This window comes from Mytilus trossulus, chromosome 14 (assembly GCF_036588685.1).
Source record: "Mytilus trossulus isolate FHL-02 chromosome 14, PNRI_Mtr1.1.1.hap1, whole genome shotgun sequence".
Classification (NCBI taxonomy): Eukaryota; Metazoa; Mollusca; class Bivalvia; order Mytilida; family Mytilidae; genus Mytilus; species Mytilus trossulus.
The window spans coordinates 42,992,495-43,127,856 of record NC_086386.1 but is presented as its reverse complement, the minus strand read 5'-3'; the positions used below and the strand labels follow the sequence as shown (position 1 = coordinate 43,127,856).

The window sequence follows — 135,362 nt, the reverse complement described above, 5'->3', positions numbered from 1 at the left end:
TGTTATCTCTTGCGTAAAAAAATGAGAGAGAAAAAGCAAAAGAAAGACTCGAAGAACTAAATAGAAAAAATATGTTTAAGAATGACCTGTTTGGTCGCTCGTAATCGGTTGTCTATGAATATAGTTCCTGTCATTTTGTATGTAGGTAAGCTATCTTTGCTGTGTTTTATTTTTACATATACAAATCTATAATGGCTAAAAGTATTATTCATGTTATTTCTTTAATAGTGAACTTTATGATATGTTAGTATGCTTTAGATCATTGAGCCATTGAGGGACTACGTGTCAAAGTTGTACGAAGGACAACTCTGCCTTTTCAGGCAGCGACTTTTCGCATGCGTCTTGTGACTTCATTTCATATCTAACCACTTCGGACTAAGTTAATTTTTGAGTATACACCAAGAAGAACATCAGCGTCTCAACTCCTGTTTCATTCTACAAACTGTGTACCTCAAATGTTTTAACTTAAAGAAAAAATATGTCTTCACTGGGAACCCCAGAGCTGAAACATGCACACCTCAGTTTAGCGGGGACAATACTCTGTACCCCCTTTTTTGACATTTTTGCACATTGGATCTTTAAAGACACTGTCAGTGGTTCACGGTATAGATTATCAAAAACATGTCTATTAAGCTAGTGAATGCTGCATTCGAATAGGGACTGCTCGATTCATTCTCGAAAAATTTGCAATAGTCAAAAATAGAAAACACCATTTTCTATTGAAAAAAGATATTCTACATTATAAGTTGTCGACTCTAAGTTGGCAACGGAACTTAAATACTTTATATGTTGAACGAAGAAAAAAGACTTTTACAAAAGGTTGCCACATATGTATTATGATGGACACATCAACCTTGAAAAATAGGTCCCTTCTATCATGCTTGGCCCTTGCAACCCTAAGGTATTTTCTTAATACATAGCTTTCTTCTACAGTGGTAGATAAAAGTTGTAAGCTAAGTTGCCTTAACTTTCTCCCATTCTTTTAGGTATAACAATGTTACAAAGATTAAGGTTCATGTCCAGTGGCACATATTACAGTCATATCGATTATACGATGCTGAATAAATTCCTATTGTCAAATTCAATTTCAAATGCATACATTCTTGTTCAATAAGGATAAGATCTGTTTGTAAAACGTCTGATTTATACAATGATTGATTTATTCATTATTGGTCTTTGAAGCCTATTTTATTATTAATTGCTTTTTCATGGTGACCAGCTATATAATGGGGACAAAAAGCTGGTGCACCAGGGGAAAACTACTGACATTCGGCTGGAAAATTATTAAACATAGTTTTGGAGTAGCCAAAAATTGTCAAACATAGTTTTGAGAGTCGGACTAAGCTTCGAACTCTGAAATAAGCAATGAAGCAATAATTTGTACTAATGCAAGAAGCTTTTTTCTCACCTGATCCAGTTTTCGTTTGATAGATAGTTTTGTTTTTCATCTCTCAAACCGAATAGAGCAAGCAAGAGGTTTAAAAAGAGTTTAAGAAAGAAAAAAACAGTAGCCGAGTGCATAGTTCGTTTGAATACATTTTTGGCGTTGAGATGCTATCTCGTTGAGTGAAAAAAAAACCTCGCATATATATATCTGGCTTCCATTCAAACCAAACACATATCTATTGGTTATTTATGTTGATAGGTTGCTGTCTCATTGACGTTTACCCCATATTTCATATTGATGATCAATACAGAAACATATATATGTATATATATCTTAAACCTTAAAGTTAAGGTGTTATCTCTTGCGTAAAAAAATGAGAGAGAAAAAGCAAAAGAAAGACTCGAAGAACTAAATAGAAAAAATATGTTTAAGAATGACCTGTTTGGTCGCTCGTAATCGGTTGTCTATGAATATAGTTCCTGTCATTTTGTATGTAGGTAAGCTATCTTTGCTGTGTTTTATTTTTACATATACAAATCTATAATGGCTAAAAGTATTATTCATGTTATTTCTTTAATAGTGAACTTTATGATATGTTAGTATGCTTTAGATCATTGAGCCATTGAGGGACTACGTGTCAAAGTTGTACGAAGGACAACTCTGCCTTTTCAGGCAGCGACTTTTCGCATGCGTCTTGTGACTTCATTTCATATCTAACCACTTCGGACTAAGTTAATTTTTGAGTATACACCAAGAAGAACATCAGCGTCTCAACTCCTGTTTCATTCTACAAACTGTGTACCTCAAATGTTTTAACTTAAAGAAAAAATATGTCTTCACTGGGAACCCCAGAGCTGAAACATGCACACCTCAGTTTAGCGGGGACAATACTCTGTACCCCCTTTTTTGACATTTTTGCACATTGGATCTTTAAAGACACTGTCAGTGGTTCACGGTATAGATTATCAAAAACATGTCTATTAAGCTAGTGAATGCTGCATTCGAATAGGGACTGCTCGATTCATTCTCGAAAAATTTGCAATAGTCAAAAATAGAAAACACCATTTTCTATTGAAAAAAGATATTCTACATTATAAGTTGTCGACTCTAAGTTGGCAACGGAACTTAAATACTTTATATGTTGAACGAAGAAAAAAGACTTTTACAAAAGGTTGCCACATATGTATTATGATGGACACATCAACCTTGAAAAATAGGTCCCTTCTATCATGCTTGGCCCTTGCAACCCTAAGGTATTTTCTTAATACATAGCTTTCTTCTACAGTGGTAGATAAAAGTTGTAAGCTAAGTTGCCTTAACTTTCTCCCATTCTTTTAGGTATAACAATGTTACAAAGATTAAGGTTCATGTCCAGTGGCACATATTACAGTCATATCGATTATACGATGCTGAATAAATTCCTATTGTCAAATTCAATTTCAAATGCATACATTCTTGTTCAATAAGGATAAGATCTGTTTGTAAAACGTCTGATTTATACAATGATTGATTTATTCATTATTGGTCTTTGAAGCCTATTTTATTATTAATTGCTTTTTCATGGTGACCAGCTATATAATGGGGACAAAAAGCTGGTGCACCAGGGGAAAACTACTGACATTCGGCTGGAAAATTATTAAACATAGTTTTGGAGTAGCCAAAAATTGTCAAACATAGTTTTGAGAGTCGGACTAAGCTTCGAACTCTGAAATAAGCAATGAAGCAATAATTTGTACTAATGCAAGAAGCTTTTTTCTCACCTGATCCAGTTTTCGTTTGATAGATAGTTTTGTTTTTCATCTCTCAAACCGAATAGAGCAAGCAAGAGGTTTAAAAAGAGTTTAAGAAAGAAAAAAACAGTAGCCGAGTGCATAGTTCGTTTGAATACATTTTTGGCGTTGAGATGCTATCTCGTTGAGTGAAAAAAAAACCTCGCATATATATATCTGGCTTCCATTCAAACCAAACACATATCTATTGGTTATTTATGTTGATAGGTTGCTGTCTCATTGACGTTTACCCCATATTTCATATTGATGATCAATACAGAAACATATATATGTATATATATCTTAAACCTTAAAGTTAAGGTGTTATCTCTTGCGTAAAAAAATGAGAGAGAAAAAGCAAAAGAAAGACTCGAAGAACTAAATAGAAAAAATATGTTTAAGAATGACCTGTTTGGTCGCTCGTAATCGGTTGTCTATGAATATAGTTCCTGTCATTTTGTATGTAGGTAAGCTATCTTTGCTGTGTTTTATTTTTACATATACAAATCTATAATGGCTAAAAGTATTATTCATGTTATTTCTTTAATAGTGAACTTTATGATATGTTAGTATGCTTTAGATCATTGAGCCATTGAGGGACTACGTGTCAAAGTTGTACGAAGGACAACTCTGCCTTTTCAGGCAGCGACTTTTCGCATGCGTCTTGTGACTTCATTTCATATCTAACCACTTCGGACTAAGTTAATTTTTGAGTATACACCAAGAAGAACATCAGCGTCTCAACTCCTGTTTCATTCTACAAACTGTGTACCTCAAATGTTTTAACTTAAAGAAAAAATATGTCTTCACTGGGAACCCCAGAGCTGAAACATGCACACCTCAGTTTAGCGGGGACAATACTCTGTACCCCCTTTTTTGACATTTTTGCACATTGGATCTTTAAAGACACTGTCAGTGGTTCACGGTATAGATTATCAAAAACATGTCTATTAAGCTAGTGAATGCTGCATTCGAATAGGGACTGCTCGATTCATTCTCGAAAAATTTGCAATAGTCAAAAATAGAAAACACCATTTTCTATTGAAAAAAGATATTCTACATTATAAGTTGTCGACTCTAAGTTGGCAACGGAACTTAAATACTTTATATGTTGAACGAAGAAAAAAGACTTTTACAAAAGGTTGCCACATATGTATTATGATGGACACATCAACCTTGAAAAATAGGTCCCTTCTATCATGCTTGGCCCTTGCAACCCTAAGGTATTTTCTTAATACATAGCTTTCTTCTACAGTGGTAGATAAAAGTTGTAAGCTAAGTTGCCTTAACTTTCTCCCATTCTTTTAGGTATAACAATGTTACAAAGATTAAGGTTCATGTCCAGTGGCACATATTACAGTCATATCGATTATACGATGCTGAATAAATTCCTATTGTCAAATTCAATTTCAAATGCATACATTCTTGTTCAATAAGGATAAGATCTGTTTGTAAAACGTCTGATTTATACAATGATTGATTTATTCATTATTGGTCTTTGAAGCCTATTTTATTATTAATTGCTTTTTCATGGTGACCAGCTATATAATGGGGACAAAAAGCTGGTGCACCAGGGGAAAACTACTGACATTCGGCTGGAAAATTATTAAACATAGTTTTGGAGTAGCCAAAAATTGTCAAACATAGTTTTGAGAGTCGGACTAAGCTTCGAACTCTGAAATAAGCAATGAAGCAATAATTTGTACTAATGCAAGAAGCTTTTTTCTCACCTGATCCAGTTTTCGTTTGATAGATAGTTTTGTTTTTCATCTCTCAAACCGAATAGAGCAAGCAAGAGGTTTAAAAAGAGTTTAAGAAAGAAAAAAACAGTAGCCGAGTGCATAGTTCGTTTGAATACATTTTTGGCGTTGAGATGCTATCTCGTTGAGTGAAAAAAAAACCTCGCATATATATATCTGGCTTCCATTCAAACCAAACACATATCTATTGGTTATTTATGTTGATAGGTTGCTGTCTCATTGACGTTTACCCCATATTTCATATTGATGATCAATACAGAAACATATATATGTATATATATCTTAAACCTTAAAGTTAAGGTGTTATCTCTTGCGTAAAAAAATGAGAGAGAAAAAGCAAAAGAAAGACTCGAAGAACTAAATAGAAAAAATATGTTTAAGAATGACCTGTTTGGTCGCTCGTAATCGGTTGTCTATGAATATAGTTCCTGTCATTTTGTATGTAGGTAAGCTATCTTTGCTGTGTTTTATTTTTACATATACAAATCTATAATGGCTAAAAGTATTATTCATGTTATTTCTTTAATAGTGAACTTTATGATATGTTAGTATGCTTTAGATCATTGAGCCATTGAGGGACTACGTGTCAAAGTTGTACGAAGGACAACTCTGCCTTTTCAGGCAGCGACTTTTCGCATGCGTCTTGTGACTTCATTTCATATCTAACCACTTCGGACTAAGTTAATTTTTGAGTATACACCAAGAAGAACATCAGCGTCTCAACTCCTGTTTCATTCTACAAACTGTGTACCTCAAATGTTTTAACTTAAAGAAAAAATATGTCTTCACTGGGAACCCCAGAGCTGAAACATGCACACCTCAGTTTAGCGGGGACAATACTCTGTACCCCCTTTTTTGACATTTTTGCACATTGGATCTTTAAAGACACTGTCAGTGGTTCACGGTATAGATTATCAAAAACATGTCTATTAAGCTAGTGAATGCTGCATTCGAATAGGAACTGCTCGATTCATTCTCGAAAAATTTGCAATAGTCAAAAATAGAAAACACCATTTTCTATTGAAAAAAGATATTCTACATTATAAGTTGTCGACTCTAAGTTGGCAACGGAACTTAAATACTTTATATGTTGAACGAAGAAAAAAGACTTTTACAAAAGGTTGCCACATATGTATTATGATGGACACATCAACCTTGAAAAATAGGTCCCTTCTATCATGCTTGGCCCTTGCAACCCTAAGGTATTTTCTTAATACATAGCTTTCTTCTACAGTGGTAGATAAAAGTTGTAAGCTAAGTTGCCTTAACTTTCTCCCATTCTTTTAGGTATAACAATGTTACAAAGATTAAGGTTCATGTCCAGTGGCACATATTACAGTCATATCGATTATACGATGCTGAATAAATTCCTATTGTCAAATTCAATTTCAAATGCATACATTCTTGTTCAATAAGGATAAGATCTGTTTGTAAAACGTCTGATTTATACAATGATTGATTTATTCATTATTGGTCTTTGAAGCCTATTTTATTATTAATTGCTTTTTCATGGTGACCAGCTATATAATGGGGACAAAAAGCTGGTGCACCAGGGGAAAACTACTGACATTCGGCTGGAAAATTATTAAACATAGTTTTGGAGTAGCCAAAAATTGTCAAACATAGTTTTGAGAGTCGGACTAAGCTTCGAACTCTGAAATAAGCAATGAAGCAATAATTTGTACTAATGCAAGAAGCTTTTTTCTCACCTGATCCAGTTTTCGTTTGATAGATAGTTTTGTTTTTCATCTCTCAAACCGAATAGAGCAAGCAAGAGGTTTAAAAAGAGTTTAAGAAAGAAAAAAACAGTAGCCGAGTGCATAGTTCGTTTGAATACATTTTTGGCGTTGAGATGCTATCTCGTTGAGTGAAAAAAAAACCTCGCATATATATATCTGGCTTCCATTCAAACCAAACACATATCTATTGGTTATTTATGTTGATAGGTTGCTGTCTCATTGACGTTTACCCCATATTTCATATTGATGATCAATACAGAAACATATATATGTATATATATCTTAAACCTTAAAGTTAAGGTGTTATCTCTTGCGTAAAAAAATGAGAGAGAAAAAGCAAAAGAAAGACTCGAAGAACTAAATAGAAAAAATATGTTTAAGAATGACCTGTTTGGTCGCTCGTAATCGGTTGTCTATGAATATAGTTCCTGTCATTTTGTATGTAGGTAAGCTATCTTTGCTGTGTTTTATTTTTACATATACAAATCTATAATGGCTAAAAGTATTATTCATGTTATTTCTTTAATAGTGAACTTTATGATATGTTAGTATGCTTTAGATCATTGAGCCATTGAGGGACTACGTGTCAAAGTTGTACGAAGGACAACTCTGCCTTTTCAGGCAGCGACTTTTCGCATGCGTCTTGTGACTTCATTTCATATCTAACCACTTCGGACTAAGTTAATTTTTGAGTATACACCAAGAAGAACATCAGCGTCTCAACTCCTGTTTCATTCTACAAACTGTGTACCTCAAATGTTTTAACTTAAAGAAAAAATATGTCTTCACTGGGAACCCCAGAGCTGAAACATGCACACCTCAGTTTAGCGGGGACAATACTCTGTACCCCCTTTTTTGACATTTTTGCACATTGGATCTTTAAAGACACTGTCAGTGGTTCACGGTATAGATTATCAAAAACATGTCTATTAAGCTAGTGAATGCTGCATTCGAATAGGGACTGCTCGATTCATTCTCGAAAAATTTGCAATAGTCAAAAATAGAAAACACCATTTTCTATTGAAAAAAGATATTCTACATTATAAGTTGTCGACTCTAAGTTGGCAACGGAACTTAAATACTTTATATGTTGAACGAAGAAAAAAGACTTTTACAAAAGGTTGCCACATATGTATTATGATGGACACATCAACCTTGAAAAATAGGTCCCTTCTATCATGCTTGGCCCTTGCAACCCTAAGGTATTTTCTTAATACATAGCTTTCTTCTACAGTGGTAGATAAAAGTTGTAAGCTAAGTTGCCTTAACTTTCTCCCATTCTTTTAGGTATAACAATGTTACAAAGATTAAGGTTCATGTCCAGTGGCACATATTACAGTCATATCGATTATACGATGCTGAATAAATTCCTATTGTCAAATTCAATTTCAAATGCATACATTCTTGTTCAATAAGGATAAGATCTGTTTGTAAAACGTCTGATTTATACAATGATTGATTTATTCATTATTGGTCTTTGAAGCCTATTTTATTATTAATTGCTTTTTCATGGTGACCAGCTATATAATGGGGACAAAAAGCTGGTGCACCAGGGGAAAACTACTGACATTCGGCTGGAAAATTATTAAACATAGTTTTGGAGTAGCCAAAAATTGTCAAACATAGTTTTGAGAGTCGGACTAAGCTTCGAACTCTGAAATAAGCAATGAAGCAATAATTTGTACTAATGCAAGAAGCTTTTTTCTCACCTGATCCAGTTTTCGTTTGATAGATAGTTTTGTTTTTCATCTCTCAAACCGAATAGAGCAAGCAAGAGGTTTAAAAAGAGTTTAAGAAAGAAAAAAACAGTAGCCGAGTGCATAGTTCGTTTGAATACATTTTTGGCGTTGAGATGCTATCTCGTTGAGTGAAAAAAAAACCTCGCATATATATATCTGGCTTCCATTCAAACCAAACACATATCTATTGGTTATTTATGTTGATAGGTTGCTGTCTCATTGACGTTTACCCCATATTTCATATTGATGATCAATACAGAAACATATATATGTATATATATCTTAAACCTTAAAGTTAAGGTGTTATCTCTTGCGTAAAAAAATGAGAGAGAAAAAGCAAAAGAAAGACTCGAAGAACTAAATAGAAAAAATATGTTTAAGAATGACCTGTTTGGTCGCTCGTAATCGGTTGTCTATGAATATAGTTCCTGTCATTTTGTATGTAGGTAAGCTATCTTTGCTGTGTTTTATTTTTACATATACAAATCTATAATGGCTAAAAGTATTATTCATGTTATTTCTTTAATAGTGAACTTTATGATATGTTAGTATGCTTTAGATCATTGAGCCATTGAGGGACTACGTGTCAAAGTTGTACGAAGGACAACTCTGCCTTTTCAGGCAGCGACTTTTCGCATGCGTCTTGTGACTTCATTTCATATCTAACCACTTCGGACTAAGTTAATTTTTGAGTATACACCAAGAAGAACATCAGCGTCTCAACTCCTGTTTCATTCTACAAACTGTGTACCTCAAATGTTTTAACTTAAAGAAAAAATATGTCTTCACTGGGAACCCCAGAGCTGAAACATGCACACCTCAGTTTAGCGGGGACAATACTCTGTACCCCCTTTTTTGACATTTTTGCACATTGGATCTTTAAAGACACTGTCAGTGGTTCACGGTATAGATTATCAAAAACATGTCTATTAAGCTAGTGAATGCTGCATTCGAATAGGAACTGCTCGATTCATTCTCGAAAAATTTGCAATAGTCAAAAATAGAAAACACCATTTTCTATTGAAAAAAGATATTCTACATTATAAGTTGTCGACTCTAAGTTGGCAACGGAACTTAAATACTTTATATGTTGAACGAAGAAAAAAGACTTTTACAAAAGGTTGCCACATATGTATTATGATGGACACATCAACCTTGAAAAATAGGTCCCTTCTATCATGCTTGGCCCTTGCAACCCTAAGGTATTTTCTTAATACATAGCTTTCTTCTACAGTGGTAGATAAAAGTTGTAAGCTAAGTTGCCTTAACTTTCTCCCATTCTTTTAGGTATAACAATGTTACAAAGATTAAGGTTCATGTCCAGTGGCACATATTACAGTCATATCGATTATACGATGCTGAATAAATTCCTATTGTCAAATTCAATTTCAAATGCATACATTCTTGTTCAATAAGGATAAGATCTGTTTGTAAAACGTCTGATTTATACAATGATTGATTTATTCATTATTGGTCTTTGAAGCCTATTTTATTATTAATTGCTTTTTCATGGTGACCAGCTATATAATGGGGACAAAAAGCTGGTGCACCAGGGGAAAACTACTGACATTCGGCTGGAAAATTATTAAACATAGTTTTGGAGTAGCCAAAAATTGTCAAACATAGTTTTGAGAGTCGGACTAAGCTTCGAACTCTGAAATAAGCAATGAAGCAATAATTTGTACTAATGCAAGAAGCTTTTTTCTCACCTGATCCAGTTTTCGTTTGATAGATAGTTTTGTTTTTCATCTCTCAAACCGAATAGAGCAAGCAAGAGGTTTAAAAAGAGTTTAAGAAAGAAAAAAACAGTAGCCGAGTGCATAGTTCGTTTGAATACATTTTTGGCGTTGAGATGCTATCTCGTTGAGTGAAAAAAAAACCTCGCATATATATATCTGGCTTCCATTCAAACCAAACACATATCTATTGGTTATTTATGTTGATAGGTTGCTGTCTCATTGACGTTTACCCCATATTTCATATTGATGATCAATACAGAAACATATATATGTATATATATCTTAAACCTTAAAGTTAAGGTGTTATCTCTTGCGTAAAAAAATGAGAGAGAAAAAGCAAAAGAAAGACTCGAAGAACTAAATAGAAAAAATATGTTTAAGAATGACCTGTTTGGTCGCTCGTAATCGGTTGTCTATGAATATAGTTCCTGTCATTTTGTATGTAGGTAAGCTATCTTTGCTGTGTTTTATTTTTACATATACAAATCTATAATGGCTAAAAGTATTATTCATGTTATTTCTTTAATAGTGAACTTTATGATATGTTAGTATGCTTTAGATCATTGAGCCATTGAGGGACTACGTGTCAAAGTTGTACGAAGGGCAACTCTGCCTTTTCAGGCAGCGACTTTTCGCATGCGTCTTGTGACTTCATTTCATATCTAACCACTTCGGACTAAGTTAATTTTTGAGTATACACCAAGAAGAACATCAGCGTCTCAACTCCTGTTTCATTCTACAAACTGTGTACCTCAAATGTTTTAACTTAAAGAAAAAATATGTCTTCACTGGGAACCCCAGAGCTGAAACATGCACACCTCAGTTTAGCGGGGACAATACTCTGTACCCCCTTTTTTGACATTTTTGCACATTGGATCTTTAAAGACACTGTCAGTGGTTCACGGTATAGATTATCAAAAACATGTCTATTAAGCTAGTGAATGCTGCATTCGAATAGGGACTGCTCGATTCATTCTCGAAAAATTTGCAATAGTCAAAAATAGAAAACACCATTTTCTATTGAAAAAAGATATTCTACATTATAAGTTGTCGACTCTAAGTTGGCAACGGAACTTAAATATTTTATATGTTGAACGAAGAAAAAAGACTTTTACAAAAGGTTGCCACATATGTAATATGATGGACACATCAACCTTGAAAAATAGGTCCCTTCTATCATGCTTGGCCCTTGCAACCCTAAGGTATTTTCTTAATACTTAGCTTTCTTCTACAGTGGTAGATAAAAGTTGTAAGCTAAGTTGCCTTAACTTTCTCCCATTATTTTAGGTATAACAATGTTACAAAGATTAAGGTTCATGTCCAGTGGCACATATTACAGTCATATCGATTATACGATGCTGAATAAATTCCTATTGTCAAATTCAATTTCAAATGCATACATTCTTGTTCAATAAGGATAAGATCTGTTTGTAAAACGTCTGATTTATACAATGATTGATTTATTCATTATTGGTCTTTGAAGCCTATTTTATTATTAATTGCTTTTTCATGGTGACCAGCTATATAATGGGGACAAAAAGCTGGTGCACCAGGGGAAAACTACTGACATTCGGCTGGAAAATTATTAAACATAGTTTTGGAGTAGCCAAAAATTGTCAAACATAGTTTTGAGAGTCGGACTAAGCTTCGAACTCTGAAATAAGCAATGAAGCAATAATTTGTACTAATGCAAGAAGCTTTTTTCTCACCTGATCCAGTTTTCGTTTGATAGATAGTTTTGTTTTTCATCTCTCAAACCGAATAGAGCAAGCAAGAGGTTTAAAAAGAGTTTAAGAAAGAAAAAAACAGTAGCCGAGTGCATAGTTCGTTTAAATACATTTTTGTCGTTGAGATGCTATCTCGTTGAGTGAAAAAAAAAACTCGCATATATATCTGGCTTCCATTCAAACCAAACACATATCTATGGAACGCCATAGCTGTCTTATGTGTCTTTTTTATTGCTTTTCTATTATAAGATGGTGCTTTTCTATTATAAGATGGTGCTTTTCTATTATAAGATGGTGGTTTTCTATTATAAGATGATGGTTTCCTTTTATAAGATGGTGCTTTTCTATTATAAGATGGTGGTTTTCTATTATAAGATGGTGGTTTTCTATTATACGAAGGTGGTTTTCTATTATAAGATGGTGCTTTTCTATTATAAGATGGTGCTTTTCTATTATAAGATGGTGGTTTTCTATTATAAGGTGCTTTTTTATCATAAGGTGCTTTTCTATTATAAGGTGCTTTTCTATTATAAGGTGCTTTTCTATTATAAGGTGCTTTTTTATTATAAGGTGGTTTTCTATTATAAGGTACTCTTCTATTATAAGGTGCTTTTCTATTATAAGATGGTGGTTTTCTATTATAAGATGGTGGTTTTCTATTATAAGGTGCTTTTTTATTATAAGGAGCTTTTCTATTATAAGGTGCTTTTCTATTATAAGGTGCTTTTTTATTATGTGATGGTGGTTCCCGTGATTGACCGGGAGTGTGGGGAAGCACTAATGACAGGACGATTACCCGGATAGTGACAGGACGGTTGACCGGACGAGATATACATAGTCATAACTTTTTTGTTATTCGGTAGATTGGTTTAATATTTGTAGACCTTAAAGATATTAAAATATATTTTATGAAAATCAAAGAAAATAAGTGAAAAAAAATATTTTTGAGCAAATAAAGTTGACCGGACGGTATTCACACTCGTCGTTATACGCTGTACATATATTCAACTTGTTCAATTCAATTTAAAATATTTTATTGTTCAAATATCAAATGTACATTTAAACAAAGGGATTGGACAAAAGGCAGTGCCTATACAAATCCTTTCCCATACAAGATGGATTGAATAACATGCATGATAGTATAAAATTTTCTGGTACGTTAATAGATCATACGTTGTTGCAGTGAGTCAGGGAGGCAGTTCCTCCACTTCTTGGAGTATTTTTAGTGTATACATTATATATAAATAACTATGTTAACAAAGTTAAAGCAAGACCTACTGAAGGTGATGTCGAATTTTATACCAAAATAATAAGTGTTGGTTAGGAATCAAGTAGATCATAAAGTGATTTTTACTCAAATTCACAAGCTCACTGCAACAAAGTTGTTCTATTTATATGAATAAAAAGAATTCATTGGCCCTTTTTTGCAATACATAAATAATTTAGTGTACCATCTTATTACATGACTATTAATTTCTTGATTTTTGAAAATATAATTACTAATACAAAAAATAAAATAAAATATATATAAATTTATTTGCAAAAAGATGCTAAACACAATTGGTTGTTTTTTGTGTTAAAAGTTAGGTTTGTCTTTAATTAAGACTAAAGAGTAGTACACTGTGGTTATAGGCTGGTTTCTAAACAGTATATATCACATGAATTATTATAAAATCTTCCAGTTTCATGAATATATTGTTGTACATATGTAAATATCACTGTGTTTTCGTCAATATTTAAGTCTGAGCAACCCTGTAGTAGGACATCAAGATTGACATTTTCAAAGTTACTTATTTTTTGAAAGAGCTCATATCTCTGATAAATGTAAAAATGGACAGACATAAAAGAAATGAATATTATCTTCTACTGGATCTCCACATGCACACATAGAGCTGTCCGACAAATGATCACAGAAGAGATGATCTTTTAGATCACTAGCCTCATTTCTTAATTGGCAGTGGATTATATTAACTTTACGTGAACCAGTGGAAAAGAAAACAGGACAAGGACTTATGTCCTCATTCAGTTTTCTTTAAAATCCTGTGAAGCTTAAAATATTTTTAACTTCTCCATCAAGGGAATTCCACTTTTCAAGAGTATAATGTGGAATAAAACTGTTTTTATAGGCTGTGGTTCGACACTGAGGAGTTTTAAATTCCCTTTTTTTTCTCAGACCATACTGGTCATTATTGTTTGTATATGACAAGATATCAGCAGCAATATAATTAGGAATATCTCCAGAAATAGTTTTATGAAGAAACAATAATTTGTTTTTCTGACGTCAACAAGTGTTAATATCTTTGACAATATTTGTCCAAGTAATTCAGGAATCTGTGAGATTTAAAAACAAATTATACGAAAATATAAATTTATAGTAAAAAAAAAAATGTTCTGCTAAAAAAGTTGACCGGACTAAATTCACATTCGCCGATGTGTTTAACAGAGACATATATGATACATGAAGAGATTCGCACATCTATAATTGTATTTTAGGTCTTTGGCTTTAAATATATTAACAGAATTTTCTTTCTTCACAGAAGGTTGACTGTCAGTAAGAAGTATCTGATGATCTTGACTGCCATTATCAGCATACCTCAATTTACCCTTAATGAATTACAGGATGCTATTGCTGATACAACAGATACATCTCCTGGTAAAGATAAAGTTACCTATAGTATGTTTAAAAGTTTTAGTAATAAATCACTTGGTGTACTTCTTTTATTATATAACAGAATTTGGTTCTCACAAGATCTTCCTCTGGCTTGGAAACATTCAATAATAATTCCAAGCTTTAAAAAGGGGAAAGATTCAAGTGACCCACATGCATATAGACCAATAGCTTTAACATCTAATTTTGTAAAAATTATGGAAAAGATGATTAATAACAGACTGAGGTGGTACCTTGAGAAAAACCATATTTACTCACCTTATCGGAGTGGATTTCGTCAAAATAGAAGTACGATGGAACAAATAATTAGACTTGATAACGATATACAAAAATCATTTTTAAAGAAAGAATATTTAATTGGAGTATTTATTGACTTTCAGAAAGCATTTGATATGATATGGAAGTATGGACTTCTAAACAAAATGGTTAAAATTGGGATAAAGGGTAACATGCTCGGTTGGGTTAATAGTTTTCTGACTAACAGAACAATACAGGTCAAAATAAATAACACTCTTTCTGATATTCTCACGATCCAAAATGGTACCCCTCAAGGAAGTTGCATCAGCCCGACACTATTCAATATTATGGTAAACGATCTCCCTTCATGTATTAATATTTGTTCTATTTCCCAATTTGCAGACGATAGTGCAATATGGCTGTGTGGTAAAAATATTGGTTATATTCAAAGAAGAATACAGAAAGATCTTGACAATATAAAATCATGGTGTGATAAATGGGGATTTCTCATTTCCCCCTCTAAAACTGTAGCTATTGTCTTTAGTAGAAAGAAAAAGTCTGAGAAGTTATTATTAACGTTAGGTAACAGTCTATTTACAAGTAGTCAATGAGGTGAATTTTTTAGGAATAATTATTGATAGTAAATTGACTTGGTTAAAACATATTCAATATATAGAGGCAAAATGCAGTAAAGTCCTAAATTGCATGAAACTTCTAACAGGTACTAAGTGGGGAGCAAACAGCCATTCTCTTAGAAACATATACATTGCTCTTATAAGATCTAAAATAGACTACGGATGTGAGGTATATAATTCTGCCTCACATTCTGTAAAGAAAATACTGGACCGGGTGCAAAGTCAAGCACTTCGAATTTGTACAGGTGCATATAAAAATGTAGCCACAAGTGGACTACAAGTAGAAATGGGTGACCCACCCTACGAAGAACGTAGACAGTGCCTTATTACAAAATCGTTTTTAAATATATCTAGTCATGAAGACAACCATCCAACTAAGGAAAGTTTAGCAAAAAAGGCAACATTTCTCTGCTACTCCAGGGAAATAAAACAGAATAAAAAACCATATTTTATTGTTTCAAAAGATATGATTAATCAACATGATGTTGATATTAATCAAATATATAAATACAAACAATTCCCGACACCCCCTTGGCATTTGACTAAACCCCGTGTATGTACACAACTCTCAAGTCTCATCTCGAAAAAGGATAATCCACACTTAATTCGAAGTGAAAGTAACTTCATGATTAATACGCAGTACCGCCAGTTTTTAAAAATATATACGGACGGATCTAAAGATCCAAATTCTAATAAAACCTCATGTGCATTCGCAATACCTGAAATGGGAATAAAAAAAGGTTTCAAACTGCCTAAGAATATGTCAATTTTCACTTGTGAGCTTATGGCAATATTTCTGTCTCTTATGTGGTTAGAAGAATTTAAACCAAATAATGTCGTTGTGTTTGTCGACTCTCTATCAGCTCTCCAAGCCTTAAAGAGTAATTTATTTAAGGTAAAAAATTATTTATTATACGACATTATATTTTTATACAACCAGTTAGTCAAACTAGGTAGCAACATAATATTTGAGTGGATCCCAAGCCACGTCGGAATTTTAGGAAACGAAATTGCAGACCAGACTGCCAAAGTGGCTCTTAGTAAAGATACAATAGATTGTCATATTCCCCTATATAAAGAAGACATCAAATGTTTAACAAAAAACATTTTAAAACAAATTTGGCAAAAACAGTGGTCAGACAACCCAAAGGGTAGATTACTACACTCCTTCCAAAATAATGTATCATTTAAGATTACTATACCACAAATGAATAGAGAAAATGAACGAATAATATTCAGATTAAGATCTGGCTCTATTAATGTCAATAAATATCTACACAAAATAGGGAAAAGTCCGAGTGAAATTTGTGAAAACTGCAAAGTCACAGACGATGTAGTACACTTCCTATTAGTATGCTCAAAATATGATGTGCAACGTAAACAGATGTTTGATATGCTTAAAAATAACGGAGTCGTAGATCTTTCGTTGAAACACCTTCTATCCGGATACACACACACTTTCAGTCCCGTGCATAACTATCTACGGGAAACTAATATACTTATAAGGAAATAGGAAGACTCTCAACTATATGTATAAGTGCCATTTAGCTTTAGTCTAGAGATCATAATACAGATAATTATGTATGTGGAACAAGTGTATATGAATTATTTTTCAGATGGTCGCTAAGTTAAAATATTTCATCAATTCAGTATACAACCAGCAAGATAAAAGATAAATGAAAAACTCACCCGAATTTGAAATAATTTCCTTTTTATAAATTTATTTAGAACTAGCATAAGCAAGTCACAAGTGCAATGCACACTTCACCTTTGTGTCAGTCCTTTGAGCGTAATCAAACAGACTTTTTCTACCTATGTCATACATCAGTAAATCATTCACCTTTCAAACACCAGTACTAATTGACCATGAAATGCACGCATTTAAATTTAACAAGTATCGACATTCAATTTAATCACTCTGATCTATTGAAGATTGTTATACTAGATAAGTTAACAGTACATGGTAAGGGAAAATACAACATCACATTAAGATTCTCTACAATGGACAATTACAGTCATATTTTTTTTAAAGATATGAAAACAACAAACACATCGCACTATGCTCAGATAATTAACAATAGAAACATTTGTTACAGGCCTTTTTTATATGAAAGTACCACTAACATTTATCTTAATTATTTAACGTTATATGTTAAAAGTCTTTAAAGCTTAAACAAAAATACAATATGTCCTCTCAGATTTTCATAAACTGACAACTATAGTCATAGTTTTCTTATTGATAGAAATTAAGAAAAATAAACAAACAGAATCACTACGCTCATACATTAGTAGAATAGAAACAAGTCTTAGAGTTGAATCCTTTTCTATAATAATAAAATGACAAATTCTAAAATTTGTACTAGAGGATGTCAGTTAGACAAACACACACAGATTATTGTATAGTTATGTATATGCACATCCCAGCACTTCTGTTTCGCTGGCATTCTCTGTACTAAAAAACTAAAATCAAACAATGTCATTGTTTAAATAATATACTGGTATTAAATTTTTTCATATTTTTCTATTTTTGCTCCATTTATATATTATACACTGTATATATATATAAATCTAAATAGGCGATTAAGGGCATAGGTAGGGATGATTTACAAAAGCACCATCTTATAATAGAAAAGCACCTTCTTATAATAGAAAAGCACCATCTTATAATAGAAAAGCACCATCTTATAATAGAAAAGCACCATCTTATAATAGAAAAGCACCATCTTATAATAGAAAAGCACCATCTTATAATAGAAAAGCACCATCTTATAATAGAAAAGCAATAAAAAAGACACATAAGACAGCTATTGCGTTCCATAGATATAGGTAATATCTTTACAGTCAATTTACTTAAATGTAGCATGTTTTTGTCACTAGTTACTCAGCTGCAAGGTTTTTCTATACCATTACATTATATTTGAATCGTAACGGTGCACTGGAATTGTCTAAGCGCTTTGAAAATTGCCGTTGAAAAATTCGGGATGATAATCGTAACTCGGATAAAAAGATAATCGTAATTATGGTATTAAAAAATGCGAAGATAATCGTAACTGGATAGTGTTTTATTATCAGTTGAGAGATCTATATTTTAATAAGATTAGCTAAAATTAATTCTGGAAACAATAATGATAATGAAAATAACAATGATTTTGATTGTTCTTTCATAAATATTTGTACACAAATCATATGAATAGTTTAAATATATATCTGTTTGTATATCGGTAATCAGATTTCAAAGACAAACAGAAACCTTCAAATCATAAAAAATATTATACATGTTATCATATTAATAACAAAATAAAATCAAATAAAGTTCTTGGATCATCCATGAAATTACTGCATGCATTGATAACCACCACTCTCCTTAAATATATTTCATAAGTCATTTTATGCGACACTGAAAAAGATTTCCAAACATCCTGCTGTTTTACCATCCATGCCAATACTGCCTTTCATATGGTAACCACCGGACGGGAAAAATGATGTCTCTATGTCAAAATCTGATGTTGGAAGGCTGTACTGAGCCTGAATGAGAAAAGTAAATTACACCCTCGTTTTTGTATTACCTCTGCAGGTTATAGTTCCCAATTATACTTTTTATTTTTTCTCTATTGTGATATTTACATCCTTGGCTTTTCAAATATTTGTCTTGGCGCGTTCCTGATGAAATTGAATCCAGGGAAATCATAACTACTCATGGTATGTACATGGTATATGGTTATTGCATTAATTGTATTTTTAAATTGAAACTATAACCTCCCTCGAGTAATTTACTAACAAGAACAACACAGATAAATAAAAGTATATGTAATGGTATATGCATAGATCTATATATTTTTTTTCCCGATTGCAGACTGTCTTAATCAAACAACTTTCAGTTTGGGAATGCAAAGCAATAATTGTCACTCGACTGTAACTGCATGGATACAACCGAGAACCAATAGCGGTTTATAATTTGTTTTAAAATGGAAGTGTAATAAAAAATTAACAAAAAAGTGAGTTATAAAAAAATCTTGTTACTATTTGTAATTTAGAATAAAATGTTTGTCCCGATTAATAAACCTATGTCCAAGGGTCGGTGCTTATAGGGAAGGTTGTCTAACTTTCCCCTCGTCATGGATAAATTGATCGATGCCAGCTAATGTAGCTCATTTTGGTAAACAAAATATCTGTTACAAATTTATTAAATTATTTCGTATTTACTCACCGGTTTGAATGGACATTGACAAGGGATGCCAGCTTTGACAAGTGGGTCCGGACAATTGGCTTCATCTAACAGATCACAGAGGTCATCATAAGTACACGAACCAAAGTTATCAATACATGGAATCTTTATATATTTCCCTTCAATTTCCTTTTCTATTAAAAGAGTAGTCTGTAATTAAAGTTAAGTATTGAAATAATTGCTAACATAAAGACAGAGTCAATATTAATCGAAGTACTGAAGTACTGAACATCAGATGACCGCAAGTTCACCAATTAATCTTTCCATATTTGTACCCTGAGCGTATCTTTTATTTCAAGATGTATATTTGCTATAACATCTAAAAATAAATCTCGAGAGCAGGATGATTAAAAAAAATGGTTGCTCCCTGTTAACAAGTTTTTTTTTGTAATTTCACAGCTACATTAATTACCCATTTCGTGATATGAATATCCGTATGGTGTGTCGGACTTCTTTAGATACAAGTAAGAAACCTCTAATGAATCTGAAAAAAATAATGAAGACAAAAAAAAAAGACAATGATGTCTAATACTAAAGTATAAAGTGGTATATATTAACAGATTGGAAAGAATACACGCTAAAAACTTTATGGTTGTTGAAGAAAATGTTTCTTTAAAAAGAATAAAAATTTGCCAAAAAAAAGTTTACAGTTTTGACTGCCGATTATATGTTCAAAAATACAGGATAATCTGATTTCAATTTAAACAATAAACAAGAATATGTCCAAAGTACACTCGCACTATCATTTTCTATGTTCAGTGGACTATGAAACTCTAATTCGGCATTGTAATTTAAAACCTCATATCATAGGGAACATGTTTTTTTTAAATTTTAAACATATTTATTTATAGTGGATTGGGAAACAAGTTTTGCAACTTATATAAATCCCTTTCCACTTTGCGGGTGCGAGTGCTGCCTTGTAGCGTCATTAGCCTACTCTTTTTCGAAATCTACAAGGGTGTCTTTAACGTGCAAGAGATATGGCTCTCTCCTAACACGGATCAGCCATTTATCGTCCCCTTCCGACGGACTATCATCGTTTCCTCAAGACCATACTCGCAAATAGGGCACATGTGTACACAGTTTCAAGTTAATTGAACTTCAAGTTCATCATTAACTACCTAAACAAAACAAACACTTTAACCCGAAGCCGGGGGGCAGACGGACAAACAAATGAACGGACGCGCACACCAGAAAACATAATGTACCTCTACTATCGTAGTTGGGGCACACAAGTAAACGAACAGTAAGATTTGCAGTTCAGTTGTGTGGAATATGATTCAGGAGATTTATTGTCTAAATCTTAATAAAGAAGAGTATAATTACCGGCAATGGAGATTGTATAGTAGTGTTAAAATATGCTTTCATGGCAAGATGTATAGTACCAGGAAACTGAAGGGGGTCGGGGGTTAATGAAAGATCACTAACTCCAAAACCGTTTCCTCCACAATTCTTCCATGTAAAACTTTCTACTCTGTTCATCTGTTGAAAGAAAAAGAAAATAATCATATATATTTTTTTTAAATACAAGAAATAAAAATGAATGAACCAGAACTAACTAAACAAGATCAATCTTAGATGCAACGGTCCGCATGTTTAGTTAAGGTCAATGCGTTAAAAATTCAGTATGTTGCAATATTTTTTGTAAAAAAATTTAAGGGCATATATATATAATAGTAAAACCAAATGTACTTACAGTAAACTGAACCACTTTGTCATCCTGATCATGTATGTGTACTTTCAAAACTCTTGCAGCAGCAAATGTACTACAAAAAGTCAAAACTAAAACAAACAGTTGTGTTTTGTACATGTTTATTCTACTACTGACTTAAGATACTGATTATAGAACTGTGGACATACAAATGTAAAGGTTAATATTATAGAGTTTATCAACTTTTATATTTATATCGGTGTCACATGAAGTTAAATGACTCTAATCTGTTGGAAAATACAAGCTTTGCTAAATAATTGGTGTTTCGCATCATTAATGTGCCGCTTCAAAGTAACATAACTTGGTCAGCCGTGACCCGTCATAAGGAACATTCATACCATGTTTGGTTTCATTACATTCGGTGGTTTTCTAAAAGAAGACATGTGTGCTGTGTATTGTTCATAACGTCCTATGTTAAACGAAGCCCCCGCTGGTGACCATCTTGAATGAGGGATTGGCTCAGTCAAAGGAACTGGATCACTTTGACACTCGGACCCCTCACAAAAAAATCCCATTTATGCCGCATGTTTGTTTTCATTCCATTCAGAGTTATTTTTTTAAGAAGACATCTGTATGTATAGTCATACGGTTGTAAACGAATTCCTCTGCTGGTGGTCATCTTGTTATGTTGAATGATGGCTATGGTCAGTTATGATGTAACCGTGGCAACCTGTGACTTAGTCACTCTCACAGTCACTCTCATTGTCACAGTCCGACATGCTTAATTGGTTTCATTCTATTCAGTGGTTATAGGAGAAGTTCAAAATGTAAAAACTTAACGATGACGGACGACGGACGCCAAGTAATGAGCATAAAAGCATAGCATAAAGCATAAAAGATTTATTTAAAGTCGGTTATACATATAACAATATACAACATAAGCTCTGTAGAGCTTTTTTCCGACATACATATAAGACAAGCACAATACATTAAACACATAAAACATGAAGCACATCAAGCGAAATAAATAATGTTATCAAGCACAGCAATTAATAAGCACAATTAAAGCATATAAGCAAACATAAAATGCAGATCAACTAACATTCATGCAAAGCTATTATAAAGCACTAAAAGTAATTCAAGCATTAAGAACACAAATAAAAAATAAATTATGCCAAATAATTTAAAAGCCAGAGTATACAAGATAAATAAATAAACTGATCTACAGCTCATCAAGATCTGCAGGAGGAACACTGACACGAACTGCCCTCCCAATTACCAACCAAACTCTTAAACTGACCCAATGGCATTTCTTCCCGCATTTTATTTGGCAGTTCGTTCCAGAGTTTGGCTCCTGCATATCTAAATGATTGTAGCCCATGGGTAGTTGTCCTTACCCTGGGAACATCTGCTATGTTGTTATTTCTAAAAGAGTAATTACATTTTTTAATTTCAATAAGTTCATGTAGATATAATGGACATTGTTTATTAATAATTTTATATACCTCTATTGCTATCATTCTAATTCTTCTAATTTCTAAGCTTGGGAATTTTGATTTAATTAATAGTTGTTTATAGGTACTACAATATTCTTCATATATAAATCTTAGGGCACGCTCCTGTATTTTCTCTATTTTTCTGGTGTTACAATCACCACAGAAGTGCCATATTACAGGACAATAATTAAAATTTGACATTATAAATGAAAAATTATTAACTACTGAACCAATTCCAATTAAACTTAAGCTGACTGATCCTTAGAGTATCTAGAATAAAGTTTGTGTTTTATTTTCTGTTTCTTCTAAAAACATAGCCGCCATGGCTGAGAAAAGTGCAATTGACCCTGTGGTCCAGGTGAGCTAAAAATATTTTATTTATGACCGGATTCCAAATCTGCGACCTCCGTATGTTGGGCCTATTTTTAGAAAAATCACGTGACAAGTCTTGTGATCATCGAGCGGTCTACTAAGCGAAGATTCTGTTGATACTGCTGCTAGAACCTTTCACGTATAAAAATACCAAACACAATGAAGAAGGCACTACTTTCATTCTCAGCTGTACTATTGTTGTCGATAGCGCACGCGTTGCCAAATGTGTTTAACTTTGAAATGCCTAAAATTGACAGCCTTCTGAAAGATGTTAAATCATCTAAGAATCGGTTCACTGACAATGTCAGCCAACTGTTGATGCAGTATCACATGTCTCAGAGCAAGGGGTTTAAACAGAATATGATTGATCAATTGGTAAGCAAGGCATTGGTCACCTTCATTAAAAAAAAAAGAATAGATAATCCTTAATCTAAGAAAGATATTTGATACTTTTATTTTAAAACATGAACTATTGATGTAAGGGAAACCTGCTCTGGTCATACTTCAGCGATTCCCTATATAATCAACTATTTTTTTCCTTGAAAAGAAGGGAGAAGAAAGGGGATGTTGGGCTATAGGCATGGTCATAACAGCTGTATAACTTTTATTTCATACAGCTAGAATATATTTTAAACACACTAGATTTTTTGGACAAGCTAATCAGGGTTGTTATATTTTTTTTAACTAATAAGTGAACATGAGTTTTATGTATGGTCATGGAGATATGAAATCAGATGAGGTAATACTCAATGTTAACTTAAATTAGGTAATGATCAGAGTTTATTTTATAAGTTATAAACAGAGGTTAGACATGTTAGATAAAACTATTAACATCAAGTAGAGATATATATGATAAAAGATAAAAACAGTGTATCATAAAGTCAGACATATACTAATCATTATTTAAATACAAATTTAACATATAATTTTAAAGTATGACGGTCAACAGTGTGATATAAATATATACATGTAGCATTTTGTTGACCCTTCAAAATTTATGTAAAGAAAATCTAAGCATTGTAATTCTAGGTTATGTTGTCGTTATTTTGTAAACATTTAGGTTTTATTTGTGATAAAAGTTTTTAAAACATAAAAAAAACTATATATCCATGATATCTTATGTATGTTATTCTATTAAATTTGGACAGAAGCTTATTTATGACCAAATTATAGCATTCAAAGATTTGCAATTCACATTTGATAAGTCATCTTTTAAAGTTTTTCATTCAGCAATAACTTTGTTGAATCTTTATTATTGCGAACCCAATTGTACCTGTAATGGTGGTCACTTTGTTTACTTGTTTATTCATCTATTTGGGGAAATTGGTTAACTTTAGAATTACTTATAGTTCCGTAACTCTTTCTTCAAAGACCGGCCATGAAATTATCCTTGTCGGGACTTCCTGTTCTGGCACGTGCCCGGCCGGGCTCGTTGTCCCTAGGAACTATAAGTATGACGTCACTCACCGGGTTCTGGGCAGTCTACACTAAGGATTTAAAATGAGCAGACGCTCATACGATTTGGCATGCACATGGAACCTTTATTTATACGACAAGAAGACTAGCCACCGCTGTATATTTATTCATGTAATCGTACTATGTTCAACCACATATGACTTTAAAATAAACATCTTGTTTATATTTACGTAGTTTTACGTACTTTGTCCGATATCCCAGAACTTGGGTAGACAACGGGAAAACGAAGCCAGTGGAAACTTCCACTCCCGTTACATACATGTACCTTTCCATAGATTCACCTGATAGTTACCTGTCCAATTAAACTTTTGACAGTTCATTTGTCTCATTAAACAAATACAACAGGTATTGTTTTCTGTTTGGTTTATTCATTGGGACCATTAACAAATGTTTAAATTTCTTCTATTAAAGAGAAATCTATAAATATACTGAAATTTGGACAGATGTTTTTTTGGGGACCAAAATACTATCCTGAAACCAGTCAGAGATATAACTCTATAGGGTTATTACAAAAAAATAACTTGTATGTGTGTTATTACAGATACTTTCGTGAGTTGTCTACTCTTTATTCCTTGAATTTTCTAAATCTGTAATAACATAAATGTTTTTTTTGTAAGATTATTTCATATCTTGTGGGCTTTGCGCAGAAACTAAATGCATAACCTTGATAACTTATTTTTAATTAATTAATACATTTTTTATTAACCATGGTTAATCAATGAAACGAGGAAAACCTAAGCAGGGATAACATGGCTCAGTTATTAAAGGAATGTAATGTATTATATAAGTCACTTGGGAATTACTGAGAAACTTGTACAGAACCTCATTACATGGTCTGGTCATTATTTCTTACAATAAATTTAAATATATTGTAATTAAGCACGATGCATGTCTGAGCAAATGCTTTGAAGTGATAAAGAGAAGCTGTGATAACACCCTTTAGTTATTACAGGCATAAATTAGCTCACTTGGCGTCCGTTGTCGTCGATGTCGTCTGTTGTCGTCTTTCTGGTGTAAACTATTTCAAACATCTTCTCATCTGATACTACTGAACCAATTCCAATTAAACTTAAGCTGACTGATTCCTAAGGTATCTAGAATAAAGTTTGTGTTTTATTTTCTGTTTCTTCTAAAAACATAGCCGCCATGGCTAAAAATAGGACATAGGGATAAAATGCAGTTTTTGGCTCATATCTCAAAAACCAAAGCAGTAAGAGCAAATCTGACAAGGGTTAAAATGTTTTTAAGGTATAAAGTTCTATCAGCCCTGAAATTTTCAGATGAATCTAATGACCCATTGTTGAGTTGCTGCCACTAAATTGGAGGAAATTTGCAGTTTTTGATTAGAATAGTATGACTGATAAAGATAAGCTGTAAACAGTAAATATGTTCAGCAAAGTAAGATCTACAAATAGTTCATATGACCAAAAATGTCAACTGACCCCTTAAAGAGTTATTGCCCTTTTAGGACAATTTTACACAATTTGTTTATCATGTTTTCTAACTTTAAAAAATCTTTTTTTCTTAAACAGTGAACCAATTAATATTCCAACAAAATTTAACTGAAATCAGAATGATCCTTTATAGAGTAACTAGAATAAATTTTGTGTTTTATTTCTGTTTCTTCAAAAAAGCATGGTTTTATATACATGTATAGACAAAAGTAATATCAATAGAACTTTTATACATTTTAACTAAACTAATGATGTATATTGTCCCTTTAAAAAATCATGTAACATTTGTACAATGTATGTTATCACAGTTCTTTGATTTTTTTAGTCCACCATAACAAATGTATGTTATTTTTCTGTAATAACCCTATAGAGTTATATCCCTGACTGAAGACTAATCATAAAAAAAGGCTTTTCTTAATTTTACTGACATGACTGACAAGAAAATTAAGTTTTTTAGGCAGAAAAGAAGTACATACATGTACATGTAAATATGTACAAATGTAGTCAGGTGTAAAATTAGTTACAATACAAGTCAATTTATTATGATTAAGAGATAATGTTCATGATGTTTGACAGTGAATTTTTGTAAGGGGGTCCACTGACTGACCCAAGGGGCTCAAGTCATGCTTTAGTGATTTCCAATATAATCAAGCAAATGTTTTGCCCAAAAGAGGGAGCATGTGCCCCTGGTTCTGCCAATGTTTGAAGCAAATTTATGAAGTTAGTATGCATGTTTGAAAAGCTGATATTTTTTTTCTATTAATTTAATTAACCTTCATCATATCTGTACTTGTGTTTTGTTTGAAGAATTCTAGTTAATTGGTTGGTTTAATAAACAGCTGTTTAAATTAGAAGAGCATTATATAAAATTATAAATACATGCTGTTGTTTTTTCTATGGACAGGTTATAAGTGTCTCTTTGATACATTCCCCATTTCCATTCTCAATTTTATATGCATATATAATATTTTACATGTAGTATAAACAAAAAAAGGAAGGAAATTGCTGTCTTTTCTGCATGTTTACATTTTATTTTATAATATATATGTATTTACATGTACAATGATGTACTGTTTAATCATGCAGGACATACATTGTAGATAAAACAGATTAATTCTTGAATTTGAATTAAAAGAACAGGCACAAAAATTTTCATATTTGGTAGCTACATGTACCACAAAGTTGGTTTTCTCTTATTATATACATGTACCCTTCTCCATGTTCTCCTGACCTGTTTAAATTTGTCTGCCTGTCGTACCTGAACAGCATAATTTTCAGGTTTAGATATAGCATGTACAAAAAATGTATTCATGTATGTCAGTAATAAAAAAAAACTTTTTTTGTCTTTATTTGAAACACTATCTTTTAGTGTTTCAGCAATACAACATGATACAAATTATACAATATAAATAGTTTTCTAAAAGAATCTTTAAATCTGACAGATAAATTGAGATCTGATGCATGTAAGTAACGGCTTTATGAATATGAGTTATCAAAAATGTGACTTGTTCATGTGTTGTTGGAATTATGGTTAGGATCTGCATGCTGCAAGCCAAGTAAATGTAAGCCCATAGCTAAATTTCATAAATCAAATGATTTTGTAGATGAAGACCAGTGGAATGAGAAGCCAAGTTAATGGATTTCAGTGGAAGGATTGTGGAAGTGCAGCAGGGAAGATTTCCAGTCTGAACATCTCCCCAGATCCCATCCAGTTTCCAGGAACCATCACTGTATCTGTAGGGTTTACTCTCAACACAACATTAGATAAACCTTTAGCGGTAATTATATTTTATCTACTGATTTATCACTGGATCACAGTGACACTCTGCACATATCATGTATATACATATTCAATATATATATTCTCGTAAAAAGAAATATCTATCTGACAGCATCATATGATAGTAATACTAAACTAAATTATATCCAGATCCCTGGCATGACAGATTCTTTCATAATAGAGCCAATACAGTCAAATAATACAATAATTGCCAATCATGCAAGTACATTTATAAAGTCCTTTAAAATCTGACAAAGTCAAAGATGAAGCTAGTACATGTAATATACATCCTTGGTCCCTTGCTGTTACACAAAAATAAGTTAAATTTAATAGCGTGCACAAGTGACTAAAGCCCTCAAAATCCGAGCTTAAACCCTGATAGTATGATAGTATAAATGTATTATAAGTTTTGTCAAAACTTGTATCTTCTGCAGTATGATAAATGGCTATAAATTATCTTGAATATGATAAATCAATATGCATTCCAAAAACCATTGTCTGACATATCTGATAAGTTCATGAAGTGATATTAAAACTACATGTACATGTATACCAAATTTATTATCCTTGGCAATGATTGGTCAAGAAATGGCCATTTCATCAGTCTTAAACACTTAAACAATGAGATAAATATTTTTCTTGAAGAGAATCAGCTATGGCCAGTTTCTATTATTAATTAGATCTTATAAATCCATTTTTTTGCCTCAGGTGTTATATGACATTTTAAGAATATGCTGCTATACATGTACATGCCTACTTCTATTACATGTACCTACATAATCATTGTATCTATGATTTCCTAGTGGGTTTACCTGCCTCATTTTTATACGACCGCAAAATTTGAAAAAAATGTCTTTGTATATTGCTATCACGTTGGCGTGGTCGTCTGCGTCGTCATCGTCCGAATACTTTTAGTTTTCGCACTCTAACTTTAGTAAAAGAGAATAGAAATCTATGAAATTTTAACACAAGGTTTATGACCACAAAAGGAAGGTTGGTATTGATTTTGGGAGTTTTGATCTCAACATTTTAGGAATTAGGGGCCAAAAAGGGCCCAAATAAGCATTTTCTTGGTTTTCGCACTATAACTTTAGTGTAAGTTAATAGCAATCTATGAAATTTTGACACAAGGTTTATGACCACAAAAGAAAGGTTGGGATTGATTTTGGGCATTTTGGTTTCAACAGTTTAGGAATCAGGGGCCAAAAAAGGGCCCAAATAAGCATTATTCTTGGTTTTCGTACAATAACTTTAGTTTAAGTAAATAGAAATCAATGAAATTTAAACACAATGTTTATGACCACAAAAGGAAGGTTTTTATTGATTTTGGGAGTTTTGGTACTAACAGTTTAGGAATAAGGGGCCCAAAGGGTCCAAAATTAAACTTTGTTTGATTTTCATCAAAAATTGAATAATTGGGGTTCTTTGATATGCCGAATCTGACTGTGTATGTAGATTCTTAATTTTTGGTCCCGTTTTCAAATTGGTCTACATTAAGGTCCAAAGGGTCCAAAATTAAACTTAGTTTGATTTTGACAAAAAATGAATCGGTTGGGTTCTTTGATATGCTGAATCTAAAAATGTACGTAGATTCTTGATTATTGGCCCAGTTTTCAAGTTGGTCCAAATCGGGGTAACTTTGTTTGATTTCATCAAAAATTGAATAAATGGGGTTCTTTGATATGTCAAATCTAACTGTGTATGTAGATTTTTCATTTTTGGTCCTGTTTTCGAATTGGTCTACATTAAAGTCCAAAGGGTCTGTAATTAAACTTAGTTTGATTTTAACAAAAATTGAAATCTTGGGGTTCTTTGATATGCTGAATCCAAACATGTACTTAGATTTTTGATTATGGGCCCAGTTTTCAAGTTGGTCCAAATCAGGATCTAAAATTATTATATTAAGTATTGTGCAATAGCAAGTCTTTTCAATTGCACAGTATAGCGCAATGGCAAGAAATATCTAATTGCACAATATTGTGAAATAGCAAATTTTTTTTTAATTAGAGTTATCTTTATTTGTCCAGAATAGTAAGCAAGAAATATCTAATTGCACAATATTGTGCAATTGCAAGATTTTTTTTTAATTGGAGTTATCTTTCTTTGTCCAGAATCAACTTAAATCTTTGTTATATACAATATACAATGTATATTCACTTTTTACTACCAACTGATAAATTGAAATAATCTTTACCATCCAGTGATAACAAGCAGTTTTTTTACATCTTAATATTTTATGATGTATAAATGAGTAGTTATTGTTGCAAACTCCATTAGAAATTTAAATTGAGATTAGTTTTGGAATAAGGGAAAGGGGATGTGATTAAAAAAATTGGGTTCATTCTCATTTGAAATTTCATAAATAAAAAGAAAATTTCTTCAAACATTTTTTTGAGAGGATTAATATTCAACAGCATAGTGAATTGCTCTAAGAGAAAACAAAAATTTTAAGTTCATTAGAACACATTCATTCTGTGTCAGAAACCTATGCTGTGTCAACTATTTAATCACAATCCAATTTTAGAGCTGTATCCAGCTTGAATGTTGTGTCCATACTTGCCCCAACCGTTAAGGGTTCAACCTCTGCGGTCGTATAAAGCTACGCCCTGCGGAGCATCTGGTTCATGATATTTTACCAGCTAAATTTAATTATGGTAGTATGTAGACATTCAACATTAACAATGATTAAGTATGTGTTAAGTAGATTGTAAGCTTTCTGATAAACTTTACACCTTGATCATGTTGATACATTGTATATTGTAAGGAAATGTATAAATTCTTTGGCCATCTTAATTGTCATGATTATCTATTAATTAACCTTATTCTGCTTTATTGACAGTGAAAATGTACAGTAGTGCTTTGAAAGGTGTTGCAATGTAAATATGTCCATTTACAATAATTCACAAATTTTAACCCTAAGAAGAAATGTTCTTTAAACAAAACTATATTCTAGCTGAGAATATTTGCATTGAAACAATAATTTTTTTTTATATCTATATGCTTATTTCTCTAGCTCTTTATTGCAACCAAGAAAAAGCTTCCTTCTGCATAGGGCAGTTTGAGTGTTTAAATCAAATAATTTATAGATCAAATTCAAATTTTCCGATTCTAGAGAAACCTACACTAATACATACTATTTGACAATTCTATATACTTTAGGCATATTCAATGAAGTTGAAAAAAGTTTGTTCTATATAATATGATTCTGAATGTACAAAAAAGTAATCAGAAAAACACGAAATGATGCATGAAAAGAAATAGACATACAAGTACGGAACATAATTTTTGAACGCTGATAAAATTAACGTGATGGTAACAGAAATGCATGAGTTTAAGAAGAGAAAGAAAGATGTACAAAGTTAAAAGGTGAGCATGTGCCTATTGTATCTCTTCTTTCTTTTGCTTTTACATCTTTCTTATTTTGCTTTTGGGATACCATAGATATTTATCAATTGAGTTAATCATCATGATCATAAGAGTTTACTTTGTTTGCAAATTTTCTATGTTTTACCTTTTGATTTAGTTTACATGTACAATGTGCATATGCCTAGTGAAAAGATATAAAACATAAGCCTAAATTTGTTTATAACTGCAGGGCTTCCACTACTTCAGAATCATATCATAGGAAGAATTGCAATACTTCTAGTGGAGAAACTTTTAAAAAAGAAGTGTGTGTCGGTGGTTTATGCTATAATGTTTGATTTTAAAATGATATTATTTGCAATTTGTATCTAATATTTACTTCTGGTTGACTAAAAAGTTTGAATATTTTTGTATTCATATTAATATTAAGTATTGCAAATTTAACTGTTATGTGAACCATCGTGTACTTTGATACTGGACATGTTGGAATAGCATATATAATAAATAAACATTTGTCCAGACTATTTGGTCAGCTAGTATTTCGCTAATGATGCCTTTATTTACCATGTTTACCTCCATATTCTTTTAATGATATATATAGATTCTACCACTGCATAGAGTGTGATACGAAATTTATCCACTCGAGACAGTTAAATATTTGAAATTTAACTGTCAAGAGTGGATAAATATTGTATTACACAAGATTTGGTGGTTGAATCTGTTTCTCTAATGATTTTCAAAAAATATGCAAGCAAACGTATTCCTTCTTTTCAAATGATCTGCAAAAAGATGTGTTCTTTCTATGTCATGTCATCAGGCATGGTCGCCTTTTTTCATGCCCTCACAATATGAAATTCAGAGGAATCAAGAAAATTTGATGTCATAATTGGATTTTAACCAATGAAGAACTGAGATCAAACAAACCACACTTTGATTAAATTTTTTGTATACAACGGGTGCAGAAAGGGATAAATTGACGAAGAATTAGAGAAACTATTTTAGCTGGTCAATGATATTGGTACATAAGCATGATAAGTCATGACGATGACCCACACAATTTATCATATAATATTTGACAACATCTGTCTAAAGTAATTAAAGTGGGAAAGACTTTCAAAAAATATTGATTTAATATATAATGATTGACAAATTAGATACCAAATGATGAGAAAAGCCAAAAAGTTTGAATTTATTTTCTATTTTAAGGTTCATTGTTCTATTAAAATTTGATCACAATGAACTGTTTTTATCGTTCATCTATTTTGTCTTCCCTCAATGAAGTTGCTGAGGAGAATAAAGCATCCTGTTTCCAGAGGCGTCCTCGATTTGTTAATTAGATATCATAAAATATATGACATTATCTAATAAAAATCAGTCATTTGTATAAACAGAGTACAAAATTGATACCCTATACAATCAGGGTTTTGCATAATAAGAAATTGAAGTATATTATTGTTCTCATTATCCATGTTATCATATATCGTATTTATCATGTTTATGATTTTGTCCATAAATATTTTTTTCTTTGAAGATGGATGTGCAGTGGTTTAAGAAGTCTGGATCCTCCTATATTAAGATACCCTGTATAGGTATGATTGGTAGCTGTACCTATGACAGTGTCTGTAGCATCCTGGCTGATGTCCAGTGTCCAGATCCTCTTGTTCAACATGGTATACCATGTCAGTGCCCCTTTAAAAAGGTAAGCTTAAGGCCTAAATTAATATATTGTTTGTTTCCCCAATCCTGACACTGCCAAGTCAGATGTGGGAAGGTAGGTAAGGAAATAATTTTATTTTTTTCATAAAGCTTGAACAATATTGGTCGATCCTGCAAGCCTGAAGATCGGAAATGAATAAAATAATATTTAACACAGTTTTGACAATAAAATATTATGAGTCTGGCTGTTTTTGGAGAGTCGGGATTGGGGAAACAAACAATATTTTATTTTAGGCCTAATGAGTTTTGCATGTCAGTGCCCATTCAAGAAGGTTATCTTGATTGAAAATAAAAATTAGGTAATGAAGCCTCAAAATTCAGAAATGTTTGCATTTAAAAAAGATTTACCAAAGATGAAATCTGTAATAGGATTAGATTATATTTATTTTATTAGACTTAGGCTGAACTATTCCATTTGAAAGATTTCGCTTTATCACATTTAAGAAACAGTCAAATATCTATGTTACTGAATACTGGTATTTATATATATTTTCTAAAAAAATCTTTACAAATTGTACTTTCTGTTCCGTATTGCAGATGTAAGATAGGTCATGAAAAAGATTTATGTGATAAAAGAAATGAGTGGCAAGATATATTAAAACTTAATATTACTTATGTTACATAATAAAATTAACAACGGAAATGGTGAATGTGTCAAAGAGACAACAACCTGACCATAGAACAGAAAACAGCAGAAGGTCACCAACAGGTCTTCAATGCAGCTAGAAATTCCCGCACCCGGAGGCGTCCTTCAGCTGGCCCCTAATTGTTTATTGCAGACCATCAGTACCCTTCAAGTAAATTTGGTAATTTCAGCCAGTTGGATAAGATGATATTTAAATTTTCCAAAATATTTTGCTTTTTTCAGAACACCTACAATCTTCCAGCAACTGATTTTGAGGTAGATGCCGCTTTTCTTCCTGAAGGAGATTATCATATAAAGGCTATTGTACGAGCAGGGAAAACACAGGCAGCCTGTCTGGATGTGTATGCCTCAGTGGCTTATTAAAGAAAGGTAAAGATGACAACATTGGCATTTACAGCAAATAACGTTTGGTTCATTGATATGTTTTTTTTGTAACAGTAAAAAAATATTTCAAGCGAAATAAACAAACCAGGAAAAAGTTGCTTTATGTTTTATGTAAATTGACTTGGTATATCAGAGGAGAAGGGTTATGTAATTTTGTGACTTTCAAAAAAAAAGGAAAGGTCAGGTGTTAAGAACTTTTCTGAGGAATGAAAATGTTGACTTGAGAAACTGAAAATTAAAGGTCCAGGCATTAACAATTCAAACATAAATATTCCTATCAGCTTTCAGTTATATGTTTATACTAAACAGAGAACATATTCTTCAATTAAAATATTTATCTCAGCAATAACTTTGTATGATTTTTGTTCCAGGCATTTGAAGGACTGTGCAGTACAGTTGGAGGGATTTTTTAGAAGAATCATCAAACTATGTTTTCCTACATTCCAGTGATTATGGTGATTCCACACACAGACACAGATCTAGAATTACCCTTTCTGACTAACTGAAATCAACCCTGAGTTTTTATAATGTTGCTCAATCCTTTTTTTATATGTAATATCTTGTACGTTGTTGTTAGTCTTTTTTCATTTTTTCCCCCAAATATTTCTGTCATGTATTGTTATGTCTGTTTCTCTTCAAATTATGAATTTTGATTGTCTGTTTGGTACATGTATCTTACACCTCTTTTAAATACTCACACACAATTTGTGATATAGAAAAAAATAATTTCAGGTCAAATGTGGAGAATGTTTTTTAAATAAATATTGTTTTTGGTCCTTGTTTATTTAAAAGTCAAAATATATTTTTAAATCTCTTGCACCTTTTTTTTGATGAAATAATAAACATGATCCATGAAAAATTACAGTGCAGTCAGTTAGAAGTGAGAAGAAAATACATTTGCAATTCGCCGTTTCAGAATATAATAAATTCTGGGTAATATTTCTAAAACGTTGTGATTGGTTCAAAACGTCCTGAACAATTCAACCAATGACGTAACGTTATTTTCATTTTGGGGTACGAATATTGAGATTACACATAGTTCTTTAGATTCTGAATAGGCGAATTGGGGCTTACTTGGTGCAATGAATTCTCTTCGAGTAAAAAATAGGTTTTTACAATTTTTTGTTGTTGATTCAAATCAATCAGATATCATTCAAATAGCATTTTAGAGAAATTGTTAAATTTAAATTAAAAATAGGCTAAATTTACATAAAATACAAGCTTAATTCCTATTCTATGTAAAATCTTTTTGCACATTAAATTTGTGTACGGGTGAATCAGGGTAAAAATGCTGGTTAAGAATTTGTTCACCAATTTGCATCTTCAGTTTACTGTCGTATACTGCTGCTTTTTCATGTATTTAGCATTTAATTATATATATTGGGATCAGTTAAAAATAATAACTGATTGTATAGTTATTGAACTTTGGTATTTTACATTATAAAGATCTCAATTCTATTGTTCTATGTAAATTATTTTGTGATTTGAATGCCAAGTCTAATGGAATTGTTTTGGCAGTTTTCTATTGATATATTACTTTTTATTTCGTTGCCTTTATGAAGGTCAAGGTTTTAATCTACCTTATAACGTGATTTTTATGTTCTTCTCTTAACATTTAATTCTGTTAAGCTTTTCTATCCCATGAACTCTAGTCTTTATTTTTCATTGTTTTAATATTTTACCAATTAAGAAATAGTGATGCATTATGGGAATACTGTATTAGGTGTTTTGAGAGGGGTTGCCATATAGAGGGAAGCTGAGACTGTTGCAACTAAATTCATTAGGTCAGATATTGACTTTTTGAATCGGTATATTGCAGCAATACATTTTGGTGCTTTTTTTTATTATATAGATCTGTATCTTAAATATTTATTGTGCATTCTGTTTCAAATCATTATTTTTTTTTTACACAAGAATAATGCAAAGTAAGATAAAATTTATTCCTTAGTTTTTAATCCCAGACTTTCACTTCTTCACACTTTATTGATAAAATATTGTCATGTAAGATAAACATTGTATTGTCTTTAATGCAGAAATTGTTTACTTTTCTATTTATATCAGTTATTACTGAAAAGGCTAGTTTTTTTGGAATGGACAAAAAATGAAATTTTACCAGAAAGAATCAGGGATTTTTTTTAATTGCCTTATGTAAATAGATTATACATTTCTTTGTCATGTACACTGAATAGCTTTAAACGCCTTTTGATTATGTAAACTTCACTGATATCCTCTTTGTAATAAAATTTATAAAGAATATATTTGTTTTTATTTTTTTGAGAAGAATATTCATCATTTTAATCTATATCTCTCAAATTCTTTGTAAGAAGTTTTATTCCATGTATTAAATTTTTGATTTAGGAAAAAAAATAATTGTGGATACCGTATTTGTCTGTTTTCTTTTCTATTGTTAACTGTTGGTTTAAGGTTGTTTTCCTTGAAGTTGTAGTTACATCATTTTGAAACTCAAAGCCTTTGTTCATTATTATATGAACTTAAGAAAAAAATAAACACTGTATGGCAAATTAGATATTTTACCAATATTTAATTTTCACTAAAACTGGAAATACTGGTAAAAAGGCATGTGTCGTCATGTTTCTCATTAAATGATGATATTTTTAAAGATATCTTTTATTTATATGTGGATTCTTATTGTTCTTTGGATACCAATTTCTTTGATTTCATGGGTAAAGGCAATCAGTATTTTTTTTGTAGTCAATATATATTATTTTTAATATATTTATTTTTCAGTATTTATGAAACCCATGTAATCAAATTTCCCCCAAAACAATTTTTTTTTTTACCTCAGTCCATAAAAAAGTGCCCATGAATATAAATGCTTCCTCAGTACATTTACTAGCTATGGTTAAGTACCATTACTTATAGTCTGATAATAGATGAGTCTGTGCTAATGGAATGTAAAATTGAGAATGGAAATGGGGAATGTGTCAAAGAGACAACAACCCGACCAAATAAAAAAAACAACAGCAGAAGGTCACCAACAGGTCTTCAATGTAGCAATGTGTATGACTTACTCCTTGAATGACGTACAGTAATCATTGCAGATAGCCTGCAAACACTGAGGTTGCAAGTTTCAACCAAAGTCTTGGTAAGGAGTGTAAGACTGATTCTAATTTGTAAGGAATGCAAGGTTTTTATGCATATAGTAATTTCTGACTTCTTTCACTAATAACAATTGGTTACCATGATATACATGTAGCCAAGAAGGCAGAAAATTATGGTAAACACCAAATATCAGTCAATCCTTTAATAATGAACAAGATGTGATAAGGCACCATTAAGCTTCTGGTCTGAAAATATAGAATAATAGGTAGTTTCGTTTTTGATACTGACTATATCATGTGAAATATCTTGACGAGCCCGCACCTACCTATTATTCTGTTTATCAGTAATTATGACGTCACACAATGTATTGCCTAATATTTTCAGTGATACAGCCAGTACGTTGATACTGGAAAATATAAGGCAGTAAGATCAAAGGAAAAATATACAAATAACCTATAAGACTTTATCTCAAGAACCAGTCACCTGATCCCTTGATTTTGTCACAATTGGACCACAGATATTCACTTGAGTTGCAAGGGTCTGTTATTAAATTTCATAAGCAGGCTTCTGTCATTTATGTTTCTATGATCAATTAAGATTTTTTAACTTGTATTTTTTTTTGGAATACTGATTAGTTATTGATAGTGTATGCATTAGGAAGTAAGTTGTGGAATTGGAAAAGGTTCGATTAAAATCCTAATTAGTTTTTTTTAAAGTGGATTTCATGAATATGTGTGAACTGTAAACGGAGTAGGTTTCTATATAAAATCCCAATATTCCCCCTATTTCTAGCTAATATTATAACTAAGGATTTATAGACCAATATATCAATGATTCTAATATGAAGTGCTTCTTTTGCACATGCGCATATTGACTACTGCAGAATAATGAATTTTATCGAACAATATATTTCATTAACTTAAAGTCATAAGAAACCTCAAATCAAAAAAAATAATGCATATGTTTTTTATAACTCAATGGATAGTTTTCATTATAAAACTTATGTACATATACTTTTTTCTGAAGAAAATTCTTTAATTTATTCATATTTAGAAGAAGTTTACTTTATTTCAATAGCAGAGGATCAGATTCCCCTATGTTACACGTCATCTAATGAGATGCAGATTTTATAGCTATTCTTATCTCTGAAAACCCGGATGTTGCGGACAAACACTCAGCATGATTCTATTACTTTAACTTATAACATGTACAGCAGTAATGCATATCAATTTGTAAAATTGGAAAGTAAACATTTACATTGTGTTTAACTTTATTAATATATTACAATAAAAATGAATTAACAAAAAATCTAACAAAATGTACAGTTGAATAGATTTTCAGAGTTTTATATTAATAATTAAATGTACTTATATTATCAATATTAACAAAAATTTCCTTTTTCTAATTTTCCTCTTTAAAGAACAGATTTTACTTTATTTTTCATTGTTATATTTTTACCTGCTGGAAATGTAAACCAATTTACAGTCCATACTATTATAATGAATAAGTTTCACAATAAGTTGGTCCAATATAATATACAAAATAAAACAAAAATTATAAATAATACACCAATACACAAGTTATTGAGTTGACCACTGATGAAGCCGGACTCAGGGATCTTTTCCCCAAACAAGGCAGAAACACCGGGCCTAACATTCATGCTCAGTGGTGAGCTCGGATGGGCTATTTAAATACTTTACAACAATTTTTGCACTTTGGTATGTTGAAAATGTTTTCCTATTAGGTGCTGTTGAAACCATTTTGATATGATATTGCAAATTTTACATGTTTTTGTACTATATTTCATCAATCATGTTAATAGATATCTCAAACTAAAATCAAAATTAATTTCTATCCAGTTTTTGTTTTTTAAAAACTTAAACTTCCAATACATTGTTGATCCGGTTGAAAAGGTCCTTCTCATACATTTTTGGGATGAATACTCAAAATTTGATAAAACATTTCAAAATTGCGGTTTTCTGTTGTCTTAAGTCTATTATTTATTTTTTTATTGAAAATGTCAATTTATTGTAAGAATCCTAAAGAACATAAACATGATAAACGAAGCTGTAAAACTTTGAAGTTGAGTAATTATAAAGATTAAAAAACTATTTGAGAAGGACTCTTGTGTGAAATAGATTCAGAGTATATTGATTCTGCGTATTTTCTTAATGAGTCTTATTGATAAAATTGTATACATATATGTCATTTTCTATAAAATGCTGTCCTTTTTGGGCTCTAAACTATAAATATTCATCTATAATATTCTTCCATGGTAAGTTAAAATAGACTCCTATAGAAAATTTTAAAACAGAGTTTGTAGAAAATTTTGTTGCAAAGGGTACTTTTTTCTTCTTTTTATATATATAGGGAATTATGTAAGAGGACTTTGTGTGGGTTTCTTTTCAAAGAGTACTTACCATTACTATTTTAAACTAATATTTCAACCAAAAAAGAATATTCTTTCATACTTATTTTTTCTATATAGACAACAAGGAATGGCCTTTATAAAGTGTATATATTTGTTATATATAAGCATTCAGAAATGATACTAGTTATAAAAGAATGTTGAATCAGTCTTTACTAAATAATATTTAATTGAAATTATAAAAGCTTAAAAAGTTACTATTTCATATTCCTTATAGTAATTGTTTGTTTAATACAGTAACACTACTGGTATGGGATAAGTTTGTCCGCAAGTGAGACTGATTAATCAGTGAGAAGATAAGGTTAACTATAAATAGAACAATCAGATAATCTGAACCTATGCTATTGCTTGCTTCCAGCAAGCAATTTCCCCGACATATTTTCCGTATGCAAAGTGACCTCAGTGTGACCCACCTCGTAAAAATCTGGTGATCACAATACACATGAATGTCCTTAAAATAAACTATTATCTGAACTTACATGTTAAACACGTGCTCAATTTCCATGCTATTTGTTGATTTTGTGTAGATTGTTGACAAACAGGTGACAATCGTTAAACTTCGGATTCAAAACACAAACTTTAATTACCTGCCATATTTTCACACCAACACTGGTCGATTGAAAAAAAATTGACGATTATACGAAATTTTTACACAAAAAAAATGAAAAATTCGTGCACAGAAGACTAAGTTTATGATGTTTGTATGCATTGGTTCAAGAATTGGAAGAACATTATTTTTCAGCGGTCACTCGTTTCTTATGACTTTAAGACACTTTCAAACTCTTAAATGGTGTACATTTTGTTACTCATTGGTTTTTCATGACTGTATAAATGTGTTGCAGATTGAAATTGACATACTTGACCTAGATACAACAACCATTCATATTGGGGCTGTTAAAAACTCCTCCACCTGGAAAATCACTTTGCCATTTGTTTGCTTGTTTACAAAAAATGGAGGTTCATCACCAGGAAGAGCTTAGCTCTGCATTTTTTTCTCATTTCAGATTTCATAAATAAAAAGAAAATTTCTTCAAACATTTTTATGCCCCACCTACGTTCGTCCGTCCGTCTGTCCAGCTTCAGGTTAAAGTTTTTGGTCAAGGTAGTTTTTGATGAAGTTGAAGTCCAACGGCCCGTACGAAATTATAAGGCGTATTACGCCTGGAAATAAGGCGTAAACCAGGCGTTAGTGGTAGTTACGTGTCTAGATCCAAGCGTAAGGGAGCAGGAAACGTAAATTTGTAGTCCTTACGGGCGTAGAAAAAAGCAGTATACCTGGCGTAAATTGAAATAAGCAAGGCGTAAGTTTTCTTACAGGCGTAAATTGAAATAAGCAAGGCGTAAATTTTCTTACGGGCGTAAATAAAAATACCCATAATGCTTTGTTTAGAGGATCATGGGATTTTTTTTCAAAATTTGGCTCTTTGGTTTAAGTTTGCAAGAGTTGGACACATGGCAGCTTCATATATTCAGGGATAATTTGCTTGTTATGTGCTTTTTGGAAGAATCTGAAATTGGAAATACTGAATCAAATAAATAAATGAAAATTGTGAAATAAAAGGAAAGAAGTAATACAGGGTTTAATAATAATAATGTGAGTATAACTTAGTTATTAAGTATTATCTTCTATCAGAATTTTTGAAATCCCAAAACCTTTATCCTTGGATAATAACATTAAAATCTTTTACTTTAAGGTAAATTGCAGTATTATCATTTATATTTTAGATCAAATGACAATAATTTTTAAAAACAACTTAGTTAAAATGCTAATTTTATTTCAAGCAAAAAATATTGTCATAATTCTTATTTAAACTTGAGCTTATTTGAGCCATTGTCTGCATAAAATATATCTATTTCTATATTAGCTTCTTCAATGGTTAATATTTCAAGTTTTTTGTCAAACAATAAGAAATAAAAGCAACAGCATAGAAGTATGTATCAAATACACAAAAGTACACAGTAAGGTTAATACACTGAACTAAAATAAGTGTAGTATTATGTAAAGATATGACGCCTGGTTTATTTATTGACCAGGCGTACTCATTTGCATATTACGCCTATTTTTTTGTGAACCAGGCGTACTCATTTAAATATTACGCCTAATTTTACGCCTGGTTTACGCCTTAGTTACGCCTAGTTTACGCCTGGTTGACGCCTGGTTGACGCCTGGACATGCATTTTGTAGACACTGCAATGCCGCCAGGATAAAGTATGATTTTTACGCCTGGTTTCCGTGTCATATACGGGCGTCACAGTTCGTACAGGGGACTTCAAAAACTTAGTACACATGTTCCCTATCATATGATCTTTCTAATTTTAATGCCAAATTAGAGTTTTTTCCCTAATGTCACGGTCCACTGAACATAGAAAATAATATTGCGAGTGGGGCATTCGTGTACTGGGGACACATTCTTGTTTTGAGAGGATTAATATTCAACAGCATAGTGAATTGCTCAAAGGTAAAAAAAAATAATTTTAAATTCATTAGACCACATTCATTCTGTGTCAGAAACCTATGATGTGTCAACTATTTAATCACAATCCAAATTTGGAGCTGAATCCAGCTTGAATGTTGTGTCCATACTTGCCCCAACCATTCAGGGTTCAACCTCTGTGGTGGTATAAAGCTGTGCCCTGCAGAGCATCTGGTTAGATAAAGCTTGACTTTGTAAAAACACACAGCTATACATACTCCACTTGCATAGTTAACAATATTAAGATAGCATTACCTGTAAATTCTAAAATTCTCTTTGTAGATGAGTGTTATTTGGGAAAAAAAGAACAACCAAGGACAATTTGTAGAGATACCATGTATCGAGGACCTATTTACATGTAATTACACAGATGTTTGTGAACTAATGGACCAGATTGTACAATGCCCTGACCCACTGGTAGCAGCAGGAATTCCATGTCAGTGCCCTATTACTAAGGTAGGTCTGATATGTTCTTACAGATGGTCAGTGTTTGCCTGAAGAACGTCATAACTATCCCCTTTGGTTTGTATTGCCTTGCAGTCTACAAATAGTTATTAAAGGTACCAGGTTTATAGTTTGATATGTCAGACTTGTGTTTCATCTACATAAGACTCATCAGTGATGCTCAGATCAAAAGTGGTGTAAAAAGTGATCAAAGGTACCAGGCTTATAATTTAATACATCATACACAAGTTTTGTCCATATAAGACTCACAGTAATTTGTTCCAACCGCCTTTGAAAATGAATAAGCACTGTTAAAGTTACGTTCTGTTAAAGTTGAGTTTGCAAGTACAAATATCCCCCATAGAAATTCCTGTTTATAGGCTTGATTACTTGCAGGGATCTCCATGGCCTGTTTAACGATGGCGCCCCGCCATAGTTCAAATGTCTTGCGCCATCGTCAAATGACTCGCGCCATCGTCAAATGACTCGCGCCATCGTTAAATTGTCTTGCGCCATCGTTAAATTGTCTTCCACCATCGTTCAAAACTTCATCGTTTTTTGTAGCCCGACGCCATTTTTTTTTTATCAATTATAATCAAATGCATGTAATTGCATAACCCTTAGGCTGTTATATTATAATCCAATACAGTTCTAACGCCTGAGGGATATCCGGATTAAGATCGATAATCACTTGTACCTGAGCTTGTATAGGTAGATCAACAAACAAGACAGGAGAATACTATCTGAGGATAGACGATCCATTTGTCGAATTAATCAACTAAGTTTCAGCAAATGATTATGATAATTTAGATTAAATAAATAAATTAATAATCCAGTTACAAAGAAAACAGTTTAACAAGTCGAACACATGCTTTATTTTGACTTACGCAATCAGCATCCCCCTTTTTTAAGAAGTACAAAATAAGATGCAAATTTGTCCATATTTTGATTTAGAACCCCATAAAGTTTTTTCTATATATAGATTGCCAAAAGTTATATTTTTTGTGTTTTACAGATTCAGGGAAAAAATTATTTAAAATGACAATTAATGGCTAATAAAATAAATCATTTGAATGTTGCTTGCTTAGCACAAATAAAATCAAGGGTACCAATTTTGTTGCACCAGATGCGCATTTCGACAATACATGTCTCTTCAGTGATGCTCGTGGCCAAAATATTTGAAATCCAAAGCATATATAAAAGATGCAGTCAAAAGACAATTTAAAAAAAAAATAACTGAACAAAAATACAAATCTTCAAAAATAGACAGATATTTCTACCAAAATTTAAAACTATTTAAGTACCCAGACTCTTAATCAGTTGTGATTGGAAACAAAAAAACTAACAAAGCTTGGACAACATTTGTATTTTATTATATCGATTTTTATGACATTTTCAGGGTAAATATTTGATGAATAATGCTAATTTTGAGATTGATGCTGCTGTCCTATCAGATGGAGATTATCGAATAAAAGTAATGGCAATGGCTAAAGGAAAACAAGTGTTGTGTATTGATATGACAGCCTCAGTATCAGGGTAAGATATATTTATACACTGAACACGATAAAATACAGTGATTTCCCAGTGAAAAGTAAAAACACAAAAATACTGAACTCCGAGGAAAATTCTAAAAGGAAAGTCCAAAATCAAAAGGCAAAAATCAAATAATTCCTGATAATTTCACATAAGAAATGAATCTGTTGGTCTCATCTGATGTCAAACCACAGTGTAAGTATTCACTATATTTTGTTGATGACATTGCATCAAACGAATTGAGAATGACTAGAAAAAGATATAGTTCCAAGCATTTTCTACTTATTTTCCCTCAAAAGTCCAATTTAATAAACAAAATAAATCCAAGAAAGCAATCTATTCAACTCATAACCAAACAACACTGCATTTAGGAACTAATGTTTTGTTTGTACTTGCTTTGTATATTTTATCTTCTAATTATTTATTTGAGCATTTCTATGAGGGTACCTTCATGATGTATAACGGTAAAAATTGTTGCCAAATGACATTAAGGGTAATTTTTAGTGAAAGACAATAAAATGTACACTTTCTTTTAGACGATAAAAAGATCAGCTGAATTTGACAAATCATGCTATTTTTTTCTCCAAAAATAACGGTAACAATAATTATTTGAGACATCTGAGGAATCACTATAAGGATATTTTGACAAATCACAGAAAATATTTAATCAATTTGACAATGGTAGCCGAAAAATGATCGATTGACGTCTGACGATAAAGGGCATTACATTGTACCACCCTCTTTTATACCCTATTTTGGCACAACTATTTTTGGATCCTCAATGCTCTTCAACTTTGTACTTGTTTGGCTTTATAAATATTTTGATATGAGCGTCACTGATGAGTCTTATGTAAATGAAACGCGCGTCTGACGTACTAAATTATACTCTTGGTACCTTTGATAATTATTTACACCACTGGGTCGATGCCACTGCTGGTGGACGTTTCGTCCCCGAGGGTATCACCAGCCCAGTAGTCAACATTTCGGAATTGACATGAATATCAATAATGGGGTCATAATTATAAATTTCCTGTTAACAAAACTTTAAATTTTTCGAAAAACTAAGGATTTTCTTATCCCAGGCATAGATTAACATCGCCATATTAGGCACAACTTTTTGGAATTGTGGATCTTCAATGCTCTTCAACTTTGTACTTGTTTGGCTTTATAAATATTTTGATTTGAGCGTCATTGATGAGTCTTATGTAGACGAAACGTGCGTCTGGCGTACTAAATTATAATCCTAGTACCATTGATAACTATTGGGCATGTTTTTTGGTCAGTCTGTCCATTCATTCGTCTCTTCTTCTGCCCATTTATTCATCCAGAAGTCATAGATGTGATTTTGAAATTCTAAGGTAGAGGACGAATATTATATAATATATGATTTTAATTTAGATGTGATGATTCCATGCAAGCAATTTACATTCTTACTATTTATTTTCAGGTAATGAAGATCGAGTGACAACTGAACTGAAGAAAGAACTTGAAAGATTTAAGTGGATATAAAGGAACATTTTAGGTTAAACTTATATTGGGAAAAGGGGGAATTAAAATTAATTCAAACACTGCAGGAAACTGAGAAAACTTTTTTTTTACTGTAAATTTGTTTGTGATATCAAGGTTGAATTTTGTTGAATTTCATGAATTAAATGTCAATTTTTATTCAACAGATATATTCACGAATTTGAATTTTTTTAAAAGCAATAAACAAAAGTGATAATCAATTTTGCTCAGTCAAATGATGAAAAGAGAAAAAACATTGAAAACTTCAGAGATGCATTAAAGAGGAGTTATATTTCAACTTGATATTATTGAATATTGTAAAAATAATTATTGTGCAATGTAATGTAAAAAGCTTTTTCAAAGCAAGATTTTTCTGCTTCCATCACGCTGTTGAATTTATAATAGCATAAAAGAAGTAAAATTAAAATCAAACAACCAGGAAAATGTGTATGAATCACATAGCTATAAAAAAAAATAGTTTTAAAGTGATTTAGAAATTGAATACATTCCATAGTTACTGGACTTTTGTCCCTTCTAAGAAATCCTTCACTGGTGCAGATGGTTTTATAGAAGTCTTGAGTTTCATCTTTGATTTTCTAAATTATATGCAGTATTCGAATGGTAAACATTATTTAAGAAAATCAAAGGTTTTATAACTGGAAGATTATAATGTTCTGCTGCTGAACTTTTTCTGTTAATGTGTACATGTTGTACTCACCGTGTGATGGGCATAAACATACTGGCATCCATGTGGTTTTACATACTGCCTTGTTCAGATTTTGACCTGTACATTATTCTTGCCAGTTTTTTGTGAAATTTTTGATATAAATGTCTTGAACAAATTAAAATCTTAGTGCTGATCAAATATTTTTTTGTGATCTTCACTTCCGATATAACCAAAATTCCAAAAAGTTATAAACATTAATTGTTGGACTAATTATACTCATTATAGAATCTCAAAAAATAAATGTACTCATGCACTTATGTTATATTTTATTGTATGTACATTGTATATTATTTGTCTTTTTTTTTTACTTAGTTTTGGGGCATTGTTATAAAGTTGTAAAAAATCACAGTGAAAATAGGGATATATGTTCATAAGAACAAGTATGTACCATCTAAATTTTACAGCAAAAGTATTTGAGAATTGAATCAAAATGCAATATTCATTATTCAAAGTGAAATTTTAAATTTTAAATCAGCTGTCTTGAATGTTTTATTTGAAAAAGTAAATAATTTTTGATAGAGTTGTTTCCCTTTGTTAAAGAGTGGTCTTACCTAGGGAGATTTTCACTATTTGCATCCAAATGGGAATTACTCACTTTTATTACATTGCTTGCAATGAATTACTGTGGTTTCCAAGTAAAAGAAAATTTACTCTAATTCACTGTTTTATTTCAATTTTCAGGAAATATGATAGATTAAACAAACTTTTGCAAAAGGTACTCGATGAAGAGAATTATATTAACTGTATTTATTATTGAGATTTTGTCATTCAGACTTAAATGCGATTTATAATTTTACGATTTTGAGAAAAATCCTGGTTTGTTCATATAAAATATTTAAAAATGCGAGTTTTAATTTTTGCTTTTACAACTCTGTCGCATTTTTTGCAATAATAAAAACCTCGCAATAATTTCTGAGTTTACAGTAGTTCTTGGATATGTTCACATGTGAGGAAAGTTATTCATTTTTACTTTGGTTGTTTATACTTTGTAACGTTGTGCAATAGTTTTTTTAAGGTGCTTTTTGTATTTATTCTATATATTGCATTTTGTTGTATTTTAATATTTCCATTATGTTCAAATAATTATGAAAAAATCACACACTTTAAGAATTTAATATCAATAATATTCAAGAAATTATTAAAAAAAGAAGAAAGAATTATGTTTTATAATCAAGGTTGAAAATTCATATTTAAAGAGTACATTTTATCTTAAATCTTAGAAATTATCTCTATATCATTCCAATAAATTATAATACAAACTGAAACTTTTGTATATGTGTTTTTTTCTATTATTATTCAATAAATTTTACTACATTCTTAAATTGGATTGTTCTTAGTACAAAATGTACTGGCATGAAAATAAAGATTTATTTTTATTGAAATTTGCTGTTGTAAAACTTCAGAAGTAACACTATGAATTTATTCAGTAACATATCTCCCTCATGCATAGCTCATTATCAGATTCCCTGTTTCGGTGTGTCTATGAGGTTTGGGATTTAAAAATATTTAATCCCCGATTGTCCTTGAAAAGATGTTCTAGAAATATACATATTGTGTAGTTAGATTGTTGTTTAAATGTTGACAGTGTCTTCATAATGCTAACAACTGTCAGTTAAGTTTACTTAGGTCATCTGGCCCTTTTCAATTATATTTGTTTTTTTTTCAGTTAGAGAGGAACTTTAATGCAAAAAATTATCAGCAAGACAAAATATGCAAATAAGGCAGCATGGTTGAAAATGTCTGATGACCCCTTATTGCCCTTAAAAATTATTTTTATAAATTTTTGTGTTTTTGTCTAATATCTGGAAAACTTTAATTAACAAAAATGATTAGCAAGACAAGATTTACAAATACATTCTTATATTTGAAAATGTATGACAACCCCTTACAGGTGTTGTTATACGACAGCAAAATTTGAAAAATTTTCGTCGTATATTGCTATCACGTTGGTGTCGTCGTCTGCGTCGTCGTCCGAATACTTTTAGTTTTCGCACTCTAACTTTAGTAAAAGTGAATAGAAATCTATAAAATTTTAACACAAGGTTTATGACCACAAAAGGAAGGTTGGGATTGATTTTGGGAGTTTTGATCCCAACATTTTAGAAATTAGGGGCCAAAAAGGGCCCAAATAAGCATATTCTTTTTTTTTCGCACTGTAACTTTAGTTTAAGTAAATAGAAATCTATGAAATTTTGACACAAGGTTTATAACCACAAAAGGAAGGTTGGGATTGATTTTGGGAGTTTTGGTTCTAACAGTTTAGGAATAAGGGGCAAAAAAGGTGTCCAAATAAGCATTTTTCTTGGTTTTTAAGTAATTAGAAATCAATTGGAGTTATCTTTCTTTGTATAGAATAGTATTTGAATCAACTTTTTTGCACCATAACTTTAGTATAAGTGAATGGAAATCTATGAAATTTAATCAGAAGGTGTATGACCACAAAAGGAAGATTGGTATTGATTATGGGAGTTTTGGTCCTTATAGTTTAGGAATTAGGGGCCAAAAAGGGGTCCAATTAAGCATTTTTTTTTGGTTTTCGCACCATAACTTTAGTATAAGTAAATAGAAATCTATGAAATTTAAACACAAGGTTTATGACAATAAAAGGAAGATTTGTATTGATTTTGGGAGTTTTGGTCCTAACAGTTTAGGAAAAAGGGGCCCAAAGGGTCCAAAATTAAACTTAGTTTGATTTTAACAAAAATTGAATTCTTGGGGTTCTTTGATATGCTGAATCCAAACATGTACTTAGATTTTTGATTATGGGCCCAGTTTTCAAGTTGGTCCAAATCAGGATCTAATCTTTACCATTCAGTGATAACAAGCACATTTTTACATTTTGATATTTTATGATGTATTTAAATGAGTAATTATTGTTGCAAACTCCATTAAAAATTTGAATTGAGATCAGTTTTGGAATAAAGGATAGGGGGATGTGAAAAAAAATGGGGGGGGTCAATTTTTCTCATTTGAAATTTCATAAATAAAAAGAAATTTCTACAATTTTTTTTTGAGAGGATTGATATTCAACAGCATAGTGAATTGCTCTAAGGCAAAACAAAACTTTTAAGTTCATTAGACCACATTCATTCTGTGTCAGAAACCTATGCTGTGTCAACTATTTAATCACAATCCAAATTTAGAGCTGTATCCAGTTTGAATGTTGTGTCCATACTTGCCCCAACCATTCAGGGTTCAACCTCTGCGATCGTATAAAGCTGCGCCCTGCGGAGCATCTGGTTCCCTTTAATGTCAATTTTCGAGTAAGGATTGCAATCAAAACTCTGTGACTGACTTGATATTTAAATCTTTCAAGGTTTATCACTACTTTTGAGATTCACAAAATATAGTGTAAATTCAGAAATTATTGGGAGGTTTTTATTATTGTGAACAATGCGATAGAGTTGTTAAAGCATTAATTTAAACGCGCATTTTGAAATGTTTTATATGAATTAAACAGGATTTTTCTCAAAATCGTAATGATTAAAATCGCATTTAAGTCTTAAATGACAAAATCGTAATTATTAATGCAAGCAATAATTTCTGAATTTACAATAGTCCATTGATCACATGACAAACAAAACATGGTATGTCATCAATGTTTGAAATAATGATTGGTCGATCATGTGACCTTAACCTCAATAATGATAGGTCGATCATGTGACCTTAATCTCGATAACGATTGGTTGATCATGTGATCTTAACCTCATATCATTTCCAGTAATGAGAGGTATGTTTCTCACAAACTTAACATGATAAGTTATCAGCATTATGTACCCGTATGTTGATTGATTGTGAGGCAGGTAATGTCTTTAATGTCATGTGCCTGATCTAAATTTTCACCTTCAAATGATTCTGTTGACTTTCAGATAAGGCCTTACCTTAGTAACAGTATAATATAACAGGACAACAGTATTTGGTGTACAGATCACTTTAAAAGTGAGTGTGTGTCTGCTCAACTTTCTTCTTAAGACCTTGATTTCGATTTCCTATTTTAATACTCATGCAACTTCTGTAATACCTAAACATTTCGAGGATGACAATATTTGGTATATGGGTATTTATCTGTTGGACTTTTTTCATGAGGCCCTTACATATATAGTGTCTGCTATAAAAAAAAATGTTGAAGTCTTCCCTAGCCTTGATAGGGTCATCCATAATATTACAGCAAGTTTAAGAATAAAGGTTTACTTGAAATATTGAAGAATAACAAGATGTAGCTTTAAGTAATGGTTCAAATAGATCATGTTTCACCACAGCTGTTATAGGAAAAATAGAGGTGAATGCCAATGAGACAATTATCCAGCTGAGCCCAAATGCTGTGGATGCAAGCATGTTGAAGTCTTCCCTAGCCTTGATAGGGTCATCCATAATATTACAGCAAGTTTAAGAATAAAGGTTTACTTGAAATATTGAAGAATAACAAGATGTAGCTTTAAGTAATGGTTCAAATAGATCATGTTTCACCACAGCTGTTATAGGAAAAATAGAGGTGAATGCCAATGAGACAATTATCCAGCTGAGCCCAAATGCTGTGGATGCAAGCATGTTGAAGTCTTCCCTAGCCTTGATAGGGTCATCCATAATATTACAGCAAGTTTAAGAATAAAGGTTTACTTGAAATATTGAAGAATAACAAGATGTAGCTTTAAGTAATGGTTCAAATAGATCATGTTTCACCACAGCTGTTATAGGAAAAATAGAGGTGAATGCCAATGAGACAATTATCCAGCTGAGCCCAAATGCTGTGGATGCAAGCATGTTGAAGTCTTCCCTAGCCTTGATAGGGTCATCCATAATATTACAGCAAGTTTAAGAATAAAGGTTTACTTGAAATATTGAAGAATAACAAGATGTAGCTTTAAGTAATGGTTCAAATAGATCATGTTTCACCACAGCTGTTATAGGAAAAATAGAGGTGAATGCCAATGAGACAATTATCCAGCTGAGCCCAAATGCTGTGGATGCAAGCTATAACTTACCATATGGCCTCCAACACTGAGCTAAACCAATACCATTTTGTATTCTATAAAGGTTCCAACAAAGCAATGTAAAACAATTCAAACTAAGAAAAAAAAAACCAAAATAAAAGATAAAACAAGAAAAAATTCTGAAAAACAGCACCAACAACCACTGAATAACAGACTCCTGGCATTAGTCAGCCAATTACAGAACATTGCATGGTGATATAACAGCATTCCACATTTCAATTATTGATAAGAAAATAGCTTATTTTTTTCCAAACCGTCTCTCAATCCTTATGTTTATCAAAGTACTTTGAAGTCAGAAATAAACATTTAAATACAAGGAGGTTTTTTTATTATCAATACAGAAGTGTTGTGCTTGGAAATGTGTTTGATTGATTGCACTGATTGTTGACTTGTATTTATGTGACGTTAGAAAAGAAAACGAGAATATGATAGATAGGGGCAGATAATTTGCCCTTAAATATTCACCTACAGACTCGTCACGTTGTCAGGTTTTTAACTTGCAGAGTGTTGCACTCATCCTGGCTAAGGTATAAGATTGAAAGACCCCAGTCCAAGCAGACATGGTTGCATATTTATACATCCTGAAGATAATCCAATTGAATGGGAGTCCTACTATCCTAACAGAGAAATTGACCTTTTCTATAACCAAGGTTACCCTTGGGGTTGTGGGAAATGTATACAATGTATGTGCTATAAAGCATATTTAATACAAGAGTGCACACACTGAAATGTCTCGCCTTCTTTACTAATCATTGATATTATGTTGATAGACCTAAATATAAAGCTTTATTACAACTGTCACATAAACTCAACATTAACCAAGAAAACGAGACATTGATCAATGAACCATGAAAATGAGGTCAAGGTCAGATGAACCATGCCAGGCAGACATGTACAGCTAACAATTCTTCAATACAACAAAGCAATGGACTGTGAAAATGGTGAAAATGAGGTCATGGTAAAAAAAAACTGCGTAACAGACATGAAGTTGCTACAGAGTGATGATTTCATATGCATTATTTTCATTTGTTACTGCTTACATTTGAAACAAGGCATTGAATTTGGACTTGTTATTATGCACCCCTGCTTCTATATGGTATACCCCATCATTTCTAAACAATCTCATTGAACTGCTAAGATAAATCTGGATAGCATACCTTTTACAAAATATATGGCCAGAGAACACAGTTATTTCGTAGTGCATTTCTTTTAGACAATAAATTCATATTAAAAAAATCGCACCTGCTCTTTCTCAAAAAGATTTTTACAGTGTAGTGTACTACCAGTGAGACAAATAATATCAAAATTATAGAAACTTCTACCAGCTCTAACTCAAAATATTGACAATTCTGTGTTAAGGGGGTGTAAAATTCAGTTTGACAGCTTCAGACGTGATAAAATTTGACCTTTTGGAACTGGACCAAATCACTACTTAACATAAAGATTCAGCACCCAAATTTTTTAAACATGTAATTACATCCCCCTACTTAATATTTCATGCATTTAATATCAAGAAATAACTTGGGAAAGTGTATCAAATAAAACATGCAAGTTATACACTGTTTACACTAGGGACTATATTCGTAGACAACTAAAACCAAAGGACGATAACTGTGTCCTTGGACCTAATAGGACAGAAAGACTTAACCAATCTTTATAAAACTTTGCATAACCTAAGCTTATGCAATTGTGAGATAGCGTGCCAAGTTTCATGGCCATATGGCATATATTAGAGAAACTAGGGTCATTTTAATATAGACATTTGGATGTTTAATTTTGACGTGTAAATTAAATATCTTCAACTGTCAAGATTTTGGCCTAAAAATTTGAAATTTTGCAAAAATTTGCTTTTTAAATGCTCTTGAATATCAAATATAAAGTATTAAAAGCATCTGAACACTCATTTTATGTACAAGATGTATTGTAATTATTCCAAAGTTAAATTTATATGAGCCTATGCCTGAAAATAGAAATTTTCCAATTTAGGGATGCCTTATATAAATATGCATTTTTCTTAGCCAATTTGAAGTTTTTGAAGTTTTTAAGGCCTAAATTATTCTTTCATATATATTAAATGTACTTTAAATGTATAGAAAAGTTACAAAAAGCATACCACATGAGTATAAAATGGTATTTGGCCATGTAGTACTGAGAATTATTTAGAGTCGATTAAGGAGGTCGCCCATATTGACCTATAAAAATGCACACAGAAGCAATTAGAAATGAAAATGTGTTACTTTTTGCTCATTTCTATGCTAAGGTATTATGATACAAGAAGTGTAATTGCAAAAGGACTCTTGCATTTAAGTTTTTTGAAAGACAAAATGGTCTGATGGCCAGTTTTTTCACTTTTCATTGGAAAACATGCATTTAGTTTTAGTCTCAATAGGCATAAATTAGGACCACTTACTATCATACAGAGAAAAAAATGGTAGCCTATGAAAGGAGTAAGGTGTACTGAATATAGTAAAGTGCTTTGTTTACAGATTTAGTGAAATATTTGTGATGGACTACAGATTTGATGTACAAAGCTCTTCACATTTTACATACATCTGTTAGGCCGTTCGACCATGGCCGTGAATACAAAATATCTGCACTTTTTTCTGTGATAATCTACTTTTCTCTATATCCAGAGTTCACAAATGGTTAATTAAATTTGATTTAATCATAGAAACACAAATATCAGGAACAGAAAAGCTGTCAGATAGAAAGTCAGCATGCCTCTCAGGCATAAAATGTAGACTGCTTGAAAAAGCTTATTATAGCCATAAAATGCCAAAATGGCACATTTTAACAGAATTTCTGTAAACCAAAGATGTAAATCCTTTACTTTGATTGAGTTTGACAAATTGAAACCAGCAAATCATTCAGGAAAGTTGCCAAAGTACAGAATCTAGATTTCAGAAATCCATCTCTTAGGCCCGAGAACACAGTTATTTAGTAGTGCATTTCTTTTAGACAATAAATTCATATTAAAAAAATCGCACCTGCTCTTTCTCAAAAAGATTTTTACAGTGTAGTGTACTACCAGTGAGACAAATAATATCAAAATTATAGAAACTTCTACCAGCTCTAACTCAAAATATTGACAATTCTGTGTTAAGGGGGTGTAAAATTCAGTTTGACAGCTTCAGACGTGATAAAATTTGACCTTTTGGAACTGGACCAAATCACTACTTAACATAAAGATTCAGCACCCAAATTTTTTAAACATGTAATTACATCCCCCTACTTAATATTTCATGCATTTAATATCAAGAAATAATTTGGGAAAGTGTATCAAATAAAACATGCAAGTTATACACTGTTTACACTAGGGACTATATTCGTAGACAACGAAAACCAAAGGACGATAACTGTGTCCTTGGACCATATGGACTGGACATTGGCAAAACCATATGGTCAAGTCTATGTCAGAAAATAAGAAATTGAAGGATTATAAGTTAAACTGTACATTGGTTAAACTTTATGGCAGAGTCTATGAACTGTAAGCTGTGTAAGGAGAATAAAAAATAAAGTACAAATAAATATATTTATTCCCTTTTTTAAAGATTTTCAGACTTGATTACAAAATTACTGCCATTAAAGTTTGCAACTTATAATTTCATTAAATAAGAAATTCAATTGATATGCATAACATGCCAAAATATCAAGTCTTCAAATGTTTCAATGTTCAGTCTGTAAAATTACTGAATTGCAACATCAGCTAATGATGGAGAAGTTATCTCCCCTTTTCCTTCAATTTTCAATGCAGCTCCTTTATAGGTGGCTACTTTGTTTTTGCTAACACGAAGATCAGGCTTCACTGCTTCCCATACCTTCTTTTTAGGATTTAACATAGCATCTGGTTCACCTATAAATAGAAAAATCAATCTTGTTGAGAAAGAAAAACCCACAACAGTTTCTTTTAAAATATGAATGTTTGTAAAGGGTAATTCCAAACTTTGACTTTCTGTAAAACTTAACACAGAAAAATATTAGCTAGGACTCAGTGGCCCAAGCTAATAATTTTTGTGTCTCGGCCATTAATTTTAACAAAATATGTCCATAGTGCACCTTTCATATGGTGGTAGTTTTGCACATACACTGCAGATGGAAATTCATGTCTTTTTCAATGTCTAAAATCCTGAGAACTTAAAATCTCTTTTACAAACATCACAAATTTGTCTGGAAGTATGAAATTTGGAATCCTTTATTTATACAAAAAATATAATTTTATGTTAATCCATCAAAATTAATATCCACGTAAATAGGGAGTCCACAGTATAAAACTTTATCAATCTGTCAATTTATAACTTACCGGTATAACCTTCAGCAAACACTTTATCTCCAATAGCAGCACCTTTAGGTACATTTAATATCTCCACTTTTTCTGGTGTACTAGCACACATGATCATAGCCTCTGATAGTACTCCTCTCATCTTGGCTGGTTTGAGATTACACATAAATACAGCTACTTTGTCTTGCATCTGTGAAGTACATGAGATAACATTGTGTTTTGAATATATTCATTGTTTAAACGGTTTAAGTTATTAAAATATTCTGATCATCAACATGAGTTCTGTTTATAGTTATACATATGACAGACAGACAGAGTCAGGCGGTAACTAAACCTGCATCTGCAGATATTCATAGACTTCTTTTAAAAACGTCTAAGAAATAAAATTGTAGTAATAACTTGTTGTATAATAATGTAAATTAGAAATCAATTTATAGTTACTAATCCTTGAATACCATTTATTCAATTTTTGTTCTAAAATATGTGTTACAAACTCAAATGTGAGATTATATCAATGCAATGAAATTCATGTCATATTTTCAAAGTTACCAAAAAATTACAATAATTGCCGAATTTACAGTAGCTATATAGTAGACCATTCATACCTCTTCCAATGTTATATGTTTCACGAGACCTGAAACAACTGTCCTGGTTTTCCCCTCTCCAACATCTACTTGTTCTAAATATAGAGTGTCAGCATCAGGATGTTTTTCTACTTTCACAATCTTTCCTACTCTGAAGTCCAGTCTGGAGACATCTACATTTTCATTGGTTGGAGCTGCTGCTTTCTTTTCTGGTTTTCCCTTCTTTGCTTTTGGTTCTGAAATATAAAACTGTGTTATTACGATTTGATTTCACAAATTTAAATGTCTATGCCATGCATTTCAATAGGACTTGTAGTTATTTCATGATTAATATACTAATTTATCTTAGGAAGAGAGTGATTTGCATATGAAACAATTAAAGTAAAATTTTGAGCAAAACAGTTTTCAGTATGAAACTTGTTTTATGAATAGCCAATTTTTGGTGGTTGATTGAATTCTTCTATTTAAAAATCCTTTTCTCAAATATTTTCATTATTCTGCAAGCTAGTTACATCTTGCATTGCCAAATTTACTTTTGATAAGCTTAAATATATTCTCATGAAGTTTTGTATTAAGGGAGATAAGAACATTGATATAAGATTATCTCCCATGGAATTTTTTAACAACATTTAACAAAATTTAATTTCACATATATTTTTCTGAATATATCTTATTTTAATTCAACTTGATGTTTGATTCTAATGAACTTTGAATATTTTTTAATTCAAAATGTATATCACTTAAATTCAGTCTGATCTTGAGAGTGAGTCATAAATAATACAATTTAATTAGATTGAAATTTCATTGGATAATCAATTATTTAAGGTGGTACCCAACACTTTCACTGAAACTAATTTGGCTCGTTTAATTTTCATAAAAATATTTCCTTTGACCCTTTGATGAAAATATAAAAATTTCAAAACATTTGAACCAACCATTTTATCAGAAAAATTACACTGGTTATATAGCAGTTTGACAAACACTAATTTTGATCATTGAGAAGCTTAATATTCCTTTTACAACACAACGTAATTAAAACGTTTAGCTGATTTTACAAAGTTATCTCCCTGTAGTATCAGGGACCACCTTCATGGCATTTTAAATGCAATGTATACCAGAATTTAAATGTTATATTACCAGCTTCAGAAGTGTTAGTCTGATCTTTCTTCTTCTCCCCTTTAGATGGCTTCTCTTTTGGTTCAACTTTGACCTTTGGCTCTTCTGGGACCTTTGCACTATCATTAGCTGACCCTGACATTTCTCTGCCTTTCTTTGTTGGTAGTGGTATTTGTCTAACTGAAAATCAAGGCAAAAAAGATTGAAATTTTAATACAATATTTATATCAAGAATTATCAAAGAATATTTGAGACAGTATTTATCATTTGAACAGAATTTGTCAACATGTCTTTTTCAGAAACTAATACCCTCTTAAAAAGCCTATGGTGAGTATGAAGCTAATAAGTTTTGCAGGAGAATGTTCCATATTTGTTCAATTTAACCAATAGAGGTCTACTCTTGAATTGTTATTTTGTTAATATAATTTTAAAATATGTGTGTCAAATTTCTTTCCTTGGGATATGTAAGGTACTGTGTGCCATTTATTGCTGTGAGTACCAATTTGGTGGATTGCGGAAAAAATTGTATATTTTAATGGATATTTGATTATGTATAAAACAAACTAGTTGAATCAGGAATAATTTAGAATTCTGTTAAATTGATAATATATGAATTCACCTCAGAAACTAACAAAACCATTAAATAGACTTATACAGAAGGGATATAGTTACGATTCTATTGTCAGGTCATTAAAAATTGCATATGTTGGCGTTAATATTGATTCACTTATAGGGTCTTTGCATTGGAACTAAACACATTTATTCAAAACCACATTGGTTATGTTCTTCTCATATATGTTATGATGGTATGATACTAAACCCCTAACAAGAAGAATTGTGCCTGATATTCATATGATAAAATCATAATCTTTCAATCAGTTTAAGTGAAGTCTGGAGCTGGCATGTCAGTTAACTGCTAGTAAATCTGTTGTTATTTATGTATTATTGTCATTTTGTTTTTTTTCTTTGGTTACATCTTCTGACATCAGACTTGGACTTCTCTTGAACTGAATTTTAATGTGTGTATTGTTATGCATTTACTTTTCTACATTGGCTAGAGGTATAGGGGAGGGTTGAGATCTCATAAACATGTTTAACCCCGCCACATTTTTGCGCCTGTCCCAAGTCAGGAGCCTCTGGCCTTTGTTAGTCTTGTATTGTTTTAATTTTAGTTTCTTGTTTACAATATGGAAATTAGTATGGCGTTCATTATCACTGAACTAGTATATATTTGTTTAGGGGCCAGCTGAAGGACGCCTCCAGGTGCTCGAATTTCTCCATGGAAGACCTGTTGGTGACCTTCTGCTATTGTTTTTTCTATGGTCAGGTTGTTGTCTCTTTGACACATTCCCCATTTCCATTCTCAATTTTATGATATTAAATACCGCAATTAAATAGGGTTAGCCATGCAGGAATGGCTAAGAGGGTTATTTAGTACATACTGAAATATCAGGGAAAATAGAAACAAAGTGAAACCTTAGCAATACATGCATGGCTAACCCTATTTATTTTGTCATACTTTTCTTTTCAATCTTCCAGAATTCATAATTATTCCAAATTCAAATAATTCTGTGTTAAAAGGTGGTTTTGCAAAAAAATCAAAAATTATCTATACATGTGTTATACTTTTCTTCACAGGAACTTCCTGGTAAAGAGAATCCTTCTTTTAAATCATGTATACATATGCAATTCTTTTCCTTGATATCTATGATTTTCATTTTGAACTGTCTTTTAAACAATGGGGAGCTCGAGAAATCCTAAAACAATTCTGATTGGTCTGTACACATTGTTGATGATTACACTTCAAACAGATGTGATAGGTATGTTCATTGTTTGGCTTTTTACATACCTCCATTGCTAGCTTCAGCAAGGATGAGTTGAACCTTTAAAGTTTCTATGTCTTTCTTCAGTTCTTCATTCTCAATTTTCAGTCTGTCCTCTTCAGGTTTACTGATACTGATGGCTTTAAATAGAAGTTCATTTAATGTTAAGATATTTCTAATTTAGCAGTGTGGACTTTCTTAACTCAAATGTAAAACAGATTTTATTAAAAAAAAAATCATGAGCATATGTATATAAAGAATGTTTTGTTAAATTTTGTTCTTGTCTATCTGACCTTTTCATTTGTACTTTAATAATTTAATTTTGGATGTAACACATCTTCTGACGGAAGTTGTTTTGTTTATCAGCTCATAGACATAATTTAGTCATATGACGGTGACGTCATCAACGTTTTTTTCATGGTTTACTCTGGTTTAAAATGGAATTCAGAATAAAATTATAAGAAATAACTGTAATTTTTTATCTGTCTATTCAAAATAGCATAACAAATTTGGTGCACACTTTAAATAACCCGCTACGCTGGTTATTTAGTGTGCACTACATTTTTGATGTTATTTCTAAATAGACAGAAACAATATTACAGTTATTCCTTAACAGTCATACCACAATTTCTTATTCCTATATATGATAATATTTTTATACACGTCAATAAACATGATTATACATAAAATAATTGAGTTGATTGTTGTTTCATCATGTTCATAGTTTATTTTATCAATTATTGCTTTTACTTATCTGATTACTATCCATTTTTGTACCTGCAGATTGTCTTAAATTTTCTATCTGTCCTTTTAGTTCTGAGATGATATTTTCAGCCTCTTTAGTTCTTTGATTTAATCTCTGTAATACAGATGCTGAAGCCATTCTTCTGTAAAATAACATTTATTCAAGAAAATAAGAACCTTCAATATACATGATATAACTAGAAATATAATGTCCTGCAGTGCATACAATACATCTATATTTTATTTAGCTCTATGTAAATATTTCATAAATTTATTTCCACAAAAATTAACAACATAATCTTTTAACAGGAGATTTTTGGGAGGGTGCCACAAATGAAAAGCACTTCCAAGAGATAAATAGAGAAAAGCTATTAAACATGTTAAAGAAAAATAGAGAAAATGAGACATGGATTTGAATAATAGAGTTGCCAACAGTATAGATCAAAGATATTTACTGTAATTGTACATGTTGTAAGGATTCTATTATCATGTTTATCATGTTTATATCTGAAACACAATTAGTTTAGGTCTGGAAAATCAGACAGTTATTTTACTAGGCGCAAAAAGGTATTTGCCTACATTTTTGTACCCTTTTCTTCAAATATCCTAAAAAGTACTGAAAATTTCAAATATTAATGATGATGAATTGGTGTTTAATGTCCAGCAGCAAACAAAATGCATATATTTAGGATGAGAACAAGTTAATGTTCACATTACAATGTATATGAATATTAATCATGCTATGTATAATGTAGTATGCTGACATGAGGAGCTGGATTCTCAACTGCTAGATTACAATACATCTAATTGCTAATCCTTACCTGCCCGCTTGAACTTTTGATTTCATATGATACACAATCACTTTTCCATTGTGGCAACAGATATTTTGTCTTATGACATCAAAATTTTACAGGAACTTGTGTGATATACAGTAATGGCCGTCAACTAGCAATAAGGTGTATAACAGTCTGCAGTCCTAAACATTTGCCAACCAGACATTTTTTTTATTTTGTATCTGAGCCGACTAAGTCTGCTCGTTGCTGTTTTCTTTAACAGCCACATGTTTAATGCCACATGCTTGGCATAGAATCAATAACTACCAATTTAAAATTATATGACCAGAGCTCCATACCTGCCAACTTTTGAAAATGCACATGGGGGTTTTAGCGCGCGACAACAATTTCAAAGGTTACAATTCTTAGCGACGACTATTTTTCGCGTGTGGTTTGGTGGTCCAGAAAAAGTGTCATATTTGTAAGATGAGCTTACATGTCTTTTTCTTAAGTTATTTGCATTATTCTAGTTATTTTATCAGCAGAAAATATGAACATGTAGCTGTAAGACCAGGAATTATTAAGGATACTAAATAGTTGTTGACTTTTCCAATTTAAAATTATACACAAAGAAGGACCTTTATCAGGTTGGGAACAACACCTAGGGATACCCTCTCAATATTAGGACATTAAAAACCACTTTTAAAGTACAAATGAGCACACATTCACATTATTTGAAGAAACTTTTCCCAAAGAACTATACATCTTATGATCTATCTGGTATTATATGGTCAACACATGTCCAAGAATTTTGATATGTTCTTGGCCCTATATCTTCTTTATATTTAAAATAATGGGACCCTTCATTTAGAAAAGCTGTTCCAAATATAATGTCAGAATTTCCCATTTTTAAGTTAATAAATCTACAGTTGTCTATTGTATTTTTTACAACAGTATAGAATGACCCCTCCTTGGCTAAGGGTAGCCCAACATTTAAGGGATATCTCATGTTGATGTTGGGGGGGGGGGGGGGGGGGGTAGTCCATGTGAAAAATAATAAATAGTACATTATACTTTAAATGATTTGGTAATGTAATTGAATACATAAATAAAATTGTATTACAGCAATTAGTGAATAAACTACTATTTATTATCTTCACTGTAGTACAGCATCATTGAAGTTTGTCAATCAGCCATGCTTTTATTCTTATTCTGTGTAAGAACCTCCTTGCAGTTGAAAAATCATTTGGCATGTTCACGATTTTGCAACAGAGGAAAACAACACAAGTTCAATATCTAGCATGTTAAAATCATCTTAAGAGAAAACGTTTTTGATTGGCTGATTAATTTGATCATGAGAAACAAACAATTTGATTGGCTGAACACGATTTTCCTCCATTGGACACAGTTCAAAATCGGGAACAACAATATTTTTCGTGTAGATTTTCACCAAATCGTGTTTTAGAGGTTTTTTCAGGAACACGATCGTGCAATCGTAACAAAGGGTCAAAATCGTGTAGTACACGCCTAAATCGTGAAAGTTGGCAGGTATGGAGCTCCAGATAAGAATTCACAAATTGGGGTTTTTACCCACCATTCTCTTATATAATTGGGTGATAAAGTTTTTTAATTGCATTATCAATTCCAATTCACCCCTTAGATTAATATTAAATTGGGTTTTTCACCACCAAGCTCCTTGATGTATTGGGTTTTTTCATCTACACAATATTGAATATTTAGGCAATACATGTACCAACCCCAATTTATTTTCCATCTTAAATATGTTTGTTTCTTTGTTTAGTTGTTTTATTTTGTTTATGGTTAGGGTTAGGGTTATTTGCTAGCTGTTTTATTTGGTTTATTCACTGAGGAGCAATTGTAGGTTTAATTTGTGTCCCGTTTCAAACCTTTTGCCAGTTTTGTATTTTCTCACAAAAACGGATATGTGTATTCACAGGCACTCGTCTTATACCTTTATATAATAAATTCTGAGACCAGTGCCTGTGTGTGTATTCATTAATTAACCGTAAAATGAATAAAAATTGTATATAAACTCTAATTATACTTGAATGATTTTGTTTTATCCAATTTACATAAATCTGGGTTTAGTCGTTTTTTATTAGAATTTTTGGTTTCTGATGCTTTAATATCATTTCATATTAATTGATTTGGCCTTTCACTTTTTCCAACTGATTTTGTTTTTTGATGAAACCCCGTGTTTATTAGGAATGTTCTGTTTATGTTACGTACACACGCCCGTGCGTTCGATGGACAATTCCTCAAAATACTGGCTGAGTCTTGTTATCATCATAACTTTACCTCAGCTTTTCAAAAGAAGCCGAAAACATGTTCCTATTCAATATTTTTACCGTACATTCACTTTCATTTTAATTCAATGTGTGTTCTGATAAATCCTGAGCAATGCGAAAAAAAATATGACTACATAACACACGTCAATTGAATAAACTAGAGAAGATGGAAATGTTTACAAAAACATGTGTATCTATTGAGCAACGGAAAACTCAAACAGGGACCCATTTCAGCTACTTGATGCAGGGATCTATTTTTAGAACGACAGGAAATTTCCAATTATAAATATTATAAAAATAGTTAACGCTACGACTGTAAACAGATAAGGGTAAATAATGCAAACGATAGCCAATAAAAGGGTTAAGAACTCATGGTTTTGGTATATACATTTGTAATTGGGTTTTCCATTTAATTAATTGGGTTATTGAACCCTGCAATGGGCAATTGCATTGGGTTTTGTATTATTTGTATTGCGTGAATGCAAATACGCAGCTTATCTGGAGCTCTGTATGACCTGATTGCAGTTTGAACCTGCACTACCATAACTAGAGCCTACATTGTAATACAGGCTACCCCAGTTAGACTGTGAAGCGGATTGAAACACAATACAAACTTATCTAAAATAAAAAGCACATAAACTTTTGGTACTAGTTTAGTGATTATATGATAAGAAATGTTAACTCAAACTGAAGTCATAGATAATAGTCATATAAAAAAAGCCATATGACTCATATAAATTTAAAAAAAATATTGACAGTCATGTAGTGCAGGTTAACCTTTTCATATTTAAGAGTTTGACTTACATTGGTTGAAAAACACGAGCTATAAACATTAACAACTAGGTCTTCATACAATTCTGTCTGCGTACAGAGTCTGAACAGACAAATATTCTTGTTTTTAATTTCCTTTCACGTGTATCATAAGAAGGGAAATTTTAACGGTGAGGAAAGAAACGAAGTATGTATGTATGTATGTATGCTCTGTATTAGTCTCATTCTGTAGGAGCACCACCGTAACTAGAGTTATTGGGTACATTGCATTAAGAACAGATAATTGATATCGACCATGAAGCTTAAACTACACAGAAAGGACAGGGAAAAACCCAGCAGGATGGTGTTGTATCATTGTAATTGTAACATATTTAAAAATCAATCAAATCAAGTTTAATGATTGTTCTAACACAAATCCAATTGTCATGATTGTACATAACACTGAGGCTTTCAGCTCATGGTACATTTATAAATTTATAATTTATAATATCAACCACAGAATAATAAGGACATATGAGTGTTTTTCAATAAAAATGGGACCTCTTTGTCCAGCTACTTTAAAAAAAAATGTGTTTGATTTTTACAAGTATTTTTTTTGTGCAGTCAGTCACATTTAATTATATTTGATATTTTTAAGCAAAGGAACATACTTTTTTAGAGGGATTAATAAGATATTGATTCCTGAATGGTTCATAATAATCAAAATGGACAAAATGGCATGTCCCTAGACCTCCAATTCAACATTCATATTATAAAATATTGTAAAAAAAAAGGTAGACTCTGAAAAAATGACATTTTTACTTGATACATAAGTTCTATAATTATTCAAAAGTATGTTTTGAGCAAACATAGTTTAAAAAACAGTTTTTGGCAATGAATTTTAAATTTTAACAGGATTCAGTGTATATAAAGTGCGAATCCAGCTAGTTCATTTTTACTGTTATATGCGGTATGTCTATTGTAGAATAAAGGATCATGGGAAAACTGTATTTGTTTACGTTTTGAAAATATCAAGTAAAGGGATTTTAAGTTAAGTTTTAACATATTTTCATTGTGATATGTCTTTATAATATACAAACATAGCATTAAAGTTCAAATAAGTGTTATAAAAGCATCATAATATAGCATATCGATTATTGAAAGCGATCCATTTTAACTATAGATGCGATGAATTATCACTGTTAGTGCAGTCATTTTTAATGTGGAATTTTCAAAGATGCGAGGAATTTTTATTATAGAATTATGCGATAAATGCACTTGCAACAAATGAAAAAAAACTTAGTTGATGACTTTAGGATTTATGATACATGTATTTTCAAATTGAAATACAAACTCCTCATTCATTTCTCATCAAATATATAGCTTTTCAAACTTGTAACAAAAGCGATTCTCAAAATGTCATATTGTCGTCTTCAGATAACGTTTCTCCTTGATTTTAACTTATATAGGGAATCACTGGAGCGTGACAGCAGCGGGCCCTCTTAGGCAGTCAGTGGGCCCCTAAAAATTCTAGATCCGCGAATTGATACTACCGCAGAGGTAAAACCATGCACATTTGGGTTATTGTACACGAAATGCATGCTACAATTTATTTTGTTGATTTTAGACCCTTTGGAACTCTATGTGGGCTATTTCAGCAACTAGGCAAAAAATTCCCAAACTAGAAACACGGTTAGATTCAGCATCGGTCAACGAATTCCAAATATCTATATTAAAGGACTTTTGTCTATAAATTTGGACCCCACAAAATTGAAAAAGGGACCAAAAATATAAAAAAAAATGCATGCATCGGATACATTTGTTATTGAAAGACAAGACTTCATTTCCCGTTTTTCACTACACAATCATTTGACTTTCACCTGTCACGCTTGCGAAAAAATCGGCAATCCGGCGTGACGCTTATACCCATATGCGACCCACTATTTTACTCTACTAGTATTTTGACTCATATTAAGCCCATTATAAATATATTAAAAAAGTAGCGTAGATTTTTTTATCCCTTTTTATCCCGTCTCGTTTCGTTTTTGAGCCATATATAGATGTCGTATGTGACAACTCTCCATCCGAGTTACAATTTATAAAAGTAGACCATTATACGTCAAAATACGGTCTTCATGTTTGCACCTGTCCTAAGTCAGGAATTTGATGTACAGTAGTTGTCGTTTGTTTATGTAATATATACGTGTTTCTCGTTTCTCGTTTTGTTTATATAGATTAGACCGTTGGTTTTCCCGTTTGAATGGTTTTACACTAGTAATTTTGGGGCCCTTTATAGCTTGTTGTTCGGTGTGAGCCAAGGCTCCGTGTTGAAGGCCGTACTTTAACCTATAATGGTTTAATTTTTAAATTGTTATTTGGATGGAGAGTTGTCTCATTGACACTCACACCACATCTTCCTATATCTATTCAACATGGAGTCTTGGCTCACACCGAACAGCAAGTTATAAAGGGCTCCAAGTGTAAAACCTTTTAAACGGGAAAACAAAGGTGCAATCTATATCAAGATGTACGTAATTAGTGGTGAAGTGTCATGGAAATGGATAAGAACAAATAAGGATAAAGATCCCTATACGCTTTATGAGAAACTAAATGGAATACATTTGGAATAAATGTTATTTCTATTGAATTTATTATAGTGTTTTAAAACCAAACTTTCCTCCGTAAGTTAAATTTTATCAAATCTTTCTCTTACTTTATCTATTGTTTGAGCAAGTCGGCTAAATTAAGGCTTTACAGCTAATTTCCTAATGCATGTAAAGCAAAACTTTGGTTGGCTTGCTTGCTTTGTTCGTATAATTGTTTATACAAATTTTGTAAATAAGATTGACATTTTGAAACAATATGAATAGGCATAGTTTAACCTGTATTTTTAATATTTGAATTAAATTGGGTGTTATCATAATGATTATCCAATAAAAAAAAGCAAGCAAATCAACTAAAGTCTTGCTCTACATGCTTAAAGAAATGAGCTGTAATAGATAAAAAAAATAAAAAATTATACAGTAAAAATGCACCGCATATACAATACTAATGATTCGCTCCACAGTGAAAATGAGAGAATAGTATCATTATTTGACAGTAAACATGACTAGCATTACGAAATCATCATAGTGGAATTTAGTTAAATATGAAGAAACTGAATGACAAAACATATTCTACGTTATACAACTTTAATAATTGTATTAAAATGAATATTTTTTACTGCAACAACATCTCACCGGTTAGTTATAAAGCACCTGCACAATCTGTTCGTGAAATGTCCTAAATATTCACCTATTTTGGTATATATTTCACAGCTGGATGGCTATAGGCGCGATAAAACCCTGCTCGCGTCTCTAACTTTGTTTTATTAGTATTATGTATTTCTGAGCATATACATTTTAATTCATTTTCTTCATTTTCTTCAAAAATTAAAAAAAGTTCGTCTGTTTATTTATCATTCTACATTAGACATTTATGGCATATACAGTAAAAATGATAATTTAGGATCCGCACTTTACATACACTGAGGATTGTCCCTGACAAAATGTTGCAATATAGGGCCGGATTGTGGAAAAAATAAATCATCGGTGAATATGTCCACCACGTAATAGTCAACTACGAATTGTTATAATGTATATATAAGTAACCCGACTTTAATTAAAGATTACCTTATAAATTCTTGAAGGAGGGGTGTCCTGAAAAGTGCATTCAGTACTACTTGTATGAGAGCCCCCTTTAAGAACCTCGTTCACTCGACATTCGGGACCTTACCCAAGATTTACCCGCTAAATATGTGTCTTATGTTTTATATGTTTGATTAAGTTTTATACAAATGTATCAAAATATAAAGCTACTGCAGAACTGTAACTAAGGTAAAGAGGACAATTCAAGATACAAAATCATCACACAATCAAATCAGACTTTATAAGCGATGAAGTTCAAGTGAAAACTAACATCTCAAATGATAAATCTGAAAAAACATTTGGTAAAGGCCAAAAATGAAATGAAGTGTAGCAGGTCATGTTACATATAATTCTTTTACAATTAAAAAAACAACAACAAGAGAGACGAACAAAGCTTAAACAAAGCATATCGATTGGAAGAGATTCCAAAATAAAAAAAAATGCAGAGAAATTAATTGGATTCAAGGGAGAGATTGAAAAAAAAATTGTTAAAATCAACCTCTGCCCACCAAAGTGAACATCATCTATGCTAAAGTAGACACCCAAGAATGTGCCAATTTACAACAAAGCAACTTTTAAGTACTGCGTGAATAAAAGGAGATGAGAGGTAATTGTCAATGAGACAGCAATCCAACAACAAAAATAACCAAAAGAAATCTAGAGGAGACGTGTGATCCGCAACAATAGACAGGTGTCCTAACAATATATCACATGAGTTGTGTCAGATTTATATTTTTTTTAGCCAGTAGTATTCACGTAATTAGAATTGATATTTTTAACATTCCCCTTTTATTTTACATTCTAAATAGAAGAGGAAAGGGACAACTAGCAACTAAGATTTCAATCGTTCGCCTCATCGTACGTTTACGAGTTTACTCCGTCCCGTCGAGGACTATGTTTCAACAGACCTAGACATGGTTACTAGATTATGTTTTGATATTAACATAGCATGCAGTGCAAACTTTAATGTATAGATTATTCAATGAAAAAGGTGTACTGTATCAAATTTTGGCAAAACTTTTGTTTGTTATTACGAAAAAGCCATGACAAAGACTCATTTTATGATCGAGTCGTTGTTTTAAATTTTTAGGGATTCTTAGATTTTAAACTATGCAGAGCACAACTTCAAAATACAAGAAAAACGCCACAAGCCACAAACGTATACTATACGTATAAAACCAGACTGATTTTTGCCAATACCTTCTCTGAGGAAACTTTGCAAATTGGGTATAACGGTTTCAAACGCATTACATATCGTATGCTTACCTCTGAAAAACGAAGCTTGTTTTGTTACGAGTTATGTCTGGAAAACGATTTTTTGATGTTTTTTGCTTTTTGTTTTGCTTTTGCATTGTTTTGGTATAAATCATTTTATGAAGAGGGATAAAAGAAAAGGGGGATACCTTGAAATAGATTTTTCAAATGATAAACATCAGCTATAAAATGCGAATACCTTCATTGTGAAGTAAATAAACAACAACTTGTTGACACATAAAACAGTCATGATGCAGTGTATACATCAATCAAACCAACAACTCAAAACTGAACGGTATGAAATTCGCTGTGTTTTGTTTGTTGTATTCTTTTAGAAGAATCTCATGAGTGTTAACATATCTATACACTTCTGTTCACGTACAAGTGGTTGAGTTTCCAAAAAAATGTTGATAAATTCAAGTTGATAGACTTTAAAACAAGCTAAATGAACTAGTCAATGAGCATGTTCCTCTAAAAAAGTAATTGCTCTACGAAAAATTAAACAACATGAATTACAGTTGACACAAGAAAATAAATTAATGAAAACGAATGAAACTGAACTTTTTGAAATTGTATATAGATGTTCATAATTATTTTAAACTTGAAAAGATACTATCAAAATAAAAAAAAAAACAATACAATCCCTGCTTGTGGTTTGCATTACATACTGTACCAAGTCAGGAATATGACAGATGTTATCCATTCGTTTGATGTGTTTGAGCTTTTGATTTGTTGTTGTATTACGGGATTGCAGTTTTGAACATTCCTGGGAGTTTGGCTTTTTGTTATTTGACTTTTTTCAATAGAGCTAACATCAGTCAGCATTATAACACAAGCATGCAGCGGTTTTACCTCTTGGACATTATTGCTGTGTTTTTCTTCATATGAAAATGCCTATACAAAGTCAGAAATTTGGTGTTATCCATTTGTTTGATGTGTTCGAGCTTTTGATCAGTTAGCCATTTAATAAGGAACTTTCCGTTTTGAATTTTCCTCTGAGTTCGGTATTATTGTTATTTTACCTTTAGATAATATGATTTATTATCGTGATATGTTAAACTGAAGAGTCGTATCTCCGCTGACTAAACTGTAATTATGCAAAAAACAAAAAGTTGAGTACTCGATTTTGTATCCAAACTTTATGATATATTCAATATCAATAATTACTTATGTTTTTTGGTGGTAGTTCTCTATTGCTTTCTTCTGACTCTAACGGAGACTATGTAAATTTTAACAGGCCAGGATATTCATTTTCAAAATCCTACAGCAAACCCTCTCTAAGCAAATCAAATGGTAGCCCCCTTAAGTTTGTCATTTGGAATAGTTTTTGTTACGTTTCTGTTAGTAATTAAGGATTCTGTACCCTTTTGTTGTTTCAATGCTAAACAGGATTATTTCACGACTTTTTAAAGGCACTTGTTTCTTTCATATTGTTATTCCAACTAAAGACAAGCAAAAGTGTTTTGTTTATACTTCATTAAGTATATTTCTTTTTCACATCTTATTTTATAAGTTATCTTTTTATCAATAACATATATGAAAATTTAATAAGATACCATATGAAACATAGGGAATACATCTAATAGCCTAAAGGTTTTAAACATATATTAAACGGTTTGAAAATACAAATATGACATATCACAATATTAATTTACAAATATGTTCGTTGTATTAACTTCGGATTCAGGCCAATGATTAGCAATAGCATATAATAGAAGTACAATTTAAATCTTTGGTATCACGTGACAATTTTGAAAAGAAGACTTGTCAATCGATTACCGACAATACTAATAATTCATTTATATATCTTTGATAATATTTAACAAACTACATGTACTATGGCAGAGGAAATCACATGTAGATCAGAACCAACTTTATTTTGTAGACTCCATACTAAGGAAACTTACCAGCTTTATTGCAATGATTGTCAAGATTTTGTTTGCTTTGTGTGCTTAGGAGAATTTCACGAAAAACACGTATTTTGTCGATAGCAAGATGTCGAAGAGGATATCCGGAATCAATTTAGCATGTTATTTTCTGAAAACGACAACTTTGTAAAAAGAATGGATGAATTTCGTCAAATAATCGATAAAAATATGAGACAATTATCTGAAGACGAAGGTGAAATAGAGCAACAAATTAAGACGAATGCAGAAAAATACAAGGAACAAATAAATTTGTCTGAAAAATATTTGCTATCAGGACTTAAAAGCATGTTCAAAACTCACCAGCTATCATCACAGGAATTAACAACTCGTGTCGAAAATATTCGAACACAAGTCACTAAATTTAATCATGTTAACACCGAAAAACTTCCTGAATATAAACTCGAAGAAATCATTAATGTTCTTTCTGAATTGAAAGCATGCGATATTGGCTGTGAAGAGGTAAAAAATTATCAGAAGCCAAATTTTAAAACAGATTTAAAATTTGTAAAGGAAATGATTGATGTCTCAAAATCGATGAATATTTCCTCAAAGATACACGTTTCGGTATCGACTCAAACAGAGGATCCTGATGGTTCAGACATAGAAAATGAGTGGTTTGATGCAGATGGTGGAACAGATGAAGATTCAATTGAAAGATCATCCGACGAAATAAAAGATGACAACCCGTTACACGTTTATAAGTTGAACAAAGAAATAGGACGCATTAAGAAAATATGTCCTATATCTCGTACTGACGCATGGATTCTTGCTGACCGACAATTATATAAGATGGTAAATCATGCTTTAGAAGATACAGTGTATGCAGACGATGCTGATGACATTGTTGTTTTAAAGGAAGGGTACGTCTTGGTTTTGAGAACTGAAAGTAACATCATAATGAAACTTCTTGAAAACAGACGATTGGTAAGATTTGGCAACGTCGGTAGCAGTAATATGTTACCGTATTGCTTTTGTAATTCAAAAGAAGATATATTGTCAGTTTATTTGATATCAAATACAAAGTATCAAAATCATAGAAACTGGGATGGCACTAACACCACATCTTCCTATATCTATAGAAACTTGGTTGTACAATCAAATAAGGACGGTATTGTAACAAATGAATATTATTTTTATACAGATTTGATGGAGAAGCCATATCTTATGCAAAATGTCGATTCAAATTTATGTGTTCTTTATCCAAGACACGTTTCGAAAAAAATGCATATTATAAATCTATTAAAAGCAGTCAATGATAAATGTGAAACAATAGAATCCTTTGAAGGAGTTCTTGGACATAATCCATCTAATCATTTTGAGTGTCATGGAATATGTACAGATACGAAGGATATATACGTGTCGGATTTTCGGCACCATAGCGTTTATATACTCGACCAAAACAACCTAAACTATAAAAGGTGTATTGCAGATGCCAGAAACGGATTAGATACACCAACAGGTATTGCAGTTTTGAATGACATTTTGTGGATCGCAGATGGAGATCAAATGTTTAAATTCGATTTTGACAACATATAGATTAATCATGTATATAGTAGCAAAGCAAACGACCATGCTCAAAAAGGAATTGTTAAGTAAGCTGTATCAGTCAATCATATGTAGAAAACGTTATACAAATAAACAGTGAATTTGTTCCTTGAATGCACACGTTTGTTTAATCTGTCAACAAATTACAGCAAAACATATTTTGCCATTCGAGGATAGGGTTTTATCAAAATTATTACAATTTTTACAAGTAATTAAGGGATTTTTTTTTTTTAAATCTTGATTTTTTTTTTAATTTGAAAATTACAGTATATATAACTTTGATAGTTAATTTAATGAAATAGGTGCGATTTTAATTTTGATAATTGACACCTGTCTATTGTCGAAGAACGTTTATTGAATCCTTAGATGCGTTATGTTTTTGTGTTTCAGGAAGTCACTCATATTACAATCAAAAAGACAATCGAAAACAATTCTAACGAGAAAACTAACGACCTAATTTATCGTCGTCACATTTCCCTTTTGAAATTTTTTTAAATACAATGAAATGTTACGAACAATATTGGCACGATTAAAGGTATCACATTTTTAATGATTTTTTTTCGAAAAAACGAGAAAAACACTGACGGCCATTGCATTTGTTAAGCGTTTCAAATTTTTATATATTTTGTGTTGTAGTTATTTTATTTACTGTTACAGTTGTTAAATTAAATTTGATAACTTACTTTGAACTCACGACTAAAATTTTCAGATTATCATGATTTCTGTTTGTTAATGAATGATGTAACTAGTGTCTTCCGGGATTGTCTGTTATGATGTATTAATGATGTTTGCTTGTCATGTTTTGGAATGTTTGTCCGATTTTCGAAATCCTCTGGTTTAATCAATTTGAATGCCTTAACAAATTTGCACATGAACCCCCATTTTTCTTTTTAAAAACCTTTTACATGTATAATTATAAGCCATCTGTAAAAGTCTTATAAAATCTTATCTATTTTTTAACAGTTTTTTAGAACTTTGATTGGTCAATGATAAAGCTATGAAAAATCAAGAAAGAACATTTTCCCGCCAATTTTTCTATTAAAAATAAATTTGTTTTAGGTTTTTCATTTTGAAATATTTTGGACTCATATATCACTGCTAAGAAATACGTTGTCGAATTGTTAAATTCAATCTGATACTGTTTGGTACCGTGTCATATATAACAAACAGGTGTCAATGACATCTATGACAGCGAATTGATTAAAAAGGGGATGGAGATACTAAATTTGGAAAGTAGCGATTGATTATCTCATTTGAGCAAAAGTGAGAAAGCGAACGAGTTGAGAGGATAAATGATAATCTGTTTATCGCTATTTTACTTGCAAGAAAATTGGTATAGTTAATTTCATTATATATGACGTTAGTAATTTCATTGACAACGGCACGTGCGCCCTTAGTTTTTATGATAATGTTTCATATAACACTACTGTGCTGTGAAAGGAATTTATCAGTAGTTCTTCTAGCAATCAAATTTGTTTTGGCTTATTTGTTTTATAGAGTATTGAAAAAGAACTCCAGCTTTAACGAAGGTATTAAGAGTCCTTAAAAATAATTGGGTTCGTCTTTATTAAACATGTTAGAGTACATAACAAATTTAAAACACACACTATTATATGTTAGAAAAAAAACCTTTTGACTTGAGATCGATGATTAAATGGGAATTGAATACAACAATGCTTTAGTAGTGTTTTGAACCATATTGCTATTCTATTTTATGGTATCATGTGATAATTTATTTATAATTAAGTTCTATATAAATCTTTACAAAACTTGTAGACACCATTGAATATACATACACACGTTTAATACATGATTGAACAAATTTAAATCATAATGGCGGATAGTATATCAAATACAGGTAAATTAGAACGAACCTTCTTCTGCAGGTCTTATACTAAGGAAAAGTACTAGCTGTATTGGAAGGATTGTCATGTTTTTGTTTGTTTCGAGTGCTTTGGAAAATTTCACAAAACATATTTTCTTTGTTGATTATAGGACGCCGAAGATGATATCTGCAAAAATAGTGGATTTTCATTTTCCATAATCGACAACCGTTTAAAAAAATATCGAATAGTTAAGTGACATAACAAATAAAATATGAGACATTTAACGATAGATGAAGGTTATACCAAACTTAGACAAATGCAGAACAAATGAAGGAACAGATTAATGTGCATGAGACATATATGTTATCAGAACTTCATACTTTGTTACAAAAACACAAGATATCGTCACATGATTTAACAACTAGTGTCAGAAATCTGTAATTTGACGTCACTAAAATTTAATATGGATAAACTGAATATAAACTGGAGAAAATTATTCATATTCGTTCTGAATTTATACCGTTCCCGTTGCTTGTGACAAAATGAAAAAAAATCAGCAGCCATCTGAATCAATAAATATTTCCTCGAAGATACATATTTGTGTATCAACACAAACAGATAATTCTGGTAATTTAGACACAGAAGATGAGTGGTTTGATACAGAAGACGACATTGATGAAGATTCAATTGATAGATCATCCGACGAAATAAAAGATGACAACCCGTTCCACGTTTATAAACTTAACAAAGACATAGGACGCATAAAGAAAGTATGTCCTATAAATTATACTGATGCGTGGATTCTAGCTAACCGACGATTATATAAGATGACAAATCAATATTTAGAAGATACGGTGTATGCAGACGATGCAGACGACATTGTTGTTTTGAAGGACGGATATGTTTTGATTCTGAATATAAAATATACAATCATTATCAAACTTCTCAAAGACAGGCGATTAGTAAGATTTGCAAACGTCGGTAATGATTCGTTGATACCTTACTGCTTCTGTAATTCAATTGACGATTTATTGACAGTTTATCTTTCTTCAAAATCATGGGACGAATGTTGTAGATATGAAGGTTGTGTTGTACAAATGAACAAGGACGGCATTATTACCGGACAATTCAAGATTTCTACCTTTCCTTTAGAAAAGCCATATCTTATGCAATATGTCAAATCAGCATTATGTATTTTATATGCTGAGGAGAACTTCAGAGGCATACATAATGTTAAAGTTTTAGGAAAGGCCAAATACGAATATATAGCAGCAAAAGAATTTTCTGGCATAATTGGGTATATTCCGAATCAAAGCTTTGAGTCCCACGGAATATGTTCAAGAAAGGGGAACATATTTGTATCGGACTTTCGGCATCGCAGTGTTTTTGCACTTGACGAAAATTTAAACTATATCAAATGTGTAGCAGATGCAAGAGACGGACTAGATAAACCAACATCTATAGCAATCTATTGTGATTACTTATGGATAGCAGATAGAGATCAAATATTCATTTTAGATTTGAATCATTCAAATTATAATGAATTACATTTAAGTCGATATTCAACTTTAAACGAGGCATGGAAATGGCTAACCAATTTGATTTCAAACTTATTTGGCATTGGAAAGTAACTTACAAAGGAAAAATGGATAATAATGTAAAATTACACTTAATAAATACCATTCGTTTAAAAAGCATTTCTTGTATTTATTTACCTTCCCCAGAACCCCTAAACGCCAAATATGTCAAAGTCAAAGAGGTAAACAAAAATAATCTAATAATGATGTTAACAACGAGAGAACGAACATTTAGAGTAAGCTTTGGAGTATTTTGGCTGTATATTTAGATATGTTAAAACACTTCTTGATTACTTCAAAGATAAACATACACTGGAATTGATTATACCAACACAAAAACCCTTGCATTAAATCAAACAAATATGAGGCTCAGGTTAATTAAATTTTGATTCATTCACACATGTTGTCTGTTTATCGCTAAGGTGAATAAACTCATCATAGCTACCAATTTTAGTGTCTTGTGTTAGGTGCATGACATGCTGTTCTATTTACATTTAGGCTACTTAATCGAACGACATGTTGTGATCAAACTATTGTGAACTGTCATTTACATATTTATTTTAACCAAATTTGTGTTTAACAAAGAGAGATGAAAGATACCAGAGGGACAGGCAAACTAAAAAATCGAAAAAATAAACTGATTTAAAATGAAGGAAGACAAATAGACAAACAATAGAACACATGACACAACATAGAAAACCAAAGAATAAGCAACACGAACCCCACCAAAAATAAAAAAATAAACTGACTGTTTACACAACTTTGAATTGTTCGAAATACAACGGATTTTCTAACCCAGGAATAGATTACCTGTATTTGGAAAAATCTATTTGCAGTTTTGGTCGTCAACGCTCTTCAAATTCGTCTTCATTTGACCTTTTAACTTAATTCGAACGTCAATCTCGAGTCCGTGCGTCTAAGGTAAACAATTATAAGCCTAGTAACTTTTTTGATTGTATTGCAAGCATTGGGTAGATTCCATTTTGGTGGAAGTTTCCGTCTCCGATGGTACCACTGGCCCAGTAGTCAGTGCATTGGTACTTTGGAACTGACATAATTTATACACAAAACTTTCCAAATTGTTTGTTTATGAATTGATATGATATTAATAAGAAATTGAAGTTTGAACCCCTCATGTAAAGCTGTCCTTAGCTGGGTTTGTATATTTGTTAAGTATACAAATGAGGAGATATGGTTTGTGTATTTTTATAAATTTTCTGTTTACAAAACTTTGAATTTTTCGAAAAACTAAGGATTTTCTTACCCCAGGAGTAGATTACCTTAGCCGTATTTGGCACAACTTCTTGGAATTTTGGGTCCTCAATGCTCCTCAACTTTGTATTTGTTTTTGCTTTTTAACTATTTTGATCAGAGCGTCACTGATGAGTCTTATGTAGACGAAACGCGCGTCTGGCGTATAAAATTATAATCCTGGTACTTTTGATAACTATTGTGTACCAATGAAACTATACGCTAGAGTTAAATTGAAGTGATATTAATCAATTGTATGCCACCGTTTGACCTTTAATAATGAGAAAAAAATAACGTATTTGCGACTGTTAAATGCCCTGACATGAAAATATGAAACAGTTCAAACGAAAAAAGAAAGTAACGGCCTAATTTCCAATAATATATTTCACGAAAACAAATATGACAGAAATGAAACAACATAAACCACTGTACTACAGGCTCCATATTAAAAAAAAGACATGTACGAAATGTGGCAGGGGTAAATAGTTTTGAACCGCTAACCATATCATTACCCAAGGAAGTGGTGTAACATCATAATTTGAATTAACATACGAAAATCTGTAAAAATCAGCAATTGGCTTTACTCAAAACGCTAGTTCAAAGTAGATTACAACTAATGAATAACTTAGGTTCTATCAAACTAAAATATCAACATTCAGCTGATTTAGTTTAAAAACTTCATAAACAGTCTGAAAAAACGCATGAATTTGTAATGACAAGGATGTAGGAGCATTGCTTTAATGTTTTAGATATATTTTGCTTTTTCAAAAACAAAACAAATGTGTGTACTTATAACGCAATATTAAAACATGTTATCTAATTTTAAAATAAGTGTAATTAAATGATCCATTAGTTATCTATCATGCATAGTGTCAATATCTATATACTATATCATTCCAAATGCCGTTATTTTATGATTATATCTAGTTTTTAAATAGTTTAAACATATTTATTTATAGTGGATTGGGAAAATTGATTTCCTGAAATCCCAAACGGGAATCGAACCAGGAACCTTTGTGTTAGTAGTCCGATGCACTAACCACTACACCACGGCTTTTTAAATGTATTCGACCTTGGAAATTCCTGATGATGGTAGTTATGATATGCGCTTCGGATGCATATAGAGTGTGGTTTTCGACTTTTTAAAACACTGGATCGATACCGCTGCTGGTGGACTTTCAATTACCGATGGTATCATCAGCTTAGTAGTCAATACGTCGGTACTGAATTGATTGATAACAAATGTTTTATACATTTAGATAATGTTGAAATTGAAAAGCCATCACGATCACCGTTATGGTATTTCTAACTGTTGTAACAACACTCCCGTCTTCTTTTTCTTTGTTGTGGCACCAACGAATTAGATTTATTACCGAATTTTATAGTTCTTAATTAAAAAAATGATGAATGCCAGCTATATTGAGCATGATCTGCTTAACCCACCGGATCACCTGAGATCACCCCCCAGTTTTTTTTTTATTTGAATCGCGTTGCTGAGTCTGCAGTATTCTGTGCCGTTTTTGTAAACTTTTGTTTGTTGTTTGGTTGGGTTTTATATGCATGGCGTTGTTAGTTAACCTTTGATTTATGTATCAGAATATCCCAAGTATTATGACAATTAATAATTGTGTGAGCCATATACTGAGCCCATAACAAGTTGAAACTGAACAATTATAGATTATAGAATGACCATCAGATTGTTTTCAGCAATCAATTTCATTTGCACTTCTGTGAGAAGTTATTTACTACATTGTATTGGACAGAATAGCAAGGTGTCATTTTAGGTCATATCATGTCAGAATATCAATTGGCAACATTATCTTCTTCCTTTCATTCCGAATATCAAATAATCGTCTTTTACCCTAGTTTTGATTCAGACGAAAATGGACACTCAATTAAAGTGCTGGCAATCGCTTGCTACTCTCCTACTTAATAAAGATAACATAAACCATGCATTCACTTTCCACAGATCACTATATGATGTATGTTACTAATTTTGTTTATGTTATTTGTAAGATAACTTAACTACTGAATATAAAAAAGAAGATGTGGTATGATTGCCAATGAGACAACTGTTTTGTCTCAATTTAATGCATTAGTTCATTTCAAAAGTGAACATTACTTACTCAATAAAGAAGATGTTGGGTACATATCAAACCAAACGGTATTCTAATAAACACTTAAACACAATAACTTTACAATTATATAAAAATGCTCAACATGGAGTTAATATGCCAAAATTAATAACTCAACATGCAAAAAAAATATGTGTTAACTGCCTACGAGGCAATTCTTTATCAGAGACCAAATGACATAGCACTAAGCAACTAAAGTCTAAGTGTGCCTAAAATGTTTTGTGTGTAATCACTGTAATAGGATGCATATTAATTGATAAATATATTGTTCTCGTCGTGTTAATTTTGAAATCAGGTCATTGATAATTTAAAACATAAAACAAAATACTTATAAAAACAAAAGAAATTATAGTGTTATTAATTTGCATGGTATCATATGATAATCTTTTTATACAAACATCCAGTGCAAATCGATATCCGACGAGACTTATAGATTTGTAGATAACCTTGTGTTGTTCAATATAATTTTTAAATAGATTTTTAACAAATATGTATTATAATGGCGGATAAGTTATTAAATACATGTAAATTTAAACAAATCTTCTACTGCAGATTCCATTTGAAGGAAACATATCAGCTTTATTGCAAGGATTGCCATGATTTTGTTTGTTTCGAGTGCTTAGGAGAATTTCACGAAAAACATTTTCTTTGTCGATTAGAAGACGCCAAAGAGGATATCCGCGATCAAATCGGCATATTATTTTCTGAAAAGGATAAATGTATAAAAAATATCGACGAGTTTAGTGACATTATCGATAAACATTGGAGACAGTTAGCGATAGATGAAGGTATAATAGAACAAATAATTAAGACAAATGCAGAACAAATGAGGAATCAAATCATTTTGCATGAGAAAAGTCTCTTATCAGAACTTGATTCTATATTCAAAAACTTCAAGATATCGTCACAAGAATTGACAACGCGTGTCGAAAATTTGCAAACTGATGTCAATAAATTTGATGTGGATACACTGCCTGAATATAAACTCGAGGAAATGATTTATGTTCTTTCTGAATTAAAAGCATGCACTGTTGCTTGTGACAACATGAAAAAGTATCAGAGGCCAAATTTTAACACGGACGTGAAATGCGGAAATGATGTAAACGAAGTTAAAATTGGCGTCTCCGAATCAATTAATTATTCCTCAATAGCACATTTTTCTGTATCAACACAAACCGATGATGCTATTGATGTTGACACAGAAGATGAGTGGTTCGATACAGAAGACGACGTGGATGAAGATTCAATAGAAAGATCATCTGACGAAATAAAAGATTACCACCCGTTACAAATTTGTAATCTTAACAAAGAAATAGGACACATTAAGAAAATATGTCCTATATCTCATACTGACGCATGGATTCTTGCTGACCGACAATTGTATAAGATGGTTAATCAGTTGTTAGAAGACACGGTATATGCAGACGATGCTGATGACATTGCTGTTTTAAAGGAGGGATGTGTTTTAATTTTGAGAAAAAACAGTAAAGTCATAATGAAACTTCTTAAAAACAAACGACTAGCAAGATTTGCCAATATAGGAAATTCTTACGATGAGGATATGGTACCGTATTGCTTCTGTAATTCAAAAGACGACTTATTGACAGTTTATCTAACATCGAAATCAAGAGATCAACGAAGAGGTTATAGCAATTGCATTTTACAAATGAACAAAGATGGCATTTTGACCTCAGAATTTAATTTCTATGCGGACAGTACGGATGAGCCATGTCTAATGCAAAATGAGGAAACCAATATGTATGTTTTATATCTATCATCATATTACTATAATAAAAACTTGCATTATATCAATGTTTTAAAAGCAGCCAATGATAAATGTGAAAGTAAAGAATCATTCAATGGAACATTTGGATATCAACCTTCTTTACATTTTGAATGCCATGGAATATGTACAAATAATAACAATGTATTTGTATCCGACATTCGACATCATAGTATTTATGTTCTGAGCAAAGACTTAGAATATAAAGAATGTATAGTTGATGCCAGAAACGGGCTAGATAAACCAACGGCTGTTGCGATTTTTGATGATCGTTTGTGGATAGTAGATGGAAATCAAATTGTTATGCTCGATTTGAACAATAAATATGACTAACGGTTGCAGATACTGACGAATGGAACAATTGGCTAAGAACATGTCATAAAAAAATGACTGAAAGTTTGAATGTCAATATATATGTTTAGACGAGTTGTGTATACATTATGTACACAGCCATGTATCACCATCATTGATGGCGTTCCGATGGATACATCTATTGTAGGGTTGTCACTGACTCAGACGTACTTATGAATATAATTATTTTCTGTGACTGTATCTTACATTAATTTGTAGGGTCCTTTACTATAGATAATTTAGCTGATCTGTAACAATAACATCTTCATGCCTTATATAGCATGTACTGTAGTACGCCGTTAGATTAAAACTGACGTGGATATCTATGAAGTATATATGCATTTTGATGAATTGTTGAAAAAAAGCAATGACATCAGCAATAAAGGTGTCTTTCATTCTTTTTTTTAACTCATGTATAAATATATCAAAATTCGTGATTATTTACTCATTATTTACGCATTATTTTAGCCATACACCATGAAAACCATATCTGCATAAAATATCTCTGACTGAACATGCCCAATCCGATTTGTCATTGGGTTTAAACTTTTTTAAATGAACTTTTACATGTTTTATTATATAAACATGTTAATAGATAAATAAGATAATGAACTTGAACTATATTTCACAAAGCAATTGGTCTACCTTTTAATTATTATTTGTTTAAAAGCCATAAAGGACGTTGGCCGGTCATTGATATTTTTTATACTTCGGATTTAAAAACGAAAAAGGTTTCCTTAAGGTAATGTAAGACTATTTTTAGAATGCAACTTCAATGAAGCTATAAATAGATGTGCTCAAAGTTTCTCTGTAGTTATCGTTCTGTTCTGATGATAAAAACTGTAAACACAGCTACTCGAAAACTTCCGGCTGTCATGTGGCTATTACACTGTCATATATAATCTATCTTGTGCAAATGAGACACAAAGAGAAAGGTGTAATATTATTCAAATGTGATGGCTAGTAACGCACTTGTTGGTGAAATCCAAGAATCTTTCTTATCGTGTCCAATATGTTTACAGACATTCACAAAGCCAAAAGCTCTCTCGTGTTTACATTCATTTTGTGAGGATTGTATTCGGGATTATATTGTCAGCCGCTATGAAAATCTTGGTCATTTTCCTTGTCCAGTATGCAGACAGGTATAATTATAGATATATATTTAAAAAAATACAAGATTAAATTTAGATATATATAAATGTTTAACTCTACTTTCACTTTGTGTCTCAATTTGCGTTCGGGGATTTTCACTGAGTCGCAAATGTGTAAGGTGTTGAAATGTGGTATGAACAATTAATTGTATACTATGCTAAATATGAGTCGCCCTATGTCCCCCTTGGGACGAAGTGGATTAAGTCAAGTAAGTCATTATACTAAATATGAGCACATTATCGTTATCGACAGTACATGTATGTTTACAGCCTTTCAAAGTTTTGTAAGTTAATAAAAGAAAACAGAAATAATTTGTGACTGGTATGACTGGTTTGAGAGAAGTATGCATTCATTCATGCACAATTTTATTTTCACTCCTGAAAGGCATTTGGCACATTGCGAATCATTGCAACGATACCCGTTTACATTTGAAGACTTCGATAAAATTTCTGATACATTTGTACTTGTGCATTTGTGTGGAATATTTGATTCCTATGAAAAATCCTCTTTCGATTAAGAACATTTAAATGTTTAATTAGCATATGACATGTATGATCATGATTAATAGGCAGTTTTCGTATCATGCGAGTTTCATTAATATTGAAGCTTTGTCATCGTCAAAGTTAAAGTATATAACAGTCGTTGTCGTGATCTTAACTACATGATATAGCTAAGGTACATGTATGCACTAAGTTACTAGAATTTGAGATGGCTGTCGACTATTATAGTTCAATCATAGTTATCGATAGTTCAATAGCCTTTGTTGAAAATATATATAATTGATCAATCTGATTAAAATGTCTGATCTGGAGATTAGGCCAAATAAAAATATATGCGTGGTTCCAGTGACCCTACCTTCCCTACTTTTTCATCTTGAAATTAGCCTACCCTTAAGATTTTATTGCCAGTTTTCATTAAGCACTGTTAAAGTCAGACTGATGCTCCCATAGACTAAATGTAGAAAAAAAACCATAAAATAAAAAAAAATCCCTTCCTACCTACCCTAACTTTTTTCAGATGTAACTGGAACCACACATACTATTTTATTTGGCCTTATAAGCATAGCGAAATCATACATGCTATTTAAATAAGTTTAAATAGCTAAGGTAGTTGCCGCACTGTACCTGCTTGCGTTCACACTCAACTCCAGTCGACTTGTTCTATTTCAACCTGGTTTCCGACTGTACAGATTCGGTATTGGACCTTTCATTAGTAGTACAGTAGCCCAGCCCATCCCTTATATATCACATTCTAAACTACGACAAGAAATTAACTTGTGGTAGTTTGATTGAGTAATTTACGGGAAAACTTACCTATCAGAGCTTTTTCTGAAGTTTAAAAATTATATACATGTAATATTTTTTTCAGATCATATATGTTCCTCAAAATGGTATAAGTGGATTTCCTGACAATTATTTCATCAAAAGTTTACAAAACACAGTAGAATCTAGTGGCGGGGAAATAAGCGCCAAAGAACTTTCTGGTAGTTATGGTAGGAATAGTATTACTGAATTAACATCCGTTCTACAGCCGGGTAAAGCACGTGTAGTATTTACAAACCACAAAAACGCGAGACTGTTGATTCAGTTCGGACATTTCGGTGTTGGACAACAAGGTTTGGTTCATGTTTCAGGACTTACTATCTCCAAGGTAACAGACGACATTGTTATAGCAGACTGTAGTTTAAACAAAGTTTTGGTTTACTCTTTACGAGGCGAATTCAGATGTGAATTTGTTTGCGATTGTTCAATCCGTGACGTCACATTGACAAGAGCTGGCACTATTCTGTTGTCTGTAAGTCGTGCTGGGTCTAATAACATCAGAGAATATGGGTTAGATGGCCGACTGATTGGTTCTTTCGGATCTTTCTATAAATATGATAACCCCTTTGGTATTACAGTGACGAGACAAGATAAAATTATTGTGACAAGTTTACAACAAAACAACGTTCAATTTTTTACGGAAAGGAAACAACCGTCTTTCAAATTTGGGTCACGTGGGAGTGGCCTTAATCACTTTCTTTTGCCTTACTACGTTTGCACAAATAGTAAAAATAACGTCATCGTATCCGACAGTGGCAACCACAGAGTAAAAGTTCATAAAAATGATGGAACCATTCTTCTGACAATAGGAAATCAGGGTTCTGAAAATGGCGAATTGTTTTACCCAATGGGCGTCTGCGTTGATGAACATGACAACATCTACGTTGCAGATGCCAATAATTTCCGAGTACAGATGTTCTCACCAGAGGGAGACTTCATCACGTGTCCAGTCAGTAATACCTACGAATTCGGGATGGACGTGAAACCAACAAATATTGGAATACACCACGAAAAACTAGTTGTTGCTATGCGTGGTACGAAATTTTCTCAAGTTCACGTCTATGCCTGGGACACCAAAGCTTACAATGGGATTCCCCAAAAATCGCCAGCAATGACATTATTTTGTTGTCCTTGTTTTAGAAAAGCTGGGTATACATATGAACAGATATAAATAACGAGTTATGTAATTGATGAACGAAATCAAGATAAAATGTATTAGTTATCACTAAACTAGTCATTAACTTTCAAATAAAATATATGGGCATTATTATTATATCAACATAATTTTATACACGTCAGATTTGCATTCCTTATTCATATTAGTAACAGCTGTGATAGTATAACTATTTTATTAGGTCTGAGAGTGCAGATTTATAGAAAAATGTTGTTATTTCATTGACAATATCATATAAACGAGTAATATTGCTTTTATAATTCATTCTGTTCAACATGTGCATTATCATCGAGTCAAAATAATGCATGCATATACAGTGCTTTTCTCTGTTATCAATTTGAAAACATCATAATAATTGAATTGTTGGTATTGTGAATTAATGTAATTTACAGAACTTCTTTTCTTTACGATAAATTGAAATTTGATGTAAAGAATCTAGAAAGATGTGAAAATAGATTTACAAAGTAGATAATGTATTTTTGTAAAAGTTTTTTTTACACATTTTAAAGCAAATTTATAATGTAGTATATATAGTATACATTTTTCAGGTATTTACAGAACAAATTGATATACATGTAATGTATTGATTGAATAAAAATATACGTATGCAGATTTGAATCTCAAATGAGTTTTTGGGTTTTAAAACTTAAGTTTGTGATGACATGAAATTCGTCATACCAACACACTTAAATACACATTTGTATTGATTCGCATCCTATACCCATTCCATTTATTATTATTTAGTGAAACATTTTCATAATTGTTTGTAAATAATGTGCACCTCCTACATGTATGTTGTTTTAGCCTTGCAAAAGCATGGACTTATCACGGTAGTATTTTCGGGTATCAATTTGATATCCGCAACTCTCCAGGAGGCCTCTTGATACAATCCGTTGATATTTTCTCACAATCGTAACCATAAACTAGCTTTATGCCCCTCCTCTTATCTTTTTTTACCATTTTACAAGAATGAATTTTCGCAGTTACTTTCAACAAATTATGTCCACAGTTCAGGACACATTTCTACCCCCTTCGATTTTTAAATGTGTATAATGCAAGTGTACTTCATATATAACCATACCTTAGTTTGCCCTCCTCTCACTATATTTTGTGTCGTTTTTAGCTGACATTTATTGTAGGCGTTTTGTTTGCAACTTCAAACTTTTAAAAATTAAAGTAAAATTCTGATTTTCGTAATTTTAAAACAATTTAAAGGGGCACTAGCTGTCAAACTTTGTGTCAACCGATTTGACTTAAATTCTCTTATTTGAGAAGTTGCCCCAAATTTGACAATTTTTTACACCTACGTTTATTTATGGTTAAGACAAAAGTTTTCATACTGTGTTTTTATATGCAGATGTATCCTTATTCACTATATAGTTCCACCAGTTTAATTTTGAATCAACATTGAATTTTAGAAAATAGGGTTAACGACCTCCAAATGATCCATGATACAGTTATGAGGAAAATTCGTAAAATCCTATTAACTGATTTTCTTTATTCCAAAAGTCTTATGCGTACTATTCATTTTCTAAAACATGGATGCCCGTATATCTTACTTTAATTGCTTATTTTTTTCAAAAGTTTACTTTTTGTGGACGTCACATAGCCATGTTCTCGTAGATTTGACCTTTTCGAGTGAAACTTCATCTGTTGGTATCGTTTGAACGTTTTCTGTATATTTTAATATATTTAGCTATGTTCAATAATGGACATGTATTATGTCAAATCATAAACATACAAATTGTTTAAGTATCTCAGAAAACAGTTTGAACTCAAAAAGTAAAATCACAAAAATACTGAACTCAGAGGAAAATCAATTTGGAAAGTCCATAATCACATGGCAAATCAAAAAACAAAACGCATCAAAAACGAATGGACAAGAACTGTCATATTCCTGACTTGGTACAGGCATTTTCAAATGTAGAAAATGGTGGATTAAACCTGGTTCTATAGCGCTAACCCTCTCACTTTAATAACAGTCTCATCAAAGCAGTTTATGTAGTGTGACGATAGAGTTGTCTTTCTTTCAACGAAAGCGGAGATATTCTCTTTTCTTTTCTTTCAAAGAGCCAATAAGATTACACTATACATGCTAAACAGCTGATCTTTGCAAATAAAAAAATAAAAAATGCTACATAGAAAAAAAATGTCAAGTTCATATCATGAATGTACTAATGTGAAATTGTGATTCAATCGAAAAAAAGTGGTTCATGCCAAGTAGAATAAAAAGTTGCGTAACCCTGAAGTCAAAAACATTTTTTTTCTACTTTCTGCTTACTATTTTTACTAGGTCGCACCACTTCCAGTAAACATGATATCCTTCCACTTTCCTGGATTGATACCCCCAAAAAGATGCAAGATTTAAAAAAAAAATCTATATATATGTTTCAATTCAGCTTCAACCTATAAACAAACAGAAAAAATTGAGTCCAGAAAAAAATTCAGAAAAAATAGACTATTTTGTCTCTCCATGTTTTACCATGCACCGGAGACTGAAGTTGTAAAATAAGACTGGTACCATAACAGAGAAGAAATGTGCTACATATCGTTAATAAAATATATAATAATAAACTGAGTTCCAGCCACCGAATCTAGCGAAAGAAACATAGATATAAGAGTGTTGAAAGTGGTATCGAGCAACAAAACCCGTTAAAAAAATGAACAACAACATATCTAAAGAAATTGAGAATGAACCATGCAGTTGTACAATAAAATAACATAATCAGACAGTGTTTATCTTTGTTTATGTCGGTTCATGCATGATGTATTTTTCAAATTTAAAACGTATATGACCTTTCAAATAGGTACTTCCGTTTATTCACAATAAAAGTCTGGAGTTAAAGGCCTAACTATTTAGATAGAGAAATGTCTATGCTTGCCTCCATACAATAAAATTGAGAAAGGAAATGGTGAATGTGTCAAAGCGATCGATAATAACCCGACCATAGAGCACACAACAGCCGAAGGCCACCAATGGGTCTTCAATTTAGGGAGAATTCCCGCACCCGTAGGTGTCCTTTAGCTGGCCCCTAAAAAGTACGAAATGATTGATATGGTTTTATTGATTGATTGTAGGTTCTTTATCGTCTAGTGGCAGATATTTCATGCATGTTAAGACAAGAACAAATTTAAAACAATTAACACAATAGATAGATCCTATAATAGTGAGCGACAGTCCGCTATGAAGGCCAGCGAAAATTTGGACAACCACTAGAAATGGGGGACAATTGATGGGGGAAAAACCTTTGAGTTGCATTAAAGGGGAGCCTAAAAAAAGTGCACGGGAACATGCAGAGAGCATGGCAATTGCTATGTACATAATGCATCAGATTTAGTGTCCCCTCCCCATTCTGCCCGGACGTGGCTGTGTACCTACACATATTATGTACATCCAAACAGTAGCCCCGCTCTGGCAAGAGTATAACTGCCGATGCATGCATGGGGAGATTCCCAAGTGAACATTTTTTTTTGTTCCTCAGTCACCCTTGGGATACTTAATTGATAAGGAAGACCAATAACAATATCTTGCTTTGCATGCAAAACCCACCTTATTTTCTTGTATTTAAAATCCACAATATGTCAAATTCGTCCAAGTTACACTTCGATTGCGATAAGCGTATTAAGAAACCTTTTGACACACTATCCGGTGGCGAATCCAGAAATTTTCATAACTCAGGGCCGACTGACTGCCTAAGATGGAGCCCCACTCCGGCTACGCTTCAGTGTTTCCCTATATAAGCAACCAAATTTTTCAACGGCAATGATCAAAGCGCTTAGACAATTTCAGTGCACCTTTACGATTCAAATATGATGTAATGGTATAGAAAAACTTTGCAGCTGAGTAACTATTGACAAACACATGCTACATTTGAGAAAAATGACTGTACAGATTTTACCTATAGCTGCCGTCGCCATATTGGGATAATCGTAATTGCAGTTACGATCATCTCATTAATACCCGTCCAGTGTTTAATAAAGTACCATGCCGCTGAGTATACATATATGTGTTTTCATTCTTAAATGAAAAGCGGAAATCATCAACTTTGAAATCGGCGACCTTTTGTCCTCAAATTGTGTGCATTTTTTTTTAAAAATTGATAAAAAAATGAATAAGATTAAACCCTATGCTCATAAACGAGTTCGTCATATGTCCTTTATCAAACATTGGCTAGAGGTATAGGGGGAGGGTTGAGATCTCATAAACATGTTAAACCCCGTCGCATTTTTGCGCCTGTCCCAAGTCAGGAGCCTCTGGCCTTTATTAGTCTTTTATAATTTTAATTTTAGTTTCTTGTGTACAATTTGGAAATAAGTATGGCATTCATTATCACTGAACTAGTATATATTTGTTTAGGGGCCAGCTGAAGGACGCCTCCGGGTGCAGGAATTTCTCGCTACATTGAAGACCTGTTGGGGACCTTCTGCTGTTGTTTTTTCTATGATCAGGTTGTTGTCTCTTTGAAACATTCCCCATTTCCATTCTCAATTTTATAGAACTTGTTAAAAGTACCTTTAAACGCTTTTTTTTTGTAGCTGATCTTTAAAAATATTGATTAAAGCTGAAAGAACACCTACATCATTTATTTTATGGGAGACAAACTTAAATACATGGATTATTTCTTATTTTTATTTAAAATTACCCTCAAGTATAAAAGATATTTAACTCCTGTACCTTACTAATCTTAGTTTAATTTTGTAACAATAAATAGTATTAACTATGATGCAATCTATATACATCTTGATTTGTTTTCCGATTTTCAGTTTAAATTCCTAAATTGATATAAATGATTTTTTCAAGATGCTTGTACTTAACATATCTGCAGTAAACTTCTTAAACGATTTAAAGATTTACAATCTGAAACAAGTTTATTCTGGTTAATTCCGTTTGTAAAACAAAATTAAAAATCTTTCCTTTATAGTAAATTAGGGCACGGTGTTTTCTACTACTAGAAAAACATTTTGTTGAACTGTATTTGCAATACAAATGAGGAGAACTGTTCCTGTGTTTGAATTCGCTTCTCGGACTTCCAGACATGACCATGTGTCTTTAACTAGTTTGTATAACATTTTTGAGCATGTTGTGCAAGAGATCCTGGGTTCGATCCCTGGCCAGCTGAAACAAAAGACTTCAAGTACAATTTATATTAGCTCTGTTACCAACAAGTGCATATATCATTTTTTGAGTAAGACCAGAGACTGATCAGCTGAGAAGAAACGAGTACCATATGCGGAGATGGATCTGCTTACCATTCCGGAACACCTGATATCACCTTCGGATTTTGGAGGGGTTCGTATTACTCAGTCTTCTTAGTTTTGTATATGTCGTGTTTGTGTACATTTGGAGTTGTTTGTCTGTTGGTCTTTTTGTTTGGCTTTGACGTTTTTATACGACCGCAAATTTTGAAAACATTTTCGTCGTATATTGCTATCACGTTGGCGTCGTCGTCGTCGTCGTCGTCGTCGTCGTCGTCCGAATACTTTTAGTTTTCGCACACTAACTTTAGTAAAAGTGAATATAAATCTATTAAATTTTATCACAAGGTTTATGACCACAAAAGGAAGGTTGGTATTGATTTTGGGAGTTTTGGTCCCAACATTTTAGGAATTAGGGGCCAAAAAGGGCCCAAATAAGCATTTTCTTGGTTTTCGCACTATAACTTTAGTTTAAGTTAATAGAAATCTATGAAATTTTGACACAAGGTTTATGACCACAAAAGAAAGGTTGGGATTGATTTTGGGAGTTTTGGTTTCAACAGTGTAGGAATAAGGGGCCAAAAAAGGGCCCAAATAAGCATTATTCTTGGTTTTCGCACAATAACTTTAGTTTAAGTAAATAGAAAATAATGGAATTTAAACACAATGTTTATGACCACAAAAGGAAGGTTGGTATTGATTTTGGGAGTTTAGGTCCCAACAGTTTAGGAATTAGGGGCCAAAAAGGGACCCAAATAAACATTTTCTTGGTTTTCGCACCATAACTTTAGTATAAGTAAATAGAAACCTATGAAATTTAAACACAAGGTTTATGACCATAAAAGGAAGGTTGGTAATGATTTTGGGAGTTTTGGTCCCAACAGTTTAGGAATAAGGGGCCCAAAAGGTCCAAAATTAAACTTTGTTTGATTTCATCAAAATTGAATAATTGGGGTTCTTTGATATTCCGAATCTAACTGTGTATGTAGATTTTTAACTTTTGGTCCCGTTTTCAAATTGGTCTACATTATGGTCCAAAGGGTCGAAAATTAAACTTCGTTTGATTTTGACAAAAAATTAATCGGTTGGGTTCTTTGATATGCTGAATCTAAAAATGTACTTAGATTCTTGATTATCGGCCCAGTTTTCAAGTTGGTCCAAATCTGGGTCCAAAATTAAACATTGTTTTGATTTCATTAAAAATGGAATAAATGGGGTTCTTTGATATGCCAAATTTAACTGTGTATGTAGATTCTTCATTTTTGGTCCTGTTTTCAAATTGGTCTACATTAAAGTCCAAAGGGTCCAAAATTAAACTTGGTTTGATTTTTTACAAAAATTGAAATCTTGGGGTTCTTTGATATGCTGAATCCAAACATGTACTTAGATTTTTGATTATGGGCCCAGTTTTCAAGTTGGTCCAAATCAGGATCTTAAATTATTATATTAAGTTTTGTGCAATAGCAAGTCTTTTCAATTGCACAGTATTGCGCAATGGCAAGAAATATTTTATTGCAAAATATTGTGAAATAGCAATTTTGTTTTTAATTAGAGTTATCTTTCTTTGTCCAGAATAGTAAGCAAGAAATATCTAATTGTAAGAATTTTTTTTATTTGGAGTTATCTTTCTTTGTCCAGAATCAACTTAAATCTTTGTTATATATACAATATACAATGTATATTCACTTTTTACTACCAACTGATAAATTAAAATAATCTTTACCATTCAGTGATAACAAGCAGTTTTTTTACATCTTAATATTTTATGATGTATTTAAATGAGTAGTAATTGTTGCAAACTCCATTAGAAATTTTAATTGAGATTAGTTTTGGAATAAGGGAAAGAGGGATGTGATTAAAAAAAAAATGGGTTCAATTTTCTCATTTGAAATTTCATAAATAAAAAGAAAATTTCTTCAAGCATTTTTTTGAGAGGAATAATATTCAACAGCATAGTGAATTGCTCTAAGAGAAAACAAAATTTTTTATTTCATTAGAACACATTCATTCTGTGTCAGAAACCTATGCTGTGTCAACTATTTAATCACAATCCAAATTTAGAGCTGAATCCAGCTTGAATGTTATGTCCATACTTGCCCCAACCGTTCAGGGTTCAACCTCTGCGGTCGTATAAAGCTACGCCCTGCGGAGCATCTGGTTCAGTTTGTTTTCGACATGTGAGTATGAGTGGTTTTTGTCTCTCCTGCATGAGCTATCACGTTAAATTCCTTTTCAATAAACCTGCTTAGTTACAGTGATTGGTGAATCCATATATCATCAACATGTATGCGTCCTGAATATGTGTGTAAAATTGCTCACTGGGCGTTTAACATTCATCGCTCATTTACTATTTTAAAATGGTAAAAAATTTGCCTAATTTCATATAAAAGTGAATATATGAAAAAAATATTATAAAAGTCTACAAATTCAAAATTTTTGACCTCCTTTTCCAATGATAGTAAAAAGCTATCTATAACAGATACTTTATGTTTTGAAATTTTATACCCATATATCCAGCATTCACAAATCTTAAGAATCTTAAGTATCATATATATGTAGATTGTTACCAAAACCCACAAATTGTACCCAACAGAACAACATTTCTTCTAGTACAAATTCAACTAAATATAGCAACTCGGCTTACTTCTTTTTTTTCCTTTTTTCCTTTTTTTCACGTAAAATATACATATTTACAGCTACAATCTGAACTGCAAGATTTAAAAGATTATTTTCCTTGTAGATGTATAAATTGTCTTTCATTCTGCCCTCATTTCTTCAAATTCTGTTGAGAATGACTAACGAAAGCATTATATTTAGATAAGAAGATGAGTCATCTGTCAAAGTTAAGGATATTAAGACTTAAACAACACATAGTTGCTTGCTTAACTTACAATAGTAATCATTTTATCGATAACAAGTATTAGGACAACAATAAAATCAAACTGTAAGTTATGTAAAAATGGATTAAAATTTGATCATAAAATTGAGAAGGAAATGGGGAATGTGTCAAAGAGACAACAACCCGACCATAGAGCAGACAACAGCAGAAGGTCACCAATGGTTCTTCAATGTAGCGAGAAACTCCCGCACCCGGAGGCGTCCTTCAGCTGTCCCCTAAACAAATATATATACTAGTTTAGTGATAATGAACGCCATACTAAACTCCAAATTGTACACAAGAAAATAAAAGTTAAAATAATACAAGACTAATTAACAAGGGCCAGAGGTTTCTGAATTGGGACAGGCGCAAAAATGCGGCGGGATTTAACAATATGACCAGTTGCTGATTGGCACTATCATAGTCGTAATGGTAACAGGGAATGTTTCAAAGAGGAAACATCCCGACAAAAGAGCAGCATAGGATAGATTAAAGCAACCAATGGGTCAAAAACAGAGAGAAAATACGAGAGATTGTTTTTGCTGTTCTGATTATCATTGCACTACTGTACAATGAATGTTGCAATCGTGTACAACACTGATACCTTTGCATTCATATCAACACCGATATATGCGGTAATTGGACGTCAATTAGTAAATGTCAATATCTCCACTGTAGGCGAGTAAAGGCATTAATAGAATGAGCAACAACAACAAAATATGCATTACAACTTAATTTTAAAATGTCTCACAATAACGGACTAGACTTTGATTATTGATTTTGAATTAACATTTCCTTTTGAACATCAAATAATTTTGCAACAATGCAGAATCTTAATTGCACTGTTATCGTAAATTAACATTTTTATAACCTTTGAATTTCTAAAACAACATTAACGAAAATTTATGATGAACAAATTGTAAATTAATTGTGGAACAATACCAATTATACACGATTGATAGGTTCATTTGACAATTTCATGGAACTGAATTTAACATTTTACAGCGCAAGGACTTATTTTTTAGGAAGTGCTGTTGTACTTAATTCTCCTGGACGAAACTGACATTGCATAATCTAAGTACCAATTTGATATACGTCAAGTGGCGAATATTAGCAGGAACTTTGGAATGCCACTTGTAAAGAGGGTATATAAGATAGATAGAGAAAGTTAACCTGTCAGAAGACGAATAAAAGAATTGCTGCATTTTTTTTTGAATCCAAAAAGCAAGGTACTCTCTTTCATGAAGCATTGGATTTAACGTCGTAATTTTGACCGAACGTTGTTGCGAATTTATACATCTTTTACAGTCAAACGAGACTTTAGCGAGAGCGTTAATATCGGTCAGTTAAAGACCAGAAAATGACCCAGGTGAGACTGTTTGAACTCCATTTCTACACAAGGACATGCCTGTACCATGCCAAGAATATGATTGTTGTTTTGACAATTGATGATGTGTTTCGGCTTTAAATTTTGTCGTGTGATATTTTCCCGCATTTTAAGTTTCTTTTCAGTTCGGTATTTTTGTTATTCTACATTTTAGGCGTGTAGCTATAACATCTATTGCTGTCAGTATGGACTTCGTTTTAAATCCTGTGAAAAAATAGGCATACACTCAAAAATGAAACGCTATACATGAACGGCAGTACTAAAGAGCTACCGATATTTGTAATCAGAAGGACAGACAACAACATAATCAAACGAAGAAGACACCCACTGATTCTAAAGTAAATACTTAAAAAAATCAACTTTGAACAACAAGAACCCCATATCAATATGCACATGGGGTGATACAAAATGCTTCGGAAGGGGAAAAAAACAGTTCTGAACCACTAGCGACAGACATATGCACATGGGGTGAAACAATATGCTTCGAAAGGGGAAATCACCAGTTCTGATCCACTAGCGACAGACATAGTAATACTCGTTTAAATTTCTAAACTTCTATTTATTGAGTAAATATACATAATTATAATTATCATGAGTGTCTTGTCATTTTAGGGATGTTCAATCTCGGTATTATGAACAATAGTGTTAACGTATTCAGGGTTATCATTCATCTCTTATCATATTCACTCTGGGGAAATAATATCACTCAAAATCCCATCCCATTAAATTTAATTCCGCTGGTTATTTTAGTAATAACAATATCTTCTTGGATCTAAGAGATAAAATCCTCCGATCGGAACAAAATATTATTTACGACTTTAGTTCTGTGGTACTGAATTCACCACAATCAAATGCGAGGTCCTCAAAGGTTTTATTTGAAGTATTTGTTTTAGCTATGTAGTATAAGATAGATATTTTTCATAAACCGTATACGATTCTATAAATATTTTTTATGACCTTGTTCCTGTATGATGTTTTAAAGGTTATGAAAGGAACAATTTGTGTTTGTAAGTATCAGATGCGAATAAAAATTTTGAAAAAATTAGGCACTGTTAGGAGTGGAACATGTTAATGTATTAGTTCTATACGGTGGGTCTAGATCACTGTCCCTCCTAAATCCGCCCTAGAGTATGATATTTTTTTATGAGAAAATCCATTCCTAAATCGGTTCATTCTAATTTTTTAACCACAAAATTTTCCTACAGAGTTTATCAAGTTTATACAACAACAACAGTCCTTGTTTACAACTGATTTGCATGTAATAGACATAGTTTTATCTAAGCTGGTTCATGGTAGAGCTTCTGTTTTATAGCAGTAATAGGGAAATATCGGAAAACACAGATTGTAATTTAAAACAGCGTCACATTGTCAATCCCTCTTTTTTCTTACTATCATTTGCAGTTGTTATTTATTTTAGGTAAAGACTTCTAACACCATAATTAAAATGTAGTTGTAGTAAGCAATTATAGACCAACGTATACATGGCCTCCAAAAATGAGAAAACAGGGTTGATTTGTGCATGTGCTCTTTAAATTAGTAGAATTTTACAAAAACACGAAACCCATGTTGAGCCCCATTCCCAGAGTGTCGTCCTCAAAGTAATCCAGTTATTAATTGCAAAACCGTGCAATTAAGCGAATGGTAATGTATACGAATTTGTATATTTATGTAGTGAATTCAATATTCGATTGAAGTACATTCTTATACAGAAATATGCCCAAGGGAGCCATCATTTGTATAATAACTGAATTTTGTTTTGATTCTCATAATAACCATAAAATCATTGCTCCCTTTGAAGATTGAGTTTAATGTAATCATGTATATTTTTTATGATTTAAATCATTTTGATAATAAAAGGTTAACTGTGACAACATTGCGTACTAGTGAAAAATAAACTAGGTTCTTGTCCCTTGGCAGTTGGTTAAAGAGTTTCTAATTTCAAAACATTTATAAACAAGTTTGCTTTTAACATACTGTAGAATAAAGTGCACCGGAGGATTCTTATCTAAACAGACGCAGTGACAACAGACAACCTGAACAAATATATAATCCTTACTTTTAAATTAGTTGAATATTTATTTGTTTTGTCTCAAATGAATTAAATAAAGGAGACGATTTTTTCCCAGCTATAAAAGTATGTAAGGCGCTTTCATAAAGAGGACTGGAACACACCAGAAATACGAAGTTCAACTAACATAGACAAACGATATAAATTCATCAGTTGATGTCGTTCTTGCACTATATTAAGCAGTTGCTAGCATCCAAACCGTGAATCAATGTTTCTTATTATTCATATATTTATTTGAAAAGTACCTAGTTAATTTGACCCTGAAAAACACGTTCACTGTCATAAGCAAAAAGGCCTTTACAAAGGTACGGTATGGCAGTCTATCAAGAATTGTATCTACTGTTTTCATATTATTGGATATTGATTCGGTCCTGGAGTATATAATTTTCGACAGGTTGTAGCGCATTCGTCAAAAGGTTTATTTTGAAATATATTTATTTTTTTACGTTTTGCAAGGAAACTCTCTATATATTTGTGATTTAGTACATATTCAAATATTTGAAAAAATGATTATACTAATGCCCTTGTTCTAAAAAATCTTTAAGATATTAAACAGAAGCTTCATTAACATATTTGGCGTCACTGCAACAAGTGTATGTCTAACAAACAAACTAGTATTTAGGGGAAAATACAATAAAAACTAGAATTTTAAAATTCATTCAAATATTTTTGTTGTATTGAAAGATACCAGTCAACATGTGTTCTTTAAGAATCACCAGTCCTTCATCGTTCATTTGATAACCTAATTACTAAAGTATATGTTTAATACTTACATCTATGCGTAGGAACTATTTTGTTTTAAATCTGTACTTCTTCTCGTATGTTATTTGTAGACCGGAAACGATTGGGTGTTGCATTATCTTATACAATATATCAAAATTATTTTAGCAAAGAATTCCACCATTTCAAACTTGCATTCAATGTAGACTACGAACAGCACGGACTGTTCCTTTGCTTTTGTATGTGTGTTTTTTCAGTGTCTCTACTGGTTTTATGTCATGGATGGATAACCTCTACCCTTTGTTTTCTATTTTGTTATTACCTGAAAGGGAAAACTCGTAGAGTAGAAAGTAAAATATTTTCTAGGATTGAAGTCTTGTCATTTATAAGTTTTATATGTTTTGCTTTATATGTTGTAATAATTTAATTTTGGATGTAACGCGTCTTCTGATTGGCTGAAGTTATTTTGTAATGAGCCCATAGACATAATTTAGTCATGTGACCGTAACGTCATCAACGTTTTTTCATGGTTTTCTACTGTTTATAATGGAATTTAGAATTAGATTATAAGAAATGACTAATATTTTTTCTGTCTATTCGAAATAACATAAAAATTGTGGTGCACACTGTTAAACAACCCGCTACGCGCGTTATTCAGTGTGCACCAAATTTTTTATGTTATTTCTTCATAGACAGAAAAAGTATTACAGTCATTCCTTATTATATTTTGCACGTTATTCCTCGTGTCATTCTCAGAATAGACCAACAAATCAGTATAAACAACTACTAAACATTGTTTTTATACATCTTTTAAAACAGATATGGGATGCTCACATTGCGTTTTTAGTTTTTTTATTACAGTAAATTAACGGACGTTTTACAAAAAAGACAAAACATCTTATCCGTTGACAGTCATTTAAAGAGTTTTAATTTCGAAACGTTTACATGTTGGCTTTTAAAAAAACACGGCATAGAAAACTATACACAAGAGTATGTATCTGACAAATTCGAAGCATCACAACCAGAACAAATCATTCTAACCTTCGAATAATTTGAAAATTACTTTTTTTCATATTTCGAATGAATAAAAGGAGACGATTAATCAGAAAGTAAAAAAGTATTGAAGGCGCTTCTTATGATTATAAAGGATAACTCTTAACTGAGACAAACCAGAAATACCAACGAACCCAATAGGAATATCTCTTACAAGCTGTTGTCGACAGTCCCTTGTTAATTTGATGGTACAGCTAATCTTAGAACTGATTATGTCTGATATCAAGCTGCGGGTGGCTTCATTGAAGCTGGATAATCTCGTCCACTTTGGTTTGGAAAAGAAAATGCCTGCATCAAGTTTTCATAAAAATCTTCTGCGTACCTGCAACAAGTGCATGTCTAACTGCAGTGTAACAGATTTTGGTAAAATCCCTATGAAAAATAGAAAACAGCATTCTTTCTATTTGTCTTCAGTTTGATATTAAGACTTCAGTTAGCAAATATAATACCAATTTAGAATTTGTTTAATATAGAGTTAAATTCTCATATTTTCAGTTTAAAAAAATATTACAGTCGGTCCTGATACAGAGAACAGACGTTGGTATGCGACTGAAAAGGATGAATATCAATACATGCATCAATGACAGTTGTTATCTTACAGTTGGCTTTTGTGTGTGTAGCATTGTTGTTTTTTTTTACTTTAGTGTTTCTGTTGTTTCGTTGTTTTGCTCTTCTAGTTGATGTGTTTCCCTCGGTTTTAGTTTGTAACCCGGAATTGTTTTTTCTCAATCGATTTATGACTTACGAACAGCGCCATACTACTGTTGCCTTTATAATCCGACACACATATATATACAACTTATATTTAGCAAAAGATTCATAATAACTCTAGATGAATTCCATTCAAAATGAATGTAGAATATTTTCAAGTATTTAAGTCAAATGAATCAGTTTGATTAATTTAAATGTGCCTGATTTGCCTATATTAGTTTAAGGAATAATTCAACATTTTTCACACGTTATTCCTCAAAGTATTGTGTAATTTTCAGTATAGACTAATAAATCAGTTAAATTCAATAACATTTGCTTTTTTCTATCATTAAGTGCAGGAAAGACATGCTAACATTGCGATAAAGTGTTACAATTTTGTCATTTATGGTGTAAATCTGCATTGAATTTCCTACTATTGTATAAACTTTGGAGGCTGTTTGGAGTTTAGGTTTCTTTAAAAAGAAAACACCAACCCTTTAATTTTATATTTATGAAATAGTTTACACAGCAAACAAAAGGTTAAAGTTATTCTAAATTAAGGAAACAATGCACCAATTTTGTTGTGTTTGTGAATACACGTCATCGTGAAAAAAAAGGAAAACTCATAATGTTACATTTTTTTCCAAATCAGAAAAAAAACCACCATTCTTTGTAGCCGTCATTTTAGATATCAAAAGAGGAAATGAAGAAAATGTAGTTTAGAATTTGTATATCAATCATAAAGATATAGAATTTCAGAAGTGATGTTTGCTATTCCATTTGGACGCTTTAGAAATAATTATTCAGGAAGACCAATTGATTTTGGTAAACAGTCTCGTATGCAAAACACAAAATAATTGTTGAATGTCAAACTAAATTGAAATATTGACTTAAACAGAGAATATAAAGGTTTTTGTCATTTGTTTGGATTGAATATAAAATACTAAATGATTTCCCGAGCCCATTAAGTCAATTACATAATGTCAAAAGCAAGGCAACGGGAATATAGATTTCAGGTCTGCCGTCGATTTGACGCCATGTTTAATGAGAGTTTAACAAATAATGCACTTTTTATAATTTCCGAATTTGCTGTAGGACTGTTTACATTATTCATATTTTTCATATTAAATTTGAGTTATCAAAATATGAAATATGAATTCGAACCACACACATAAGATCATATATGCTAATCATGAACACTTCTGTATTGTGACTCATAAACATTACCTATAACCATGCTGCATTACAATGTATTTTTTTAGGTTGACATCTATGAGAAAATGATTTTAATGAAACTTTACTTGAATGAAGCAGCTGTAAATATACTGTATATAACATAGAACTTTTAATCAATTCGCAAAAGACAACAATCCACACACATGACATACTCTAGATATAAAATAAAAAAAGATTTCTATCCCGACTTCATAGACAAAATATATATACCAACTGGTTTATTTTGAGGTTTTTTGTGTTGGTCCTCATTAGACGAGGTTCCTTGCTATGACTGCGACCATACACTGGTTTGATAAGACACGTGTCAAGTACTAGGTCATAAAAAATTATATCAAAACGGATTTTATTAAAATACGGAAAAAACAAATTTTATCTTATGATAACGGCACGTGCCTTATCGGACAGTGACGTAGACGATCACTCAATTTGACACTTAAACCCGTTAAGAAAACACTTAACACAAATTTAAACACAGACCATATCCGTCCATGAAAAGTCTTACATTTTTATGTTTATATACCGACACCAACTTTGCTTCCCCTAAGCTTTGAATAGAAAAATAGATTTCTATTCCGGATGCACACCATTGATTATAAAAGCGCCATTAATGTAGTACGAAACAACCGATAATAAAACAGCGAATGTCAATTAATATGGATTTTGTCAACCATTTTTAAAAATATGCTGAAAATAATATTCCCATCGCGTGATGACAGAGCATATAGCTTCAATTTTGTCCACAACTCATCACGTATGAATGTAAATAAAAAGGCTACTAATGTTTTTATTCGAAAATGATGAATTACACTACCTTTTAGAAATAGGAAAACAGGTCTTAAATTTCAGAGATTTATTATGGGATTTTGTGATATTAAGTTATGACAATTATGAAGCAGCGATCAATTAACTGTTGTTGAACAGTGGCGTTGATTCAGTTTGGCAGACATTCGTATCTTTCATCGGAGACCGTTCTACTTGACACAGATACTGTTTCGGAAATAGATAAAATTGATGCCTTTTAGTTTCCGGCGCTGTATCATCGCAATATGATAAGTAGTATTGTTTTGTGCTTTAATTTGACATAAAATGTGTTAAATAATCCAACAATTTTAAAATTAAAAAAACTATTTTTTTCTGAAGCGAAAATTCATGATGACATACGTCAATAATTTGTTTGAAAATATAACCTAGGTCACGTGTTCAAATATCACCAAACATAAACAGACATAATCAAAGAGCCGCTTTGTTTCAGTCACTCATACCTTCAGGCATATATTAACAGAAGCTGAATAGTGATGTTAACCCTTACTGAAAATCCAATGCTGATTCTTACTTTATCATTTTTTCAGCCAATGAAATGTGACTTAATTTGACATCGTCTGTTTTACGAATTGTTTTGTGTTAACTTGTTTTGTTTTAATATTATTTATCAACTATATATAAAATCAGGGGAAACTCACACACACAATAATCAGCACACACCAATAATCATAATTCACTGTACAGTTCACATTTTTCAGACGAAAATCATTTTGATCAATAATTTTGTCTGTTTCATGTCTGTATCAGTATATATATTGTTTTTATTCCAAGTAACGATTGAAGAACAAATCAAAACTTTGAATGTTCTATCAAAAATCTTAATTCTAAATTTTCTGTAATTGTTTTTTTTTATCATAAAAAATACCGTACAAGTTGATGCAAAAAAATATGATGTAAATGCAAACTAAAACTATTGTTAGAACATACGGCCAAGCGGATATCTAATAGAGAAAAGGGAAATGCACTTTTGTGAGCATCGCGTTCGGACTCAAATTCTAAGCGTTAAATATGTAGATTTAACGAATGCCTGGGTAAAAATTACTGAGAAATAAATTTAAAAGAAAAAAAGAAAACACCAATTCTACTTTTTTCGATGGAAAATGTGAAATGTAGTGCGAAGATAATTTAGTTTTATGTAACATACACTTTTAATCAGTTAATTATTAACACTTATCACAATTGTATCAAATAATGTAAAAGAAATAGAAAAATGTTCGCATCAACGGTGGTGGAACAAAATTGATATGTCTTACTGTTCATAAATAAACATAAAACACGACATGTATTGATATTCTTCTTTCAAAGATGGTTAATTAAATCCGTGCATTTATAATTTTTTTTTTTTTTTTTTAAACGTAAACATGATATTATAAGTGCTATTTTTAAAAATAAAAACCAATGCTAAATGGTAAACACAAGTAGAGCGTCAAACTACCTGTAGTCATGCTAATTGGTCTGAGTCAGAACCGATATTTTTATTATCATTTAAATGGTTCGATTTGTTAAGTTATCTTAATTGCTCTCTGAAACAGTGTTAGTATTTCAAACTTTAATTAATATTTCATCCCAAGATCATGCTTGTATTTGGACGATTGTTTACAGATTTCCGTGTATTATATTTGTTTTAGCTTGAAAGACATAAAATATGCATGCTCTGTGGCAGTCTGTGTATTAGAATAATGGATTTAATATGCATTATTCATAGATCGATGTTCTATTTCAATAATTAGATATCAAATTCTTGGTGACTAAAATATCATTTCAGTTTAATTTAAATGCTAATATACAAAAATGTAACTAAGAAAAGCTTTGTTATAGTGTCACGTACAGAAATACTACGTTTGTAATAAAAACGATATTTAGTGATAATTCTTATTTCCATGCAAGCAACAGTTTTGTATATTCTCAATTCTGCGATAACTGTTCGATTGTTTTTAAAGAAAATATTCAACCCACATGGTAGGATGCATACTTGAATGGCCTTGCTGGTCTCTTGGTGGAATGTTAGCCACATGTGGAGCAGGATCTGCTTACCTTTCCGGAACACCCCAGGTTTTGGTGGGGTTTGTGTTGCTTAGTCTTTAGTTTTATATTTTGGATCTTCTATACTATTATTGGTGTGTTTGTCTTTTTATTTTTATCCATGCTGTTGTCAGTTTATTTTCTATCTACGAGTTTGACTCTCCCTCTGGTACCTTTCGTTCCCCATTTTTAGCCTCGAGTGTGGGAGATACTCTTCTTCCCCTCATTCTCATCTCAACCGCACTTGCGAACATTTTTATAAAATTGCTTTTATTAGAGAAAATTTCTTTTTTGTATTGCTCAACATATATTTGACTTTGCAATGATGAATAAAACATATTTTTTTTTGCCAGAAGAGATGAAATTTTGTCATAATAGTAATGCATAATCTGTTTATTTGGAGTATGTGTATGAATATCTTTCATAATGTACTAGGATACCCAATAACTTTCTTATTAAGATTTCATATGGCATATATCTGTATGACAGAAAACTACGGATATGTTGGTTAGTCTAAACTCTACTTGTTTTGACATACAGTTATGTCTTTCTCACTCAGTCACATAACAGTGAGTACACGTGAACGGATGTATTTGATCAGCTCCTCTTTACTCGCTATATCTGATGTTGGTTTACTGATATAGGACTCAAAACTAACAAATAGAAATATCCATCCAATGTACATGTATTACTGAAAAAAACCCAATTTCATGATCCGAGTCTTTGAGAGTACCAATGGTGTTCATTAAAAAATCATTGGAGTTTAATATCTGGTACCATTCCGTTTTCAAGATATTTGACTACACTAAGTGAACTTTTTAAAGTAAACTACGTTAGCCAAGTTTTAAGTACTGATTTCAGCTTTAGTCCCAGCTACATTTATAAAGGTTACAAATTTGTCTTACAATTATGTCATTTACCATACCATGTTACAGTATCATATCTAGTACAAATTTTAATTAGTAATTAACAGGTTGATTTGATAATCAATAACACATCATCTTTTTGTTGAAACACCATGTGCTCACTAGTGCATGGTTTTCACACTAGAATAAATAGACATAGTATTGATCGGTTTGGGAGATAATTATCCTATGATTGTTGAAATAGAACTATCTTTTAATTGATACGACTTAACTGCAAAAACTAAGTAATGCATTCGATGAATAATCTTTTGGTTTCTTTTATTTTGTTGTCATTTAATGTTTTTAAGTCTCTTTTAAAAATAAATGTTAGTTACTGCAAAATCAATTTTTATCTGTTGAAAACAATATAAATATGAGGTTACGATAGATGCAGAAGACATGCTCGCATTTTTTGGGAATGAAATGAAGACATCCATGACATAAATTGTTGTATAAACTATATTCATGTGGTTGACTGTTCAAGAATATTTGTGTAAGAAATGACCACGTAAATGTTGATGAATCTGAACAGTATTATCGTCCATACTTCTTTGGTTTCGACACCAATAAAATTACTTAGAATGCAATGATGTTGGAAAATGAACGGACATAATAATCATCAACTTCCAAGCAATGCATGAAGTTCATATGGACAGTTCAGTAAATGCAGGTCTCAAAGAATATACGAAAAGCCGACTGCCCTGCTTAGAAAGTTAATTCTATATCAGTACATGAGAAGAACACACAAAAAATACGATGATATAAAAATAAAACCTGTAAATTCACTTCACCTGGATAAAGGACGATAAATTTTTACGACCAATCAATAATTCAATATTTATGTGACTTCAAAATGTGTTGTCCTTCAGGCTGAAACAGCTACAACCCGAATACTGTATTAACTGAATCACATTCTATAACTGCATGAATATTACATTGACGATGTAATTATATACCATTAATGAATGAACATTAAAAAATACAATCCCAGATGTTACAGGTAATTTGATGTTTTAAAACAAAATTCAGTTTGAAAATATTGATAGTCAATAAAAGTTTTAAAAAGTACACTTTAATAATTCAGGTAAATTCAAAGTTAATTACATAAAATCTCTCCAATATCTAATAAATGCACAATAGATTTAAGATGTAAAAAAATATATCATGATATACGCTTTTAATAATTTAAACTGACTATGATGCTTTTTTTTGTAAAAACAAAATCACTCAGTTTAGATGTATAGTTTACTTGTTTCATGATACAAGGATGATGAATAAATACTTTAAATGGTTTCTGAATCTAAATAATGACGAGTAAAACCCCCAAAGTAATGAACTCCAAGAAAAATACCCCAAAATAATACCTCGAACAAACGTCAAAATCAAAAGCCCAAACACATCAAACGAATGGATAACAACTGTCATATTCCTTACTTGATACAGGCATTAATTTATGTAGAATATAAACTTAGCAAAAATAATTTATCTTGATCGGGTCAACTCATAAGACACTGAGTAAAATGTCTCAAATAATATATCGCCTGCATATCTGCTTGAATGTAATGTAGATCATGGAAAATTGAGCTACATTAACGGTTATTCTATAGTTGTATTGAAAAGTGCGACAATTTTAAAATAGTATTTTATTCCAAGGACATGCGTGTTTTTTGTTTTTATAGTTTTGTAAATAAATAAGGATACCAGTTTTCTCGTTTGAATTATTTTACATTTGTCATTTTTATGGCCTTTTATAGCTGACTATGTGGTATGAGCTTTGCTCATTGGTGAAGGCCGTACTGTAACAGTGACTTATTAATACTGACTTCTGTTTCATTTGGCCTTTTGTGTAGAGTCTCATGTGCAATCATATCACATCTTTGTTATATTGTATTTGAAGGATTATTTACAAATTGTTAAAATTGATGTACAAAATTTGATTGATAGGTTTTGAATGAAGTTACTACATAATATATACAATTTGTTGCTTATGAACATTCTATTCCTTCATTTTACAAGTCAACAAGATCTGTTTAAAGATGACAACGTTAATATTGATTACTCGAAATAGTAGTCCACACCCTCCCCCCTGTTACGAATATTTTTTGTTTAAAACCGAAGTTACTGCAAAATAATTATAATTAATATCTATATCAGCAATGACCATGTATAATTCACCAATAAAAACATGAAAAACTCAAAAGACACGACGAAGTGAAGCAGTCGGGATAAAGGACGCGAAGTATCGACGTGCAGTCAATAATGTTAATACACACATCCATACTAATATAACTACTTGAACGTACATTGAGATGATTGACACTGTAATTAAACTATTAATGGATGAACATTAAAAAATACAATTCAAGGTGTTACATGCAATTTGTTTCTTTTAAAAATGCAATTTAGTTTTAAAATATTGATATTCAATAACAAACTAAAAAGTTACACTTAATGAACAACTATAAATCAGCAGAAAATATATCAAACGTCTGAAATATCTAATATATGCACAGCAGATAGAACATTTAATGATACTATAGACGGTTTCAATTTTCGGATAAAACAAGATTTATTTTCCATAATAATTGGCATGAGTGTATAGAAAAAAACATTCGACCTAGTTAGTGTATGATTTATCTTTTTTTTTCAAATGAAAAGGATGGTTAATAAAAAAAAATAATGGTTTTGCAAATAATTCAATTATTCAGACTAATACTGAACACGAAAAGTTGTCTTGTCTATACAGTGTTTTTATGTCATTTTCCTTTTCATTGTTGAACTAGTTATTTGCTTTATTGATATTAAGATTTGAACACAATGTTAACTGTTTGACATTTTTACTTATCACGTTTTTGTTTGCTCATACATTGTTGTCAATATATTGGAATTCTATGCGACTGTCATACAATTGAGAGGTTTATATAGCCATACAACTAGGTTTAAAAAGTAAAACAAAAATATCTCCGAGGAGAATCCAAAACGGAAAGTCTGTAATCAAATAGCAAAACTAATAGCTCAAACATATCATACGAATGGATATCAACTGTAATATTCCTGACTTGGAAAAGGTATTTTCTTCTATAGAAATGGTGGATCATTCACTATTTTCGTCAATCAAAAATCTCTGTACCAAGTCAGGATTAAGAAGTTGTTTCCTACTTTTATATGTATTTGAGATTTGATTTTGCCATTTGATAAAGAACTGTCTCTGTTATAAATTTTTCATGGAGTTGTTTATTTCTTGTTATTAAGCTTTTACTTTTTGATCAAGCTAAACCATGTTAATGAATCCTAAATGCTCTTCAACATTTTTTTGGCCGTATGAACTGTATCTGTTCTAGCGTCATTGACGAGATTTTGATAGACTAACGCACGTCTTGCGTTCGCATTTTTTTTAGCTTTTTATTTAGAATGTGTCGTTTTATAATCCTCCGTGTGGATTGCACTGTTGATGGGGGTTTCCTATCAAAAGGTTATACCAGCGTAGTGGTCAATGTTTCTGTTTTCTCGTGGATAATCATTGATACACTAGTCATAATTATAAATTGGACTGTTTACAAAAGTTTAATATTTCAAACAAGATTTTTTACCCTAGGCATAGATTACCCTAGATGTAGTTGGCAAAACCTTTCGAAATGTTGGTTCATCAAACTCTTTTCAAATTGTGAACAGTTTGGCCTCTTATTTATTAAAATCTTGTGTGACGAGTTCACAATTAAAAGCCAGTTATCTGTGATGAGTTTATTTAATTTGATACTCAAATGTCTAGTTCATTTTTATTTAAGCATAATACAGAGCGTTTAGTAAACTTGGTATGTATGTACTTCCTAGTTCGAGTCACCCTATGTGACACAAGAGTCTTAACGAGCGGGCTAGATCGTAGAGGATGCTGAGGTTCAAAATGCAGACGGTCAAATGCACAGAGACTCGGTCGGATGAAGAACTAACAAAAAAGACGACAATTCAACTTAAACGATCGTTTTACATCATCTCTTGATAATTGGATGCAAATACAAAACAAATAGCATTCAAATAATTACCCACCAGCTTTTATGAAATCTTATAAAAATCAATAATTACTTAGTGAGTGTATTTTTTTTTATATTAAATGTTATAAAATTATATTAAACAGTATAACCACAGCTTTCTTCAATTTCAATAATTGTTGAAATGTCACATTAAAAGATGATTATAAAGCTCAACACTTAAAGAAAATAGGACGATATCTTGCGTAGACTTAATTTGTATCTTATTCATATACTTCTTTAGCTGCGATAATAGCTACCTACGTATGGGACAATTATCCATAATTTACAATTGTTTCAAGTTATCAAATTGGATTATTGATCTAAATAAAAACTCTAATAACCTGATGATCATGGTTTTCTCTAATTTTATATATTAAGTCAACCACAGGCAATATGTATTAAACAGGACAATATTAAATCTATTTCAAGGTGGTAATATAAAACTAGTTCATAGACACGTTTTGAGCTCTATAGTGAGCGATGTATTATTATACCGTAATGGCCTACAAAGAATCTATTCAATTTGTCGAATACATGAGTAAAATGTTTTTCAGTGGAGTAGGAACTGCCTACCCGACTGGAGTATAGTAGCTTTGATGGAGACATGTTGCCTCATCTTATAAAATGATACATTGTGTTTTCATGTTTGTTTGTCTTTATCCACCTTGTCTGACCTTTGTGTTGTTATTTATTTACTTAGAATTGGAAATTTTATTGCCCCTTTACACTTATTTTTTATAATCCAAAATTTACGATTGTTTCAAGTAATCTAATTGATTTTTCAAACTTTATGAACAGTCTAACAACCTGATTATCACGCCTTTCTCTACTTTAATATATTAAGTCAATCACAGGAAATATGTATTTACTCAATCTTTACTCCAGTTTAAAGACACAGTAAGCAAAGCATGTTGATATTGTCCTTATACTGTAACAAGAGAATTGATGTTCTATTTTAAAACTAATTACAGAGTCCTCAACGTCTAGTTAATATGTAAGACTCAAATCTATGGTGGGTTCCAAATCTATGGCAGATTCCTAATCTATGGCAAATATGACGTCATGCCATCCCAAATCTATGGCTGATTTTTTACAATCCTAATCTATGGCAAGTTTTGTAATTTCCTAATCTTTGGCGGATTTTTATTGTGTCGAAGTCTCGGAAAATAAATTGCAAATGGAAAATAATGCAGTACACATACGACCATTAACTTGCATTATTTAAACAAGTGAACATTTACGACAACGAAAGCATGTCTATAAACATTTGTGAAATAAACAGTAAATACTGGTCAACAAAATCATGGCGGCAAAAAAACGTAAATGATGAATTCATAACATAAATACAGACTTCAAGATTAAAATAATGTGCCTCGTAAAAATAAACATTTTCTAATCTGTGCATTTATTTAACAAACTAGTAAGTAACGTTAAGTCCCTTAACAAACAAGAAGGTGGATTTTTAATAAATAAAAAAGGGGGATAAATAAAAATGAACAGTTTGAATGTTCAAATAATATGTTATTCATCGTTATGGCATCTTTTTTTATTTTATGACAATCTAAACAAAATTGGTATCCGTTAATTTCATGTTTCACTTTAGAAGCTTTGCCAACCGTAGACAGAAAAAATGTTTACTATAATAACTCCTTTTCTGAAATATCCGTTACTAAAAAAATCGGTGTTCTAGTTCATCGAGTACTTCGACCGGTACAGCACATTGTGTCCCTTTTCCGCATAATGGGTCACATGATCTTTATGCATGTAAAACATCGTCAAATTGTTGTCATCTAGAATAGTGTTCAAATCTATGGGTTCCGCCATCGTTTGCGGCGGCGACGATGTAATATGGTGTTATTGAATTGTGACGGTTTATGTTAGATCTGCCATAGATTTGGAGAAAACAAAAATCTGCCATAGATTTGAGTTGTTTGGCGTTTGTAACGTCACATTTGCCATAGATTAGGAATCTGCCATAGATTTGGAACCCGCCATAGATTTGAGTCCTACAAATATATATGTCAGAGTCTTTCACGGATACATATTCAATTTGTTTTACTCATTAATAAAATACTTCCTAGTGAAGTAGGAACTTCTAGCCATTCCAAAGTATAGTAGTTTTGCTGGATCACTGCTGTTGAATTTGTTTGTAGTCTATGTATAAATATTGCATTGTGCATACACTATTGTTTATTTTTACCTACCTTTTCTTAGCATGATGTTTTTGATGAATTTGATAACCTCTTCTGTATCTTCTTATATTTTATTCATGATAAAACACCTGTGTACATGGTGTAAATATTGGAAATTTCAAACATCATTCATACAAAATTTACTCATATCGTGAAATGTTATAACTTAATTAGATTTTTGAAAATGATAACAGGTTTTATATGATATTCGAAATATATTATTTAAAGTTTAATTTAAAAAGAGCCATATGGTATATACGATGTCGGAATGTTAAATTACTTTTGTTATATAATCTGATACATTTCCATATTGTCAAGTACAGAAAGGCCAGAAAGTAAAACAAAATGTATTGCAGTTTATTCGTCACTTAATATCTAAACTATGCTTAAAAAACGATAAGATCTCTCTCAAACTTCGTACTTTATTTGGCTTTCAATTCTTCTATGCGATCGCACTTATAAGATGTTTTCTTGACGGAACAAGTGTCTATTGTACAATATTAGCCTAGTATCTTTGATTAGTTTTATTTCAACAAATCAGAACTTCATGATCTTTACAATGTGCTAAATAATTTTTTTTAACAATGTTACTTGGGTAAATATTACTTGATTTATTTCACTTGACTGGGCGGGGTTAAACCCGGTTCGCTTTTTTCAAACCAGTCCATCTGTAGATAGGTGTTTTAGGATAAACTCATCAAGAAGTGTCCAGGCATTCTTTTGTAATTCCTTTGATGATAAGAAATCAACAATAATTATAATGGCAATCATCCTTATCACACACAACTTCAAATAGACTGTCCTTATACAAATTAAAACGTAAGCTCCGCCCAGTCAGTTGAAATAACATTGGTAATTCATACATAGGAAACGAAAACTACTGAAAAAATCCTCACTATTTAGGAACAAAAAGCATGATATATAAATCATAGGAACGTTAAATCATGTCAAAATAAATACTCTTGTTATTTGTTACAGTTTGCTGATTTTAGATTTCCAAATACTTTTCTATATTTGTTTTAACTCATGTAAACATATCCTTTCATGTAAGTTAAGTGATCACTATGAACTCAGGTGAACGACTATATCCTCTTTTGATTATTTTGTTCGTTCAAAGTTTATACAACAGTTATTTTACCGATGTTTTAACATATCTTATAATTTGAATATGGTGACAAATCAAATTCATAATTAAAAACTACGGGAAACGCTCCAAATCCAAAAAGAGCACGAACGACTACGTCGACAAGATAATCATATCCTGCAATGCATTCATCACCTGCATTGCATTCAGCACTTGCAATGTAAGTATACACGCAGTCATACTTGGGAATTTTTAACTCTTTTTTGGCCTACCCAACTCTTGGATTTGAGCTTTTCGGATAAAGGAAAATGCAGTAAATGTAGCATGCTTCACTGTGATTTGGAATTAATATATGGAGGCTCTTTAAGCGTTGGTCTAAACTTAAATTGTCGTAAGAGAAAATTCTGATTGGCATTTTTTCAATGAAAGTAGGAAAAAAATGGACAAAAAGCAACATGAAACTTCATCATTGGAATTATTTGATACTATTATATAAGTTAAAACTTTTGAATTGCAATCTATAAAATATATCTTGATTTACAATGTGTGTTTGTGATTTTTGAGCTTTGAAATAAGTAACCAAGAAAACATTTAAAAGAATAAAAGTTTTAAATATATTGGAGAAAAATAAATCGAAAAGGGTATACATTCTATCTAAGTTAATTAAAAAAAACAGAAAAGTTTTCTGCAAAAGAAAATATGTCTTATAAGCATTGATATCATAATTAATACTCGTGGTCAACAGGAAATTCTAATATGACGTTCTTTTCTATAGCTTTGGGTACAAAGCCATGTTCTAATTTGAAGAAACATGGAATGCACGTGATTGACGTCACAATTGAAATTGCTACGTCATATGAATTTTGAACAACGCCAAAGATCAAAATGGACATTTTTGTTGGTATTGCTTGCTAGAAAATTAAATAAAAAAAATCTAAAAGTAAGTTTAAATGTTTCGGTTCTTTTTTTATTGATAAACTGTTGATTTTTCAATAACGTTTTTGTTCATCAAATCAAAATAGCGTTTCGAGCGTCTACAATAGGTCCGCTTCGGTGTACAAAAGTTTAAAATATCCTATTAGAATCGAAAAAATTCTATCATGCCATGTTTTATGCTCATTTTAACATGGGTAGTCATTATATTTGTAAACAGTTAAAATATCTCGCTAACGCTCGGTATTAAGATATTAACAAAAATAATGCCTACCCATGTTAAAATGAGCATAGAGCATGGCATGAACGAATTATTTCTTACACAAACGGCGCAACAGAGTTCTTCAGCTTTAACAAAAAATGCATTTCTCAAGTTGCAAGACATACAAATGTGAAAAAAAGAATAAAAATACTGAGCTTAAAGAATTGCCCCTGTCAAATCAATTACAATCCAACAACAGTAAAAATTCAAAACAAAACATACTACCTTCTTGTTTACTGGAAACGCCGATTACAAGTGTGCAACGTATTTTACAAAGACCAGACCATTACACATGGGCCCCCGGGATTGACGGCAGTCGTCAACAGTGATGTTATATATCATATTGCATTATTCTGATATGCATTAATAGCCTATTAACAGTAGATGACCAATGTGTCAATTTAACAGCATTTCAGATTCAATTTTGTGAAAACCATGTTTTTTTCGTTTGTTTTACGGTTGAGAGTCAACGAAAGTAACCGGCAAGTCTAAATTTACGAAATTGTTTTAAACCTTATTTGATTTTGATATATATTTAACACCAATAAAGATTTGTTTACATTACCAAATACGTGTGGTTTTGAATTAAAGAATAGACTTATGTTTATAGGGGTTCTGAATTTGAAGGATATATATTTATATTTTATGAGTGGTATCGAATGTAAAGATTGTGCTTATCAATCTTGAACGGTTCTCAATATGACACAAAACACCTGTTTTTGATGCGTTTTGTTATTTGAATTTGCCATGTGATTATGGACTTTCCGAATTTATTTTCTTCTAAGTTCTGTATTTTTGTGATTTTACTTTTTACACATCTGCTTTATATGTGATAGTGTTCTGCACAATTTCTTAATCTCATCAATGTGTTTTGTCATCAGAAGTGATGTTGTTTTTTTTGCTAATATCTAACTGCTGTATTTTTGAATGTTTTTTCGTATTGTTTCTTGGTATTCGGTCTTTTCTTCAAATCAAGGAAAGTTGTTTGTTGAATTATCTTTGAGACATAATCACCGCATTGGTTAGTAGCCATATAGTATGACCAGCGTTTGATATCGGTTGATTAGATATCGTTACTAATGCTTCGTATATAACACCAGCTTATTTATTATATTAGTGCTTGACTTCATTTACTTCCTTGTCTATAATTCACGAGCGTACATGTGCACTGAAGTACTACAAGTAAGGCAATACTGGTGGTGAACCTTAAATTCCGGAGGGTATTATTAAGAAGAGATAGCTTCCCAGTATGATGTAAATGGTTCATTTTAATTGGTAATGGAAAGGGTTACATTTGGCTATTTTAGAATTTAATGTTATAACTCCTTCAGGCAAAGTTGACTTAAGAATGCACATTTTTTTAATTTAGTTTTGATTTCTTAAAGGATTTTAATTGGCTCGTGAATACCAGATAAAGATTGTTAAAAACTCAGGCGTGCATGTCCTGCCCTAAAATTGTATTTATACTTTACATACATTTTTTATTGATATTTAATACAAGATTATTTTCACTTGCCTATATGCCATAAGTATTGTATATACATTTAGCTTAACATAACTGATATGTCATTTTGTACAATACAAGTATGTATTATTTCCCGAAGATAGAATCGACTTTTTGTCTTAATGCTCTTCAACTTCGTACTGTATTTGCCGTTTTAACTTTTTTGGATTCGAGTGTCACTGATGAGTCTTTTGTAGACGAAACGCGCGTCCGACGTATATATACAAAATTTAGTCCTGGTATCTATGTGAAGTTGCATGTACATCATTTGATTTCTAAGAACAAGCTAAAGTCATGAATATCACAGTTCACTCATGTTACTTAACTTAAATTTTGTCTTCATATTTGTTAAAATGTTGAAGCTAGTCTCTATCCTACTATATTCTATTAAGAAAAATCTTTTTTCAGAGGACTTTTACCAAACGTTGTTTCTCTATCTAAATATAATCTAAATAGAAAAGAATATTTCTTAGAATAGAAAAAAGCCTTGTCATGTATATATGTTTCCATAGCATGTTTGCAGAATGTTTATTGCTTTTCCCCTCTTTTTGATTATTCTCTGTGCGTTTTGATTTCGATCTCTTTTCGGTTTAAGGTGGGTTTATGGAACTAAGTCTTTTATTTTTTTCTATGTGTATGAGAAATGTTATGTGATTTTTCGTTTATTTTATTGTTATATGGGTCAATCTTCTACCTTATTCTCCCTGTGTGTCATTTGCTTTTGTTTTAAACAACAACCGATAAGTGATTTTTCTTTTCCAAGTATAAAAGGTTATTCAGTTGACTTCATTCCTTTCATAGACATCCTAAACTAAAATTCAGAAAAAAAAACAAGATAATTTTCAAACATGTACATTTTTAATAACCTTTCAACGTTTTCATATTTGTTATTGCCCTTAAACCACGACATTTAGAAATTCTCCCTTTTTTTTCGTTGTACATTACAGCGACTTTGCAGAACGAAAAATAATCCAAAATAATACAACATTTAAGAGGTTGTGTTTCGATTTACTGTAACTTTTTGGCAGTAAGTCTGTTGTTTTCTCTTTCAAAACTTCAAAATCTTGCAGTTACCTTAGTCACTCTTTCGACTTGGACATTTCAAACAATCTTCCCGAAATAACAATAGTTTAGTTTAATATGGAATCGAAATGCATTAACAAATATCACGTCAAGATCAAATGATAACATTAAAAGTTATATTTGCACAACTGTTGATTTGTATGTTATATATAAGATAAAATCAAAATGAACACTACACTTGGTGATTATTTAATACTAAGTTTTTTTTGTTACCTGAGAAAAGATTACCTTTGCTGTATTTGGCAAAACTTTAAGGATATATTAGTCCTCAATGCTCTTCAACTTCGTACTTTATTTTGCTTTTTACATATTTTGATTCGAGTATCACTGATGAGTATTTTGTAGACGAAACGCGCTTCTGGCATAAGTGTAAATTTTCAGTCCTGTATCTATGATGAGTTTATTTGCAATAATACGAACTCGAATCTAATATATATCTACTACATAGACCTGTGTTCAAAATCTCTCATGTGTGGCCATTATTAAGAATTGTCGTAATCAATGAACGAAATATTTCTGAATTTACAGTAGTTTAACAGTAATGGTATGGACAATGCATTTAAACAGATACAGAGTTTCAAAGATAATCGGAAGACAACTATGCCGCAAGATATAGGACTCAATTTCTAAATTCATCGACGAATTATTAAGAAACTTATGCTTTATCTATGATAGTACTGAAAAATTGTAACAACGTAGTCAATAAAACAATGTAATTCTACTAATAGAAACACCTACTAGCCATTAAGACTAGACGACAAAGATGTGAAAAAAACCAGATCACCGTATGGCCTTCGACAATTACAAAAACAAAATGTAAAGTAACCTTTTAACTGTCCCGGGGGTGTCAAACTGTTATATAACTAACCGAAAAATTTATACAACACAACTCCAGTATACAAAAAATGGATTGATTAAAGACAGCAATCAAATACAACGACTGGATAACCCATTACTGGCTAAGAATAGGCATATACAGAACGAAACCCAACCTTTGACAGTTGTATGAGAACACATGTAAAGACAACATGTAAATTTAGTTGTAAATGTTTTTACTCATCAGATCAGTACTAATTAAAATCTAATATATTTGTCCTCATCGTTCCTGGAATCAATTTATATATACAAAATTCGAAGCGTAATATCTTAGCGGTAAAACGTCGTAATTTTGTTTTTTCGTAAAACGCTTTGGAAGCATACATTTCATGGAGTTATTCATGTATTGAAATATATTATATTACCTTAGAAGTCTTACATGCCTGCTAAGACCTTAAAAAACCCATAAAATAAAAAAAAGCAAAACACGTGCACGACAAAGGTAGTATACCGCTGTTCGAAAGTCAAAAATCGATTGAGACAAAATCAAATCCGGGTTTTAAACTTATTCCAAGGGAAACACTTCAACAATAAGAGGAAAACAACGAAACAGCAGAAACACTGAATTGAAAAACAGGAAAACGACAATACAACACACACAGAAACGAACTATAATACCATCATATTCTTTTTATATATACGATAACAACCGTCATGATATAGTTGACATGCAAGTCCGTATATAAACTCAATTAAATCTCTTGAGTAAAAAACACATACATATTTTTTTTTTAGAAATAAAATAGATTTACGTTGTGGCGTATTTTGACAAAAAACACCTTTTCGTCGTTCAGATGAAATGTATGATTGAATATGATATGGGTATCCGTGTTGAAATCCGTTCTTTGACCTGTAAGTGTTTACTTTTATAAACTGTATGTTGCATGGAGAGATGTCTCATATCACATCTTCCTATATCTATATACATATCAATGACAGAACACCTTATTTTTGGTGACATTGAAGTTTCTTTCCATGATATATATTAACAATAAAGTTGGACATTGGGAATGTTTCAAAGAGACAACAACCCGACCATAGAGTAGAAAACAGTCAAATGTCACCAGGGTATTCAACACAGCGAAAAACTCCCGCAGCCGGAGGAGTCATTCAGCTGGCCCCCAACAAATAAGTACACTGGTTCAGTGACAATGAATGTCATACCGAAATCCTGTTTTACATAAAGAAGAGTTTTCTATCTGTCAATTGAAAGGATCTATATATATGGTAGATATTTAAAATTGCTATCGTCTTCATATCAAATGTTTATAGCGCCATCTTTTTCGACTTTTGTCTTAAAAAATAACATAACGTGGTTATAATAAAGCTTCCAAAGTATCATATATATATTCCAGAATAACCATCATTTTTCAAAAGTATATTAATATGATCTCATTTAGTTTCGTCTTATTATAAAAAAAAACTAATTTCAAAATGTGCGCTCTATGTAATGCGCAACTTCCAAACACGAACCTAATCGTTTGAATCGATAAACCCCGGAAAGCTGTTGATTTTGCATCGAAATGTTATCATTGTAAATGTATTATCTTTTTAAAAAATCGAAACAAGAAATTTATATTGATTTTATATTAAATATACATAAAACGCAAAGTATATCTGTAGGTAAACTTACGTTTTACTTTAATCAAAAATCAAAGCAGCAGGTTTTAAAATACCTTAAAAGTAATTTAACTGAAGATGGAGTCATAATTTGATCTTGTGGCTCACATAAGGAAATTTGCATACTAAGTCAGAAATGTGACAGTTCTTTTCCATTAGTTTGATGTGTTTGAGCTTTACATGTTGTTATAAAGGACTTTCCGATTTGAATTTTCCTTATAGATTGTTATTTTTATTATTTTATTTTTTGATAGCTTTTGACAAAGCAGCATAGAAGAAATATGACCTGTACTACCTGATGTATGTCATCTTAACTTAATCATTCTTATGATAACCGTTGGTTTTCCCGTTTGAATGTTTTACACTAGTAATTTGGGGCCCTTTATAGCGTGTTGTTCGATGTGAGCCAAGGCTTCGCGTTGAAGGCCTTACATTGACCTATTATGGTTTACTTTTATGAATTGTTTTTTTTTTGTATGGAGAGTTGTCTCAATTGCACTCACACCACATCTTCCTATATCTATTATGTTTACTTTCATTAATAGAAGTTTAAATACTTTTAGGAATTGTTTTGTCTTCAATGCTCTTCAACTTCGTACATTTTTTTGGCCTTTTAAACATTTTGGAATCGAGCGTCACTAATGAGTCTTTTGAAGACGAAACGCGCGTCTGGCGTAAATATAAAATTGTAGTTCTGGTATTTATGATGAGTTTGTTTAATATTCCATTGTATGTGGTACTTTGTATCAAATTGAAACCCAATTTAACGAAATTTCCGAAATATTGTGTACTCACCTTTTTACACTTTTCTGTAAGTAATGGTTTTGCCTTTGTGTTTTTAATACGTGTTTGATGGATTGATTAAAATATTTATAGTACCGAAGGACGTGCCAAGTCATCGCGTGGACTCCGACTAGCAATTCTGGAATATAATTATTTTCAAGTACATGTACGCCTGGATGAAGACAAACGTCTGGAACCCACCCACGTCAGTTGGTGAGATGAAAGGAGATGAGTCTAGTTTAAGTTATTCTAAAACATAAAACCTAGTTTCCGAGGTAATTTGTAAACACAATAAATGAAAATTAGCTAAAAATATCACGTGAACCATGTCAATTTTGAAATACTGATTCATTTGATACATTGCATGGATAAACGAATAAGGTTGTGCTGACATTATCTTTGTTTGTTCATATTATGATTATAAGGATAAAACTAAAATGACATCAAAAGTCAGCTTGTCTAAAACCTAACTTTAGTACACTAACATACTTCAAAAATAAAAATATATCAAAATTCTGAAGAACTTCATAGCATTATCTATCACGTGTTTTAGTTTTGACTTTAACACAGTGGTTTCGGATTTCAAACAGAAGAATTTACAGCTAGACTGTAAACCATGTATGCCTTTTTCAAAACATTCTACAGATCGCTTGTGCTGTGTACTGTCGTTAATCCATTTTAGATTTGCGTTGTTATTCTGTAGATTACATGTACTATAATATTATTCATTTATGCATGTCTGTGTCCTGAGTGTTCTTGAATTTATTTGAACTGTATTCCTATCCCATAATGTTGTCATTTTATCGATATTCTGAACATTGCTATATCAGCCAGCGGTTTTGCTTGACATAAAACTAGGTTCAACCGACCATTTGTTTTCCAAAAGATGTCTTGTACTAAGTCAAGAATATGGCAGCTGTTATCTAATAGTCCGTTTCTATGTATTTTGGCCTTTGTTTTTTGTAGGAGTTAAGTGTATTTGTCGTTCTATAATTTCCTCTTAAAACTGCTCGCTTTTAGATTTTGACCTTGATTTTCTTTTGTTAAATCGATTAATTACTATTGATCAGCGGTATACTATTGATGACTCTATGCAAGCGTTTCGTCTACAGGCGACTCATCAGTGACGCTCTTATAAAAAAAGTATTTAAAGGCTTTTCTGTTAAACCATATGCGTATCGTCTTTTCAACACTATAAATTAAGAAACTGAATTTGATTTGAACGTCAATGGATTTCACAGCATCAGATGCTGTTGTGCAACTTCCGCATTTTTCTAATTTTGTCATAATTCTTCTGAAAATGAACGAATTTGATATGTCTTTTGTCTTTATTAAAAACATTTATGAAGACAATCCTTTCGAAAACCAGACGTTGTATTGAATTTCAATAAATTTTAAAAGAGAATCTACATATCTAAATGGAAATACGTAATACCTATTTAATTTTATTGCTATTATCTTTTACATTGATACAATGTACTAATGTTATGTCTCACTTCTCATAGCAAACAATGAGGTACAAAAATAGGATTAAAATCATTAGTCTTAACCTTTCAAGAAAATTGCGAGATGGTTATTGAGGTGCTATCGTTATTTCAAAACTCATTTATGCTCGATCTAATTCTAAGCTTATAACATAGTATGACAGACGCGCGTTTTGTCAACACAAGAGATGTTGAAGACATCAATTAATTATTCTAAAGAAAAAGTGGAAGACAAAATGACAATGCGATGGCAAAAATAAGAAAAGCGACATAAAAACAACAATATATCAAACACAAAAAATAACTCAAGACTAAGCAACACGTACCTGACATACGGCGATGATTAATTATGGAAGCTATAAAAATCCACTCCCTTCTTTTCAACTTGAAAAATCCTACCTATTATTTTATTGTTAAATGGTTTCCCCTCCTGAATATGCATGATGTATGTATGGACGTTTAGAAAACAACCATAAATCACACATTAGCAAATAAGAACTGATTTCCTAGATTCTTTGGAAAATACATATCTCAAACTGAGAGTTTTACTGATACTGTATATAAAGTATATCAAGTTTTTATTGCTTAACGATGTTTCATTGTTTCTCATATATTAACATATGCACTCCCAACCGACCATTTTCTTTGATAATTTCAAGTATAATGGAATGAATGACTATCCTACTACATAATGTGCATACGATTGCGGGTAAAGACATAGAACGTGTACCCGTCTAATCACAGAAAACAAATACTCAGCGCGTAAACTGTTCAAACGCGTTGTTTACGTAAATAGTGTACACGTCGTAAACTACAGTTCTGTTCCGTTTAGAGGCAAAAGAGAGGGGACATCTAAATGCATAAGTAGAAAATAAAAAGTACCGATGTTCAAACGCCTTTAATCGACCGAGAGAAAACAAATCCGGGTTACATACTAAAACCCATGGAAACACATTAACTATAGACGAACTATAAGATAACAATTGTCATTATCCTGAACTGGTACAGGACATTTTAGGACAAAATAGTGGGTGGAACCTGGTTTTGTGGCTAGCCAATCCTTACTCTTTGATGACAAGGTTAAATCTACCACTAAAATGACAAAGTACAATACAGGAATTCAGTACAAATAAATGCAAGAAAATTTAAAACAGAGAAATACACAAACAACAACACAATATAACATTTCGACATGCTAACTACAGAATAAAAACTAACACGTAAAACAACATAGAACAGCACAACAGAATCACAAACTGTCCGTCACACGATTGTATCAACGAAAAAGAAATTACTTCAGAGGCTAATTCTAAAAAATATATATAAATCAAGATTAGATTTGTAATTATGGAATTTGAAGTATTTTGTAGCAATGACAAGAACATTAATATAGAATTGTGTTAGTAGTTAGATAATTAAGGTGGTACCTAACACTACAGGGAGATAACTCTGTTAAGTCAGTACTTAGATAATTAATTAGCTTTGTCAGTATTTCATCTAAATCAAACTGTAAAGGAAATATATTTTATACATACATACATTGCTTTAAACTAAACCCATATAAATGAACTAGGGGATCACACCATAGAAAACACGAGGGTGGTTTAATCGACATTAGATAAGTAATCTGCATTTTACATGCGTGAGGAATATACATAGGTGGTAGAATCTTTTGTATTACTACTTTTAATAGTAGGCGCCAATGATGTTTTGTATCATACGTTTAGTAGACGTGTTTACCCGTTTCATAAGAAGGTTATATAAATATACTACTCTAACTTATATAACTCGAGACATGTTTTATGTCTGTCTGTATTTTAAACGTATTGCATATATAAAAGATAATATTACCACGATCTTATGTATGTTTTGCAGACAGTCAAATCAGAGAGCATACCGGTATATTTGTCGGGTTATATAAGTCAACCTATTATATTGATTTCGTGTTAAAACTCATACTAGTAATAGATACCAGGTTTGTTTTCCCTAAAGTATTTCAAACGCTAGTTTGCCTTCAAAATCGTCACTGGCACTAGAATACAAAACATTTTGAACACAAATCATAATTGTTTTGAAGAAATAAAACACACACATTCCAGAAGGTTGCGTCGTCAAAGTTGGTGGTTGCAGTCCTTGTTTGCAATTTTTTTTAATTTTTAATGATATTTCACTTGCGCCACATTATATATTAAAAAAGTATCAAATGCACTTGAATACGGAATTATTGGGCAACTGAAGGTAGTTTTTAAAGTTGTAAACTATCGATTTAATTTATGAATTCGCTCAAAGGATACAATGAATTCTGAAAACGAACAACGCAAACGTACAACTTGCTCAAATTAGTTACTGGAAAAGAAATTAAAGCATTGGATGTGAAAACGGATATCTTTCAATCTTGTTCAGGCTATATTTGCAAGAGATTACAGAAACGTTGGTGTGTTGAATGCATGATTAAACATTCTATGAACAACAAATCTAAAGAAAATGTAGAAGAATTTCAGGACCGGTATCTATTTTACCAGATTTTATAACCATGGTAGTTCCTATCTGAAGCCGTTTAAGAAGCTGTACTATATTGTATACAATGAAGGTTACAAGACTTTCATACTTTCCATCTAATGCCGGTTATACAGTCGATATATATTCCATCCAAGGCCGGTAATAACATAAACGGTACCATTTGATTCAGCATCAGATTTGCATTTTGACAATCAATTTCTCTTCAGAGATGCTATTGGCAAAAAGAGTCGTGATAGTTTCTATTGAAAGCAAGAAGAAAAACCCTGATATATTCTTAAAAAAAACGTTAAATCGATCGTTATATATTCTACATGAATTTTAAGCAAAAAAAACCAGCCGTTATATATCTTACCCAAAGCAGATTGTACAGTCATGATACTTTCATTTAAATCAAGTTAAATAGCCTTGAAATATCTCACCAAGTGAGAGCTATACATCCGTGATATATATCATATGCAAGGCAGGTTATACAATCGTAAAGCTTTATGTCTTAGACAGTATATATAAACAACCATAAACTAGTATCCTTTTCGAGCGCAGGTTTAACGGCCTTGTTATCTATGATGAGTTTATGGATACTTTCTATCTGAATACGGTTAAACATTTGATATACATTCCACCGAAGGCAGGTAATGCAGTCATGATGTTTTCAAACTAAACAGTTGATGATGTTGATACATATTGCATCCAATACTGGAACTATAGCCGGAATACTTGTTATCTAAAGCAGGTTACACAGCAGTGATATATCATCCAATACTGGAACTATAGCCGGAATACTTGTTATCTAAAGCAGGTTACACAGCAGTGATATATCATCCAAACTGGAACTATAGCCGGAATACTTGTTATCTAAAGCAGGTTACACAGCAGTGATATATCATCCAATACAGGAACTATAGCCGGAATACTTGTTATCTAAAGCAGGTTACACAGCAGTGATATATCATTCAAAACTGGAACTATAGCCGGAATACTTGTTATCTAAAGCAGGTTACACAGCAGTAATATATCATCCAATACTGGAACTATAGCCGGAATACTTGTTATCAAAAGCAGGTTACACAGCAGTGATATATCATCCAAAACTGGAACTATAGCCGGAATACTTGTTATCTAAAGGAGGTTACACAGCAGTGATATATCCTATCTAAGGCAGGTTTCGACGACAACGAACAACCTTAATAAGTTAATGTTCATAAATCGCGAAACCCGTCAAAATAGTACTGTATCTTCTTCAATCCATGTGTCTAAAACGATCTCTATGTGCTAGGCATTGAAGAAATAGCCTTGTCTTCTAGAAGTTGGACAGCAACATAAGCGATAATCCTTTGAAATGAGATTTGTCAAGAATATGTAGGTACTCGTCTCTTAACCATGTCTCTTACCAAACGCTATAAGGATGCTGCAAGATTTTTGAAAGACTTTCATATATTTTATTCATTTCATTTTCGTTTAGACTTCATGTGACTGAAACCTGAAAAGTATTTTCAAATGTGAATCTCATTTAAATCGAAGGCTAATCATTCAAGAATACATTGACACTTAATCTGTTATGCTGAAAAACACTGACAACTTTTCAAATTAAAGACACAATAAATAAACGAAAACAACGAATCAACAAATCTCCAATGTTTAATGGATTATTCTAATTCAATTGCAAATTTCGTAGAAAAACGGATATCTGATAACAGAAATCCGGCACTATAGTTAAGGTAATTACAAGCCATAAACGTATGGTACATATTAAGTTCGATGTTCTAGATCGTCGATTTTTAAATTTCTGTTCTAGAAACATTTTCACAATCTGGTGCTACGTTTAGTATCACGGAATATAGATTACACGCAATCAGATTTATTTCATCTATTATTCTGTCCGAGAGTAAAACAGTTGATGTGCTAAAGCACGTATTTCCGATTCATTCAACGTGTTTAATTTGTTGTGGAGTTTAAATGTTTTATCATCGATTTCAATTCAAAATTCAAAGGCGAATCGATAGACAGTAATGTCCCTTTTGTAGTATATTAATAACTTCCAAATATTAATTATCGTTATAATGTAATCGATATCTTTCCACTGGTAAATCAGTTTGATATTTAAGACGGTGAATTAACATCAAAAGCATCGATTCTTATATTGACATCGTTAAGTAAAAGACCGTTTTCAAGGAAGCTTGAATTTGATATTAAAATTTCCACTTAATTGGGTATAGAATGTTATCAATAAGCTTATAACGTTTGACATTTTGTGTTTCAAAAATAGTATTGAGGAATTATGCTATAAACGATTTTAAATGGCTTTATCGGCATTCAACCATTTATAGAGTGAAAATATTCAAAAGAACATTTTACCGCTGTCTAGATCTGATTCGTCTTAATTTTTAATTGGAAATATGAGACAAATGCATACAAGTTTCATTGATCTTTTATGCAGCAGTCTTTCAAACAAAATCACCTTATGTCAGTTAGCTTCCTTCTTCCTTGATGAAAAAAACCCAGATCTGTTAAACATTTGAAAGAATAAATATTATACAAACAATAAGACAACTTTAAAAAAGATATTCACGTAAGAAGACTTTTGACGTTCGATAATTGTGGTGTTTTCTCGTGATGGCAACTCGAATGGTTAAAGCGAAATATTGTAGAAATCATATATTATACTTTGAATATATGTAGAAGATAAAGTTTATAGATAAGGTTGAGGATTGGCATCAGAATTTGCCAAGGAGACAACTACCCGACCAAAGATAAGAAAACAGTCCAAGGCCATAAAAATAGTTTTCAACACAACTAGAAAATACCGCATCTGGAGGGGTTTCAGCTGGCTTCTTTACAAAAAAAGTGTATAAGTTTAATTAAAATACACGTCACACTAAACTCCAAAATAACAAATATAAAAACCATAAGGTTGAGTACAAACATACAAGCAAGCGTCATAGCAGTGTAAAAACTCTATACAGGTAAAGAAAATGTGCTCAACATTTCGTCATATTCTCTATCTTTGTATAACGATGTTATCAGATTTGATATAATGTTGAGTTCCCACACTTCCCACTGTTTAAATCCCACATATGCTTATGTATCTGAAAATAAACGTAGGCGATATGTAGTGACTTTGATGTATTTCTATAAATCAATTGCTTTAAATGAAAACACTTACAGAGACATCCTACTGTATTTCATTCTGAAATCCTGAATAACTTTTTCGAAATTATTCTCTATCTTTACGCGATATGTCAAAACTAATATTCAAAGTTTTCTTTGCACCGGAAATGTGTTTGTGCGTCGGCACCATCCGAGTTTCTCACTATAGGAAAATGTATCCATCTCTCAACTGAAACGAAAAGTAGACTATGAGGTAAAGCCCTAAATGATTTTCGACTTCAGCATTTCAAGAGATAAAAAACCCCAGGTATTACTAACTTTTAAAAGGACATTTCAACTTGATTTATACCTACCCTTTACTTATACATGGTACGATTAGCAGCATTGTATACGGATATGTAGTTTGTTAGAATATAATTTATTTTATTTGTAAACAAAAATTACTTGTGTGTTTAAAAATAGCACCAACAAATAAGGCATGTTTAGAGTATGTGTGTATTTTTCTTCCTGGTTGAATGCAAGGTTTCGAAAATTCATGTGTCTTGACGCACAATAAATTAAAAAAACCTGACACGGTTTTGTTTTGGCATGATCTCTAAACGAATTCAAAGATAGCCATAAATGTTCTAGTTGAACCAATTATGAAATAAATTATTTAGCAAATGCTATAATGACTAAATTGGATTTGTTAAAATTCACAAAGTTTGATACTTAAACATGAATATGTACAATGCGTTTGACATGAAAAATTATTTTAGGATTGTATAAGTATCAATATTCCCACATTGTCTCACAATTTCTAGTCTGACATAGGAGTATAGAAAGGATTTTAACGATCGAAATGATTTTAACGAAATGAAGCATTGTTAGTAGGCCGTTACACAAGAACCAAAAATAGAAAATTAAACACAGCAAGAAGGTTTTTTTAGGCCTGTACAAGTGTTATTATTTTTAGCAAATCATTTCTATTTCGTCATCTTCAAAATCATAATTTAGATCATCTTAATAGTAATTTAGAGGTTTAAACACTAAAATAAAGTATTGCCCTCTGTGTTGACTCCATTTTACGACAATAGTTTTGAACGATGTGCACTAATGCTATATTGAAACAAACACTCTGTAAATATTGATTTGCATTACTTGTTTTCTATAAAATAGAATGCAATGATATAAATCTATATATATAAGAGAGCTAAGGTGGTTAGTTGTTAATTATAGTATCATTCAGAAGCATCTAAATAACATAAAGTATACGAGGTTGCAATACCTTAACATGTGTTTGGGATTCTACATCTTCCAAACGTCTATATGTTTTTCAGTTCCTTTGGGTGCCAGACAACCGATTCACCCACTTTAATTTAGAACATCTGTAAACATAGCACTTTCTTACAAGACATAGTAGATTTGTGTGCCATTGTTACTACAATTAACTAAAACATTTCAGAAATGAAACTTTTAGTGAAAGAGCAATATATTTAAATCATTTTGAGCCAAAATTAACTTGTTCGTGTGTTGGGATCGAACATTTAGAATTAATGCGCTCCATAATATACTTATTTAAGAGTTCCAGAACCCAAGAGGTTATTTTCAGTAGTACTTACTTTCTGAACGGTTTTGTTTCACTACAAAACTTGAGACATTTGGTTTAAAATCGGTTTGTAAAAAGATGATACATGTACCTAGTTTCTATGAGCTTAAACTTAAGGTTAATATTTAGAAAGTTGTAAAATAAAAAACCCACCAATGATTAACTAGATAAGGATTTTTAGTTGGTGGTCTGACACATATTTATACTTGACTAGGTTTTATTGGTCTGTGTATTTATCTTCTGAATCCTTTGTGGACATACATCGATACTTCCGGTTGGTACACTTATTTTGTGTATTCACTGTTGGTATACGTCTAGTTCCCTGTCCCTATGCCCGTCTTTTATGTGTAATGGTTGCATACATCTGTGTTGTCTCATTTTTTTTTTTATTATTTTGGTCCAGATGTCTGTTTCAGCTGTATCTCTACCCATTTATCAATGATTTAAATCAAATCTAAATTACTGGAATTACATGTTGTTTTGACGCTTGTTCAAACCTTTGTCATTAACTTTGATTTTTTGGAATTTTTGAATATTTCAGTAATTCAACAAGTTGCGTAATCCAATAATCAGACGTAAAAACATGAAACCAAATGATTGCGCAAAAAGTTCAAACGAAGAAATAATACCAACAGGGAATATCGGTTTAATCAGCTGAAAGAAAAGTACGAAATTAGAAATTCGATTGAACTAAAGTACTCTCAAATTGAATATGATGTAAATACTGTCATAACTGTAAAATCGTCAGACTACTTCGTATGATGAATACATGTATCAAAGAAAATCAAATCACTGAAGTACATGTAGAATTATTTTATGTAAATATTCAATTTATTGATATGCAGTCAAGTCCTATAGAAAGATTTTAATTTCCTTATTTGAACTGTTGCTTCTGATAAGATTCAAAACTATGGATTCCTTCTGTATATTAAAGCCCTTTGTAAGAACTATTTGCAATCACTATTATTAGTTGCATTGATAACTCATTGTATGAACAGTCTGCTTTACATATAAATAGGCTAATATATTTAAAATTTTGAATTGTTGATTTGTTCTTAAATGGTTGTACCACTTTTGTAATAACTTTCCTTTCTTCTTTTACAATGCATGTTCGTCCATGATAACGGTCTTTTTGATTTCGACTAAGTGTATTCATATCATTACCATTCAAGGAAAACTCACATTGGAATTAAACAAATGTAGGACATTGATTAATTTACCCATACTTTTTTATTTCATCATAAATATACATTACAAATTAAATCAACATTTGAGAACGTATTTACTTTAGGCTTTTACGTTTTGGAATCAATTTTCTTAATAATGAATATTATGTGCATGTCAAAATGCTGCATATTTATTTGTGTAATAGCATTGACACTCTTACAAATTTTCAAAATAATTATTATGGTTAAAGTATCAACTTTCTGAATTTTCAAAAACATTGTGATAATTATGATTAGTAATTTATAATACTTAATTGTTTACACCGTTAAGTTCCCATATTTGCCTTTTAACACAGAACTTTAAAACGTACCCGTTTGTACTTGAACCCAAAGTTAATTTCCTGAACTGTGAAACAAACAAAATGATTATAAAATCCGACATTCTTTTCTGTCCAAATCATATAAAAAAAGTTAAGAGTTATATTTTGTACCTAGTTTTGTCAGGAACTGAATTCCTCATCAGCATGCGAAAAACATAATAACTATTACACAAATGACAACTGGTAATAGAAAATTGTCACATATGGGAAGTAATTTCCCATTTACAGATGAAGCACCCGCTGATTTAAAGTATCTAGTTTTGAAAAAAGTCATTTCAGGAACATCCCTGATGTCGTGCGTCATCAAAGATAAAAAAAAAAAAAAATGAGTCAACAAGATCATACCGTGTTCCTGATACTGAATTTATTGAAAAAAATATTAATATGAATTTTAAGATATTGAAAGTACTTGAGAATTCTTTGTTCCTTGATGGATTAGTTTATTTTCGATACAACATATACTTTAGTCGGGTTTTAGTTAAACCGCACGAGGCATTAAAATCAAGCATGCATTCCACCCTGAATTTGTCTTATAATTGCCTGTGAGACATCTATCGACCAAAGATCATCTGATGTGGTTGTAAGCAACTATTAAACAAGAAATATCTTTTAAAAAAGATATCCGACGTATTCAATTAGAGTATATTCACCAAAACCCCGCGGAAATCTCACATGCATAGGTGCGTTCTAAAAGTCATGCACGTTCGTACAACAAAGTTTACATTAAAAAATATATAATTGTCCCGAATAAACAGCTGTCATGGATGCAAAGAGCTAATGGAGAAACAATTATTTTAATAGAAATATAAAACTTTGTAAGATCTAGTTCAAATATTAATAGTTTTTCACTTGCTTTCAATCACGATATAATTAACGAGACATTTTTTTAAACACAACCAAATCACCCACCATGACAGCATTTTGTCCATTCACAGAAAGGATTTTCGAGCATGCGTATTCTGTTGCCATAGTTAAGCGTCCTTAAGTTCAAATGGCACAAACCGAAACTATACCGACTACGTCGGAAAAAAATCACATTTACATAACGTAACACAGGGTTTGATTTTGAAAGGTACGCCTGAAATTTTCTTGTATTTTCAACGATCAATACCGTCAATGATAGAGCTACAGTTGCACTTTCTGTAGTTGCTTCGCCCGAAAGACAATATGTGTGTGTATGTGTGTACATGTATTAACACGTAACAATAATTGAATAACTAAGTGACATTCTTTCATAATTTTGAATCATTCATATTTCTGTTTCGCACTGAAAATAGAAAAAAAATGCGTTAATTTATTATTTTCCACTTCTGAATCATGAATGTATCAACGCAATAAAATCGAGTGCATCCCCTCGGATGAATATTCAATATGAATATTGGTATCTTGTATCATTAAAAAGAATTTATGACGAGTAATGTTGTCGTTTTGATTAGAAAATAACCAAGTTAGTTAGATTGCATGAATTTATAGCATTTGTTTTATAGTTACAGCATCGATTTCCCCATTTATCTTTGTGCAGTTCTATACAAGATTAGTAGGGATAATTAAGACTCGCAACAGTTGTCAAAACTTTATCGTTAAATTGCAGGCTGATTTTCTGAATTCAGTATAATATAAGAGGAATTAAATTACAAAAACGACAGCAAAGTTAATTGTTACTATTTCCGTTTAATTGTTTTCAGTATACATGTCGCGTTGCGGTACAACTATACGATTGTATTGAATTAAAAATAAATGATAAAAACAAGGACAAGGGTTGTAATCAAATATACTGAATGGATTTTTATATGATTAGTAGCAATAAAAAACTATTTTCCTAATTCTTTCCCCCCCTATAATTTATTCAACGCAATTTAATATGTTTTTAATTGTTTGTTTAGTTAAATAAAGATCAGATAACTCGACGGTTGCCACATGTAAAGCATGATCTACTTACCATAATGATTCTAGAGCACGAGAGATCACCCAGTCTTTCGTTAGGTTCGTGTGGATTAGTCTTTTGGTTTCTATGTTGTGTTTTATGTGTACTGTTTGTTAATTTGTCTTGCTCTTTTCTTGCCTTTGCGTTGTACGTTTGTTTTCGACTTGTGAGATGGAATGTCCCTTTGGTATCTCTCAAATATCATTTACTGCAAAATTAAAATGTCGCTATTCAATGTTTGACATTCACCTGGTTTTAGACGAAGAACTACGAGAATCTCCTATCAAGATATATTTCTTGTTATAGAGAAGCGTAAATACCAATGACAAAGGAACATTCAAACTCCATAAGTGAAAAATAAACTGAGAACGTCAAGGCAAAAAAAAAAAGGATGAAAGACAAATACCACAAGGATATATATAAATCTAGAAGAGCAATATCTTCCCCAGTTTAATTATACAAATATGCATTACTCCACTTATTACCTTACATCTAGTTCAATTAAAGAATTAACTGTCTCCCTTACGGTCCACATTCGAGATGGTTCAGATCATCTCTGACACAAACTCCTTAGCCGAACACATATATGTCAACTAGTTCAATAGCTGGTAGAAAACAGAATTAACTGTCTCCCTTACGGTCCACATTCGAGATGGTTCAGATCATCTCTGACACAAACTCCTTAGCCGAACACATATATGTCAACTAGTTCAATAGCTGGTAGAAAACAGAATTAACGTAAATTCTTATCAGCCATCTCCTATACTTTAGCGTACATTGAACTTTATACTAAATAAAGTAATGTTTTCTTTCTTAATTGTCCTGTGAAAACTTTATGACTTCAAACCTGTTTCGTGACTATGGAAACCATTCATAATATTCCTTATTTGAAACTGTCGGATAAATATAAAAAATGAGATTTAAACATAACCGTTTTAGGAGTGTTAATGACCAGGCAGAAGCTAGCGAACAATAGCTAGCGAACAATAAGCCAGCGAACAATAAGGCGATATATCGAGAAACCAAAAAACAGAATAAGACAACAACGGCCGTTAAATAAAAAAATATTCAAAAAGGCAGAAAATCAGTTAAAATATAGCAATTTTAACTCAATTTTGAAATGGTTTTTATCCAATCTATTGATTTAACAAGTCGCATAACTTGTTACGCTAATATTCAGTACCACAATAACTCTTCATCTATCAACGGATTATTTGTAGGTGTAGGGCCACCTATGCACCCTCTTCAATTTAGAACGAATGTAAAAGTAGTCCTACCCTGTAAAATATAGCACCTTTTAATTCATTGTTAAATCTAGAGCTCAAAATTTGAAAAAAATGTCAAAAAATTAGGGGGGTCGGCCTATTCCAGGGCTTCTAGAGAAAAATAATGAGGGGTGTCACGGGGTATGATTATATAGGTCTTGTAGAGGAGAAACAGGCGCTTCTTTTGCGCTAGGTATCGAAGGGCGCTATGTTCAAAAATCTGAAACTAGAGCTCAAAATTCGAAAAAAATGTAAAAAAAATTGGGGTAGGGTCGGCCTATTCCAGGAGTTCTAAAGAAAAATAATGAGGGGTGTCACGGGGTATGACTATATAGGTCTTGTAGAGGAGAAACAGGCGCTTCTTTTGCGCTAGGTATCGAAGGGCGCTATGTTCAAAAATCTGAAACTAGAGCTCAAAATTTGAAAAAAATGTCAAAAAATTAGGGGGGTCGGCTTATTCCAGGAGTTCTAGAAAAAATTATGAGGGGTGTCACGGGGGATGACTATACAGGTCTTGTAGAGGAGAAACAGGCGCTTCTTTTGCTCTTGGTATCGAAGGGCGCTATGTTCAAAAATCTGAAACTAGAGCTCAAAATTCGAAAAAAATGTCAAAAAAATGGGGGTAGGGTCGGCCTATTCCAGGAGTTCTAGAGAAAAATAATGAGGGGTGTCACGGGGTATGACTAAATAGGTCTTGTACAGGAGAAACAGGCGCTTCTTTTACGCTAGGTATCGAAGGGCGCTATGTTCAAAAATCTGAAACTAGAGCTCAAAATTCGAAAAAAATGTCAAAAAAATGGGGGTAGGGTCGGCCTATTCCAGGAGTTCTAGAGAAAAATAATGAGGGGTGTCACGGGGTATGACTATATAGGTCTTGTAGACGAGAAACAGGCGCTTCTTTTGCGCTAGGTATCAAAAAGCGCTATGTTCAAAAATCTGAAACTAGAGCTCAAAATTCGAAAAAAATGTCAAAAAATTAGGGGGGTCGGCTTATTCCAGGAGTTCTAGAAAAAATTATGAGGGGTGTCACGGGGGATGACTATATAGGTCTTGTAGAGGAGAAACAGGCGCTTCTTTTGCGTTAGGTATCGAAGGGCGCTATGTTCAAAAATCTGAAACTAGAGCTCAAAATTCGAAAAAAATGTCAAAAAAATGGGGGTAGGGTCGGCCTATTCCAGGAGTTCTAGAGAAAAATAATGAGGGGTGTCACGGGGTATGACTAAATAGGTCTTGTACAGGAGAAACAGGCGCTTCTTTTACGCTAGGTATCGAAGGGCGCTATGTTCAAAAATCTGAAACTAGAGCTCAAAATTCGAAAAAAATGTCAAAAAAATGGGGGTAGGGTCGGCCTATTCCAGGAGTTCTAGAGAAAAATAATGAGGGGTGTCACGGGGTATGACTATATAGGTCTTGTAGACGAGAAACAGGCCCTTCTTTTGCGCTAGGTATCAAAAAGCGCTATGTTCAAAAATCTGAAACTAGAGCTCAAAATTTGAAAAAAATGTCAAAAAATTAGGGGGGTCGGCTTATTCCAGGAGTTCTAGAGAAAAATAATGAGGGGTGTCAAGGGGTATGACTATATAGGTCTTGTAGAGGAGAAACAGGCGCTTCTTTTGCGCTAGGTATCGAAGGGCGCTATGTTCAAAAATCTGAAACTAGAGCTCAAAATTTGAAAAAAATGTCAAAAAATTAGGGGAGTCGGCTTATTCCAGGAGTTCTAGAGAAAAATAATGAGGGGTGTCACAGGGTATGACTAAATAGGTCTTGTACAGGAGAAACAGGCGCTTCTTTTACGCTAGGTATCGAAGGGCGCTATGTTCAAAAATCTGAAACTAGAGCTCAAAATTCGAAAAAAATGTCAAAAAAATGGGGGTAGGGTCGGCCTATTCCAGGAGTTCTAGAGAAAAATAATGAGGGGTGTCACGGGGTATGACTATATAGGTCTTGTAGAGGAGAAACAGGCGCTTCTTTTGCGCTAGGTATCGAAGGGCGCTATGTTCAAAAATCTGAAACTAGAGCTCAAAATTCGAAAAAAAATGTCAAAAAATTAGGGGTGTCGGCCTATTCTAGGACTTCTAGAGAAAAATAATGAGGGGTGTCACGGGATATGACTATATAGGTCTTGTAGAGGAGAAACAGACGCTTCTTTTGCGCTAGGTATCAAAGGGCGCTTTGTTCAAAAATCTGAAACTAGAGCTCAAAATTCGAAAAAAATGTAATAAAAAATGGGGTAAGGTCGGCCTATTCCAGGAGTTCTCGAGAAAAATAATCAGAGGTGTCACGGGGTATGACTATATAGGTCTTGTAGAGTAGAAACAGGCGCTTCTTTTGCGCTAGGTATCGAAGGGCGCTATGTTCAAAAATCTGAAACTAGAGCTCAAAATTTGAAAAAAAGGTAAAACAAAATGGGGGTAGGGTCGGCCTATTCCAGGAGTTCTAAAGAAAAAATAATGGGGGGGGGGGGGGGGTGTCACGGGATATGACTATATAGGTCTTGTAGAGGAGAAACAGGCTCTTCTTTTGCGCTAGGTATCGAAGGGCGCTATGTTCAAAAATCTGAAACTAGAGCTCAAAATTCGAAAAAAATGTCAAAAAAATGGGGATAGGGTCGGCCTATTCCAGGAGTTCTAGAGAAAAATAATTAGTGGTGTCACGGGGTATGACTATATAGGTCTTGTAGAGTAGAAACAGGCGCTTCTTTTGCGCTAGGTATCGAAGGGCGCTATGTTCAAAAATCTGAAACTAGAGCTCAAAATTTGAAAAAAATGTCAAAAAATTAGGGGGGTCGGCCTATTCTAGGACTTCTAGAGAAAAATAATGAGGGGTTTCACGCGGTATGACTATATAGGTCTTGTAGAGGAGAAACAGGCGCTTCTTTTGCGCTAGGTATCGAAGGGCGCTATGTTCAAAAATCTGAAACTAGAGCTCAAAATTCGAAAAAAATGTCAAAAAAATGGGGATAGGGTCGGCCTATTCCAGGAGTTCTAGAGAAAAATAATTAGTGGTGTCACGGGGTATGACTATATAGGTCTTGTAGAGTAGAAACAGGCGCTTCTTTTGCGCTAGGTATCGAAGGGCGCTATGTTCAAAAATCTGAAACTAGAGCTCAAAATTTGAAAAAAATGTCAAAAATTAGGGGGGTCAGACAGCAGCGGCACAACACAAAAAAAAACTCATCATAAATACCAGACGCGCGTTTCATATACAAAGACTCATTAGTGACGTTCGAATCAAAATAATGCTTGAAAGGCCAAAATAAAGGATGAAGTTGAAGAACATTGAGAACATAAAATTCCTAGCAGTTTTGCCAAATACAGGTGAGGCAGTCTATTCCTGGTGAAGAAAACCCTTAGTTTTTCAAAAATTCAAAGCGATGTTAATTTATACGATTATATCAATGATAAGCAAAGTCAACACAAGTGCTGACTACTGGGCTGGTGATACCTTCGGGGAAATAAATCTCTACCAGCAGTGGCATCGACTCAGTGGTTTCATTTTAAGTTTTAACTCATCATAGAGACCAGTATTTAAATTTTATATTTACACCAGACGCGCATTTCGTCTACAATATATCAGTGAATGTCCTGAGAAGGGAAAACAGGCGCATCGTTTGCATGAGACTTCAAAGGGTGCTATGTTCAATTTTGTCGAAAGGAACTAAAGGAATTTAATAAATAAAAAAAACAACTGTCAGACAAGAACGCGAAAACCAAAAAAAAAAAACATATCATAGTCAGCAAAGACTAATTTTCAATTTCTTGTCATATAAAGTCTTAATTTCCCCATCCGAATAACATGATAAAAGAGTTTGTAAAATCTGTTATGTAAATACTGATAAAAAGAATGCTGATTACTGGCTGATTTTCTTTTTCAAGGGTATGTCGAAAAGAAAACGACGAAGATAAAAGAACTTTAGTGCGAATGCCAGCCAATTGGAATTGAAGTTAAAAAAACACTCTTTATGTTTTTCTGATATAATTTGTCAAAATAGAACTAGTTAAACACTATTTGAATATCACCTGAGTTTGATCAATATCTATCGACTCGATAAGTTCTTATCTGCACATGCAGCTCCTGTACCGTACACAGCAAAACAT

The 135,362-nt window shown here is 31.9% G+C and overlaps 5 protein-coding genes across 5 annotated transcripts; 3 read left to right on the top strand and 2 right to left on the bottom strand.

Annotated features, from left to right (window-relative positions):
• Positions 1 to 18,712: 18,712 nt before the first annotated feature.
• LOC134697052 (ganglioside GM2 activator-like) lies at positions 18,713 to 21,476 on the bottom strand. The gene is made up of 4 exons (XM_063559069.1): positions 21,322 to 21,476; positions 20,952 to 21,107; positions 19,608 to 19,775; positions 18,713 to 18,925 (listed from the first exon to the last, which is right to left on the bottom strand). The coding sequence occupies exons 1-4, from the start codon at positions 21,433 to 21,435 to the stop codon at positions 18,788 to 18,790; spliced, it is 576 nt and encodes a 191-aa protein (XP_063415139.1). The 5' UTR covers positions 21,436 to 21,476; the 3' UTR covers positions 18,713 to 18,787.
• Positions 21,477 to 23,200: 1,724 nt separating this feature from the next.
• On the top strand, positions 23,201 to 45,356 carry LOC134697787 (uncharacterized). The gene is made up of 7 exons (XM_063560073.1): positions 23,201 to 23,519; positions 27,679 to 27,852; positions 32,749 to 32,916; positions 33,802 to 33,939; positions 42,211 to 42,384; positions 43,772 to 43,908; positions 45,353 to 45,356. The coding sequence occupies exons 1-7, from the start codon at positions 23,304 to 23,306 to the stop codon at positions 45,354 to 45,356; spliced, it is 1,011 nt and encodes a 336-aa protein (XP_063416143.1). The 5' UTR covers positions 23,201 to 23,303.
• A 9,291-nt stretch (positions 45,357 to 54,647) lies between these two features.
• Positions 54,648 to 63,706, bottom strand: LOC134695901 (aminoacyl tRNA synthase complex-interacting multifunctional protein 1-like). The gene is made up of 7 exons (XM_063557384.1): positions 63,562 to 63,706; positions 59,709 to 59,818; positions 58,958 to 59,071; positions 57,130 to 57,288; positions 56,014 to 56,228; positions 55,430 to 55,598; positions 54,648 to 54,982 (listed from the first exon to the last, which is right to left on the bottom strand). Exons 1-7 carry the CDS (start codon positions 63,588 to 63,590, stop codon positions 54,816 to 54,818), a joined length of 963 nt encoding a protein of 320 aa, XP_063413454.1. The 5' UTR covers positions 63,591 to 63,706; the 3' UTR covers positions 54,648 to 54,815.
• A 15,502-nt stretch (positions 63,707 to 79,208) lies between these two features.
• On the top strand, positions 79,209 to 80,825 carry LOC134697786 (uncharacterized). The gene has a single exon (XM_063560072.1). The coding sequence runs from the start codon at positions 79,209 to 79,211 to the stop codon at positions 80,823 to 80,825; it is 1,617 nt and encodes a 538-aa protein (XP_063416142.1).
• An 879-nt stretch (positions 80,826 to 81,704) lies between these two features.
• LOC134695762 (tripartite motif-containing protein 3-like) lies at positions 81,705 to 85,033 on the top strand. Its single transcript, XM_063557174.1, has 2 exons — positions 81,705 to 81,985; positions 83,364 to 85,033. Exons 1-2 carry the CDS (start codon positions 81,800 to 81,802, stop codon positions 84,486 to 84,488), a joined length of 1,311 nt encoding a protein of 436 aa, XP_063413244.1. The 5' UTR covers positions 81,705 to 81,799; the 3' UTR covers positions 84,489 to 85,033.
• Positions 85,034 to 135,362: the final 50,329 nt, after the last annotated feature.

Coding starts and splice junctions, on each gene's coding strand:
- LOC134697052 (XM_063559069.1), bottom strand. CDS start 21,435: ATGTACAAAACACAACTGTTTGTTTTAGTTTTGACTTTTTGTAGTACA. Junction 21,108..21,321: donor ACAAAGTGGTTCAGTTTACT/GTAAGTACATTT, acceptor TTCTTTCAACAG/ATGAACAGAGTAGAAAGTTT. Junction 18,926..19,607: donor GTCAATGTCCATTCAAACCG/GTGAGTAAATAC, acceptor TTTCTCATTCAG/GCTCAGTACAGCCTTCCAAC.
- LOC134697787 (XM_063560073.1), top strand. CDS start 23,304: ATGAAGAAGGCACTACTTTCATTCTCAGCTGTACTATTGTTGTCGATA. Junction 23,520..27,678: donor AGAATATGATTGATCAATTG/GTAAGCAAGGCA, acceptor ATGATTTTGTAG/ATGAAGACCAGTGGAATGAG. Junction 42,385..43,771: donor GTCAGTGCCCTATTACTAAG/GTAGGTCTGATA, acceptor TGACATTTTCAG/GGTAAATATTTGATGAATAA.
- LOC134695901 (XM_063557384.1), bottom strand. CDS start 63,590: ATGTTTATAGCTCGTGTTTTTCAACCAAT. Junction 59,819..63,561: donor GCTCGTGTTTTTCAACCAAT/GTAAGTCAAACT, acceptor GTTATTTTACAG/AAGAATGGCTTCAGCATCTG. Junction 54,983..55,429: donor GTTTGCTGAAGGTTATACCG/GTAAGTTATAAA, acceptor TTCTATTTATAG/GTGAACCAGATGCTATGTTA.
- LOC134697786 (XM_063560072.1), top strand. CDS start 79,209: ATGGCGGATAAGTTATTAAATACATGTAAATTTAAACAAATCTTCTAC.
- LOC134695762 (XM_063557174.1), top strand. CDS start 81,800: ATGGCTAGTAACGCACTTGTTGGTGAAATCCAAGAATCTTTCTTATCG. Junction 81,986..83,363: donor CTTGTCCAGTATGCAGACAG/GTATAATTATAG, acceptor TATTTTTTTCAG/ATCATATATGTTCCTCAAAA.